The 144,179-nt window shown below is 45.0% G+C and overlaps 3 protein-coding genes across 4 annotated transcripts; 2 read left to right on the plus strand and 1 right to left on the minus strand.

Annotated features, from left to right (window-relative positions):
- Positions 1–630: 630 nt before the first annotated feature.
- C1QTNF2 (C1q and TNF related 2) lies at positions 631–3,436 on the plus strand. 2 transcript variants are annotated; one of them, XM_065410081.1, is made up of 3 exons: positions 631–874; positions 2,859–2,876; positions 3,045–3,436. In XM_065410081.1, exons 1-3 carry the CDS (start codon positions 631–633, stop codon positions 3,434–3,436), a joined length of 654 nt encoding a protein of 217 aa, XP_065266153.1. The 2 variants fall into 2 exon arrangements, with proteins under 2 accessions (XP_065266153.1, XP_065266152.1); XM_065410080.1 differs by having other exon boundaries at positions 2,823–3,436.
- A 22,639-nt stretch (positions 3,437–26,075) lies between these two features.
- On the plus strand, positions 26,076–77,645 carry CCNJL (cyclin J like). The gene is made up of 5 exons (XM_065410016.1): positions 26,076–26,153; positions 51,200–51,410; positions 74,765–75,064; positions 76,107–76,266; positions 77,207–77,645. The coding sequence occupies exons 1-5, from the start codon at positions 26,076–26,078 to the stop codon at positions 77,643–77,645; spliced, it is 1,188 nt and encodes a 395-aa protein (XP_065266088.1).
- Positions 77,646–92,175: 14,530 nt separating this feature from the next.
- Positions 92,176–97,301, minus strand: FABP6 (fatty acid binding protein 6). Its single transcript, XM_065410100.1, has 4 exons — positions 97,235–97,301; positions 96,137–96,312; positions 93,886–93,975; positions 92,176–92,229 (listed from the first exon to the last, which is right to left on the minus strand). Exons 1-4 carry the CDS (start codon positions 97,299–97,301, stop codon positions 92,176–92,178), a joined length of 387 nt encoding a protein of 128 aa, XP_065266172.1.
- Between the last annotated feature and the right edge of the window lie 46,878 nt (positions 97,302–144,179).

Consider the following 144,179-nt stretch of genomic DNA (forward strand, 5'->3'; position numbering starts at 1 on the left):
CTGTTAATAGGCAGCAAATCACTCCCTTCACCCCACGCCATTACTGCTACTCTGCATTTCACAGCTTTCAGGGATCAAGCATAAAAAGGAGAAATAGCAAAGAAAGAAGGAGATATAATGATAAGGGTTGGGGAAAGAGGTGACAGCAGGAGATGAAAGAAAGAGGGGTCTGAGGAAACAAAGGCCCTTTTTGTTATCCTCAAACCTGCTTTCCCATCCCTTTGCTTGTCCCCCCCTCATTTCAGGTAACCAGATTGGCAAACCCCAATTTGGGGGTGATCTTGGAGTAGATAAGGTTCAGCTGTCCAGTCCATTTCAATGCAGAGGTCATAAGAGAACAAAGGAGAGGGGTTAAGCCAGGGGCATTCTCATTAGGGGAAGAGGAAAATTGATGTGTAGGTAAGAGTAACAATGTGACTGTCCAATAGAGAGGATCCCAGATTCAAATGGGGTTGTTCACTTCACTCCTCCAGCCACCAAAACAATACAACTAGCCCCAATTGAGAGGAGAAACACTCCTTCTCCTACCCCCACCCCCTGGCAAGGTGGGTAGGGATACTTTTGTGTGTATACTGGCCTGCCATGGTACATGTCAGTAAACCCCTCTGTTTCATTATGACAGGTTTCACCATGATCACTGTGGTTCTGCTCATCTGGACCGTGCCCTGCGTAGCTAATCAGCTTCTCAGTGGTTTTGTTAAAGGAGAATTTCAGAAAGGTTCCCACCAGCTTATATGCAGCATGCCAGGGCCACAGGGCCCTCCTGGCCCTCCAGGAGCACCAGGGTCTCCAGGAATAATTGGGCGAATGGGGTTTCCAGGGAAGGATGGAAAAGATGGCGAGGACGGGGAGAAAGGAGAGCATGGAGAGGAAGGTAAGAGGGAACTGCCTCTTAGAGCTTTGTTAACACTTCAGGCTATCCTGGTGAAGAGTAGAGGTTCAGAAAACACAGGGAGATTTGAAAAAAACAGCTGCTCCCAGACATATGTGCTGAGCATATAGTGGGGGTGCTGAGAGCCATTGAACCAAACTGTAAACCTTCTATATGATGGAAACCACTTCAAGCGAGCAGCCCTAGTTCCAGCACCTATGCTCCCAAACCCATACTTAGGCCATTGTCCCAGTTCTGGGTTTCACCTGACGTTTCTCACCTGTCATGCAACTGTCTTGTCTAGCAGTTCCAGCCCTGCTCCTAGCTCAGTCTCACATCTAGCAGCTCCCAGAAAGGGGCCCAGGTCTGACTCGAATTCGGTACTATCTTTCTGTACTCAGAGACAGGGTAATTCAAGCATTCCTGCCTAAAGCATTCAAAGCTGATCAAAATGAAGGTGGAAGTAATTCTATTTTACATACAGATGATCTGATTCCGCAGGTTCTGAGCAAATAAAATGGAGGCTCAGATAAAACAGTGACTGAATTAAGTAAGGCACCCTGTTCCAAACAGGTCATGTTAAACCACTGGGGGAATTTTATTTCACACTAATTAATTCTCAGTAATTGAGATCCATGATTCTTTTCTTTCATGCCTGCCTAGAAAGTCCTAGGTGACATCTCTTATTGCTGACCCTTCCCAAAGTGAGATTTTGCTATGTTATCTCATAGCTCATTATTACTCCAACATAGGCCAAGTGGCTGTAGGAGCATTTCATTTTGTAAAGTCTTCTCTTCGTGAGACAGCATGTTTAGTGGCTGGAGAGGAAGGATGGACCAATGTTTAAGAGGCTCGTGTGGGACTCAGGACTATATTCATTTCCCTGCTCTGCCAGACTTTCTCTGTGACCTTGGGCAAGTCACCTAGCCTCGCTCTGCCTCAGTTCCCCATCTGTAAAATGGGGATAATAGCAGTGCCCTACCTCACAGATGTGCTGTGAGGATCAATACATTAGATTTCAAGGTATTCAGATAGTATGGTAATGAAGGCCAGATTCTTCTCTCTCACTGTCACCTTCCCGACTTCCTTTTGCTTCTTACACCCACAAGGTGAATCCTGTCTTAAATTAGGCTCTGTTCTTTCACATTGATGCGCAGTGGGACCCTTCTCATAGAATCATAGAAATGTAGGCTGGAAGGGACCTCAAAAAGTCATCAAGTCCAGCCCCCCTGTGTTGTGGCAGGACCATCCCTGACAATATCCAACCTGTTCTTAAAAACCTCTAGTGATGGGGATTCTGCAGCCTATTCCAGAGCTTAAGTACCCTGAGAGTTAGAAAGGGACCCTGAGAGGTCATCTAGTCCTGCACTGAGGCAGGACCAAGTATACCTAGACCGTCCCTGCCAGGTGTTGGGAGGTTTACATCCTGTTTCTTTGAACAAATGTCTATGGCACAGAAACTCCCATCACAGTCAGTATTAACTGGCGGTTTCAGCAGAGATGCCAAGGGCAAACGGACATGTGAACTGAACTCTCTTTCTACTCTGCAACTGAGGATCGCGGCACCAAGAGAGGATGGTGTGGGGGGGAAGCCTGCACTATTTCTATCTGTGTTGTCCATGGATAAATGGAGGACGTCACTTTCTAACATTGTCAGGCTCACTCTGCACCCTTCCAGCAGTACTCATTTAAATTTGTTGCAAAATGTGAGCAAAACTGAGGTTCCTTTGTTATAATGTACATTCTGAATGTTTGTGTTAGAAAAGGCAACATGATTGACAGATCTCAGTACCCATCCAGCCCCAGGTATTATTTCATTAAAATCGCCCATAGATGGGGATCCTGGCTGGTTTCTTCCCATATGATAATTTAGTGTTGTAATGATAACACCGCCCTCACACCTGATCACATTTTTCACTAAAAACCTCACTGAAGGCAATTTGTCTTCTAGGTCCCCAAGGCAGAACTGGAAACCCAGGCAAACCAGGACCAAAGGGGAAAGCAGGCGCCATCGGCAAAGCAGGTCCACGAGGTCCGAAGGGTATTAAGGGAAATCATGGGAAACATGGAGTGCAAGGAAAGAAAGGACCCAAAGGGAAAAAGGGCGATACTGGTATGCCAGGACCATGCAGCTGTGACACCAAAAAAGCCAAATCTGCCTTTTCAGTCGCAGTCACCAAAAGCTACCCGAGAGAGAGGCTGCCCATCAAATTTGACAAGATCCTTATGAATGAAGGAGGGCACTATAATGCTTCCAGTGGGAAATTTATATGCAGCATTCCTGGTATTTACTACTTCACTTACGACATAACTTTGGCCAATAAACACTTGGCCATTGGGTTGGTCCACAACGGGCAATACCGAATAAAGACATTTGATGCCAACACTGGTAACCACGATGTGGCCTCTGGATCAACCATTATTTCCCTGAAACAGGATGATGAGGTGTGGTTGCAGATCTTCTACTCGGAACAAAACGGGCTCTTTTATGATCCCTACTGGACAGACAGTTTATTTACCGGCTTTCTTATATATGCTGACCAGGATTATCTCAATGAAATATAGGAGGAGACTGTCAAAATATAGGAAGCGAGTTTGGAAGCTTATACAAGCAAAGTACAGCTTTAAGTGTGTATGTGTGAGATAATCATAGGACTCTGCATTCTTAGAGCTGTAAGGCTGCATTGGCTAGTTGGAAGTCTCCCATACCATTAAAGCTTTGTATTTGAATGTCATTTAAGTTTTAGCACAAGCTTTCCTATAACCTTTACCTAGAGATAAAGGGAAGATACTCAGCATATAGTTTACTTGGAGGTGGGGAGCAATTATCACTTGGTTGGTATCAGGTGTTTCCCACCAGGATTGTCCTTTTATTGGGTTTGTACAGCCCCTAGCATAATGAGCTCCGAGGTGCTACAGTAATACATATAGTCTTAGGATCAGTGTGACCACTTTAAAGTACCCTTAATGATTGTTTTTTATAGTCCTTGGAGTTGTCTGTTATATTTTCCTCTACGAAGCATATATGCTGTGGTCAGATTACTATAACTTTAACACCAATGCAGAATCTATATTGTTATTTTTTTTAATTACAAAAAATGAGCCAAAATCTATATCCTGCAACCTCGTATCGGAAGCACTGTTACTGTTAGAGACAATATCTATTCCCCTGCAGAAAGGATCTTCATTAATTCAAAGTCAAAGTTCAGTAACCACTAAAGAGTCGGGCAGTTCTCTGTTAAGATCCTAACAGCAGCTTCATAAGTGCATTATTAATGGGCAAAGCAGTCTGGCCAAAATAGAACTGGTACAAAGACCTCATCTTAGCCCCTTCATAGTCAATGGCAAAGCTTCCTGTAAGATGCTGGCTGCTCTCAACTCCCATTCAATGGGTATTAATGGCACTCCGTACCTTTCAGAATGCATCCAGTATGCACAAAATCAGATTTTAAGAGAGACCTGAACTGGAATCCTGGATCTGATTCCACCCAAGTTTTGGTAAAGTTGGTATCTGGATTTGGACCCAAGTGTCACATCTCAGGGCTGCATGGGCCAAATGGCCCAGTGAGATTCTGATCCAAATTTGGCGTTTGGGCTCATGCCTCAGACTGAGGACAAACTTTTATTCCATGAACTGTTGTGTGAACTTCTCTCCCTAGCTTTTGCTATGCAGGATCTGTTAGCTGCTGCTAAGGCTCTTTTCTAGTGCTTTAATGCATACACACGTACTGTATCCGATTCCTAAGTGTGGTGACCCACTGTTACAAGATATTGTTTTCAGCGTACCCTGGAAAAATATTACTGATGCTCTGGAATCAACCACATTCAGCTTTGTATTGGTGATAAAAAGGTCAAGAGTTATAACAGATTTTTTTTTAAAGCATTCTTCCTTTTCCTATAAGCATATCAGCTGGTGATAACAGAGGTGTGGTTCTCTAATGTTAGAAGTACTGTAGCAGAATCCAAAGCAATCCTGATATAAAGCTGCTGCAATCTGGCTCTGAGCCCCAGAAATGTCTATTACAAACTCCCCTTTGTAAAACACTCATAATATAGATATCTATCTTGACAGCCAAACAAGTGAAACCCTTCACCTTTTCCCCATTAAACGTGGGCCAAATTCTTTTCTCAGATATGCACTCATGTCTCCCCAGTCATTTCTTTAGTCTCCTTTATTCTATCTCTCTAGATGAAAAATTATATGAAGTTCCAGCTCTTTTAATTCTCATGCATTGAAAGGAAATCCCACAAGGTTGGAAACGTGTTTATGTTACTTTTACAAGTCACAATATTTGCATGACTATTAACTACAGTAACTGTGCTGTATCTTGCAAGATCATTAAATTGCTTTTTAAAAACATGAAGCTGAATTCAAACATTGCTGGAATGATCTTGGTTTTATAATAGTTTTCCAGTTAGAAAGTATCTCTACACTGGTGTGCAACTTGAATCACTGACCCAGACTCACTGACCATAGGATCCACTGAATGGAGAAGAACAACAAGAGGAGACGTGGAAGGAAGGGGAATACCGACTCTACAGCTCACTCCCCCTTTTCCTTGGGCTCATAGACACTCTTCCACCTAGCAGGAGCCTTGCAAAAAAAAATGGAGCAGAGGAGAGTTAAGCATTTTCTCCTCCACACCCAGTGGAATTCCAATAGGAAAAGCACTTGGGTATTACATTTGCCTGTAGACTGCCTTCCACACCTGCTGCTGTACACTAATTGAGGGGACTGTGCCAATGGCAGCACTTCTGTTTCAGGGCACATAGAGGCCTGGGTATCTTGGGAGATCTATAAGTTGGGGTGGTTGAACCTCTTGCCCATTCTACAGTGGGAGGCAGAGGGAGGGTTCCCTTGGCAGAAGAGAGAGCAGGAAACTCTGCAAGTGGAAACTCAGTTTTCTATTCTCTATGCAGGAATTCTTGTGGGGCAGGAGAATACAGCTCTATATTTCCCCTGAGACTTATCACTTAAAGCAGGGGTGGCCAACCTGGGCATGAGAAGGAGACAGAATTTACCAATGTACATTGCCAAAGAGCCACAGTAATATGTCAGCAGCCTCACATCAGCTCTCCCCCCACCGCCCGCTCCCAGCACTTCCCACCCACTGGCAGCCCTGCCAGTCAGCGCCTCTCCCTCCCTCCCCACACCTCCTGATCAGCTGTTTTGTGGCACGCAGGAGGGTCTGGGTGGGGAGGAGGCAGCGTGAGGGCATAGCAGGCTCAAGGGAGGGGGCGGGAAGGGGTGGAGTGGGGACAGGGCCTGTGGCAGAGCCAGGGGTTGAGCAGTGAGCACCCCCCGGCACATTGGAAATTTGGCACCTGTAGCTCCAGCCCCGGAGTCGGTGCCTATACAAGGAGCCGCACGTGGCTCCGGAGCCACAGGTTGGCCACCCCTAACTTAAAGGGCCAGTGTACTCATATTTTCAGTGGATGCCCAGATAATTTTCACTTCTCAAGCACCTTTCATCTGCAATCTTGCAGTGCTTTACAGACACTCATTATTTAAGCCTCAACATTGCTGTGAGGTAGGAGGTATTATGTCTAATTTGGGGTAAACTCAGGCATGGAGAGAGAAAGTGATTAGATCAAGGTCACACACAATCTAAGAATTAACTCCCAGTCCCCAGCTCTCATCTCAAAACAACAGTGACTCTGCCTGGGACATCTCATACATACCTATCTCTATATCTTTTGGTCTGGAAGAGATGGGAGATTACCTGTAAGGTAATTCATTATTTTTTCTCTAATAAAATGAGAAAAATGAATGCAAATATTTAGGTCAGACTTGCCAAGTGCAATTGATCTATAATGCAAGACAGATCACTGGCATTAGTACAGTACTCTAGGTTTTGCTTTCAACTTTAAGAACAAATTTGAGCTCTCATGTTCTCATCCAAGGAATGGGAGCAGGAGTTCTTTCTTTCAAATAGCACAGAATCATGTTTCAATAACAATTCCATGCTCACCAGTTCAGGTCTGCAGGCCTTCCTATATACCAAAGGTTCTCAAACTGTGGTCTGTGGACCACCAGTGGTCCACGAGCTCCATTCAGGTGGTCTGTGGATAGTTCCCTCTAAGGTGCGTGCCTGAGCAGCTGCACATGAAAGAATGAAGGGCCATCCACCTAATTAGTGGAGCCACGCAGGCATGGCTCCACTAATTAGGTGCCTGGACCCTGGAGAAGACGCACATGTACGGTGAGGTGGTGGCCTTGGGGGGAATAGGAGGGAGAGGGGAGGGGGGCAGTGGGGTGAGAAGAGGGGGTGGGGGAATTTGGGATGTGCAGGGCTGCGGCGGCCAGAGAAAGAGGTGACTGTGACATTGCACTCCACATGCTTTATGAAAATATGCTTATGAATGTGAATACGATGTAACTGGAATATGCTTTATGCAAAAGGTCCCTTGTAAGGTATCATTACAGAGCTTATAATCTACTGAGTGTGTTCATCCTATTTGTTTGCATGAATAATTTCTATGTCTGAAATTAGGAGAATAAGTTATAAACTTGTATTGCTGATGTAAACATATTAAGTGGAAGCCATTAAGGATGCTTCAGAATCAATGAACTGTAAATGGCTATGTTTACTTGCAAACCTTCCTGTGTAGCTGTAAGCCAGCCCAGGAAGAATGGAGGCTGGGGTCCCACAGGACATGTGATCATGTCACCTGATACTGGAATCCATCTTAATCCTTGTACTTTTCCATTCAGAAGGAAGGGTGGGGGCCAAGCATAGACAAAGAACTCCCGCCTTGTGCAAAAGCTATAAAAAGGGGGTGGAGCAGGACAAAGAGCAGTTAGTCATGAGAAAACTCCTAGTTACCACCTGAGATGGCTGCTGGAACTAACAAGGACTGTACCAGAGGAAAGGATTGGGCCCAGACTAGGAAGGAGTCTAGTCTGTGAAAGAAGCTTATTGGAACATCTCTGGGGGTGAGGTATTATCTGTAATCAGTTTCTTAATGTATTTGGCTTAGACTTGCGTGTTTTTGCTTTATTTTGCTTGGTAACTTACTTTGTTCTGTCTGTTATTACTTGGAACCACTTAAATCCTACTTTTTATACTTAATAAAATTACTTTTGTTTATTAGTAAACCCAGAGTAAGTGACTAATACCTGGGAGAGCAAACAGCTGTGCATATCTCTCTATCGGTGTTATAGAGGGTGGACAATTTATGACTTTACCCTGTATAAGCTTTATACAGAGTAAAATGGATTTATTTGGGGTTTGGATCCCACTGGGAGCTGAGTGTCTGGGTGCTGGAGTCAGGTAACCTGCAGAGCTGTTTTCACTTAAAGCCTGCAGCTTTGGGGGCATCGCCCAGACCCTGGGTCTGTGTTGCAACAGGCTAGCATGTCTGGCTCAACAAGGCAGGGTTCTGGAGTCCCAAGCTGGCAGGGAAAATGGGCTCAGAGGTAATTTCAGCACATCAGATGACAGTCCCAAGGGGATTTCTGTGACTGAACCCATCACAGTGACTTTCCCCAGCTCCAGGGCTGCGGCTGCAGGGGAGAGATCCCCCTCCTTCCCAGCCTCATTTCTGTGGCAGAGGAGAGACTCCCCTCCTTCCCAGCCCCAGCTTGGGGGCTGCCATGGTGGGGATGAGAGGGCACATCCATCGCTTTAGAAAGGTAAGACTACTGATATTAAAATATGAGTTGTGTGCTTTTATTTGTAGAACAAAAAAGTTTATTATTAAGTTTTTTTTATATAGCGCTTTTATCCAAAGCACTTTACAATAGTTAGCTAATGGTATAAACAATATTTGGAAAGATCATTAAGTGGTCCGCCGAGACCCTCAGCAATTTTCAAGTGGTCCGTGAAAAAAAAAGTATGAAAACCACTGCTATATACCACAGAGAAGTTATTTCCAGGGCTTGTCTGCATGACACAAACCGCAGCTCAATGAACCTAAGGCAAGTACAGAACTTGGAGAGTTACAGAAGGGAAGTGGAAAACCCAGAAACTAGCAAACTGAAGAGGGCAAAGTGGGAGAAATTATCTATTCACACAGAAGGAAATTCACCCCTCGGCTGAGGGTCCACCCAAAGCCTTTGAACCACTTAAGTGTTTCCATGAAATGTCCCTGAGAGAGTTCAGCGTTGTATTGGTCTTGTGTGGTTTCCTCTGAACAGGGAGAATTTTACCTACAATGGCTTAAACACGATCATACTATCTTACCTGTTGAAAAAAACGTATTTACAAAGTTCGTCACAGGGGATTCAAACACATATAGAAAAAACGTTAGGAAGCAGCATTTAATAAGGAGCAGCTGCTGAGCAGGGGTGTTCTTCCCCCCTCACTTTCCACCTGTCACTGGGAGTGGAGAGGCAGTTGGTTTAGTGGCAAAGGTATCTGCAGCAATGCCAACCCCCATTATTTCAAAGGCATGAGCCAGGCCAAATAATAAATGAAGCCTGAAATTTGCATTGCCATCTCTTGATTTCGGCCACTGGGCCTTTAAGAAAAAACACCAAATATTGTGAGATTCACATAAAAATCACAAGAGTTGGCAGTGCTGCATCTGTTAGCGATGTCCCTCTCTCCAATCTTCTGAATTGAGTTCTGGGGTGGATGAGGGTCCTGCTTTTATGTTGTCACTGGGAGAAAGGAGTTGAAGAGGGAGTTGTAACCCTTGCCTCCATGTCAGTTACTCTGATCAGCTTTTGCCTCCATAAGGATCTGTTCTCTCCTGATGAAAATCTCATCTGGTTCACTGTTATCCACTAGAAAGCGCCATAGTCTCCCTGGCCCTGGCTGCTAATACTTATGCACGGCTTCCTGATCTGTCTCAGAAAAGACATTTCTCTTTGGAATTTTACATCTGTACTCAAGGGGGTGCTCTGCTCATGCACAGAGATTCGCCCTTTCCACATTCAAGGAGAATCAGCTGATTTCCTATTTCTCTAGTGTTAGCTTTTCTTTTAACTCAGGCTGAAAAAGTATAAGGCTTATAAGATGTCTGGCACATACGGCATGTGTATTATGAAACATGATCTAAGAAAATGCACCCTCCTTCTTGGCTCTTTGAGCTAAGATCATGTGTTTAACTAAATGCTCAGTCATGCAATAAAAAAAATTAGAAAACCTTTTTCTGTAGGGGCTGAAAACTTTTGTGGTCTAGCATATAGGTTACTTAGTAAATGCTATCACATCACCTGCATTCAGACCTAGTAGAGGAAGGTACTTTTAATCTAGATTGAAGGACTATACTGAATTCACTCAATACAAAGTGATATGCTTACCGTTTTTTCTCTTCCCCCTTTAAGACTCAGTATGAAATTATGACTCTTGCAGTAAAAACTTAGCACCTGGGTTATTTTACTGCCAGAGCTGTAGGGATAGCTCAGGCTATAAGACTAACATCTTGTGCATGTCGAAAGACCAGATCATTCCTGTGACGTTGTGCAGTCTACATGGTTTTATAAAAACATGATAATAAGTGAATATAATGTAACTGGGATAGTTTTATAAAAAATTTGATAATAAGTGACTATAATGCAAATGGGATATGCTTTGTGCAAAAGGTCTCTTGTAAGGTATCATTACAAAGCTCATAATCTACTGAGTGTGATCATCCTATTTGTATAAATGTACCACTCTTGTATCTAAAACTAGAAATATAAAATGTAACTCTGAGGGCCTATTGTAATTATGTAAAGTGTGGGCCATTAATGATGGTTTGGAATCTTGATGACTCCCATTGTCTGCAGATGGCTGTTTACCTGTGAGTCTCCCTGTATATGTGTGTGCTGGCAAGTGAGTAATGAAGTCTTGCAGTGACATGTGATCATGTCACCTGAACTGGAATCCATCTTTAACCTGGTGCTTTTCCAGTGGGGGGAGGGGGTGGAAACCCAGAGGAACAAAGGGTTCCCGCCTTATGCAAAAGATATATAAAGGGGTGGAAGAGAACAGAGAGAGAGAGGAGCCATCATGGAGAATCCCCTAGATAACACCTAAGCTGGAACAAAAGCTGTACCAGGGGAAAGAATTGTGCCCAGGCCTGGAAGGTGTCCAGTCTGAGAAAAACTTACTGAAGCATCTCTGAGGGTGAGATTATCTGTATTTAGTTTGATTAGGCATAGATTTGCGCATTTTATTTTATTTTGCTTGTGACTTACTTTGTTCTGTCTGTTACTACTTTGAACCACTTAAATCCTACTGTCTGTATTTAATAAAATCACTTTTTATTTAGTAATTTACTCAGAGTATGTATTAATACCTGAGGGAGCAAACAACTGTGCATATCTCTCTATCAGTGTTATAGAGGGCGAACAATTTATGAGTTTGCCCTGCATAAGCTTTATGCAGGGTAAAACGGATTTATCTGGGTTTAGACCCCATTGGGAGTTGGGCATCTGAGTGCTAAAGACAAGCACACTCCTGTGAGCTGGTTTCAGGTAAACTTGCAGCTTTGGGACAAGTGATTCAGACCCTGGGTCTGTGTTGAAGCGGACTGGAGTGTCTAATTCAGCAAGACAGGGTGCTGGAGTCCTAAGCTGGCAGGGAAAACAGGAGCAGGGGTAGTCTTGGTACATTGGGTGGCAGCTCCCAAGGGGGTTTCTGTGATCCAACCCGTCACAATTCCATTTTGAAAAGACACTATAGGAAAAGTGTTGTTTCTTTTCTTGTTTTTATAAGAAGCACAGAGAAGAGGAGGGTGGCAGACACACACATGCAGTGACCATTTCCCAAAACATACACTCTGGTGAACTAGACCAGAGCTTCAAAAAACATTAGCTGCATTTTCCAGGTTCCTCCATCCACGTTCTCCCCACTCTGCTTCCTTCAGCTATGGGAGTCCCTGAGTCACACCACAGCTCCCTTCTGGCAAACCACAGTAGGGCCACCAGAGAAGCTCCACTTCTCAGTCAGCTTTGGCTTCAACTTTCTCTTCCCACCATATCCTAGCTCCTATCAGCAACACACAGAGGGAAAAGGTAGGGAATACCTGGACCCAGAGTTGCCTGAAGAGCGCACCTCTGCTAGAGGTAGTATCTCCATCTGGTGACCTGTTGGAGCCTCAGTCTGACAAGACTTAGCAGGTATATGAGACTTAGACTCTTGCTTTTGAAGCTTAACATCTCCAAGGAGCAGGGCCTGGCTGTTTAGAAAGTAGAGAGATTGATAGGGGTGCAGGGCTGGAAAGCAGATCTGTCTGATGCCTCCCCTGGAGTCTGAGCCTGTGAGGTATTGACACCCACAAGCAGTACTGACATGAATGGGAATTAAGGGTGATCAACACCAATGGGATGCAGAATTGTCCTCATCCCCATTGCCTAGCCCAGATCAGTGACCCCAATATTCAGCCCATCTCCCAAGTTCTATGCTCCCTTCCCCCCAAAAACCATTCTACACCAAAAGGGTTTTGATATTTCAATGTCTATTTGTTATGCTCTTATTCACTTAAATATGAAATAAACATGAAAATCTACAGTGATTGCTAGTATTACTTTTGCATGTAAGCTAAGTATCTAATGTATGTTGGCAGTTTTGAACATAATGTTGAAATGTAACAACTGGAAACAAGAAGAAACCAGAGCAACCCAGCCAGTCAGCTCTCCACAGTCCACTACATTCTGAGAACCTCTGCTCTAAAACTTCACACCAGACAATTTTGTTGCTAATTAATAGGTTGATAGGTGGACTTACTATCTCAATCTCCTACAATCGTCCTTCAGGAGAAAAAAGGACATGGATCACTAAGGGTATGTTTACACTGGCAGAGTTACACCGCTGGCAGTTACAGTGCCGCTCAGAGAGCACTGAAGGGAAACCGCTGTTGTGGCATTCATGGAGGGGCTGACCACAGTGGAACGCCACTTTTGGGCTTGGGAAACAAGCACTGAGTGTTGGGATCACATCATCATGCATGTCTGGGACTGGGACTGTGTGAAGAGCTTGCCCCAGCCCTGCGGCACAAGGACACGAGAATGAGAGCTGCCCTGTCATTGGAGAGGGAGTCAATCAACACCCTGTTCTGCCGCTCAGACTAGGCATGTGGTGGTACACACATCATACAGACACAAGCCTGCTTTGTGCAACTCTCCTGCCCCCAACATCTCCCTTCAGTGATTCCCAAAATTAAATCCACTTAGTAGGGGCCTCCTCTCCTGTTTGTGCTTCGCCAACATCTGACAGCTGTGACTGGCTAGCCTCCTCCAAGGTAGAGAAGAGCTCCTGGCTGCATGCATCTCTGGCCTCCAAGTCATCCTCTGCCTCTGGTTCCCCCTTCCCCTCCCCATCCTCATCCAAGATTTCCTCCTCCTGGCTCGGTCAACTCGCAACTGGTACATGAGCCACCAAAGTATCCACAGTGCTCTTTGCAGTGGAGGTGGAGTCACCACCGAGTATTACGTCCAGCTCTTTGTAGAACCGGCAGCTCGTGGGCGCACCACCGGAGCAGCGGTTTGCCTCCAGCGCCTTATGGTAGGTGTCCCGCAGCTCCTTCACTTTGACCCTGCACTGTAGTGTGTCCTGGACATGGCCCCTTTCTGTCATGCATCATGAAATCTGTCCGTAGGTATCATAATTCCTATGGCTGGAGCGCAGCTGGGACTGGACAGCCTCCTCTCCCCATATGCTGATGAGGTCCAGCAGCTTGGCATTGCTCCAAGCGGGGGATCGCCTGGTGCATGGAGCAGGCATAGTCACCTGGAAAGATGTGCTGAGACCACTGAATGTGTCACCGAGCAAACAGGAAGGGGACTTTGAAAATTCCCAAGGAATTTATGGGGTGGGGCTCACAATTGGTCACCTGTGGGCAGGGCAGTAGAGTTCAAACCAATGACCAGAAAGGTGAGAACAGGCATTGTGGAACACCTCCCGGAGACCAATCGCAGTGCTGTAATTGACCAGGGTGTCTACACTGGCACCGTGGCACATAGCCCCGGTGCAGAAAGCTGTACGCCTCTCATTGGGGTGGTTTTTTTACAGCGCTGCAACTGCGCAGTTTCTGCGCACTAAGTGGCTTGGCAGTGTGCACACCTTGGGAGTTACACCACAGAAAGCTGCTTTACTGCACAGAAACTTGCCAATGTAGACAAGGCCTAAGAGTGATGCGTTATAGATTATTTAACACTCACCAGGTTTCAGTAGTACTCTGTGTTAGTGCACCTTCAGTGTAAATTATTTAACACTTGACAGCTTAGCACAGGCAGTAGAGCAACCTAAGAATCCTGACTAAAGAACCTTTTGTATCAGTTATCTGCCTGTATGCAATCCCTCAGTCCAGTCATTGCTAAAAGCTGGGCTTGGCCCCCCACTCAAGTCTGCTGCAAGAGGCTCCCCCAGTGCTCCACTGCCCCAGGACTCCTCATCCATAAGTCCTACCTGGGATCCACCCTCCAGCATCAAGCCTCTCATTTCCAGGCTCTTCTTTCCTTTTGCCCAGGAGCCTCTGCACAAGCTCTCCTGCAGGCATGTCCATGCTACAAACTTTTACTACGGTGGTTCATGTCCGCACTACCCTCTTTCTGACAGTGGTGCGTGTCCTCACCAGGAGCACTTCCACTGACTTAAGAGAGGCAGTGTGGGGGGCTGAAAACCCGGGCTTAGCTCCATGTGCAGCTCCCCGCTGGCAGTAGCGACTCGGGGGAGGGGCACAAAGGGTCAAGTGCCCCCAACAGCCAGCCTTGGTACAGTGGCGCTGGAACATTTTTAATAGTGGGGGTGCTGAAAACCAGCCCCCCATTACCCCTGTCCACAGGGCCGGCTCTGGCTTTTTTGCCACCCTAGACAAAAAAGCCACCAGCCCTCCCCCCCACCCCCATTGTGGCAGGGGAGGGCGCAGAGCCCGGCCGGGGGCCCGCAATCCCCGACCGGCCAGAGTGCCGGGGGGAGGGCGGCGAGCCCGCCGCGGCTCCGCTCTCCCCGACCGGCCGGAGCGCCGGGGGGAGGGCAGCGAGCCCGGCCGCGGCTCCGCTCTCCCCAACCGGCCGGAGCGCCGGGGGAGGGCGGCGAGCCCGCTGCGGCTCCGCTCTCCCCGGCGGCCGGAGGGCGGCGAGCCCAGTCGTGCCCCGCTCTCGGGCCGGAGCGCCCCGCCGCGCCACCCCCCTCCAGGCGCCGCCCCAAGCACATGCTTGGTGGGCTGGTGCCTGGAGCCGGCCCTGCCTGTCCGGTTCTCCCTCCCCTCCCCCAAGAGCTGAGGCCGGTAGCCAGGAGCCTGAGTGTGCGGGGCCAGCAGCAGGGGTTGCTGCAGCACCCCCCGCACCCGTAGTTCCCACGCCTATGGCCAGTCAGGGAGAGGAAGGGCCAGGGCAAGAGCCTCTCCTCTTCCAGACATTCTGCTGGGCCACTGCCTGGTGCAGAGCAGCGGCTGACTGGGAGAGCGAGCACCTGGCTACAGCAGCAGCAGGCTGCCCCCTGCCCAGGCTCAGCTTCTGAGGACAGGAGCCGATTCTGAGCATGCCAGGGAGCGCAGGGGGGCTCTGACTTGCTCAGCCGCTGTCCTGGAAGCCAAGCCTGAGCGGAAGGCAGCCTGCTGCCGCCGCAGCCAGGCACTTTCCCAGGCAGCTGCTGTGCTGCACCGGGCATGGGGGAGTGGCTCCAGGGCCGGGCTGCCAGGAAGAGCAGCCGAACATGCCAGGGGGAGCTGGCGCAGCGGGAGGACAGAGCCCCCCCCAGGTAACGTGGAATGGGGAGGGGATGGGGAGAACGCAGGGGCCCCAGGCTGGGTGTGGGGCAGGGACGAGTCACATGGGGAGGTCACATGTCCTCCCCTTTAGCTGGTGCCCCCCTCCCACAAGTTGCCGACCCTTAGCGGGGAGCCGGGAGCCCGGGGATGGGGGTAGGGGGCAGCCCAATTCCGAGTGGGGAGGCCAGTGGCCCAGCTCAGAGCAGGGAGCTCAGGGGCAACCAAGTTTTGTCAGTGCACAGCTGCCAAAATGTGACTCTCTCTGGGGTGCATGCATAGTTGGCTGCTTGCATCAGTGCTCAGCATACTCACCAGGAGAGCTTGCATCAGTGCAAAGTGTGGTGCAGGTATCCCAGTGTGCTACACACTGCCACCTGGTGCAGTGCCTTTCGGGAGATTCTAGCAATAGAAATGACAAGTCATGCAGTGTCTATGCATGAACTGTGTTAACCTCAGTAGGTTGACCATGGCTCCATGCCATTCGGGGAGGTAGTTTTATTGCCCTGCTGTAATGTCTGACACAAATGCCCCAGAGACAGATTTGGGTGGTAGGCACATGAACAAATAGAGCAATGCAAGTCTCCTTGCATCAACCTAAGTTTGCAAGTTAGACCAGGTCAGTCTATGCAGTGTAGCCGCTCTCCTGCTGACAAAATAAAACCACCCCCAGCAAGGGGCAGTAGCTTTGTCGACGGGAGAGCATCTCCCACTGACATAGCGCTGTCCACACCGGTGCTTTTCATCAGTAAAACTTTTGTCAATGAGGGATGTGTTTCTTCGACACCCCTAACCGACAAAAGTTTTACCAACGACAGTGCAGAGTAGACATAGCCTTAGAATCAGGCTTCTGATGCAAGTGTCCAGGGAAAGCAAAATCACTTTCTATAAATATTTGTGCTAGTAAGACTCATATGTCCAAACCGATTTTTATGTTCATGTTGTTTTGCAGTATTCTGCCAGTTCTATTAATATAGATAGTTCTTTTTTGTGCCAAATATTAAGTATGCTCATTCAATGGGGAATCTGCAGCCTAACTCATGTCTTTTCTTGATGATTGCACTTAGCTATTATATAGTGCTTTGCATCCGCAGCGTTTTACCAAGGTCAGTATTGTTCTCCTTTTACACATGGTATAACTGAGGCACATGGAGGTGAAGTGATTTGCCCAAGGCCACCCAGAAGGCTAGTTGCAGAGCCAGGAATAAAGTCCCAGTCCAGTACTCTATCCTCAAGACATGAGCATTTTTTCCATCTCTGCATTCTCTGCTGCTTTCAGTGCATTTTGAGTACAAGTTTTCCTGTAATACCTTTGCAAAGCAACATGCATATCAGGAATCTAACAGACTGACTTTAAATAAAGTGTTGTTTCAATGGTAAAAATATGATTTGTCAGTCAACTTCAGTAAAAAATTGAAGGTCTGAGAAGAAGCATTTACAGGAAAGAATAAGGAAGTCGGGATCTGGGAGAGCCAGATCAGGAGACTGTAGTGTGGATGCAGCCTGTATTTCTCAGAGTGGGAACTGTAGGAAGTGTCAGAATAACTTTGGGAAAGTTTTGCTGTAAGGGGCTTTCCAGAGCACCATATAAAATGCTGGCTTTGTCTATGCTCTCAGTTGCACTGGTTAAACTAGAATTAAAAAAAAAAAAAAAAAAAAACTGATTTAGTTAAATTTGTTGAAGATACTGTGGGCACTACTCATTCAATTTACACCTGGTTTATACTAACTTAGCATACGATTCTGTTTCTAGACACCACTGCAATACACATTAATAAAATCCAGGTTTAAATCTATTTACGAGTGTCCACATAGGGTTTTGCACCAATTTAACCAAGTTGATTTAAAGTTAAACTAGTACAACTTTGAATATAAAAAAATGCCTTTGTTTTAACCCAAACTATTTATATTGTATTATATTATTTAGACCACACACACAAAAAGTTGAGGCCTCTTTCACTTAAACATTCTGATAGAAAATATAATCCCATAACTGCAGTACATGTATTGTATCAAAAACTTGAACCAAAATACTATGTGTGGATATTGTTTGACTGGCTAAACTACTATCATATGGAAATGAACTGCTGGGATTGCTCAATATTTGAAAGGATCTAAGCAAATTCTCTGTTATTTTACCCAAGGGCCCCTTGTCTTTTTCACTAACGCAGCTGTAGCGTTCAAGGCGAGGCAATGGCATGAACTAGTATCAAGCACACAATGGCTCTAATTTGTAAACACTTTGAGACACCAGACAATATTTAAAGCCAAGTTGTAAGCTCGTCTATTTCAATAGTAATTTAACTCATATTATGGAGCTGAGAATCACCTTGATGATCCTTTAACAAGTACAAAGAATCCTACATTAATAAGAACAACAGTTGTTTCCTTGTCTGTTGCCTACTTTGCTGAAATTAATTTTGCACAGACTGTCTTGCTGTGCATCACATTTAATTCCATTCCAAATGCAATGAGTGAAACACATTGATTATGGAACAGACTTTGAAAGAGATTAAGGTGCTGCTCAGCACTGACCAGAACAATGCCTAATCCATAGGTGGCCCACAGCCCATTGGAATTGTCAGCCCCAAGCTAAGTAGCTCCATGCCACCTAAACTCCCTAGGACATGGAAATAGTTGAGCACCTAAAAACAGATTTTCAGAAATTGGCCTGCTGGGTAGGGAGCTGCCTAAACTAGCTAAGAGCAATGCCAAGAAGAGGAGAGGGTAGGGACTTAGGCAACTAAGCAGCTGGCCTGGTGTGCCTGCTGACGGGCCAGAGGGAGGTGTGCCTCCCTCCACTCAGGAGCTTCAGCTGCAAAACACTCTCTAGAATTAGGTACCTGAGCCAGATCAGCTGCTTACTCATGCTCAGTACTTCTCTCATGCTTGCCCATTCCTATTACCTCTGATTGTTTTGTGTGTAGGTGATGTGCTGCCTCTCCACATACTGGAAACTTGTGTCCAGCTCTCCTGTTGTGGGGTCTGCTTGGCATCAGATCTTAGGTGTGCTCAGAACATGCTTGTGGGACTGGGCGCACTGGCAAGCTAGCTCCACCTAGTTTAAAACTCCCACTTAAGGGCCTCCAGGGCACTGACTTGAATTAGGGCTCTGAGCAGCTTGTGAGCTGGGGGGTGATAGCAGCGTGTAGGTTGTTTTGAAAATGCCAACCAACAGAAATGCCGGCATCTCAGGGGATAGAAGGCTTCTGAGCTGCAGCTTGGAAAGTGTCAGAGGTGCCTACATGGTAGGTTTGGCACCTGTCGAGTCACCTAAATCCCTTCAGTTGCCCCTACGGTGGTGGTGGGAGGAGGAGGAGAAGTATTTTGGACTGAAAATTACAAACATTTTATGAACAGTTTTTATCTAGTCATTTACCTTTACAGCTATATAAACCTGGATTTTAAAGGTAGTAGAATGGCATTGATGTAAATATTAGACACCCCATAGCTGTATTGATGAAGTAAAAAAGGTATATTGATACTTTAATATTTCTCATATTTGTACCACTAGGGCAGGACTAATAACTCAGGTGCTGATTCAGCATGGCACTAAGGCCTTGGCTACACTCGCGGATTCACAGCGCTGCCACGGCAGCGCTGTGAAGCGCGAGTGTAGTCGCGCCGCCAGCGCTGCGAGAGCTCTCTCGCAGCACTGCAAGTACTCCACCTCTCCGAGGGGAGTAGCTTGCAGCGCTGCGAGGGAGCGTGCAGCGCTGCAGGCGCTGATTACACTGGCGCTTTACAGCGCTGCACTCGCTGCGCTCAGGGGTGTGTTTTTTCACACCCCTGAGCGCAGCAAGTGCAGCGCTGTGAATTGCCAGTGTAGCCAAGGCCTTAGTGTGCTGAATTTTAAGCCAGTGACAATAGAACTACTCAGATGCTTAATTTTAGGCAAGTGTTGTAGTATTTTGGTACCCATTTAGCAGACTGCTTAGCGATACTGAAAAGAAAACAGGGGAGAGTTTCTGATGGGTAGTTAGCAGCCAACTCTCAGTTGAACTCTAACAGGCCATTAACAAAAAGAACAGGAGTACTTGTGGCACCTTAGAGACTAACAAATTTATTAGAGCATAAGCTTTCGTGGGCTACAACCCACTTCTTCGGATGCATATAGAGTGAAACATATATTGAGGAGATATATATACACACCCATACAGAGAGCATGAACAGGTGGGAGTTGTCTTACCAACTCTGAGAGGCCAATTAAGTAAGAGAAAAAAAACTTTTGAAGTGATAATCAAGATGGCTCAGTACAGACAGTTTGATAAGAAGCAAGTGTGAAAATACTTACAAGGGGAGATAGATTCAATGTTTGTAATGGCTCAGCCATTCCCAGTCTTTATTTAATCCTGTGTTGATTGTGTCTAGTTTGCATATCAATTCCAGCTCAGCAGTCTCTCGTTGGAGTCTGTTTTTGAAGTTTTTCTGTTTTAAGATAGCCACCCGCAGGTCTGTCATAGAATGGCCAGACAGGTTAAAGTGTTCTCCTACTGGTTTTTGAGTATTATGATTCCTGATGTCAGATTTGTGTCCATTAATTCTTTTGCGTAGAGACTGTCCGGTTTGGCCAATGTACATGGCAGAGGGGCATTGCTGGCACATGATGGCACATATCACATTGGTAGATGTGCAGGTGAACGAGCCCCTGATGGTATGGCTGATGTGATTAGGCCCTATGATGATGTCACTTGAATAGATATGTGGACAGAGTTGGCATCGGGCTTTGTTACAAGGATAGGTTCCTGGGTCAGTGTTTTTGTTCAGTGATGTGTGGTTGCTGGTGAGTATTACTCACCAGAGTAAGAAGTGGGTTGTAGCCCACGAAAGCTTATGCTCTAATAAATTTGTTAGTCTCTAAGGTGCCACAAGTACTCCTGTTCTTTTTGCGGATACAGACTAACACGGCTGCTACTCTGAAACAGGCCATTAACAGTCAACTTCACTGAACATTAGTAGGATTCCTTTTGTTTTGCAGAGCAAGTTAATAAATGAAGCAGCCAAAGCATGCTCAACTTTTAGCATAAGAACAGCTGGGGCCTTTGTCTTAAACAGAACTGGTCAAAACTTCTCCGCTGAAACATCTTGTAAAAAACAAAATGCTTTTCAACCAAAATGAAAATTCATGAGAGTTTTCATTCTGGTTGAATGTTTCTGCATGTCAAACTGGAAACTGAAAATTCTTCAATAAAGTGTTTTGTTTTCAAAAATTGAAAATTTATGGAAAGCTCATTTGGTTTTAACTTGAAAAAAACAACAACAACAACAAAACAACCACTTTTCCAATGGAAAAGCCAAAACATTGATAGGAAATCAAGGGCGGGGGGGTTATATTTCCTATGAAAAACTGGAGTTTTCCCTGCCAGCCTTAACTGTAAGAATGGAACCCCAGGTTCCCAAGTGTGAGAATTCACAGCCTCACCTATTAGAATTCCTACTTGGAAATAACATTTTTAATATGGTTTTGATTGGGAACTAGATTTGGGAATAAACTAATGGGTGCATTGATTTATTGGTTGCAGGAACTACTGGTTTTCCTTCAAGCCAGTACAGCAGAAAGCTAATAAAGTTGAAGGATTATAATGCAGTCAATTGCAATTTCTACTAGGGTGTAAATAAAATCACAGCTCCCTAGATGTGGGGTCTGAGGAATAGATCCCAGCTCCCTGAATATGGAACTGCAGGACCTATGGATAGAACCCCATTCTCTTGGATAGGGAACATTGCACTAGGGCTATAAACCCAGGCCTCAGCTGTGGTTGCCATCTGTATGGTATACAGTGTTGTTGTAGCTGTATTGATCACAAGATCAGAGAGACAAAAAGGGACCAACTTCTGTTGGTAAGAGAGATAAGCTCTGGCACGTCTTCAGGTCAGCTCTGTGTAAGAGCTCTGCTTACATTCAAAAGCTTGTCTATCTCACCAACAGAAGTAGGTCCAATAAGAGATATTACCTCACCCACCATGTCTCTCTGAAATGTGGAACAATCCCACCTCTCTGAGCTCAAAGAGAGCCAAAATCCTTATATTATGTTATTGCTCTATTAGCACCGAAGGTGCCCACATGTAATCAGGACCCCGGTGTGTTTGGCATGATAAAAAAAAACCTGTATAATAATACCCACCTCATATATAACAATTTTCATCGGCAGATTTCAAAGCACTTTATAATGGAGCCATGTACAACTATTCCCATTTTACAGATGGGGAAACAGACAAATCCAGCCTGGAGATAGAGATTTTCCCTTACAAGCTCTCTCTCTCTCTCTCTCTCTATCCTGCAGCCTATGGGAAACTTCCCCAAGTTGGGAACCATAAGACAATAAATTCAAAGCTCACCACTTCTGTTAATATTTTTCATATACTTCATAACCCTTATTATTGAGCAAGCCTTCTTGGTCAGTGACCCCTCTTTTGCAGAGGAGTCACTGACCAATTAGAGCACCCCTTTATGGCCAGGTGTAGTGTCTCTTCAACTCTAGCACCCTCTATCAACAGCCACTCAGAGCATGCAGTTTGTTCCTTCTCACCACTCAGCCACCTCTACTAGGTCACTTGTAGTTCCACCCCTTCCAGATGAATTAAAAAATAAATCCAACTGCTAAATATTTTATGCCAGGTCTTCAACCACATTCTTCATCAGGAGAGCTTTCCATCCCTTTCCCTGGGGGCAGGTAGGGGAACGCAGGCCCTCCCACTCTGGGTTTCAGCCCAGGGACCATGCTAAGGTCTGCTCCCTCAGATGTACTGCTACGTCCTTTGGCTACTTTAACTTCCTACCTTCACTGACCTCCAGGCCCCTCTCAAAGAGCATCTCATTCCAGTGCTTATTCTTAGAGGTTCCAAGTGCTTACACTATTTCCTCCCAAACTGCACCCAGTGCCAAATCCTTCTCGGGTTACCTAACACCAACCTACCTCTGGCTGACCTGCAGCCTTTTACCCCAACGTTGCAGCTTGTTAGTCAAATAATTAGCCACAGTTGGAAAAATAGTTGCTCTGAGTCGATCCATTAAGTAGCTGTTGCAGTACAGGGTCTATACAACCCATTATACTCCCCTCTGAAACAATTTCTAGTCTCTCCACTTTCAGATAAGGCCCAGATCCTCAAAGGTATTTAGACACATAACTCCCATTTATTTCAGTGGGAAATAGGCACCTAAATACTTTTGAGGATCCAGGTCAAGGTAACGTCCAATAGAGCTGGTATTAGAACCTAGATCCATAACCAAGTCCTAGCCACACTGCTCCAGAAAGAAGCTATAGGGTGGTTTTCTTGTCTTTGACCATCACTCTCATCCTATGCTACCTTCCTTGAACCAGGAATGGCAACTAGGAATCATGACACCCAACAGTCTACTCCTATTTAGCACAGTGGCTCCCAAACTATATTGGTTCATGTACCATCTTCTTCAAAAATTGTTGTGAAGTGAATTGATGAAATATCAAGCTCACATACCACAGCACAGTTTAGGAATGCCTGGTCTAGCAAACAGTTTTGTAACACACTGGAAAAGGATGAAACAACTATATCAGCTGACCCCTATAGAGGCTAATAACCTACTTCTGCTGTCAGTTGCTCATTTAGTTTAATTAGTAGGTGTCTATGCTGTGATTTTGAAGGTCCCGGGTTCAAACCAAACTGATGAATCATGTGAGAAAAATAATATTTAATCATATAATTAAAGACCTATTGAGAAGGAAAATGATGAATTAAGGCTGCCATACGTAACATTAATTCTAACATCTCCATTTTGTGTGCTTGACTTTGCAACCTTCATATTCTGTTAACATAGATAGATACACAGATACTGGGCTTTTTTAAAAAAAATCTATATCTATGATTCCCTCTTAAATTAACATTTATGCCTCAGGACAGTGCTAATGCACTGCAGAGCTTTTAACCTGGAGGTTACAAGTTTAAACCCAGCCCAGTTCAGCAGGGACTAAAATATGTTCTAATCTAATGGATATTTAGTGGCCCTTATATGAGCTGAATTTGAAGGGTCTCAGTTCCAGTTCTCACATCACAAACTGACCACTATGCTTTGCACTAATCAGCAGTGTGACCCATGAACCTCATGGTACCAACTGGGAGAGGGGATGAATAGAGTTTTACAGGGAGCTTCTGAGTTGTATATATTCATAATATTTCACTAAAGGGTGACGTGGGAGGTCTCTACCAAGAGCCAGTAGACCATTGGTGGACATAATCACTGGGAAATGTATGGATGGGTAGTACCTAATGCAGTGGTGGGCAACCTGTGGCCCGCAGGCTGCATGCAGTCCGTCAGGGTAATCCACTGGCGGGCCGTGAGACAGTTTGTTTACATTGACCGTCCGCAGACACGGCCCCCCGCAGCTCCCAGTGGCCATGGTTCGCCATTCCCGGCCAATGGCAGCTGTGGGAAGCAGCGGCCAGCACATCCCCACGGCCTGCACTGGTCCCCGCAGCTCCCATTGGCCAGGAACGGCAAACCACGGCCACTGGGAGCTGCGGGCCGCCGTGCCTGAGGACGGTCAATGTAAACACTGTCTTGCAGCCTGCCAGCGGATTACCCTGACGGGCCACGTGGGGTTGCCCACCACTGACCTAAGGAGTACTGTGTATCTATACTGAAAATTATGTTCTTAAGGCAGGTAACCAGGAGGTAACATGTCATAGACAGGTTCCTTTCAAGCAGGGGGTAACAGATGCTTATCTCCCTGTCTGGTCATGTGTGTATGGGGCATTGTATGTCTCACAATGGATGCCTGCTTGCATACTGAGCTTTCATTGGGGGGCCGGAGGGGGGAAGAGTTTCTAGCCTTCATGCATCCCAAAAAAGCACCAAAACATGAGCCCTAAAGTCTCAAAAACCAGAAGGCATATAAAGAGCCCAACATTTTTATTATATTATAAAAATCTCATGATTTTAAAGCCAACTTCATAATGGGGTGGGGGGCTAACCCCTGACTTCTGAATGGTTGTGGCTGGCAAAAGAGTGGTATGGCAGAAGCTTGCCCTGCTGCCGACTTTACTCCCCAGACTGTCAAGCCAATGCCTTCATAAAATGTAGCATTAGATGCACATTATTTGCAAATATGTACATTAGGTCATCGCATGATTTGCATAAGACATTCATATACCCCCCCCCAGGCAAGGGGCTTGGTGACCCTGGTGCGGAGAGCACTGCTGCAAGCACGTGGACAGCCGGCTCCTGAGCCCCAGCAGCATGCGCCGCCTTCCCGCGGGACACCCTCTGCCTGGGGCGCCCGCCGCCCGAGCCAAGCCGCGCCTCACCTGCCCCTTCCCATAGCCTCACCGCGCAGGGGGGAGGAAACTACAGTCCCCAGAGTCCTTCGGGGCGGAGGCATGGCGCCTGCGTGGTGCGCGGCCGGTGTTGTAATCCCCCGTGAGCGCTGCTGCGCTCCCATAGAGTGTCGGCAGCAGTAGCCTGCTGCGGGGAGTGGGTGCAAGAGAACAACGGGGGAGGCTGGAGGGGTTGGGTGCTATAAAGGGGGGGAGGGGCGGCACCAGTGTCTATTTTCCATGCGTTGTGCACCCTGGGGTGGGGGTGTGTGTGCATCCATCTCCCGTCTTTCCCTCCGACTTTTAGCGCCAGGGGCTACTGGGGTCTGATTTTTTCCCTCTTGGCAGCAGTATTCGCACTGCTGCCGTAGCAGCACCAGCAGGATGTTGGAGTAGGACAAAGGCTGCTGATCAGAGTGTGTGAGGCAAAGAGGAGGCAGCCAGCAAAGGTAACACAAGTTGCATTTTTCAGGGTCCTGAAGTTGTTAAGCGTTGTTAATTAAAAGGAAGAAAAAAAAAACAATCTGCAGGCTGGAATTGCACATTGGAAGGGTATTAAAAACCCCAGTGTGACTGCGTTACACAACCAGCTGGGGGAAGGGCTAGATCCAGTTGATGTAAAGTCAATTACAGGGCATTTCTTGCCCTGATTTCATCAGGTGGGAAGAAGTCCTCTGGGATTTCTCTAGCTGGGACTCATTCCTCCCGTTTTCTGTCTCTCCCCCCGTCCTCTCCCCCCCCCATTTAAAACAAACAAACAAACAAAACCCTTTACCTGGGAAAGGCAGTTAGAAGGAAGCCTTTGGTAGCCTAAAAATGGGAGAATAAGGGTGTCTGAGGGTAAAGGCACCACTGGTTTGTTTTATGGGAAGGAAGCAACAGTGTAAGGAACACTTCTGCTATTGGAGAAGCTCTCTGAATTTTTAAGTGATCCCGAGGACAAAGCTGCTCCGAGATGTTTTTGGAGCAAAACCCCTTTGGAAGGATTTGGCAAAGTCCTACAACTGGCAAAACCTACAGGTCACAATCTGATCAGAAGTTTGGTGGCCTTATGATGACCCTGAATAACTTGTCTCTTTGAAACAAGCTGAACAGTGATTTTCAAGTGGTTTATTTCTAGAGAGTGTTGTCAATCTGATGGCAAGTAATTAACAGTAAAACAGCTACGAAAAACTGATGGCACTGGATTGGTTTGTACAAGCTACTTGATTTATTTATTTGTTTTGTTTCCTTTCCAGCAGAGTTACTAAATCCCTCTCTTCCACACCTTTGGATGGGAAGAATGAGGATGGAAGAGCAGTGGTGGAAAGGAGAGCTGGCAGCAGACATTCATCAAACTCTGAGAATGAAGGTTGGACTTTAATTCCCTTTTCTTGCCTTCCCTTGTTTGTTTTCGATTCAGCAAAAATGCTTTGGCACCCCCCTCAAGCATTATAAGGAAAACAAATGTTAAAGCTCTAAATTGTCAAGTAACTGTCTTCATCAATTCAGTTAATTAAAGAAGAAGCTACACTGAACACTCTCTGTCCTATAAAATACTTTAATCATAATTTAGAGTCTACAAAAACCTATTTACAGGCTAAAAATATCTGCTGGCTTTTGTTCAGCAGTTTTAATTTAGGCAAGCTGGTGATGATACCGTGTGTTAAATAAAAAAGGGATACTGTTGCTGTGCTGCATACAATCAAAAGTTTTTTAAGGTCTGAAGAAGTAACTCTACTTGTTTTCAAACAAATACAGGTTGAGAGGCAATTTTACTACAGACTCTTGTTTCTTGGCAGACTGCAGAGGAGTTGTGAGATAACAGTACAAATGCTGGCTGTAATTGTCTGCTTTGATAAAGCTAGTACTGCATCTACATGTGTGCTCCTAAAGAAGAAAAAAATCTTTGATATTAAAATACTGCCCAAATATTGTTCATTTAGGTATTTGAAGGGATTTATTGCTGTGCTTTGTCTTGTTCTCTTAATTTAAAAAAGCTCTTGCTTTGAGCGGCTAGAAATAATAGCATTGTCTATTTACATGTTGCATTTCCTTAGGTACACTTCAAACATTAAAGAATTGCTAAATGCATTTAGCTGGGTAACATGAAAGAGAGATCACAGCAAAGATTAACTATCTGCACTTTACTCCCTTTCAAGTTACCCTTAACAAAATTAACACTTGGGATATTCTACTACTCTTGTCTCTCCAGCAGGCATTCAACAATAAATTACATCAGGTGACTTAATCATTATCAGGTCTTGGCAAGTGGGTTGTTTGTTCTCATGCTATCACATTGAGGGACAGGTCCTTCTGATTCTGAAATGGGGTGGGGGGGATAATTGATGCAAGTAAAGCTAGATCAACAGCTGTTTCTTTTCTTGCAAAAGAAAACACTGAACTTTTTTATGACGTTATTTAAAACTAATTTTCCTGTATCAGCCATCTAGTTCCTTATGAAATTGACAAAGTAAATAATAGGCTCTTATTAGGCAATTGAGTTTTACCACATTAATTTTCATGCCAAAAGACTTCAACGTCCACTGAAAATTCTATTTGGTCGGAAAGCTTTTTTTACTGAAACCCATGCTATTTGCCTCCTCAATTTCTTCTGAGGCCTGCATAATTTCTTTGCCATATTTTACCTCTTGTATATGTGGCTTAGAATTTGTCTTTAGCAAGTGCATACTTCAGCCTACTTTTGGGACATAGTTACATTGGACTAGCCTACAATGCTAGAATTTTGTTGTTAATGTGTACACATAGATGCCAATTGCTATGACAAGAATAGGCCTGGTTGTTTGAATTTTCAGGTGAAGCTGAAAAGAGGGGAAATTGGCTTGTACTTTTCTTTTGCTACTTTATTTATAAGAAAGGCCTGAACTGTGCGTATTTATGTTCTTGCATTAGAAGTTCAGGTCCTGCCTAGCTTGGAAGATTCTGGTTAAAGAATGAAATGATATTTGAGAGCTCAGAATATGAGTGTATTGAGAAAGAAAAGGACTGTCACGGTGTACAGTTTGTTGTCTTTTTGTTAATGCCTTTAACGTTTTAGAAATTTGAATCCTTGAAACAAATGAGAGACAGTAAAACAGCCTGTCCTTCAGCATAACCAGCAAGATGAGAGTTGATATATATGATATTAAAATGGAAAAAATACCCATAAACCCCTCCCTCCAAAACACTTCAGGCTTTCCTTATACATAATAAAGAAGCAAAAAAGAGGATGCAAGCCCAGGCTTTTTTCTTTTTTAAATTGCAAATTTCCCTTAAAGAGAAATCTAAATGCGGGATTTGTAAACCCAGCAGTATTGAGGTTGTGATGTCGCCTGCTCATGCTTTTGAGGTGGGAGTTTGGAAGAAATCCTTCCTTTTTAAAAATAAATAAATAAAGTAATTAGATTTAGCATGTTTCTAGTCAAATAGAAGAAGCACCTCTGATTTTGTTCTGGAAGAATACAGTGCATTTAACTAATTAGCTTTCAGTGATGGGGAAATCTGCAACAGCAGCACAGAACAAAAAAAGCATAAATATTGTTCTGCTTTTCTATCAGTACAAGATTGCTGAGAGTCCTAGTGGTATATTATGGTGCTGTGCTGTAGAAAATGGTAAAGCAGATGGTGTTGCCCACAAAACAAAGCTTTTTTTCTTTTCTTCTTGATCTCTACTGAGGGGTTTTCTAAACACTTTCAGTGCTGTGGTCTGGCCCAGCATGTTAATCTGGTCATGGATGGAGTGTAGGGGGAGGGAAGAACACACCAACAGATTAGTCTTGGTCTAAGCAGGTGAGTCTGAGACAGAAACAAACTATAGTAAAGGTTGTATTTGGCACTAGGGAAAAATACACTTTATGTAGCCCATGACTTGCAGTGCAAATTGCTTGGCAGATTGTCCCCTCTTGAGAAGAACGTACTTAAAGTTTGTATTTAATGCAGAGAAGAAATTTCCCATTTCAGCAACATAAGGATTTCCGAAGGAAAGTTTCTGAAAATTTTTAACTTGTTTTAAAACAAGACACGTGGAGATCATTTTAATATTAAACCTAACTGAGCCTTCCTTTGGAGGGTATAAAACCACAAAAACTTGTAAGGGTGGTGGCATAATATATCTTTGTCCATACTGTACATAATGTGCAAAAACCTGAAATTACTGTACTCTGAGGTTAATTAGGGCCTCTGAAAGCTGGTGTCACTGCATGAAGGACTCCAGTCCATGCTGTATGTTTGTTAGCTGTACATAATGAGGGCAGGCACCTGATATACATAGTACACCTGAAGTCTTCTAGCGTAAATTGGTTTAAAGGTGCTAGGAAGCTTTTTGCTGTAGAGATGGGGTGCTCATAAATCAGAGGAAATAAATCCCTTGAGTTGGCATTCTACGTTGGCTGGCTGGTCAAGAAGCAGTACTGTGGTTGCTACGGGAGGTAGCTTCTGATGTATCTTGCTAGGCTACGCAGGTCTTGAGTGTTCTGGCCAGATCCAGAACATTTGTAAGCACATGACTAGTCTGAAGTCAAAGTACAGTACAAGTTTAATGGCTTCTCTGTTTGGGTCAGAACTCTTAAGCCTTGCAGGATTGTGCCATGGAGGACTGCTTGAGGAGGTGGAAGGGCACTAGTGGAGTAGAAGGCAGGGCAGAGCCTGCCCTGCAGTCTTCAGTGTTCTCTTCTACCCTGTTCATCAGCAGTACTGTAACAGGTGGGTTGAGTGTATGTGCTCCTGCCCATGATGACCTTTAGGTAGCCTAGAGCCCGTGCAGTGGTAGTCAGTGGTGGAGGGACATCCTGCTAGCAGGCCGACTTGCATTTTAAGTCATTCAGCTTTCAAGAGGTTTTTGGGACCTACCAAATGGATAGAATGTCACAGAAATTGGCCTTCTTGTAAACATGTACCTCTGCTTTAGCAGGAATAAGTACTCTAGAAAGAGAGAGAGTTTAAATAGCAAGTCAGCATTTTTCCTTGCACACAAGTGCTAAAAAAGAGAAACAAATCTATTTAGAACAAGGTCTGAGCTTGTTTTGGAAACAGAGTTCTGAGTTGTCCTCCGACCCCCAGTGTTTGTGGTATGTTGGTTTTCTTCCTTCCAGGATATGCACATTTCCTACAATTTAAAAGTACTCAGTAGATCTGCTTGTATTTCCTCCTTTATTCACCTCTTACATGGCTTCTCAAAGCAATGTGAGTAAGAGCAGGGCTGAATTTCACAAAGCCCATTGAGCGTGCAAGCTTTAAGAGTTTGTATTGTAACTTAATCCTTCAAAGGCTGTCTTAATTGCTTTGCCAATGAGTGGTCTGTGGGCTTTCCAGCCAGGTGGATAGTTGAATAGAGCTGGTGCCTTCTGCTGAAAACAAACAGTTCTGTGCCTTTACATTTTTACAGTGTCTGGGGGGATAGATATTTCCTCTAGGTAAAAGTTACTCCCCCAGCTAACAGATAACCCTGATAGTAATAAAACAAGTTGTTGGAAGTACTACAAGCAACAGGTTTATGGTCCCCATTCTTCAGTAAAAACACCCTCACCTTTCTCCTATTGAATAGGGGGGAATGTTTCCCTGTGTTCTTTACACACATTCTCTGGATCCCTTAAATACTTGGCTTCCCTGTTCTATTAATTAAGCAAGACCTTACTAAAAATGAGGCCACAGTAATTTCATCATTTCAATTCTGTATCCTCTTAAATCCACTATTGTACTTTTTACTCCTTACCTAATGTTATTTGATAGGTGCTTTTTCAATAAATTACAGATGCTTGGCACAGATAATTGAATTCAGCATTGTACAAACATCCCAACTAAGTAAATCAGCCAATTGCGTTTTCTTTTTTCTTTTTTTCTTTTTTTTGTCCAAGGGGGTAGCAGGCGCTAGAACATTGCAAAAAGCTATGTAACTTTTCCAGATCTTGAAAGCAAAATCTAGAGGAGGATTTCCGGGATCCAGCATGTCTATGAGATGCAATTTATCTCTTCTGTTCATCAAGATGAACAGAAAAAATGTTAATATTTGCTTTTTAACATGCCCTTCTAGTTTAAATCAGTTGTAAAATGAAAGTAGGCATAACCAGCAGTGAGCAACTCATTGCGTTAAGGCCTCTAAAGGGATTGTCGGCCCAGCAATAAAAATGTATTCTGTCCACTTTTAAAACTCCAGCTTTTGAAAGTTGTAATAATAGCATTACTGGTTGCTAGCTTTAGTTTGCTTATAGTATAGATGGCACCATATGTATGGCGCTGAAAGGAACAGGTGTCCTAATAAAGTACATGGTTATTCATGATCTCTCTTCTTTCATCTTTCCTCAAAGTTGGAATTTCAGTTTTCACACTCCTTTCTCTGATCCTGCCTCAGATTAGCTGCTGAGCATTTGAATAATTTAAACCGAGTAAGGAGAATTTAATGAAACACTCTCTAAAATACCAAGGTGGAACACATGAAGTAGTGGATTTTTAAACACTGTAGTAATTAAACTGTCCTTTGAAATTAGAATGTTTGGTAATATTGTGATTAAAAATGCCTGCTGTGGAGTGCATTCAAGCACAAATACCTCCTCTTACATAAGAACAGTGTGCTAACTCCTGTCTGTCGTCTTTAGTAGGCTGCAAAAAAAAAAAATTTTTTTTTCTTTTTTTGAATGTCTGAGCAGTGGAGTCTGCAGTTTTAACTGCGTATATTGAAAGGCATTGTCAGAGGGCAGAAATCTGGCAGTACAGTACAAATATGAAGTGAAAAACATAATATACATAGTTAGAGGTAGCTTCCCCTCTGGATGAATGGGAAAATATTATGAAAGTATGGCTCTTCTCTGAAAGTGAGTGGTAAGAAGTTGCCAGTTCACATAAAGAGAAGGCAGTGTGATCTCTAGTAGATGGAGCACTGGATTAGGACTCATTAAACCTAGACTCTGTTCCCAACTCCGCTACTTGCCTGCTAGCTGACCTTGGGCAAGACATGTCCCTCGATGTGCCTCAGTTTCCCCATTTGTATAATGAGGATGATTGTACTGTGACCACCTTTTGTAAAGCACTCTAAGGTCTGCTGATTAAAAGAGCTATCTAAGAGCTAGGTGGTTTTCAGATCCTGTATTTGCTGACTTTGATTTACTCATGTTAGCTTTATTGGCTTGGCCATGCTATAGCATACTAGGTGAACTACTACAAGTTTTAACTAAATTTTGGAAAGAACTCATCTTGACACTCTTTCCCCACAGGCCTGGCTGAGTCTAAGGCCTGGTCTACACTACAGGGTTAGGTCGAATTTAGCCGCATTAGGTTGGTTTTAAAAATGAATGGATCCACACAACCAACCCCATTCCGTCAACCTAAAGGGCTCTTAAAATCGACTTCTGTACTCCTCCCCAGTGAGGGGAGTAGTGCTAAAATCGACTTTGCTGGGTTGAATTTGGGGTAGTGCAGACGCAAATCGACAGTATTGGCCTCTGGGAGCTATCCCAGAGTGCTCCGTTGTGACTGCTCTGGACAGCACTTTGAACTCCGATGCACTAGCCAGGTACACAGGAAAAGCCCTGGGAACTTTTGAATTTCATTTCCTGTTTGGTCAGCGTGGCGAACTCAGCAGCACAGGTGACCATGCAGTCCCCCCAGAATCGTAGAGCGTAGAATGTTTCTACGCTCCCCCTATCCTCTCCATCCCTGAGGTTATCGCAGATTAGAAGGCGAAAAAAACGCACTCACAATGACATGATTTCCGAGCTCATGCAGTCCTCCCGCACTGATAGGGCACAGCTTAATGCATGGAGGCATTCAGTGGCAGAGGCCAGGAAAGAATTAAGTGAGCGTGAAGAGCGGAGGCAGGACGCAATGCCTGGGCTAATGGGGGAGCAAACGGACATGATGAAGTGTCTTTTGGAGCTGCAGGAAAGCCAACAAGAGCACAGACCCCTGCTGCATCCAGTGTATAACCGTCTACCCTCCTCCCCATGTTCCATAGCCTCCTCACCCAGACGCCCAAGAACGTGGAGGGGGAGGCTCCGGGCACCCAGCCACTCCACTCCAGAGGATGGCCCAAGCACCAGAAGGCTGTCATTCAAACAGTTTGATTTTTAGTATGGCTAAAATAAGCAATGTGGCCTTGTCCTTCCCTCCTCTCCCATCCCACCCGGGCTACCTTGTCTGTTATCTCTCTTTCTTTATTAAAAAAAAAAAAAGCATGGTTTCAAAACAATAGTTACTTTATTTCAAAGTGGGGAGGGTGGTTGGCTTACAGGGAATTAAAATCAACAAAGGGGGTGGGTTTGCATCAAGGAGAAGCACACACAACTGTCACACCAAAGCCTGGCCAGTCATGAAACTGGTTTTCACAGCCTCTCTGATGTGCAGCGCGCCTTGCTGTACTCTTCTAATCGCCCTGGTGTTTGACACAAAACGATTGTCTGCCGTTGCTTTCATGGAGGGAGGGGTGACTGATGATGTACCCAAAACCACCCGCGACAATGTTTTTGCCCCATCAGGCATTGGGAGCTTAACCCAGAATTCCAATGGGCGGCGGAGACTGTGGGAACTGTGGGTTAGCTACCCACAGTGCACCGTTGCGTAAGTCGATGCTAGCCACGGTAGTGAGGACGCACTCTGCCGACTTAATGCACTTAGTGTGGACAAACGCAATAGAATGTATAAAATCAACCTAATTTCGTAGTGTGGACATACCCTAAAGGACTGTCAGTTAGGAAAATACCTTAATCTGCAAGTCTGATGTGGAGTTGAGAGCAGTGCTTAATTTGTAATGAAAAAGGTGCTGGGGCTCAAGCAATTTTTTTTTACATTCAGAGCTGATGCAACAACCAGAGGTGCCCGGGGCTCAACCCTGGCTAGCCCTGGCACAATTAAGCCCTGGTTTAGAGACATAAACATGGAACATCCCTCATCCAATAATGCCATTTGAAGTCAGTTGACAAGAACCACATGTTTGCATGAGTAAAGTTTTTGTTTGTTTTGTTTTTTGTTTTTTTTTGAGGTGCTTCTAAGTTTGTCTTCTAGATAGCTTTTAAATAAATGGAGCTTGTCTGACCTATTTTTAAAACCAGTAGGTGCATGCAGTAATCTTTGTCATTACTTACTGGATATGGGAAGTTCTGATGTACTCCACTTAGAACAAGTTGTGTACTCTTCAAAAGGAGGTGTCTGCCATCTCTTTCAATTGTAGGAGAGTGTTGGTGGTGCTGCATAGAATCATATTTTTATATAGTTCTATTGACATTTGAGTGGCACACTTCACAAATCAGCCAGGGTAGTTTGTTGAACAATATCTTGCACACAACCTTATCCATTATTAGACTCTGTTGAAGGAGGGAGAATGTTGGCCCGTATACTTGTCAAAAAGTGCCATGGGATCTTAAATTTCAAGAGAGCTGCATTTTGACATCCTGTTTAAAGGATAACACGAATAGCTTAGTGTCCCTCCCAGTCCTGTGCTTAAATGAGGGCAATGGGGATGAACCCAGGTCTGTTATGAGACTCTAACCCCACAGTCTTCTAGAACTTTGCTTAGTTAGAAATGAGGGGTTGGGGAAATACTGATAAAACTTGCTTAATGAAACTGGAAGACTCTTATTTAAGTTTTAAGTTATGTTAATAATGTTTCTCTGCCACTCAGGCCTCATCTATTCTATAACAAATAGGTGACCTAGTTATAATAAGGTTAAAAGTTGCTAAGAGCGTATCTAATTGCGGCCCCTTAACAAGGTTAAAACCCTGGACTGTCCCCCTAACATGGTTAGAACCCATCTACACTACAGCTTTGAAGTGATATAGCAGTAGTGTAGCTGGAGTCTGATGCAGACAAGGGTAAAACATGGTCTTTTGGAGGGATTTTCATGCACATTCCTGTCCTCTGACCAAACACATCCTGCTAGTTCAGTGGTGGGCAACCTGTGGCCCATCAGGGTAATCCACTGGCGGGCCACGAGACAGTTTGTTTACATTGACAGTCTGCAGTCTGCAGCTCCCAGTGGCCGCGGTTTGTTGTTCCCGGCCAATGGGAGCTGCGGAAAGCAGCGGCCAGCACACCCCTGCGGCCTGCGCTGCTTCCCGCAGCTCCCATTGGCCGGGAACGGTGAACCACGGCCATTGGGCGCTGCGGGGGGCTGTGCCTGCAGACTGTCAATGTAAACAAACTGTCTCGTGGCCCGCCAGTGGATTACCCTGATGGGCTGCTTTCGGCTTGCGAGCTGCAGATTGCCCACCACTGTGCTAGTTCCTTCTGAAGTGTCATTGACCTGTCAGTTATCTCTACCTCCTCCTGTTGGGTGGTGGTGGTTAGGGGGTGGTTTGCATAATCTCTGTATCGTGACAGCAAAATCCAAAAGCATCAACTGTAACCCACTAACAAGCTTTCATAAACATAGTATATGTTTATGAATCTATCTCCCCTTGTAAGTATTCTCACACTTGCTTCTTATCAAACTGCCTGTACTGGGCTATCTTGATTATCACTTCAAAAGTTTTTTTTCTCTTACTTAATTGGCCTCTCAGACTTGGTAAGACAACTCCCACCTGTTCATGCTCTCTGTATGTGTGTATATATATCTCCTCAATATATGTTTCACTCTATATGCATCCGAAGAAGTGGGTTGTAGCCCACGAAAGCTTATGCTCTAATAAATTTGTTAGTCTCTAAGGTGCCACAAGTACTCCTGTTATTTTTGCGGATACAGACTAACACGGCTGCTACTCTGAAATAAACATAGTATCTGACTCTTAACCTTAATGACCTGTTCACTAAACTACTGCCAACTGTCTAATGGTAGAAACACTTACCAGAACACTTCTGTAAATGTTTTTGTAACTTAAAGGCACAACACTGCAGTTTGTGCAGAAGCTAAAGTTAGTTTCAGTAGGGAATAGCATGCCATCAGTTGTAGAGTCCCCTCTTGAGTTTGAAGGCCCTTTGTAACTAAGCATTCAGACTTCACTTAATATTGAAATACTGGCCAAAAATGGAAAGTTAGTTTGGAAGACAGGTAGCTTAGGTTAAATTTAAGGAATATGTGCCTCTCCCCTTAAAAAGAACAGAAACAAAAGATCCCTAACTCCTTGAGGTCTTTGTGCTATTCTCCAAACACTTCCTGACAAGACGGTTGTTTATTTAAATAGTGTCAGTTACAAAGGAGTTAACTTTTCACCCCTGACTTTTTTTGCTAATGCTCTATGCAGAAATTGAATTAAAGGAGAGAAAATTAGGACCTCTCCCCCAGCTGAGTAAAATAGAAAACAGGAAGAAGTTGAATTGTTGTGAGGGTGAACTTTTAAGGTAACCTTATCTAGGATTTTTTTCCCTTACCTGTAAACTATAGGCATTTCTGCTGCTGCTTAATTGGCAACAATCTTACAGTATTTCTTATGACACAGAGATTATTATAAGAAATCTGAGAATCCAGTGCAAAGGAAAAGACAGCATACAGACTACTAAAAAAATTGAAACTTGTTGGTTGTTGCTGACTCTCTGATTTGAATAAACTATGGGAATTTTTATTATTGGTTTTCAGACCTGGCTTTGGCCCTATGTAGGTTTAGGCAACTTTCCACTGGATTAAATAGCATCCTTCAAATATAGTTGCAGTTTCTTTCACAACTACATTTAAGAAACATAGTATTGAAACAGTCTTCTTTCAAGTATCGGTTTTCTTAATCTCACTGTCATCAGCAAATGGTGAGAGAGAGATGCTAACCTTGGATTATTTCTGTCTGCCTGTCACAAAACGATAGAGGGATCCCAAGAATACTACTGTAAACTTTGTCCACACTAAAACCATTTTGTATATGTGTAAAATAGCTATTCATATGTTAATGATCAGTGCCCTGTTGCTATCTAAATTGACTGCTTTGACAGTTGTTACATTGATTTAAAGCCATAGAAAAACAAATTGTTAGGAGAGCAAGCATCCCAGGTTGTTGGTACATTTGTTGAGAAATGATAGGAGTATTTCTTGGAAATATTTTTCTTTCTTTTTTTTTTTTTAAACAAGCCAGTCTGATGAATTGCATTTTGTTTTCTTGAGCAGTGGTTTACTACCTCAACCATCACATAATCTGCTAAATCTTCTGCTTGTATTGAGTCAGTTGCTGGATATTTCATTAATACCTGTAGTATTGGGAGAAAGGGTGGAAGAGGATCATGGCGAAGGAAGGGTGGAAGAGGAGATGAAGGAATTAAGCATTGGAAATCTTTGATATTTGATATATGGGGAAAGTCTAAGAAGCAGATATCTCAACTGGAATAAATCCCTCACTGTTTATCAGGCTTTTTATTGACTACAAATCCAGATGCTCCTTTTCTTGAAGAAGAGGGGAAAGTACCTTGCTCTGCTCTTACTCTGTTAATGTTGTCACAACTGACCAAACTGTATGGTGCCAGTTCACCATACAAATGCATTTTGATGTCATTATATAGATGGGTTCTTCACAATGAAATACATTTAATAAGTATGTGGCTAACACTGGTGCAAAGTGAGTCAATATTACCCCCTTACTACTAAATTTGACATGGTGGTTCCAGAGCTCTGGAGACAAACGTCCCACTGTATTTCTCATTTTATTAACCACTCAGGCACTAGCTCCAGAACTGATTGCAGAAATAAAGAGGTGCCTGAGCCCAGACCAGTTTGAATTCCATCCTTAGAGCTGTGATAGGCAAGACTTCACCTGACTCCTACTTAACTAAGGGCTGGCCTCCACTGGGAACTTATATCGGCATAGCTATGTCTCAGGGGTGTGAAAAAGCAGCTTTGCCTGCTGCTATGAACTGTGTGGTGCTTGCTGTACACTTGTAGATATGGTTGGGTGTTTTCCTGAGACTAGGAATTCTGTGGTGCTTGATGTGCATTTACAAATACTGTTTGATTTCTTGACTGCTGGTGGGCATTCTATAGCAATTAAGCTACTTTGAGTCTCCAAACACAGAACTTTAAAGTTTCATGCACAAAATCATAGTGCAGACAAACGCATACAATGTCACGTTAAATTGTGTTAGAAATTTGTATGAGTGAAACCATTTAAAATTACTATTGAAAAGGAAGTAAACACTTTCTTTTTGTTTTCATAAGTGGCTGTTAGTCCTGTGTAGTTGTTTGTGGCTGAGAAAACCATAGATTGGTGTATGTGAAGCTGTGGTTTCCCTTGCTTTCCCCCAGTGTGGAGTGGTAGGGGTAAGGATGCGGTTCATAATGCCAAGTGATATGTTGGGGAGCAGTGACCATGCAGTGACTGCAAAGGCTGAGTCTGATGTTTAGTCCTGTCAGTCAACCAAGGTCTGCAGTGTTTGGGTTTGCTGCCTGAAAAGACCCATTATTATGCTGGTGCATTTCCCTCTCCTTGTTCTGCTGGGACTCCTAGCTAGACCTTTTGCCTGACCTTTGTTTTGTTTTGTATTTTTTCCATGTTTTCAGTCAGATGGTTCCTACAAGCTCCTTGTCCACAGTCTGATGCAGCACTGGCTTGAAAGATCTCTCAGAAAATTCCTAGCTTGTCGTCTTCTCTCTCCTTCTCATGAGGTCAGGCGTTAAGGGTGCATCCCTTAAGCTCACCATGCCAGAAGTTGCTAATAAAAACAGACATACCATTGGATTTACAGTCACAACGGGAAGGGAAAAGTTTCAAAACTCCCTTCCCTTACTCTCATTAAGAACTTTTAATTAGAGGTGCTTATTGACACTTCAGCTTTGGAGCGCCTTGGGATAGCACCAGTCTTGAGCTCCTGGTGAGTACAGCCTGGTGGAGGAGACTTTCTGTTGCATGAAGCTATAAAATTCGGCCCCCAATTCCATGGCTATGAGTATAGGGCAATGCCAGTGAATACTGGCAGCCCAAGAGTTGTGATTTTTTTTTTTTTTTTTTTTTTTTTTTTAGCTGACATCTCACTCCTAAGGGTCACAAAGGCACAGAGAGCCCAGTTCTTACTGGCGTCCCAAAGTCACCTAGGCCCACATGCCCTTAGCCTGTTTGCTGTGATGATGCCAGCCAAACTCCTCGCGAGTGGCATGGGTGTCCTATCGTGGAGGAAGAAATAAGGCTGTCATCCCTAGAAACCTGCAGGAGGGATTGCAGAGTATTTCCATGAAAGTTTTTCATCAAGCTCTCTCAGGAGGATAAAAAGGGTGTCCCTGTTCACATAAACAAACTGTTCTGCCTAAGCCAACAGGGGAATGAAAAGCGCATGCCAACTCTACCTCTGTTTGTTGTACCAGTACCTCTTCTGATATGAGCAAAACAATGAAAAATCAATACCTATGTCTCGTGAACTTGGGGCTGGGCTGGGCACCATCTTTGGGTTTGAACATTGTAAGAAAAAACGTATGCACACGCTTACACGAGATTCCTTCCTCTTCATCAGGCTTGTCTGTGTTCACCTGGCAGGATTAGCTAGACCGGGGTGGGCAAACTATAGCCCACGGGCTGGTTCTGGCCCATCAGGGCTTTGGATCCGGCCCGTGGGCTTGCCACCCCTGTGGCGCCGTGGGCCCCGTGCCGCTCCCAGAAGCGGCCGGCACCATGTCCCTGTGGCCCCTGGGGGAAGAGGGGGGCAGAGGGCTCCATGCGCTGCCCTCGCCTGCAGGCACCGCCCCTCGCCTGCAGGCACCGCCCCCCGCAGCTCCCATTGGCCCTCTAACCCCCTCACCCCCCCTTCTGGAAGCGGTGTGGGGCCAGGGCAGGCAGGAAGCTGCTGCGTGCCGCTGCCACCCTGGAGCCACTCCAGGTAAGCGGCGCCGGGCCGGAGCCCGCACCCCTCCTGCACCCCAACCCTGTGCCTTGAGCCTCCTGCCACACCCTTCCTGCACCTCAGCCCCCTGCCCTGAGCCCCTTGCTGCACCCCTCTGACACCACACCCCCTGCACCCCAACCCACTGCCCTGAGCCTCCTCCCACATTTGGCACCCCAACACCCTGCCCTGAGCCCCCTTGTACACCCCACATCCCTCCTGCACCCCAACCCCTTGCCCTGAGCCCCTTCTGGCACACCGCACCCCCTCCCGCACCCTGCATTCTCTCCCGCACCCCAACCCCCTGCCCCAGCCCTACATTCATAGCCCTGCATGCAATTTCTGCACCCAGATGTGGCCCTTGGGCCAAAAAATTTGCCCACCCTTGGGCTAGACTGTGGTGGAGTCTCGAACAGGTCCTGGCTTGTGGCATGGCTGGCACCCCCAGCCGCATCTTCCTCCTCCTCACTGTTCACAGCAGGGGTCTCTGTCTCAGGCTCCTTGGAGGTATCTATGGTCTGTGGGGTGCTGGTGAGGTCTTCACCAAGTATGGGATGCAGCCTGTTGTAAAAGCAGCAGGTCTGTGGCTCAGCACCAGTTCTATAGTGAAGAATGGGGCATTGTGGGACAGCTGCTGGAGGTCCCACTGCAGTTGCACTACATCAACCTGAATAGGTCACCCATGGTTCCACACCATTTAGGGAGGTGGTTTGACTGTCACTGTAATGGGGCATTTACGTCAGCTGGAGGTTAATTTGAGTATAGACGCATACATAGGTCACCTTGTGTTGACCTAACTTTGTAGTGTAGACTCGCCCTTACTTCTGTAGTGAAGACCTAAGGCCTTGTCTACACTGGAAAGTTTTATTAGCTGTGATTGTGTATTGTGGTAGCTCCTAAGAGTGTGTTATGGACCAGGATGCCATTATGGTAGGCGCTATACAAACACAGAACAAAGAGTCCCTGCCCCAAAGAGCTTACAGCCTAAGTATAGTCCCCTATGTCAACACTTCCATTTTAGTTTAGCTCTTAAACACCTTCTTAAGTGACCTAAACTGAAAACTGCCCCTTCTATACTAGAATAAGAGCATCCACTGAATTTTCCAGTGTAGTAGACAAAGCCTGATAGAGGCAGTTGTCGCTATTCTGGTATGTGTTTGGCTTCTAAGGATCTATGCCAGGGGTCAGCAACCTTTCAGAAGTGGTGTGCCGAGTCTTCATTTATACACTCTAATTTAAGGCTTCGCATGCCGGTAATACATTTTAACATTTTTTAGAAGGTCTCTCTATAAGTCTATAATATATAATCAAACTACTTGTTAGGGTTAGGGTCAGGCTGGAAAGCAGGCTGAGCAAGGCTGGAGATCCAGACCCCGGCTGGCAGGAGGTCAGCGGCTGGAACCCCAGATCAGCAGCTGAGGTGAGTGGAGCTGGTAGGGCTGAGCAGGGCCGGAGGCCTGGACCCTGTCTGGTGGGGGCCTGCGCTGGAACTCCAAAGGGAAGCAAGGTGAGTGGGGCTGCGGAGGTGGGGACGCTGGATGGCAAGGGGCCAGCAGCTGGAACCCCAGAGCAGCGACTGAGCAGCTCAGCCCGCCGCTGCTCTGAGGTTTCTGCCGCTGGCTCCTGCCAGCTGGGGTCTCAGCCCGCTGCCGGCCTGGGGTTCCTTCCCCCAGGCCAGCAGCAGGCACTGAGTGGGACCAGCGGCTGGACCCTGGCTGGCAAGGGGCCGGCAGCGGGAACCCCAGAGCCGCAGCGGGCTGAGCGGCTCAGCCGGCGCCGTGTGCCATCAAAAATTGGCTCGCGTGTCACCTTTGGCACGCGTGCTGTAGGTTGCCGACCCCTGATGTATGCACTTGTGTTTCAAAACCCATGTCACATTCTAATCTATTGACATTCTGCAACTAAACAGCAATTTCTGGACATGCCAATAACTTTCTGGTAAATGCTTTGGTAACCCCAACTCCTCAAATTTTGTCTCTTACATCCATTGCTTTTCTATTCTACTGAAAATCAATGTAAAGGAAGTAAAACTTCAATCTGCATAGTCAAAAAATTTGCTAGGAAACCTAGTTTTCTTTATATGAAGAAAAACACTGGAAAATCTTGATGGCTGTCTAAGGGAATAAAAGGCTAGAAAAGCAGCCAGGCTTCCTATAAATTACTTGGGTTGGAATAATGGATTATGACTGACTGTCATAACTATAAAGGGAAGGGTGACAGCTCTCCTGTGTACAGTGCTATGGAATCCCTCCTAGCCAGAGACTCCAAATCCTTTTACCTGTAAAGGGTTAAGAAGCTCGGGTAACCTGGCTGACACCTGACCCCAAGGACCAATAAGGGGACAAGATACTTTCAAATCTTGGGGGGGGAAAGGCTTTTGTGTGTGTCCTTTGTTTAAGGGGTTGTTCGCTCTTGGGACTGAGAGGGACCAGACATCAATCCAGGTTCTCCCCATCTTTCTAAACAAGTCTCTCTTATTTCAAAATTGTAAGTAAAAGCCAGGCAAGGCGTCTTAGATTTACTTTGTTTTCTCAACTTGTAAATGTACCTTTTACCAGAGTGCTTATCTTGTTTGCTATACTTTGAACCTAAGACAGAGGGGATTCCTCTGAGCTCTTTAAGTTTGATTACCCTGTAAAGTTATTTTCCATACTGATTTTGCAGAGATGATTTTTACCTTTTGCTTTAATTAAAAGCCTTCTTTTTAAAAACCTGATTGATTTCTCCTTGTTTTAAGATCCAAAGGGGGTTTGGATCTGTATTCACCAGGAGTTGGTGAAAGGAAGGAGGGGGGAAGGGTCAATTTCTCCTTGTTTAGAATCCAAGGAGTTTGGATCTGTATTCACCAGGGAATTGGTGAAAGGTTTCTCAAGGCTTCCCAGGGAGGGAATTCTTAAGATGGTGGCAGCGGACCAGAACTAAGCTGGTAGTTAAGCTTAGAAGTCTTCATGCAGGCCCCTACATTTGTACCCTAAAGTTCAAAGTGGGGATACAGCCTTGACATGGTGGCACAGCGGTGGGATCGTTTTAAACCCAAAAGCCAGTAAGAGATTTTTTTTCCCTTCTAGCTGCTTGGAGAGCAGAGCTGAAGGTAGATGCATATCTTATCTCTCGTTGCCTGAAGGCAGAGGTGTTAAGTTTTTTTAACAAGGTCCTTTGTTAAGAGAACGGTTCAATAAGTGAGTAAACTTTGATCTGGTAAAGGTAATTTACAATCTGAATTGTTTTTTTTCTTTTTACATCCTCGGAAGTAGCTAGTTAGAAAGTCTCTGTTAACTCAAAAATAACAGGAGTACTTGTGGCACCTTAGAGACTAACAAATTTATTAGAGCATAAGCTTTCGTGGGCTACAACCCACTTCTTCGGATGCATATAGAGTGGGTTGTAGCCCACGAAAGCTTATGCTCTAATAAATTTGTTAGTCTCTAAGGTGCCACAAGTACTCCTGCTATTTTTGCGGATACAGACTAACACGGCTGCTACTCTGAAATCTGTTAACTCAGCAGCACTCAGCAGGAGCCTGAGCTAAATACATCCCAGTTTCAGTCAACTGCAGAGGGTGTGACCCAGCACAAGAAAACAGGAAAATGACTACCAAAGAAGCAGCTAACAAAATAGAACTGGCCAAACTAGAAGCAGAAGAAAATGAAAGAAAACATCAAAGACTGCTTCAAATTAAAAAACTTGAAGAGGAGGCCCATGAAAGAGAGGAAAAAGCCAAAGAAAAAGCCAAAGAGGAGGCTCACAAGAGAGAGATGGAGCTGGAAAAAGCCAAACATGACAGAGAAGAGAAAGCCAAACAGGAGGCCCATGAAAGAGAAGAGAAAGCCAAACAGGAGGCCCATAAAAGAGAGATGGAGCTGAAAGAAAAAGAGATGGAACTGGAAGCAGCAAGGACTAGGCAGGGTGCATCAGACCATCCTAACAACTCCTCTCCAGGTACCACTTCCCATCCCAGGAAATTCCCCACCTACAAGGCAGGCGATGATACTGAGGCCTTCTTAGAAAATTTTGAAAGGGCCTGCCTTGGATACGACATCCCTCCAACCCAGTACATGGCAGAGCTGAGGCCGCAGCTCAGTGGACCCTTAGCAGAGGTGGCGGCTGAAATGCCTAAGGAACACATGAACAGTTATGAACTTTTTAAAAACAAGGCCAGAATCAGAATGGGGCTAACACCTGAGCATGCCCGTCGGCGGTTCAGAGCCCTAAGGTGGAAACCTGATGTGTCATTTACCCGACATGCCTACCACATTGGGAAAAATTGGGATGCCTGGATATCAGGAGCAAATGTTAAATCTACGGAAGAGTTGCCCTTCCTATTGCAAATGGAGCAGTTTTTAGAGGGTGTTCCTGAGGAAATAGAAAGGTACATCCTAGATGGGAAGCCCAAAACTGTAACCGAGGCGGGGGAGATTGGAGCCAAATGGGTGGAGGTGACAGAAAAGAAAAAAGCTAGTAGCAGTTGGAGCGAATATCAGAAGGGGCAAGCCGAAACAAAACCTTATCACGGGGACAACCCAAGGCCCCACCCACATCCCAAGGGAAACCCCAGACGCCTTCTCACCCCACCACACCAGTCTCCAGCAACCAACATCGCCCCGGTGATACCTTAGCAGGGCGATGTTTTAAATGTAATGAACTGGGGCATATAAAGGCTCACTGCCCCAAGAACCCCAACCGATTACAGTTCATTACACCCCAATCACACCAAAGAACCCCAGACCCAGATGCCTCTCTCATACCCTCGGAGCGAAGGGAAACCTTGAGAGTGGGCGGAAAGAAGGTTATCGCTTGGAGGGACACTGGGGCACAAGTGTCAACTATCCACCAATCCCTAGTGGACCCCAAACTCATCAACCCTGAGGCTACAGTGACAATTCAACCCTTCGTGTCACAGTCTGTAACCTTGCCTACAGCCCAGTTGCATGTCCAGTACAAGGGCTGGTCAGGAATGTGGACTTTTGCAGTCTATGACAATTATCCCATTCCCATGCTGCTGGGGGAAGACTTGGCCAACCACGTGAAGCTAGCCAAGAGGGTGGGAATAGTCACCCGCAGCCAGGCTAAGCAAGCTTTCACCCCCATCCCTGTTCCTGAGCCGTCCACCAGGGCCCCGTCTGTGTTACCGGAGACCCAAACACAGGTGGTGGAACCGGATCCCCTGCCAACGACTGCAACAGCCGTAGTGGATCCAATCCCAGAGGCCCAGCCAAAGCCAGTCCCAGAACCGGAACTGGCAACGCAACCAGCACCAGAACCATTGCCAGCACTGAGTCCAGCGCTTGCAACCCCGTCTACAACTCAAATGCCAGAGGGCACCAGCGAGCCTAAACTGGCGGAAGCAGCAGATAACCCTACCCAAGAGGCTCAGCCAGAGCCTGAAATACCACATAGTGCACCAGCGGACAGCGGTTCACAGTCAATGGAAAAAGCCCCAGCACCTGCATCGCTTCCAGAGGGACCAAGCCCCGGTCCACAGTCCAAGGAGGAACTGATGTCTCCAGCATCAAGGGAACAGTTCCAGGCCGAGCAGGAAGCAGATGACAGCCTTCAAAAAGCTTGGGCAGTGGCACGGAGCACCCCACCGCCTCTCAGCTCTTCTAACCGATCCCGGTTTGTTGTAGAAAAAGGACTTTTATACAAGGAGACTCTTTCTGGTGGGCACCAGGAAGACTGGCATCCTCAAAGACAGTTGGTAGTTCCCACTAAGTATCGGGTAAAGCTCTTGAGCTTAGCCCATGATCATCCCAGTGGCCATTCTGGGGTGAACAGAACCAAAGACCGGTTGGGGAAGTCCTTCCACTGGGAGGGAATGGGCAAGGACGTTGCTAATTATGTCCGGTCTTGTGAGGTGTGCCAACGAGTGGGAAAGCCCCAAGACCAGGTTAAAGCCCCTCTCCAGCCACTACCCATAATTGAGGTCCCATTTCAGCGAGTAGCTGTGGATATTCTGGGTCCTTTCCCAAAGAAGACACCCAGAGGAAAGCAGTACGTACTGACTTTCATGGATTTTGCTACCCGATGGCCGGAAGCTGTACCCTTAAGCAACACCAAGGCTAAAAGTGTGTGCCAGGCATTAGCAGACATTTTTGCCAGGGTAGGTTGGCCCTCCGACATCCTTACAGATTCGGGAACTAATTTCCTGGCAGGGAACATGAAAAACCTGTGGGAAGCTCATGGGGTGAATCACTTGGTTGCCACCCCTCATCACCATCAAACCAATGGTCTGGTGGAGAGGTTTAATGGAACTTTGGGGGCCATGATACGTAAATTCGTAAATGAACACTCCAATGATTGGGACCTAGTGTTGCAGCAGTTGCTTTTTGCCTACAGGGCTGTACCACATCCCAGTTTAGGGTTTTCACCATTTGAACTTGTGTATGGCCGCGAGGTTAAGGGGCCATTACAGTTGGTGAAGCAGCAATGGGAGGGGTTTACGCCTTCTCCAGGAACTAACATTCTAGACTTTGTAAGCAACCTACAAAACACCCTCCGACACTCTTTAGCCCTTGCTAAAGAAAACCTAAAGGATGCTCAGGAAGAGCAAAAGGCCTGGTATGATAAACATTCCAGAGAACGGTCCTTCAAAGTAGGAGACCAAGTCATGGTCTTAAAGGCGCTCCAGGCCCATAAAATGGAAGCGTCGTGGGAAGGACCATTCACGGTCCAGGAGCGCCTAGGAGCTGTTAACTATCTCATAGCCTCCCCCACCTCCAACATAAAGCCTAAGGTATACCATGTTAATTCTCTTAAGCCCTTTTATTCTAGAGAATTAAACGTTTGCCAGTTTACAGCCCAGGAAACTGATGACGCGGAGTGGCCTGCAGGTGTCTACTATGAAGGGAAAAGGAATGGTGACGTGGAAGAGGTGAACCTCTCCACGACCCTGGGACGTCTGCAGCGACAGCAGATAAAGGAGCTGTGCACAAGCTTTGCACCGATTTTTCTCAGCCACTCCAGGACGGGCCGAACGGGCATACCACTCCATTGACACAGGTAATGCTCACCCAATTAGAACCCCACCCTACCGGGAGTCACCTCATGCCCAAGCGGCTATACAAAGGGAGATCCAGGACATGCTACAGATGGGTATAATCCGCCCCTCTAGCAGTGCATGGGCATCTCCAGTGGTTCTAGTTCCCAAACCAGATGGGGAAATACGCTTTTGCGTGGACTACCGTAAGCTAAATGCTGTAACTCGTCCTGACAACTATCCAATGCCACGCACAGATGAGCTATTGGAGAAATTGGGACATGCCCAATTCATCTCTACTTTAGACTTAACCAAGGGGTACTGGCAAGTACCACTAGATGAACCCGCTAAGGAAAGGTCCGCCTTCGTCACCCAGGCAGGGGTGTATGAATTCAATGTACTCCCTTTCGGGTTGCGAAATGCACCCGCCACCTTCCAAAGACTTGTAGATGGTCTCTTAGCGGGATTGGGAGAATCTGCAGTTGCCTATCTCGATGATGTGGCCATTTTTTCTGATTCATGGACAGAACACCTGAAGCACCTGAAAAAAGTCTTTGAGCGCATCCGGCAGGCAGGACTAACTGTTAAGGCTAAAAAGTGTCAAATAGGCCAAAACAGAGTGACGTACCTGGGGCACCAGGTGGGTCAAGGAACTATAAATCCCCTACAGGCCAAAGTGGATGCTATCCAAAAGTGGCCGGTTCCAAAGTCAAAGAAACAGGTCCAATCCTTCTTAGGCTTGGCCGGATATTATAGGCGATTTGTACCACACTACAGCCAAATCGCCGCCCCGCTGACAGACCTAACCAGAAAGAAACAGCCAAATGCAGTTCAGTGGACTGATAAGTGTCAAAAGGCCTTTAACCAGCTTAAGGCAACACTCATGTCTGACCCTGTGCTAAGGGCCCCAGACTTTGACAAACCGTTCCTAGTAACCACAGATGCGTCCGAGCGAGGCGTGGGAGCAGTTTTAATGCAGGAAGGACCGGATCAAGAATTCCATCCTGTCGTGTTTCTCAGCAAGAAACTGTCTGAGAGGGAAAGCCACTGGTCAATCAGCGAAAAGGAATGCTACGCCATTGTGTACGCGCTGGAAAAGCTACGCCCATATGTTTGGGGACGGCGCTTCCAACTACAAACAGACCATGCTGCGCTACAGTGGCTTCATACCGCCAAGGGAAATAACAAAAAACTTCTTCGGTGGAGTTTAGCTCTCCAAGATTTTGATTTTGAAATACAACACATTTCGGGAGCTTCTAACAAAGTGGCTGATGCACTCTCCCGGGAAAGTTTCCCAGAGTTAACTGGTTAACAATTGTTCTTGAAATAAAACATATTGTTAGTTTTATATAATCAGTAGTATGTCTAAAGGTACATGTGTTTTATTAACTCTGTTTTCTCCTAAAGCTCCAGGAAGAAATCACAGCCAGTGTGGAACCGGACGTCCAACACTATCTGTGATTTGGGGGGCGTGTCATAACTATAAAGGGAAGGGTGACAGCTCTCCTGTGTACAGTGCTATGGAATCCCTCCTAGCCAGAGACTCCAAATCCTTTTACCTGTAAAGGGTTAAGAAGCTCGGGTAACCTGGCTGACACCTGACCCCAAGGACCAATAAGGGGACAAGATACTTTCAAATCTTGGGGGGGGAAAGGCTTTTGTGTGTGTCCTTTGTTTAAGGGGTTGTTCGCTCTTGGGACTGAGAGGGACCAGACATCAATCCAGGTTCTCCCCATCTTTCTAAACAAGTCTCTCTTATTTCAAAATTGTAAGTAAAAGCCAGGCAAGGCGTCTTAGATTTACTTTGTTTTCTCAACTTGTAAATGTACCTTTTACCAGAGTGCTTATCTTGTTTGCTATACTTTGAACCTAAGACAGAGGGGATTCCTCTGAGCTCTTTAAGTTTGATTACCCTGTAAAGTTATTTTCCATACTGATTTTGCAGAGATGATTTTTACCTTTTGCTTTAATTAAAAGCCTTCTTTTTAAAAACCTGATTGATTTCTCCTTGTTTTAAGATCCAAAGGGGGTTTGGATCTGTATTCACCAAGAGTTGGTGAAAGGAAGGAGGGGGGAAGGGTCAATTTCTCCTTGTTTAGAATCCAAGGAGTTTGGATCTGTATTCACCAGGGAATTGGTGAAAGGTTTCTCAAGGCTTCCCAGGGAGGGAATTCTTAAGATGGTGGCAGCGGACCAGAACTAAGCTGGTAGTTAAGCTTAGAAGTCTTCATGCAGGCCCCTACATTTGTACCCTAAAGTTCAAAGTGGGGATACAGCCTTGACACTGACTTAAAAAAAAAAACAGTGGGGGGGAGGACTTTTCTTTTATTGGACAACTCTGTAGATTAAAGATATTACCTCACCCACATTGTTTTGTGTGTGTCCATCTCTCCCTCTGAAAAGATGAGGTACTCTTTGGTTTTAAAATTTGGTTTCAATAGCCACAGACTCAAACATTTGGTCTGTAAGTGTATTGGATTCTGTTCTGGACCCAGGTGTAGGTTGTAGAGATTACCTTAAATCCCAGGATAAAAAAAATTGCAGACTCAAATGGGTGGGTTTTTTAATTGATATAAAACAATGGGGGAAATGTTTCATTGTCTCGCTTTTTTATAAATCGTTACTAGTGGGGGATATTTTTATAATCCTTCAGTGAATGCTGCCCCAGGTTTCAAAGGGCTGCTTCCCTGTCCACAGCATGTGGCTGTTTACTCCGGAATGTGGTTTGTCACTGCCTCTTTTTAAAAAGGCCTGAGAATCGATCATCCATAACAGTACTCTGCTCGCTGTATTTGTAAGCTGCTTTTTCGGTATGGAGTCTTCTTGCACCCCCCCCCCCAAGGCTATAAGCACCCCCCTAAGGCTAATTGTGTCGTGATATTTTCTTCTTCTAAGTTGAACCTCCTCGTGGAATGTCTCCTCTCAGTAAGGAAGAAAGAGATGTTGGGCAGTCACTACCCTGGTTTGGAGGGTGGTGTCTCAAGTAAAGATTGTAAAGCAATTTCATGGTGGTAGGATAGTTATGGCAGGTAAGTCTGCATGTTGGCAGTTAAGCAATGGGGGTTAATAAAGTACCAAAGGATTTCATTCTATGTTTTCAGCAAGCCACTGGTTCCTATAAACCAGTGTTCAGCCAAGTGTTAATTGAGGAGAGAGCTTGTACAATGACTAAGGCCTGGTCTATGCTACAAAGTTAGATCTATTTAATTACGTTACTCAGGACTGTGAAAATCTTCACACCCTGTTAAATTGACCTAAGCCCTGGGGTAGACACTGCTGAGTCCATAGAAGAATTCTTCTGTTGACCTAGGTACCATCTCTTGTAGAGATGGATTTACTACAGCAGTAAACGAACCCTTCTGTCACTGTAGTAAGTGTGTGTGCTACAAAGCTGCAGCATTTCTACTGTAGACATACCCTAATTGTTGCACCCTAGTGTGCATTTCTTACAAATGCTTCTCTAAGACCTAGTTTACACACTTTAATTTAGGGGAATAAACTATCCCATTACAAGCATCTTTTTATACCAGTATAACTGTGTCAGCACTTAAGGGGTAGTACATCTGTTTCTAAGCCGACATTAAGTGGCACAAACTGGGCAAACAAGCTGATATCACGAGATGTACACTGTTCTATGGATGGGAAACTGCCATGTCAAGAACATGTGCTCCATTCTGATTTGAGCACAGCAAATTCCTCCTCCTTACCTTGTGGCCACATCTAAACTAGGAAAAAGGTCATGTTTAAAAATGTGTTTGGCTGGTCATGGGTAACCCTGGGGTTCATCACACTTCCCCTGTCCACTCTGGGTGCAGAATCCTATTTAAAATCTTGTTAGTTCAAACTCCATCTATTTTACTAGTATAGACCGAGCATGTGACTTTACTTTGCAGTATGGCATTCCCTTCTCCAGATAAAGACAGAACTACATGTGAGGCCTTGGTCTTTGAGTAATATAAAAACTTCACACATGAGATGTGACATAGAAAACATTAGTCAAATAAAATATAGTGGGCTCTCTTAAACTTCTCTCGTACAAAAACACCCCAAATAGTTAAAAGTGTAAAGATTTAAATTCTAACCACTCATCATTATGCTGCTTGTCTCTGCATTTTTCTCTCCTTGGACAATGGAAATAAACTGCTTCCTTTCTAATCAATGTTCTTTTTTGTAGGCTACCACTACTCTCCAATATTTGGGTTTTTAACACAATAAAAGAATGCTAGGTCCTTTAAAATACAAAACTCCTTCCTTGTTCTACAAATTAAAAAGCAAAGTTTAGGTGCTCTCTATGGAGTGTGTGTGTATAAAAATGAACCCCTATGTCTTAAGAAATATAGTACAGAACCTGACTTTGGTGCAAAATTTTGACCTGACAATGTCCCTTTTCAATTATTCTTCATGATCATTTTTCTCTAAGTCTGGATAGTGTTGGAGCTCTCTTTATGGAAAGCAATAACTAGTTATTGCTGGGTTAAACCAGAATTTACAGTGCACAACCAAGTACTTTAAGTCTCTTAAGGAAAATGAATAAATGAACGACTCAAACATATTAGAAGTGAATTGACTTTCAAAACATGTTGGCACTAACCCAGCTCTGCGTTCTGAGTAAATCCTATTGCTGTAGTAGCTAAGCACTTACCATAGTAGATGGTGGATGTTGGTTTGGGCATTCTAGCCATTGAAACAAATACTCCTTTTAATACCTCTCTCCCCTCCTGTTGTGTTTTTGTAGGAACTGAAACTGCCTGTCTATAAGGCCCATTCACCACAGATTGGGATGCGCCGCTACTTTACTGACCTCTTGACTGTCCTCAGCAGCCGCTGCAATCTCTGCCCTACGGCACGGCACCTTGCTGTCTACTTACTGGACCTCTTTATGGATCACTACGATATTACTGTCAAGCAACTGCATGTCATTTCGATTGCCTGCCTTCTCCTAGCAAGTAAGTTAACTGCTGCCTATTAACATATTTGTTTTTTCTGATCAAGCAGATGGTTGCTTTGTTTATGTAACACACAAGCTGCTATTCTCCATTCAACGGGATCATTTTAATGCAAGATATAACCTCTCCTAGAATTCATCAATTTGGGCCTGAAATTGTGCAATGCTTGGCTTCCATAGAGAGCTGGGATCACTCAGTACATTGGAGACTAGGATCTCCTAATATCTGAGCTGAAGGCAGTTACAGCTGCCGCAGTGTGCTTTGGTATGTGCTTGCCAATATACCTCTTAACCAGCGTTACATGGTTTTAAAGTAGCTTTGTTTAGTAACCAAACTAAAGAACAAGTTGAATTGTTAAACTCTTGCATTTCAGGGAAGTTTTTAAGAAGCGATCTTAAAGAATGGAATTTTTAACTTGGCAAAGAAGTTCAGGGTTCCCAGCCAATAGCTCTACGTAAACCCTAAACGTTTGTACCACTGGAGAACTTTTGCTCACAGTGATGTCTTCTACATCAATGCATCTATGACTTGAGTGAGAACCTGGCTAGAAAATTTATAAACACAGAATATGTACTAAAATGTTACACAGCAACTAATGTCCATTTGAGTAAAGTGACACTGTCATACTTGTTCCGGTTTCTTGGTCTGTCTTGAAAATGAGCCTGTGACAAAGATAGCTTTATTTGTTCAGCACTACCTCTGCACTCAAGGCTATGCAAATGGTGGATGGCACTGATGCAGCCACAAGGATCCTACTTATGGTCTCTCCTGAAATGGATTGTTCTACCATACAAAGGACACTTAAGGCAGCATAACACTATGGTGGAACAGACAAAAGATTTTGGTATACGTTTCTAAATCTAGAAAAGGGTTGCCCTTTTTTCCTCGCTCTGAAAAAGGTGGAGGTTATTGTATCATCTTTGAAATATAGAGGAGCTAGGATTGGTGACATTTAGTTGCTGACTTACCTTGCAGTAAAAGCTGATTAAAATTGGAATGGAGAAGAAACCAAAATAATTGCAAATAATTGCATTGGCTGGAATTAGTTCAATCTTTTCTTTGAGCCGGGTATTTTGGTTCAGTCTAACTTTTTTTTTAAACAAAATACCAGATTTAAATATCCCTAAACACTAAGGGGTTGTTTAAACTTACATTTTATAGCACTCTAACTTGCTGGCTCAGGGGTGTGAAAAATCACCCCCCCTGAGTGCAGCAAGTCTGAGTGCTTTAAAGCACTCGTGTAGACAGGTTCCCAGCGCTGGGAGCCGCTTTCCCAGCGCTGGGAGCTAATCCTCTTGTGGAGGTGGATTACCAGAAGTGCTGGGAGAGCTCTGTCCCAGTGCTCGTGCGTGACCACACTCGCACTTCAAAGCGCTGCCATGGGAGCACTTCGAAGTTTCCAGTGTAGACATACCCTTATGCAAGCTCAGAACTGAACTTCACAACTTGCAGCTCATCTTTTAAAATCTCCAGTACTGCATAACTTCATTACGTTGCAAGAGGGGCTTGCAACTGCTGAAGTAATGCCAGTTCAAAGCACTTACTTTCCAGGTCACTTTAATCTAAGAGAATATAGTAGTTGTCCTTCTGTTTATGATGGATGAAGGAGGTCTTTTAGTCTTCTCTGATTGTGTGATATCCGATGCAAAGTTTGTCATGTTGGGTGTCTTTGGAAGGCTCATGATGCACTGAGCATGGTTGTTACAGTGATGTTATAGGTTATAATTTCATGTATATAGTTATGAGGTTGAAAATGTACCCTCATGGCTTAAAGCAAGCCCATGCAAAAACTCTCCAAGGACAGAGAGGCAGTTCACACCTCGTCAGGGCATGGATGGGACAAATCCAGCCCAGCCTCACAGGAACAATAGATGCTGGCATAGGTGCTGACTTCTACTGGTGCCGGTGGGTGCTCTGCCCCCGGCCCTGCCCCAACTCCACCTCTGCCCCACCCCCTTCCTGCCCCTATTCTGACTCCTTCCCCAAACCTCTGCCCTGGCCCCGCCTTTCCCCACCTCCTCCCCAAACCTCTGCCCTGGCCCCGCCTTTCCCCACCTCCTCCCTTGAGCGCGCCATGTTCCCGCTCCGCTCCCTTCCCCTCCCCTACAGTTGTTTGGCGGCAGCAAGCGCTGGAAGTTAGGCGGAGGAGGTGGCGGTGGCGGAGGAGGAGGTGAGGCGGGGCAGGGAGCTTGGCTGCTGCACCCACTAATTTTTCTCCGTGGGTGCTCCAGCCCTGGAACACCCACAGAGTCAGCACCTAAGGACGCTGGCTTAGGCAGCAACAAAAGAATCTGTTAGACCTTCGAGGGAGTCACCCCCTTCCTTTGGTCAGTTTGGAACTGTGATGAGGTAATGCTCACCTGACTTTGAAAGGGGGGGGGGGAGGGAGGCAGCAAAGCCAAGAGGAAAGAAAGGACATAATAAAAGGGAGAGACATTTTGCCATGTTTTCTCTCTTCCACCTACATCTACAGACAACACCAACATCAAGCGACTGAAGCACTGATCAAAGGGGAGAGCCTGGCTGAAGAGCCAGCCTGTAGTGAGAAGCATCTAAGTTTGTAAGGACATTGAAAGTGTTAAGATCAGCTTAGAATGCGTTTTGCTTTTATTTCATTTGACCAAATCTGACTTATGTTTTGACTTATTATCACTTAAAATCTATCTTTATAGTTAGTTAATTTGTTTTTGTTCTGCCTGAAGCATGCACACCTGCTTATATCTTTGTGTTTATTAGCAGGTAAAGTAACTTACTAGTTACAAAATGTTTGACAAATGGGAAGGATCTTGCAGTTCCAGAACAATCTGGGTCTATTTGTGCTAGCCAGCCAAATTGTATTGGAACTTGAAATCACTGTAACCAAGGTGTGTGTGTCCCTTGAAAAACCATTGAGTAGTTGTAACCTGCTTGCCACTACTGCTTCAAATGCATGCAGAGCTGGAGGGGTAGAGGAGGTTTCTGCAGTTTTGAGGGGATTAATATTAAAGCCCTGTGCACACTAATAACATGGATTGTTGCTGTTCCCCTTGAGTTGGCATTGAAAATGAATGAATGCTAGTGCAGATGGGACAAAACCTTCACAGTAGTTTTAGAAAATGTGATTTGAGACTCCTTCAATACTGGTTCACAGGGAGTCTGTTGCTGGAAAATGGCTTTCAGAAGCAGTTAAATATCCTAGTTTAGGATGTGTGTCAATCTCTGTAGCCTTCCTGGAGTTATCAGTTTATGGAGATGAAAGGCATTTGATTCCTGAATCAGGCTGTCTGGGTGCCCATTCAGACAGCATTGCGGTGGTCCTTATTCTCAGAAAAGAGTGCAAGACTGGGATATTTTTCTCTGTAAAATTCCCTCTGAGGCAGAGGGGAACCCTATCTCTAAATTGCTTACGTAGTCTTGACTGCAGTAAAGGAAACCACTAGTTAACACTCTGCAAAACCATACCATAACTTAAAACCTGTCATCCAGTGATATACTAAGGCCTGGCTTACAGACACTGATTTCTATACCAATATAACTATTTTGATTAGGAGTGTGATTATTTTTTAAAATTAATTATACCAGCACAACCCATCGTGTGGACACAGTTATTCTGCCATAAAGGTGTTATATTGGTATAACTACTGTGCACTAATGGGGAAGGAGGATGCACAGCTTCAACTATACCTGTAGCGTTAAAGCGGTACTGCTTTTTGTGTTTAGACTATCCCTAAAGAGAACTCTGCTTTTATCAGTATAAAATCCTGCTCTCCTTTCTTCCCTGAAGAGCTAACCCTCAACAGCTGGCTTTAGGCAACAGCTCGCCTTCCATGAGTTAACACAGGGCAACTTTGAATGCTCTCACAGTTTTTAGTTATTGCTCCTTTCTCCTCTTGAGGGTTCTGCTTTTATTGCAACGTAGTAATTTATTTAGTTTAGCCAAACTCCGTGAGCAATCTGTTAGCTGCTTCACTATATTCAGTACCGTGTTGCTTCCAGAACATTCTAATTTCTCGGAGGGTTTTTACCCAACTCCCTAAATCAATAGTAATAAAAAGAAGTATTAACAGGTTCACAGATTCTTGCCATGTAAATATCCGAAACAAAACAATCATTACAACAGTGAGCTTTTGTTTAAGGCGACATGATACAGGATTATAGTCATCAAATCTCTCTGTTTAACAAGGTGTTACCATATTACAGAGTTTACACAACTTCTTAATCCTCCTGTGTGCTTTTTAAGAGCTGAGTTTAAAAAATAGAGGGAACTGGAGCGAAAGGAGAACACATTAACACTACCTGAGCTGAGGTCAGGTACGGGCAATCTCTCCCCACCCTGTTCTCCCGCTGAGCATGTAGAGCAGCTTCCAGCTCATCCGGTGGATTCTGCTTTGACACCCTTGCTATGCACAGTTGGAGAAAGTCATTAGTGACAGCACAACAACCAACCAGCATGAATGCATAAGTGCCTTGATGGGGGCAGCTCAGCTGCTTGCTTTCAGGAAGGAGGATTGTGGGCTGCCTTCCAAAAGCTAGAGCAGTGCAAGTCTCAGCTGTCTGAAAGAAGATGCATTTGCAGACTCCTTTGTTGAGACTAGAAGGGGGGTGGGTGGGGGAGAGAGCTGCTTTCTGACTGAAAGGCTGAGAAAGAGCATTGCTCATGAGTGTGCTCTAAGGCAGCGAGGCTCGCTTTTCAGGGCACCTGACATATGTTGTTGGTGAGCTAAAGAAAAGCTTTCACGGGCCCTATTCAGGCCAGTTGGCAAAACTGCTTCATTGACACATGGGCAGGCAGCCTGTTAATTTGGCTTCTAACAAGTTTGGTGTTGTGGGTTTTCCTTTCACTTCCAGAGAATTACTGTGGGTGGGTATCATCTCTGTTTGTACAGTACCTATCACAATGAGGACCCATTTCTTGATTGGCACATGTAGGTGCTAGTGCAATATAAATAACAGAAACGCAGTAAATTGTTTCCTGGTCAATGTTAGAAATTAAGTTAGGTAGGATGGCACATAAGACTTCACTGTGAATTTAATTTCTCCCTCTTGTATAAGTGGTCGCTTATTGATTTACCTTGTCACTTGAGTGGGGTTTGTTTTATTTATTTATTTATTTTGGTTTAGCTTAAACCCTTTCCTTTTATGCTGAAAGATAAGACTGTTACACTAATATAGCCATATCTGTATAACTGGTATAACTTTCCCATATAGACAACTCCTAACTGTACCACTCTGGCTATGTCTCCACTGACCAAAAAAAGTTGTGTGTTCATTACAGGATGACTAACTTGTGTTGACTATCCTGCTGTAAAACATAGTGGAGGCAAGGCACCGGTAGACTTAGCATGAGGTCAAATAGGTGAGGTCAGCGACTGGTGGAGGGGGAAGTAATAATGCTGACTTTGCCTCACTTAGTATTGGGGCCAGCTTTCCATCGCTGCCAAGTCTTATGTCACTCTCAAAGTGTTTTTCATAAACATGCTACTGCTGTTGTTTCAGCCTTCCTTTCACCACCATCGGTTCAGTGTTTTCGCTCACTTCCCTGTTTCTCCATTTCCAATCCCTCTCCTTTCTCTACACAGTTCTTTGTCACGCTCCTGATGGTCTGTCCTCAACCCTCTGCACACTTCAGCCTTCTTTCACCACCAGGCTGCCTTTGTGCACACCTTTGCCGCCCCAGGCAAAAAAGCCGCCCCCCGGCGGGGAGCGCGGCAGGGGAGGGTGCTGAGCCCGGCCACAGCCCAGCTCTCCCCGGCCGGCCGGAGCGCCGGGGGGAGGGCGGCGAGCCCGCCGCGGCCCCGCTCTCTCCCCGGCCGGCCGGAGCGCCGCGGGGAGGGCGGCGAGCCCGCTGCGGCTCCGCTCTCGGGCCTGAGCGCCGCCCCCCTCCAGGTGCCACCCCGAGCACATGCTTGGTAGGGTGGTGCCTGGAGCCGGCCCTGTCCCCAAGTTATCAACAGACTGTGCTGCTACTGCTCTTATTCAGGGTTGGGAGACAGCAGGAGGGTGACTTGTAACTGGTGCTGGCCACTCCTGGTTCCCTGGCTGGCTGCATTACGGGGTAGTTTGGTGAGAAGGAAGAGCCCTGAAGCAGGAGCGGTTGGGCTGAATGACAAGACAGAAGCTGCAAATATTACTCTTCCTTGTCATGTACCTGTTTGCTAACAAGTTGAATACATTTTAATATTTTACAAGTTAGTCACAAACTGCCCCAAGTGAGTGTGTTTCCATTTTAAAGTTATGCTGAATCCCCCTCCTCCCATCCGATGTGGCCTAGTGGATAGAGCACTGGAGCAAGACTCCGGAGATGTGGATTGTATTTTCAGCTCTGCCATTGGCTCATTGTGTAACCTTGGGCAAACCACTTCCCCTCTGTGCCTCCATTTCCTCATCTTTAAAATGGGGATGACCTAATGTGCAAAGAACATTGAGATCAAATAAAAAGTGCTATCTATGAACTAGGTATTAGTGTTATAAGGGGACCCTAGAGAACTTTGATAAATTCCAAATATTAATCCTGCCTCCTCCCCCCAAATCAAATTTCTATGTCCATGTTTCAACTGTCCTTCCTATTTTTCCCCCAAGATGACACCTCCTCAGGAGATATGGGGGGGTGGGGGGGATGGAGTGGCTTCTGCATTGCCTCTAATTTATCACTTGAAAACTCCACACCCCAAAATGTCAAAAGGAAATGCAGGAAGTTGAATGATTTTCAGGAACAAGACACTGATAGTCTTAAAACCAGCAGTGATTTGAGCTGAGGTGGCTGGGTGGGGTCACATCTCCAGAAAACGAATTAGAAAACTGATAAACTACCTGGCCAGCATCTGTGTGTGAGAGTCTGAAGAGCTGTTCAGTGTTTACAATCAACACCAGGTGCCTGGAGCTGATTACTAAAATTAGAAGAAGGTACATGCTGGCCCACTAGGCATTTGAAGAAAGATGAAAACAATTGGTGGATTTATGGATATAGCTAAGAGGAAGGACATCTCACAGGGGGTAAGAGCTCCTGCCTGCCCTGACTTCTGTGGACCCCAATAAGTTGGAGGCTTGTATCTGATGGGGGGGCTACTGCCAGTTTCAGGCATTCAAAAATCATGAGTCAGGCCCCCAAACATCCTAAGATTGGCTTAAAAAAATTGAAATGTAACCCCTCCCCCATCCCCCCTCACATTTTGGCTTCTTTTTATATGCTTTCTGTTTTTTGAACCTCTAGGGCTCAACTTTTCAAGCTTTTTCAACAGTCATTTAAAAAAAATGAAAAACGGACTTTGTAATGTTTTCACCTGACTCCAGGAGCTTGGGGCTTTAAGAAAGATATCAAATGTGAGATTCAAGATAAAAATAATGAGAGTTGGAAATACTGCTTGTTAATGGCACTGAAGTATCTTCACTTAGAAGGGTGAGTTAGCAAGAAGCACATGATAAAACAAAGGTACAGGGAATCTCCGCATTTAATTTCTTACTGCAAAAATCAGCCAGTTGTGATTTCTTACTCACCTTTCTAAGTCAGCGCATATTTATAAATTTGAAATCTCCCTGATACCATAAAAAAGGAGCAGCGCTGTCCCTGCATAGGGCTAAAGTGTTGTCTTATTTGTATTTCACTAGCACCTAGGGGCACCTTGTGGTATATGCTATACAGAGAGGTAGGAAAGAATCCCTGTCCCAAAGAGCTCTCCATCTAGGTTATAACAAGATGCAGCAGGAGGATGAGACACAATGGGGCTGGGGGAGGAAGAGGAGGGAGCATTAAGGCTGTGTCTACACTACACCACTTTTAGCAACATGGCTGTGTCGCCACAGCCATGCTGCTAAAAGTCGTGCAGTGTAGCCGCTGTTTGTCGGCTCTCCTGCCAACAAAAAACTTCTACCCTCAATGAGCAGTGTTTGTGTTGCTGTTCATACTGGCACTTGTCATGGCAAAACTTGTCTTTTTTTGGGGGGGGTAGGGGACTGGGAGGGTTAATACTTCTGAAAGACAAAAGTTTAGTAGTTCAAGTGCCAGTGTAGACCTAGCCTTAATTGAGCCAGTTATCTTACACTAACTAGAGATCTCATTATGAGCTGCTAAATGTAGTCTTGCAGTATTCAACTGCACACCACTTCGTAGCATTGAATGAGTGTTTCCTTCAGGCCTGGCTGGATGTGCTTGATCTGTGTCTCCCCCACTTGGTTTGATTGAATTGGATATTTATGGGATGAAAAGCTGTTACATTTTAATGACTCTTTAAACTGACAATCAATATTCCTTTTTACCCCACTCCTCTGTTGGACTTTGAAACTCTAATAAAACTAATTGTATGTCCTCTTTTATTTTCATCACTGTGCAAAACCCCTGGAAGACCTTCCTTGTCCTCTCCCCCACAAACCCCCAGGTAAACACTCTGAGCTGCGCACTGTAGCTAGGATTGCATAGCAACTGTTGCTTCGGGTACCTTTTGACAGCTGTGGTGCCCCTTTTTAAACCTTTATCTTTTTTCCCTAGTTAAAAGCCAGCATGAGTAGGCCGTTTTAATCCTTTCTGGCAGACAGATGAGCTAATGAAATGTTCTTTTCTCTTTGATTTAAATCTGTTCCTCTTGGCAACACTGTTTCAGGCTTTCACTCTAGCTAGCTGAACAGATTTCTTTTTAAAGAAAGCAAGTTTTTCACACTGGGAAAACCTCTTGATTGTGACCAGAGTGGAGCGATTTAAATCTGATTTAATCAGGTTGAGGCTTTATACACCTAATTTACAACTTTTGCTATTGTAACTTTAGATTAAAATTTAGTTACACATGCTGCTTCTTAAGAAGAACACTACTGGAAGGACATCTCATTTGTATTTTACAAAACTGCTATAGGCAAAGAACAAAACATTGAAAATTAAAGCCCAGATCCTGCACACACTTAAGCAGGTATGTAACTTCGCTCACCCAAGTAGTTCCATTGAATTCAATAGTTCTGCTCATGTGCTTAAAGTTAAGCATGTGCATAAGTGTTTGCAGCATCAGAAGCTACTGTATTTTTGATTATTCTTTCCTTTAGAGGCATCACTTGAAAACAAAACTGCTTCAGTATTTAATGACCTATGTTTAGGTTTTTCAATGCATTAACAAAGGCATTGGAACTCTTTACACACAGGCCAACAGTTTCAAAAAATAGGACCCTAAAATCAGGATTCTAGGAAAATATTTAGGCACCTCAGAGTGGGATTTTCAAAAGCATCTAAGGACTTGTCTATGCTTAAAATGCTGCAGCTCTTCAGTGTAGATATTACATACACCAATGGGACGACTTCTCCTGTCAGCATAGGTAACCCACCTCTGTGAGAGGTGGTAGCTAGGTCAACGGGAGAATTCTCCCATCGACCCAGTGCTGTTTATACTGGGGGGTTAGGTCGGTTTAATTGTGTCGTTCGGGGCTCTGGATTTTCATACCGAGTGACATAGTTATACAGACCTAAGTGACTTCATACTGATGGAGTATAGCCTGGCTGAAACACTTTCCGCTTTCTTGATTTGTAGCTATAGAACGTGTTGGAAAATGGCGTTGGTTGCAAATCTGGCACAGGCTGTTTACCTATAAATGTCAGTCGAAATTTCAACGCCACAACTGAACTTAGCTGTCCTTGTTTAAATTTAAAGCATGTAATAAATCATCTTGATTAAAGCCAAACAGGACAGAACTTTGTTTTCTTGATACTTTCCAGGTTGTACAGTCCTGGATTGTTTTCCAAACTGCAAAAAGCTTTTGAAGACATCTGTGATTGAGTGGGAAGAAGGAGTGATTTAGTATTTATGGAACTGATTGTTAGTTTAGCTAGACCTTAGTTACACAAGAACACAGAGGTTCTCACAGAGATCCGCCAGTGCACTCTTCTAAAATTTCTGTGCCAAGTGCTAGGATAGCTTTAGGTGAGTCATAAAGTCCAGAGGGGGAACTTTAAAAACTGATTCAAAATGATCTCTGAAAGTGAGAGACTAATGCATGAACTCTGTGCCCTAATTCACTCTTGAATCTTAGAGTTTCTTTTTGGTTCAGTGACTGTGTCACTATTTCTCTCCTGCTTCACTGTTGGAATTTTAAGGCTGAATTTTGTTTTAATAAATAACATGCTTTTCGGCACAATGGCTGCTGCTCTATAGACATTCGTAAGGTGTTCATAAAATAGTGTAGAACACATCCTTTGGCTATAAAATATTGCTCTGTGGCAATACCTGAAGAAGCTCAAAAAATATGGAGGATGTTGTCATTTTCTGAAAGTTAGACAAGTTTTTTTGACACAACGAGTAGAATTAAAACTTGTCGTGTCACCTTTTTAATCTGCTGATGAATGACAAAGATGAACAAAGGAAAACATCACCTTGAACAGCAAGATCTTACTGTTTTTTTTTTTTTTTTTTTTTACTTTCATATTTTAGACTTAATAACAATAACAAATTTGTACAGCGTACAGCTCTGATGTTCAAAGGCTCTTTCTGTTAGTTTGAAAAATGGATTGAGGAAGGGAAGATTCTAAGGGTGTGTAGTAGCACTGATCACTGCAGAAGCAAAAAGGAATGATAACCTGCGTGTCACTCATATGTAACCATACATCAAAGTACACCGCTACCTCGATATAACACGAATTCAGATATAACGCGGTAAAGCAGTGCTCCGGGGGGGGGCGGGGTTGCGCACTCCTGTGGATCAAAGCAAATTCAATATAACACAGTTTCACCTATAACGTGGTAAGATTTTTGGCTCCCGAGGACAGCGTTATATCGAGGTAGAGGTGTAGTTGGTTTGAATTTGCAGCAAACAAATAATCTAAAGCGAGAGACTCTTTTTAGTGAATCTGTTTATTGCTGCCTTTGAACTATGTTGAAAATTTCACAGTGCAGAAGGCATTAATTACTGCATTCTTAACTTCGCACCAAACTAACCCTATCATTATTCCATTATCTCTCGATTGGTCACCTACTGGGAATCAAATGTGTGTGACACTGCTTCCTTTCAGGAAAGGTGAATGGAGACCTGAACACACTGCTTTTCTAGTGGCAATGCTCTTTATAACTACTTTTGAGAAGTAGATGACTAATTCTGGGGAAAGCCATAGTCCAGTACAGTGGGAAATGTAGCCTAAAGAAGTTGAGTGCAGCACAGCCATCCTGGCTCTGTGAAAATGTATACTCTCTCCTAATCCCATAGGAATTATTTATGTTAATTACTTGGTTACTGTATACTTTTCCTAACCTTTCAATGACCTGATCTTAATGAGGCTCTGCCAGACAGGAAGAAAAAGAAATTCTGCAAAAGCAGGGCAAAGTTGGAGCTGCCTGAGGGCTTTGTCTTCCCTTTTGTAGCATGTGCATTTTAGCTTTCAGATAACATATCTGAACGAGTTTTCTTTCTGAATATCGATCTTCTTTATCTGCTGAGTTTCCCCAAATCATGTTGTTTCTCCACACTTGACTGCAAGCCTTTCACCAAGCCCCTTTCAGACTGTCAGAATAAATGGCCGTTAAATGATTTATGGAGGGGTGGTATAAATTAGGGGCTACTGGAAGCAAAGAACTGGGATTTGGGGCTACTACACTGTAGTCCGGGCTCTGAAGCCTCACTTCACGTGAAAGTCCCTATGGTCCTATCTTGATGGGTCAATGGGTAGATACGCTGGCGGTAGGGATAGGATACAGAGTGACCTAGACAAATCAGAGGATTGGGCAAAAAGAAATCTGATGAGGTTCAATAAGGACAAGTGCAGAGTCCTGCACTTAGGATGGAAGAATCCCATTCACTGCTACAGACTAGGGACCGAGCGGCTAGGCAGCAGTGCTGCAGAAAAGGACCTAGGGGTTACAGTGGACAAGAAGCTGGATATGAGTCAACAGTGTGCCCTTGTTGCCAAGAAGGATAACGGCATTTTGGGCTGTATAAATAGGGGCATTGCCAGCAGATCGAAGGACGTGATCATTCCCCTCTATTCGACATTGGTGAGGCCTCATCTGGAGTATTGTGTCCAGTTTTGGGCCCCACACTACAAGAAGGATGTGGAAAAATTGGAAAGAGTCGAGCGGAGGGCAACAAAAATGATTAGGGGTCTGGAGCACATGACTCATGAGGAGAGGCTGAGGGAACTGGGATTGTTTAGTCTGCAGAAGAGAAGAATGAGGGGGGGATTTGATAGCTGCTTTCAGCTACCTGAAAGGGGGTTCCAAAGAGGATGGATCTAGACTGTTCTCAGTGGTAGCAGATGACAGAACAAGGAGTAATGGTCTCAAGTTGCAGTGGGGGAGGTTTAGGTTGGATATTAGGAAAAACTTTTTCACTAAGAGGGTGGTGAAGCACTGGAATGGGCTCCCTAGGGAGGTGGTGGAATCTCCTTCCTTAGAGGTTTTTAAGGTCAGGCTTGACAAAGCCCTGGCTGGGATGATTTAGTTGGGGATTGGTCCTGCTTTGAGCAGGGGGTTGGACTAGATGACCTCCTGAGGTCCCTTCCAACCCTGATATTCTATGAACAAGGGGAGATATGGCTTTCAATCAGATCAGCTTCATAAAGTTAGTTTAACATGACTGAAAAGCCCTTTAGGGATGCCTACACTAGGGAAAAGGCTTTAAAAAAAAAAAAAAAAATGGTTAGCTCACACACCTCTTCCTACAGTAGAGCAGGCCTTAATGCAGATTAAAACATAAGATGACATATTTGTAGGTGTTCAAAGAATTTTGAATCTGAGTACAGCTATTGGGCATTCCATATTTTATGGGTACTTGAGTGATTACCTATTGCATTGCAGTTTGGCACATTAAATTAGTGTATGTCATTAGATCTTTACCAGGTAACTCAGAGCTCACTTTTGAGGGTGGGGAGAGAGCTGTTGTAAAATGTGTGCATTTGTCTTTAAGACAATCCTGGACAAAGAGGGGAACTTCCGAGTGCTAGACATCTTTAAAAATAAGCAACTTATCCAGGTGCCTAAGGTGGATTTAGGAGCCTAATTTTAGTTACCTGTTGGAAATTTTGGCCTCTGAATCTGTTCTGAAGTGAAAGCAGGTCTCACTACGATAGAAAGACCCATTTCTTGATAAGCTTGCTTGTCCCCAACATTTTTTCGCCTTTCCGCGCCCTCCCCCTCTACCTTAAGTGTGTGTGTGAAATCCAAAATCAAAATTCAAATGGAAACGGTAGGGGAATGAGCTGTATTTCTTCAGTTATAGGTTCAGTATTTTCTGAGTATAAAAAAGTTATTTGTTCAGTTATTTGTGAGTATAACAACAAACACTATTTGCTCAGTGATTACCTTGAGCTTGTTGCTATCTTCCTGTAGTACTGACAATTCTGATTCAAAACTTTTGATTGATTTTCTGTCCTACCTTAACGTTCACTCTCCTTGGCCTCTGCTTTTCTTTTAACTTCGTACTCCCACGCTCTCCAGCTGTCATGAGTCTGAATCATAACATTTCATTAATCCCGTTTATTCTAAATCTGTAAATGGATTTTAAATATCTGGGTCTTTTCCCACTGTAGCTATTCATGTAGCAGAGTGAAGTGGAGAAGTATTGTCTTTTCAGACTGATGTGGAGGTGATGTTCTGGCCCCTCAGCACAAAGGATGGAAATCAAAAGCTGATATCTGTAGATGGAGGCCACCACAAACATTTCCTCAGTGGAAGGAGACTGAGGAGGGAAAAGGAACTGATGAATATATGACAGTTTTGGTTATATCTGCATTAGTGCTTTTTATCACATTTCCTAAGGGTGGTAGCAAAGGGGTGGCAGGCAACATTTGTGTAGACTCAAGAGGAAAGGTAGTCTTGTCAAGAGAGGAAAGGCCAGAGGCTACGGTACTAGCGTAGCATTTGCGAGACATTCATTAAGTTCCTGCTACCGGATTTCGTATGTGACCTTGAGTAAGTCCTTAGGGCATGTCTATGCTGCTACGGCACAGCTATGGCAATGCAGCTGTGCCACAGGAGTGGGCCAGTGGTGGGCAACCTGCGACCCGTGCCGCTTCCTGCAGCTCCCATTGGCTGGGAACGGTGAACCACGGCCACTGGGAGCTGTGGGCGGCTGTGCCTGCGGACGTTCAATGTAAACAAACTGTCTCACGGCCCGCCAGCAGATTACCCTGACGGGCTGCAGGTTGCCCTCCACTGGTATAGACCCTTCCTACATCAATGGAAGGGTTGTTCCTATCAGTGCAGTTCATCCACCTCTCTGAGGCTAGGTCTACACTACGGGGGGGGGGGGGGGGGTCGACCTAAGATACGCAACTTCAGCTACGTGAATAGCATAGCTGAAGTGGCGTATTTTAGGTAGACTTACCTGGCTGTGAGGACGGCGGTGAGTCGACCGCGGCTGCGCCGCCGTCGACTCCGCTTCCGCCTCTTGCCGCGGTGGATTTCCAGAGTCGACGGCAGAGCCATCGGGGATCGGTTTTATCACGTCTTCACTAGACGCGATAAGTCGATCCCCAATAGATCGATCACTACCCGCCGGATCGGCGGGTAGCAAAGACGTGCCCTGAGCGGCATTACTGCACCTGCAGCAGGGATTAGGTCACCCTAACAGTGGCACTCAGGGCACAATTTCTTTTCACAACCCTGAGCGACGTAGCTATGTCAATCTAATTGTTAAGTGTAGGCCAGGTCTTAGTTTCTCTGTGCCTCTATTCCTCATCTGTAAAATGGGGATAGTAGCACTTCCCTGTCACAACTGGGGTGTCTGAAAGGAAGAAGACTGCGAGTGTTGAAATACTATGGCAGTGGAGGCTATTGGTTAAAACAACAGCACTTGGGTAGCAGTGATAGAAACCTAAAGAAAAATACTAAACATGAGTGGCTATAGGGACTTGATATGCAGCTAGATTCCACGGAGCTGGGTTGGACAGATCTATAAGCAATGCTTGGAATGGCAGAACAAAGGTCAGAAACTCTCCAGTATTTCTTAATCTGCCTCATTTCTCCCTTTGCCCAGAGCACTTCTCCAATTTTATTGTAGGCCTCATACTGCTACAGGCCATATAGTTATTGAAGTGTGTTTCCATTCAACCAAGAAGGTAATATTTACCCACCAGATTGATAGAATGTTTAGAGGAACAATTTGGCTCTGCATTGGGAGTCTCTTCTGACTTCTTAGCAAGTGTTGCATATTGAATGTAGTATGTATAGAGCTATTTGCAGAGAACCCTTTCTCTGTGTCTATCTGTTTTACACCATATGAGTTTGAAAACATACTACTGTATTTACAGGTTTTTTTCCCCATGGATAGGTATGTAAACAAATACAAGAATACTAGGAGCACAGGAACTCTCCATTGGAAGGAAAAGCCTAAGAACATGGTATAAGCTTCAACTTGCCAGCTTGTTTCTGGGATCCAGACCTTCCATGTCTAGCTTCAGATAAAGACCTTTTCTTTTTCCCACTGGGGAGTTGTGAAGGATGGAAAGTAGGCCTTTCCGATGGCAACCTGAATGCAGTATAAAATTGCAATGAATGTGTATAACTGAAAAATGTTTAGACTTTGATTAAACCAGTTTGAGTGTTGAAAAATAATACTTCTAGTGCAGGATGTTGAAGGGAAGTCACGTTAATCACAGCTGACTAGTTCCATATTGAAAGAGAATGCATCCATGTGAGTGATTTAGGGCTTTTATATATATATGTTGGGAAAACTTTCACCAGTGTAACAAAAAAATTTAAAATTGATCTAATTATATTGGCGCAAACCAGGGCTGCCCAGAGGATTCAGGGGGCCTGGGGCAAAGCAATTTCGGGGGGCCCTTCCATAAAAAAAATTGCAATGCTATACAATACTATATTCTCTTGGGGGCGCCTGCGGGCCCTAGGGCAAATTGCCCCCACTTGCTTCCCCCCTCCCCCCCACGGGCGGCCCTGGGAGAAATAAACCTTCCGCATCTCGGCACAAACCCAGTTTTGAGAAAGCTTCTTTACAAGGTATCACTGGTTCTCAGCATCAGCTAGTGCTAAAAGGCACTAAAGCTCATTAAAAGGGTTGGACAAATATTTTCTGTCAAAACCTTTTTTGGATCGAAAACTAGGGGTTTTTAAAAAGCAGAAAAAATCACGGACAATGTCTGCTTTCCTTCAAAATTTGTTGTGGTTTTTCTAATTGAAAAGCTGAAATTAGTCTGCTAAAACCTGAATATGGTTTGGGGTTTCAGAAGTGTGTGGCCAAATATTTGCTGCTTGTTGTGTTTGATTGTTAAAAGAAACAATAAAAAAATTCTGCTTAAAAAAAATCCAAAACTTTTGAACCACCTCAGCTTGTGACCAAACGCCTGAGCCCATCCAGTCAGAGATTTTTCCAGGTTTCTGATAGTCTGCTGGCTTCCTTGACTCATATCTGTCTCCATAACTTTGGGTTCATTTAGGTTAGAACATAAGAATGGCCATACTGGGTCAGACCTAAGGTCCATCCAGCCCAGTATCCTGTCTACCGACAATGGCCAGTGCCAAGTACCCCAGAGGGAGTGAACCTAACAGGTAATGATCAAGTGATCTCTCTCCTGCCATCCATCTCCATCCACCCTCTGACAAACAGAGGCTAGGGACACCATTCCTTACCCATCCTGGCTAATAGCCATTAATGGACTTAACCTCCATGCATTTATCTGTTTCCTAGAGACTGGCTCCATGGGGTCCCTCACAAACTGGAGACGGTTATTGTGGGTTTGTCTTTAGTATAGCTTATGTACATACTCCACGAACTGAGCATTTGAGCTTGTTCCAGAATCTGGGATGAGCCTATGTTGTGAAAACTAAAATGCTCAAAATAGCACATGCATGTGAATAGACACAGGGTGCTAAAATTAAATTAACCCAGGGGGTCTCAAACTGGGAGTCAGGACCCCTCAGGGGGTCACAAGGTTATTACTGGGGGTCGCGAGCTGCCAGCCTCCACCTCAAACCCCGCTTTGCCTCCAGCATTTATAATAGTGTTAAATATATAAAAAAGTATTTTTAATTTATAAGGGGGGTCGTACTCAGAGGTTTGCTATGTGAAAGGGGTCACCAGTACAAACGTTTGAGAACCACTGAATTAACCCCTCTGAAGCCTCAGGGAATGCAGGGTGGGGGGGCGGGTCCTCCCTTGGTAGGGTTGGGAAGGAGGTAGGTGGTGTAGGATATTGCTCTTCTCATGTGATCCCTCCCACAGTGGCTAATTTTAAATGAAGCTACCCTCCCCTGACATGAATCTCCCTATGGCACTGAAATAAAATATAGACTATAATTTGGCATTTGAGAAGTGAAAGGGACGGCAGCCGTAATAGAAAAGCTAACAGCTTGGCTCTTCTGCAAGCCTCAAACTGCTGAATGAGCTTTAGGGTAGAGAAGGCTGTGCCTCCCAAACAGCCTGTCCCTGCCCCCTATCCGACCCCCACCCACTTCCTGCCCCCCGACTGCCCGCCCCCCTCAGAATCCCCGACCCATCCTGTTCCTTGTCCCCTCACCGTCCCCCAGAAACCCCCCCAACCACCATGCTGGGACCCCACCCCTGCTCCCTGTCCCCTGACTGCCCCGACCCCTATCCACCCCCCCCGCTGAGTCCTGACAGACCCCCAGAACGCCCACGATCCAACCCCCCCGTTCCCTGACCACCCCCCCCAACCTCTGCCCCCTCCCTGTCCCTTATCCAACCCCCCGGCCCCTTACCCCCGGCTCCCCCCTCACCCGGAGCCTCAGCGCGCCGCATCCAGGAGCATCCCTGGACAGCGCTGCAGCGTGGCTCCGGCGGGGCCTGAGCTCCTCCCCGCTCAGAGCCGCGTGGTAAGGGGGCAGGGCTGCGAGCTCCAGTGGGGCCTGAGCTCCCGCCGCTCGGCCCGCAACTCGTAGCCCTGCCCCCTTACCACACGGCTCTGAGCGGGGAGGAGCTGAGGCCCCACCGGAGCCAGGGACGCTCCTGGATGCGCTGAGGCTCCAGGAGAGGAGCCTCATCCATTCTCGTGGGGGCCCCTGCGGAGCCCGGAGCCTGGGGCAAATTGCCCCACTTGCCCCCCCCGCCCGCCCCCCAGGCGGCCCTGGCGCAAACCTCTGATTTAAAGCTTTTCGATTGATTCAGGTTTCCAAGCGTGAACCAGACCTAAATCTGGCAGTGACTAACTTTTGTGGTAAATTATTTTAGGACATTTCTCCACTGCAGAGTTAATTGGGCTCATTGGTATCTGGTTTAGTATAGCCTGGGTGCGAGCAGCCACGCTGCAAAGCAATTACCTGAGTTTTGTGTCCTTGCTGTTGCCCAAGCTTTAGACCAGTGTTTTTCAACCACTGTTCCGCGGCACACTAGTGTGCCGCGAGATGTTGCCTGGTGTGCCGTGGGAAAAAAATATTAAACCATGCTTGAATGTCGGAACTGGTTACTAAAATTTTTGAATCCCACCACTGATGTTAAGGACTATAAATAGCTCAGAATATCAGCTTTGTGTTCAGCCAAACAGGCCCAGGTTGCGCACTGAATAAAGTATTTTATAATTTTTCATATTTCTGTTTACTTACTATTTCATAATAAAGTAATTATAAAATACTTTCTTTGTGTTTATTTGATTCCTATTCAAGAGAATTACTTTATATATAGTCAATATAGGCACAGAGTTAAATTTTTTAACATTTTCTAATGGTGGTGTGCCTCGTGATTTTTTTCATGAAACAAGTGTGCCTTTGCCCAAAAAAAGGTTGAAAAACACTGCTTTAGACTATACCTCCAGATGAGCCATCAGCCCTGGCTGAAATGCGAGAGAGAGGGGGGATTTGTGTTTGAAGGGTAGGGGAATTAAGGATAAAACATGAGTGAGAGCCAGAGGTAACTCTGAAGTGAAAACATACCTTAAAAGTTGGTGTGTAGAAGGGAAATGACAAGATTTTTTTTTTTTTTTTTAAACTTCTTTAGCCCCTCTGAAAGCCTGAAAGGGAGTGATTTTTCTTTTTAAAAGAAGTAAATTAAATTGGCATTAGTAATACAGGTCTTGTCGGCAGTGAGACTTTGGTGATGCAAGTATTTGCTCTAATCACTAAGCAACACAACTTCAAAAGTACCACTGAAGCAATTTATACTTTTTAAGGTGTATTTCTTGCCCACTCCCCCCCCCCCCCCCCGCCACACGCAACCCAACATATTGTGTGTGCATATTTAAAAAAAAAAACACACATGGGCATATGCATAGTGGTATTGATAGTCTTGGTAGCATGGTAGGATTTTTCTGTTTCGGGCACTTGTATAAACCTTTCTGAATATTTGTAATTTTAAGTCTCCACTTGCCCATTCCAGTGAAATTGGTGGTGGTAATCTCTTCATTGCTCCCTTTTTAGTTCTACTAGGATCTATTGAATCATTACCATGACGGGGGTGCCTTGCAAGGCATATGACAGACGTTGAGGCAGGGTATTATGGTCTTGTCTTTAAGCTTGTAATTTGACCTAACATAGCAGTTGGAGTATTGCGCGTCTCTCATTTAGGTGGTCAGCATTGCAGAAGAGACTAAGAATACTTTGGTACCTACTTGGTTAGAGACCCATGGAGTGTCAACGCTGCTGGAAAAGAAAACAGGAGGGACATATTTGCACTAGAAAGAGCTGAAATTCTAGCTAAAATGATATACAGGCACTCATCTTCAACACATAATTAATTAAAAGAATGGGTTAAGTGCATGTGTTAGTTGATTTCTTAAAGCCAGTTTTTACTTGACAGTAACGTGATTTTCCTGATAGGTCTCTCTCTATACTATAGCATGCTCAGAAATTGAGGTGTTTTCCTGTCCCTTTCCATGAGAAATCTGGGAGAATCTGAGTTTTTAAACAAAGATATTGAATACATTGATGTCAATGTTGGCTAAAACCCCAACATTACCAGAAAGTCATTTGTCAATAGACAAGTGACATGTGTATTTTGAACAGGTTTAGTTTTTATATGGACTCCATTATATACCCAATCATTAAGAGTATACATTTTAAATTAGACTATTATTTAAAGCAGTTACATTTTGAGTTAGCACTATAGCTACTGCCCTGTTCTCTCTATTTAAATAGCAGATGCTTAGGTTCAGAACAGTTTTTTTCCCCAAAAAGATAACTTGCTATAGAAATGGCTTGTTTTTTCCAGTATATATTTCTATTATCTGAAAAGTTAAATGTCACAGTTCATAATTTAGCAGATTGCTTTGCTTAGATACATGCTTATCTTGGATTTTTTGTTCACTTCTGAAACCCTGTGCAGTATAAAACTCTTGAAATAGGAGCAGATTCTCTTTTCATATTGAAATACAGTTTTCCTACAGAATGCAATTGCATCTCCCAGGATGTGCTGCCAAGCTTTCTGCTATATAAAAATGCTAATGAATTCCAACATCTGCTTCTATAAGATCCTGAACAAATGTTCAATAGATAAATTATTGTTAAGCAGATGCAGTCAATCTAATTCAAGATGGCTGCGAAGATGGGGTTACTTAGTTTTAAGGCAGAAAGCAAATTCTAAATCAGAGAAAAGTAGATGGATGGTTAAACTCAAGGAGCAAGTTGTTTAGACCACTTGTTTATTTATTTATTTTTTTTTAAAAAGGCCTCTGGTGTCTTGAGACTTCTCTGGAAGTATATTAGTGCGTTCTTAATTTATCTGCACTTGTGCTTCAGGGAGCTGCCTTTGTGTATCCAAAGGAAGAACCGAGTTGTGGGTCTTGCTGATATTTGATCTCTGAACCAAATTTTAAATCTCTTGTCTAACCATATCCTAAGGCTTTCCTGATCGTGGGGTTGATGTGCACTCCTTTAGCTACTGAGAGCTGTTTGAATAATAGAATAAAAATGTAGGGATTTATCAGAGGGAAGATAGGAGAACAAATAGAGAGGTCTTGTTCTTTCCCATTTCTCATTGCACTTCGTATCCTCTTATTTTGCATTATATTTTATAGGCTCTTCTTTTTACAAACCTCTTTATGTTTATGGTGACTGATTTTAGGACGGGTTTTTGTATTTAAACTTACAACCATCTGAGCCTGAGCTGCACTGCAAAAACTACCCATTGCTGATGACAAGACTCAGCACTGGGTAAGCTGAATATTGGATAACAGCAGCGAGGGTATACAAGGGCCAGTGGTGTTCAGCACTGTTCTAAAAAACATGCTTAAAATCTGCTTGGGTTTATTTGGATGGATTTTGGGGAAGAGGAATTTACTCAGGCTTTTTCTCCCTCCCTTTCAAATTTCTTACTGCTTTTTTTTAAAGCACTTTTATTATTTATCTGCCACAATCATCTCTACTGAAGTAGCACCCAAGGACCCACCCAGGGATTTGGGTCCCATTGTGCTAGGCATTTTATGGAGATGTGCTAATTAAAAATAAATTGCACAGATTTTTATTTTGTAAATTTATCTTAATACCACATAGAAGAATCTTATAAATGTTCTGTGCTATGGAAACAAGCTCCTTTTGAGATCCTTGCAGGGAAAATATTACTCAATTGCAAATCAACTTCACTTTTTTTTTTTAATTTATTTTTTGGTCTGACTCTGTTCCTAAACCTTGGAATGTGATAGAAGTCCTCATGGGGAGGTGGGCTTATCCTTTGGTAGGGTTACCATTCATCCGGATTCTGCCGGACATGTCCGGCTTTTTTGAGTTAAAAATAGCGTCCGGGGGGAATTTTTAAATGTCCGGATTTCCCCCCCATGCAGAGCGCACGCGGCTGACAGGGCAGCCGGCCAGATCGTGCCACTTGCACGGGGCTCTGACAGCCAGAGCCCCTCCTCCGCTTCCCCCTCCTCTCCCCTGCAACTTGAGACCACTCCCCTCCTCTCTCTCCCTCCCTCCCTCCCCCTCCCTGCATTCGCAGATCGCCGGCCGGCCGTTCGCCTCGGACCTCCGGCAGTCTGGAGCTCCTCCCCCTGCTCCCCCCTCCCCTGCTGCCCAGCGCGCCGCTCCGCAGCACTCTGTTCTGAGCGGCACGGTAAGGGGGCCAGGGGGGTCAGAGAAGGGGCAGGGAGGTTCTGGAGGGGGCAGTCAAGAGACAGGGAGCAGGGTTGGATGGGTCGGGAGTTCGGGGGGAGCTGTCTGGGGTTTGGGGGTGTAAGGTTTTGGGCAGTCAGGGTACAGGTAGGGGGTAGGATCTTAGGGGGGCAGTTAGGGTGGGGGGGTGTCTCAGGAGGGGGCAGTTAGGGGACAAGGAACAGGGAGGCTTAGGTAGGGGGTGGGGTTCTGGAGGGCAGTTAGGAGCAGGGGTCCCAGGAGGGGGCAGTCAGGGGACAGGGAGCAGAGGGGTTTAGATGGGTCGGGAGTTCTGGGGGGGGGCTGTCAGGGGGTGGGGAGTGGTTGGATGGGGTGTGGGAGTCCCTGGTGTCTGTCTGGGGGTGGGGGTGTGGATAAGGGTTGAAGCAGTCAGGGGACAGGTAGGGGGTAGAGTCCTAGGGGGCCAGTTAGGATGGGGGGAGGGTCTCAGGAGGGGGCAGTCAGGGGACAGGTAGGGGATAGGGTCCTAGGGGGCCAGTTACGATGGGGGGAAGGTCTCAGGAGGGGGCAGTCAGGGGACAAGGAGCAGGGAGGCTTAGGTAGGGGGTGGAGTCCTGGGGGGCAGTTAGGGGCAGGGGTCCCAGGAGGGGGCAGTCAGGGGACAAGGAGTGGGGGGGAGGGTTGGGGGTTCTGAGGGGGGTGGGAAGTGGGAGGGAGTGGAAGGGGCGGGGCCGGGGCTAGGGCAGGACGGGGGCGGGGCTCCTCCCGTCCTCTTTTTTGATTGTTGAAATATGGTAACCCTACCTTTCGGGAGATTCGTTTAGGATTCCAATACCTTTGGCTGGGTCAGCTTCACTAAGTCTTTAAGGAAAGACAACATTGGTGACACAACTTCAGAATAGTGCAAGCGTGTACCCATCTCTGTAAAGTCTGCTATAGTCCTAAATTGTGTGGGCCTGCTTGACTTGCATGTATCTAGTGTTGGTATTTGGCATATTAGAGTTGCTCTTAAAGACAAGGAAGCTTAGGTTGAAAGATACCTTATATTCACATGGCAAGACTTGATCAGACCTCACTTCCTGCCTTTTTCCCTTGCCCCAGTAAATACTTCCGGAGCTCATAGTTCACCAGTGTACCAGAGTTGCACACCTTTGTCTTGCACAGATAGACAAAATACAGTGTTTGCACAGACCCTTGCAAGTCTGCATATACACCCCCTGATGAGTTTTGGGTTTAAGTCCACAAAACTCGGGCTAGCCCCGCTAGAAGAGCAGGTTCCCCATGCTGCATGATGGATCTGTGAATTCTACATGCTTACTAATGCCAACTAGCATCAGGATCCTTTGAATCTAGGTGACCTTGGGCTGAGTTGTTGTTGTTGTTGTTGTTGTTGTTGTTTTGTTTTTTGAGTCAATTTTGAAATCCATCTTTAAATTTTTATTTATTTATTTTATTTTTTTAAAGGCAAATTTGAAGAAAAGGAGGATCGCGTTCCAAAGCTGGAGCAGTTAAATAACTTGGCTTACATGTGCAATGTGAACGTGGTGCTAAACAAAAAAGACCTGCTCAAGATGGAACTACTACTCTTGGAAAACTTCAACTGGAATCTCTGCCTGCCGACTCCAGCACACTACATTGACTACTACCTCTTCGCCTCTGTTGGCGAGAAGGACCTTCACAATGGCTGGCCCATCACATCCCTGACCAAAGTCAAAGCTTTCATGGAAAAATATGCTTACTACTTCCTTGATTTCTCAGTACAAGGTAATATCTCAGTCCAACTGTGAGAGGTGGGGTCTGTAGAGGTTTACCCTTGGGTAGTCTTCCAGTGGACTAATGGCAAAAATCCATAGCAGACAAATGCTTTTAAAACGGGCACAACGTAGGTGCAATAAAAATACCTGCAAAGAGCAATATCTTTCCTCTGTATTGCTATGGACTGCAAATGGCGCAAATTATCAAAGGCACTTCTGGGGGAAGAACCCTTCTCCTAGAAGAGTCCTTATAGCTCTCTTTGCAAGCATCTGAAAGCAGGTTGGAATTGCCCAGCCCTAGAACTTTTCTGCGATGCCCCTAAGTAAGAGTCACTAGAAATGGGGGCTGTGGATTTTTACTTCCTTTCTGAGGATGAGAAGTTATGGAGAGCTGCTAAAAAGCCAAATGGGCTCACCGTCTTGGCTGTGGCAAGATTTGAACTAAGGTGTATTTTCGATTCTTGAAAAATTGGGTTAAGGTTTAAGTGGCCCAACCTTGTTCTAGTTGAGACCCTTCCTAGAAACTTGATTAGGAGTCCAAGAATGCATTCAACTTGCATGAAATGGAACAGATCAGAATGGCTTGTAGGGGATAGAAGCCCACAGCAGGGTCATAGTTTGAAATACAGGCGAGTCTCATCTTGCGCGCATTTAACATGCACGAATTCAGCTTTGCGCGGTCGGCAAAAACAAAAAAAGGAGAAAAATAACAATTTAAATACTGTACCTGTAGTGCGGGCGAGTCCGCCCGCCATTACACTCAATGTAATTTTGACTATACGCGATTTTCGCTTTACGCGCTGACAGCGGAACGTAACCCCAGCGTAAGATGAGTCGCCTGTATTCCATCCTGATTTGTGGAGGCTTTTGCTGGGCACAAAATGCCACTCTTAGGCCTCTGTATCATATATAAAGACTTAATTGTCCACTTCTGTGGGCATTTGGCCTATAAGTTTAACTTGATCCACCTTGCTGCATGTGCACAGAGTGAATGGAACTCCGAGTGAATGGTGATCGGTCAAAGCGTAATATTATTTTTAAAATTTCTTTAGATTATGCTTTCCTCAACTTTCGACCATCTCTGATTGCTGCTGCTTGTGTGTGCGCCTCACGCATCTGTATGCAGATTTCTCCCTCCTGGACCACACAGCTCCAGCTGCTAACGTGTTATTCCTGGGAGCATCTTACCCAATGTATCGAAATGATGCTAATGTAAGACTGCTGGACCAAAGTAACCTATTCCTCAAACTCTTAATAGACTTTCTATTACTCTCCAAAAATGTAGAGACGAAAAGACTCCAAATGGCATTTAGTTTAGCAGTAATCAAGATCACATGAGATTAGTACATCTCAGCCCATATCAGCAAAGTTGGGGATTGGCAATCTTTCTAAATATTGGTGCAGTGGTAGCATATGAATCCATTGCATCAACCAGAATGGTAATTTATTCATGCAATTGGGTGGTTAGGCCGCACAAAATTTGACTTCCACTATAGCTTCTGTGTAAGTAGCTATCCATTCTTTGCGATGTTATAACACTTTTAGTGTATGAAGTATTGCTGTAAAGTGATAGCAATATTCCCCTTACAGCAAAGACATTCCAGAACTATTCATTCTCTCTCTCACCCCTTACCCCTACCCCCAGTAGAAGAGGTTGCTTGTCCTGTTGTGATAGATCATGACAGCGGCCCAGCCTATGTGGATGCAGGCAAGTCCTGCTAGCAGAGACTGGAAAGGATTCCCTTATTGTTCTATGCATTTATGGGGTCTTGACACACAATACGGCTGCACGTTTTAAAAGATCTCTTCACGCTGTAGACCGACTGTACCCCAAAATGCCCACTGAATGTTTTAATTGTTCAGAATGGCCGTTAGTAGATAGAAATGGTAAATCTATTCAAAGTGCCGACAGGTGAAATATGAACATTATTGAGCACAATAAGTTCTTTTTATCTCTGACCTGTGAAGGCTAACGAGCACCCAAATCCTACGCCCATTAGGGTCAATGGGAAAACGTGTACTGACCATATAGGAACAGGCTGGCAAGGGGACAACTGAAAATCAATTTGTAGAAACTCCTCAGATATTTACACCCGTTCTGATAGCTTGCATTTGCTTGACAACGCTGTGCTTTAATTTTTGTTTTCTCTAGATATTATGAGAATGATGTCAAAGAAGCCAGCAAGGTGAAAAAACAAATAACATTGCAGCAGCAAGTAGTGGGAAGTGTGAACCACCAAACCACAACTCAGGTCCTGTTTCAGCAATCCAGTTATCACCCACTAGCCCAGCACTCAACTGCCCTTTCCCAGTTCCAGTCTCCAGTGCAGGATTTGTGCTCTGCTTACCGTGACTCCTTGCAGGCCCACAGGCCCAGCAGCCTACTCTCTGGGAGTGCTAGCACCTCACTGCATTCTTACTCTGCTCTGCAGGCCAGCCTTCAACCTTCTGTGCAGACTCTGCCCATCCAAGGACCTATCACGATGCAGGTAGCTATAGCAACAGAACCTAGACACTGCATCTCCATGGCCTATGGCAGCAGCTATTTCAGTGGACATCACACCTACACAGCCAGGTGTTTTGACAGATGACGGTCTAGAAAAATGGTGATGTGAGTAAAGTCTGAACAAAAGGCCCCATGGGATGTGAGCCAATTGCATATTTGCAGCGAAAAACACACAAAGGAACAGAATCTTTACAACTAGTTGATTCCGAAGACGTTTGCTCTTGATACCCTTTTTAATGTGGGTGCCATTCCTGCAAGGATTGAGGTGTTGTCTTTTAATGAGACTGAGAAAAACAGAGATGCAATAACATGCATCACTTTAGGTTGTCACTTTGAAAAGCATCTTGTGTAAGAAGTTACACCCTATGGGGCTTACTAGCTTTGTCTTCCATACAGCAGGCTCCAATGAATCACAAATGCTAAGGCTTGTGATTTAAAGGGTTATTTCGAGCAGGAATGCCTGGAGGGACTTCTGGTCAATAATATCCTCCAATAAGAATGTTATTTGAAAGTGGCATTTATCCAAAGGTCTCTCTGATGGCAGCTTATTCCACTGGAAACTACCACTAAAAATGATGATACAGAAGCTTCTTGATGCTATCTGGATGAACAATCCCAGTCTGGGCAAAATCTCTCTGTAAAATGTTGCTTTCCCTTTCCTTGACCTGGAGTGAAAGCAACCCAGATGACCATCAAATCCTCTTTGCCTTAAAAGTCCTCTTGGATTTGGGTGCTGTGCCACTGAACAAAACCTCTTTCTGCCTTCATGTAAAAAAAACCTCAATCTTAAATCACCTTTAGGATTTTTAAGATGCTGCTGCCTTATGTGACTGGATATAATTTGTTTAGTAAAAATGTTTACAAGCTACATCAGGGATCTAATATTACTTGAAGAAAACCCCTTGGAAGAAAATTCTTATATATACACTGAAGGGGTTCACTGCCTTCAGTTATTTTTGAGGATTAATGTCTTGTGGTCAAAGTGAAGTTTAGGACTGAAGAACTTGTACTAATGAGGAGGAGGTGGAGATTATGCCTTTATTCTAAGACTGCAATGTTAGGCTGCATAGAACTTTGGTCTTTAAATTCCATCTTGGAGCATTATAGCAAAACTGGGTTAAGGGTACTGAAATGAGAATACCTGCTACCATGTATCCAAAGGGTTATGTTTTTAAAATCATTTTGAGCTGGAACATCCTGTGTTTGGTCAAAAATTCTACGTAGGATTTGTGTAGTAATGTAGATAGTTACAAGTAACATGGAGACTTTTACCTGGGTGTAGAACACTCACTTGCTATGCAACCACCATTCCGTAGTTGCTGGAAGCCAGTATTGTTGGTTTTTTAAAGGTTCTCAGGACAGCAGTCTAGACAATGTGCAATATGCTTTTACTCTGATTTGTGGCAAATGCTGTGTTGTTGTTTTTTTAAAAATCACGTTAGGCAGTGCTCTTTAAGTTATATCTTTAGAGAATTTAGTTTTTTAAGGGATGTGTTGGGGTGGCGGGAAAATCTCTCTCAAAAATAACCTGTCTGCTAACATTTGTTTTAACAATGAGGGTCTCCTTAAAAATATTGCATATTGTAATTTTGTGTCACACATTAAGATGACCGTGTCCTTAGCAGAACAGGCTAGGAAAGTTTAAACTCTATTTCATTTTTTAATTAAAAAAAAAACAAAACTACAAATCCTAACAAAACTGAAGAGGCAATGCCTTACAGAAATTAGTTTAGCAACTTAGAGAATTTAGTTCCCTTTTTTTATTCTGTTGTTTGTGTATTTATATGGAACTTATTTCCACAAGGTTTTAGTGTATCTTTTAATGACTGTTATAGTCATTCGGCCATTCAGCAGATTGTAAAGACCCTCTTAAACATGTGGGGAATATTGTGGTACTAGGGCATTTCTGACTGTGGAATCCATGTGTTTTTTCGTAACCTCTATAGAACAGGTCATGTGAAGTCTTGTGTTTGACAGTCTGCAGTCACTCTTTAGTGACCATTTCCACTGCTAGCTTGATGAAGATTATCCAATAAACAAAAGACCTGCATCTGACATACTTATTTGTTAATACTGTCTGTGTTCTTACAGTATATTTCTCTGAAAAAGGGCCAGTGAACTTCTGCCTTGCACAAAGTAATCCCTTGGTCCAGTATCGGTGTATAGAAGCTATAGCTGTCAACAGTGTTTCCTGGGACACAACACAAAAGTACTCTTGACAAGTGTGATACACAGGATGAATTAGCAAATGGTATTTCCATGGTTTAGGAAACCTACACAGGAAGGCTTTGCAAAAAAGGAATTGTAAAAGATCAGGGAGGTGCTACTCACTGCCTGGGAAGTGAGGAACTATTCCATGCGTAAGATGTGGCATCATACAAGGAAGCAAGAAGTGAATCAGGGAAGCAATCTAAGGAGCAATTAGAAATGATGCAGCAGGACTGAGGGCATGTGGTGAAATGACAGCTTATGATATGATGTGATCAATATATTTCTTGGGCATCCTATCACACTGCTTATGTGATTTTAATTCTAAATTGGAGAGAATGCCTCTGCAATTTCTTAATTTCCTTCATGGTCACTTTTCTTTATACATGTCCTTTCCCTGGGTTCTCTCAATTCTGCTGTTTGTGTCCTGTGCATAGGATGAGCACCAAAACAAATCTCTGAAAGAAGCATATAGAGGTTTCTCGGAATAGATTAGCTAAAAAGCCCAACGTTGCCTCTTGTTTTGGGAGAACATACCTTCTGCAATGCCTCTGAATGCTGGCAGGAGTTCCACTTTAATTTCCTGGCTAGTGTACATTTAAGCCACACCTAATTTTAATGTGTGAATTTCCTTTAGTCTTTAATGAAAATATGCCACCTCTGGGAGTAGCTAAAGTAGGAAAGCTTAGACAACTGTAATGTAACTGTAAACCTGATTCTATCATCATGGCACTTAAAGGGACTTACATGGGTGCACAAAAAGCTGGGTGAGTTTTTAAAGCTTAATGGATGTAATAACTCTTTCAAAGCCCACACTTGTGCCATTTAGTGCAGTCAGTCACAGCCTATCCAAGCACTAGAATACTCACACAAGCTGATAAAGTCATAACTTCCAAGCATATATCACATAAAAGGTAGCAACTAAGCTTGCTGTAAATGCAAACTCAAAAGGCCTTTGGATATGAATAGAAAGTGATAACTTGGGTCACAAAACAGGAAATTTTTAAAATTTCACTGGTAATTTTTTAAAAGATAGAAGTGGGTTGCAAAATTAGCTGAGAAAATGCAAAAGCTATTTTTTCTTAACACTTTAGTCTTGATATGGTTTATATGGGGGAAAGCGTTCCAGTGATTAGCAAGCCTGGAAGACTACAATGAGTTCGCTAATCAAGGTCTTTATGCTTTGGAGCGAACATAGAAAACTAAATAAGGAATGTCTATAATATATAATGTTTTGAGATATAATGGCTTTGACTACTCCCCAGAGCTTGATCTCTCTGTTCTAGCCACTGTCCAAAATACTTCAAATAAAGTTATTTACAGTTAAAAGTTGGTTAGTACTCCTGGATCAAAGATAAATTAATGCTGAGGGTTTGATGAACATTACCAGCAGATATTAAGGGCTATTGCTTTATTGTGAGCTTGAACATGATGGCATTTTTGCTTAATAAGTAGTCTTTGATCTGTTTTTTTTTTTATAAATGTCAGAATCTGTTCCTCACTGTACTTTTGGTGCTTATTGACCGCACTGTGAAGGCAAAAGGAAATAAAGATATTTCATTCATTGTCAATCACCCTTTTAAACATATAGTAAAGTCTTTAAACAACTTGCTGAAGTTGGAATATTTAAAATTTGGTCATTTAAAACATCCTTGCAAAATTCTCACTGCTCCTTACTTAGGGTAAGTAATTTTTTATTTATTTATTTATTTTATTTTATTTATTTTGGACAGGTGAAAATCACTCTTGATCACCTCCACCAAAGGGGCAGTAAAATATAATGTGCACAGTCTTGCATGGCATTTTAAGACACAGCAGGAGACATAATAAGCAAGAAACTACTTTTCCCTGAATTAACTTCTGTCTCCCTCTAAGGAACATCTCCCTCTACTGCCTCCTTACCTGCCCATATATTCTTTTGAGGTTAGGTAGTAGCACTGAATTACTGAGAGTACTACCGCAGGTGTCAAATGTCTCCTTAGTGTAAAAGACAAGGTAAGGTGAGTGTCCTGCTTTAAAAAGCACTTCAATAAATCCTCAAAAATCTGCCTAATTTTCCTGGCAAATCAGACTGCCTTGCAAATTGGTCTGAGTGTCTGATCTTTTGTCCACAGGCATAAGTTTTTTGCTCCCTGACCTTTGGCAGGGCATGCACTTTCTTCAAAACCACAACTTTTGAAAATGTGGCTTTAATTCTTTGGGGGTTGAAATGCTCTGTGAGAGTTCCCAAGCAGCTCTGTCTTCATGAGACACATTTTAAAGCTAGCAAGGATCATTGTTTGGAACCATCTTGCTGGTGTTTAAACTTCCAAACCCCAGTCTCCCAACTCCTTTATTAAAGCATCAGTTCTTTGCATGTTTTTAAGGTCCTTTATATCCAGCTGTTGGGACTTGTTTCGAAGCAGGTCTCTTCCCCCCCCTCCTCCCCCACCCTCATGGCAGGGTTCCATCAACAGAATTGTGATTACAACACCACCATTTGGTTCCATCTCCACTCTGAGACAGAGCTTTGTTTTTGAACCAGAGTGGGAGGGGGGTAACCATGTTGTAATCAGGTCCCCAAGAAATCAAATTCAAACCTGATCACATTCCTATATGGATCCCAAGAATCAATTCCTAAGACTAAACTTTAACTTGCTCTTGCTTTTACTATTCCTCAGCATAAGCAAATGTTCTGCTTTAAATGAAAATCAACTCTCCAAACACCTTCTAAATAGTGTTGAGTGGCCTGGGCAGGACAGGATTAATATAGACATACCTGATCTTAAAAACTTTTGCCATATAGCAATGTCAGTTAGAGGAGTGGAGGCTTTTTGTGATATTTTTATGCCAGCAGAAGCCCTACTGTGGATACAATTACACTAGAAAACAAGTGATTTGTTGTTGCATAGCTTAGTTTGTTCAGGGAACTGATATAAGCTATACTGGCAAAAGCACATCAAGCTGTGTCAGTACTAGGAGGATTTGCCAGAATAGCTATATTGGCAAACCTTCTTTAGTAGAGACCACTGCCTAAACCCCTCCCCAAGCACCTTCCTATGTATCTGTGACCCTACTTCCTCACCTCTGGATTATGGGACAACCCTATTTCTGGGGCTTTGTAGCCTCTGGTGACCCTTCTACATGGCCAGGAAAACTAAGAGCTGGAGTTGAAGGCTAATTTGTCAAGCGTGGAAGTAGTTAAGGAATACAACCTCTGCCACAGCCTGCTAGCATAAAAGCAGAAGGGACTGCAGGGAAGGGAGACCAGGAGTGGTGAGTTGGGCCTTTGGAACCGCTTTAAGCCTCTGAGGACATGACTGGACAGTGAGCACTAGGCTCCTGCAGTATTAGCCATTTCCACTTCCCACTTTTGTGCAGTAACCAAGTGGGGAAATGGGAAGAGAAGAAGCTTATGTGAATACAGGACAAAACAAACATCTGTGCTTAGTCATGTGGCTAGATGTGATGGGGCTAACCATCTGGCTCCAGATGAAAATGTGAAAGCGTCCGCACAAGAACCGAAAAAGTTCATTATCCATAATGCGCACAGTCATTTCTTAGCAACAGAACCCCCTGCCCCCAAGCATGAGTTCCAAGTGACTAGCATAGCTGAGTGTACCCGCACCACCAGCATATTGCTTCCTACAACAGGCTGGGGCAGCTTTGGAAAAATGTTTTCTTGTCCTTAGAGCTTTGCTGGACAATAGAACATATTAATGGCCCCACCCTTCCAATAATGAGTTGCTGTTGTCTTCACTAAGCTTTGTCTGTTAGTGTCCCCTGCTAATTTCTGTTCTTGTGAGCTGTGGAATTTGTCTTGCAGTGGAGTATAAAATGCTCAGTTGATTCCAGACTTAAATTTTCCCTTGTCGTAGTGACCCTGTGAGGTGCATGAGTGTTGTTAACCCCCATCTTGCACATACAGAAACTAAGGTAAAACGGTTACATAACTTGCCCAAGGCCAAAGAGAGCTGGAACTGGAATGGAGTTTTGCTGGTGTATGCCTGTCCTGTGCTCAGATCACTAATGACAACCAGGTAGGTGCATTCTTCCTTTCTCTCTGCTGGAGCAGCTTATAGGTTCAAGCAATACAACATCACCTGTGTTCACAGCTACTATTGCCATCACTTTACAGTGGTAAGTGTGGGAGTGGGGAGCCAGCTATATTGTTAATACTGTCCTCTTACAAATGTGACCATAATCTGTCGGCTTTCTAGGAAGCGTATAGATCTAATGGCACTTTGGGGAATGAGTAGGGGATAGAGAACTCCACTGTCCTAGCCAGCATGCTCTTCTTTCAAGAGTAACAAGTTGCAATGTCCAAGGCCCGAGGCCTTATTCTGCACAAAATACACTGTTTACCTGCAGTTGCCACACTGAGTCTTGGGCAATGACTTATGTCTTGGGTATGACAGGCACAGTATAATTCAAATCCTATTTTAGATTCACAAACAAAAACTTAATAGTTTAGGTTTTTGATGAGCGTGTACATCTTAGCATTTCCTAGCTGGAGAATTCTTGACTTTGCAACCTTTTAATCCTTAACTTTGTATTTCCTGTTTTGTTTTTGTTTTTTTACAGTTCATTCATGTGAGCAACCTTAATTAATGTTCACTGAAGCTTTTGTTAGTGAATGTCCTTAGTTTTTAAATAGAAAATCTTATTTGAGTGCTATTTAAATAAAGCACTTATACAATGAAGACAACAAATGTGTATTATTGCCATTATCTTTGTGATGGTGCCATGCTGACCAGTATATTGAAAGTAATTAAACTGTACTCAAACAAAACATGATTTTTTTATGCAATATCCGTTTTACTTCCACTTCTAAATGACATTTAAAAAAACCCTCAAAGTTGAATAGGGTTTCATATCTATAATTTCCTGCGCTTTTTAAAGATAACTAAGCAATTTCGATTGGTAAGAAGCCATAAACAACATACATGAACAATATCATCCTCAAACAGTCATAGTCTACTGATGACCACAGTTGATGGTGTTGCACCAGGCAGCAATATTCAATATTATAGCTGCTGTTCATGTAACTTTTCATGCAACACTTTTGGGGGGAAATACCAAACAATTACTCTTTGAAAAGAAACAATGTAACATATGACAGTACAACCCCAAAAGAGCGGAGCAGAAGCTTATCCAACCCATCTGCTGTCATTATAAGGTAGGTGCATAGCTGGTTGAAAGACCATACTCGCAGTAGTTATCAAGGGTTTCCTGTCAAACTGGGAGGCACTACCTAGTGGAGTCCTGGAGGGGTCAGTCTTGGGTCTGGTGCTATTCAATATTTTCGTTAATGATTTGGATAATGGAGTGGAGAGTGTGCTTATAAAACTTGCAGATGACACCAACCTGAAAGGGGTTGCAAGCACTTTGAAGGACAGGATTAGAATTCAAAAGGACCTTGACAAATTAAGGAATTGGTATGAATTCAACAAGATGAATTTCAATCAAGATAAGTGCAAAATACTTTACTTACGATGGAAAAATCAAATGCACAACTACAAAATGAGGGTGTACTGCTGAAAAGGATCTGGAGGTTACAGTGGATCACAATTGAATATATGTCAACAATGAGCTTCAGCTATGAAAAAAGGCTACTATCATTCTGCAGTGTAATAACATGAGTGTCATATCTAAGACACACGAGGTAATTGTCCTGTCTAACTGGCAATGGTGAGGCCTACTTGGAGTGCTGTGTCCAGTTCTTTAGGAAAGATGTGGACAAATTGGAGAGTCCAGAGAGCAACAAAAATGATTTAAAAACCTGACCTATGAGGAAAGTTTAATTTAAAAAAAAAAAAAAAAAAAAAAAGGCACATTTAGTCCTGAGAGAAGACTGAGGGAAGACCTGATAGTCTTCCAAGTATGTTAAGGGCTATTATGAAGAGCATGGTGATAAATTGTTCTCCATGTCCACTGAAGGTAGGACAAGAAGTAATAGCCTTAAGCTATGGCTACACTGGCGCTTTACAGCCCTGCAACTTTCTCGCTCAGGGGTGTGAAAAAACACCCCCCTGAGCGCAGCAAGTTACAGCTCTGAAAAGCGCCAGTGTTAAACAGTGCCCCAGTGCTGGGAGCCGTGCTCCCAGCACTGTAAGCTAATCCCCTCGGGGAGGTGGAGTACCTGCAGCGCTGGGAGAGCTCTCTCCCAGCACTGGTGCCGCGACCACACTCACACTTCAAAGCGCTGCCGTGGGAGTGCTTTGGAGTTTCGAGTGTAGCCATACCCACAATCTACAGCAAGGCAGATTTAGCTTAAATATTGGGAAAAGCTTTCTAACTATGAGTAGTTAAGCTCTGGAATAGGCTTCCAGTGAGGTTGTGGCATCCCCATGATTGGAAGTTTTTTAAAGACCAGTTGGACAAACACTTGTCAGTGATGGTCTGATATGCAGTGTAGTTGTAACTGTGTCGGTCCCAGGATGTTAGACAAAGTGAGTGAGGAAATATCTTCTATTGGACCAGCTTCTGTTAGTGAGAGAGACAAGCATTTGAGCTACATGGAGCTCTCTTTCAGCTTTGGGAAAGGTACTCCCAGAATCACAGCAAAATGCATGATGGAACAAATCGTTTAGCATAAGTAGTTAGCACCTATGGTTAACTGGTCCTGCCACAGCACAGGGGGCTGGACTTGATGACTTGTTGAGGTCCCTTCCAGCCCTACATTTTTATGATTACAGCTCCTCCTGTGACCCTTCTTAATAATGTTATGGTAGTCTGAGGGGAAATTGGTTATCATAGGCAGCTGTTGCCAAGATAACCAGGGCAAGAGTGACTTTCTCTAAGTCTTCAAATGACTTGGAGGGAGGGAGTGGCTGATTATCTCTAGTGTCGTAATGTTTCAGCTCAGGCAGCAGTAGCACGGAGTCACAAATTTGCACTGTTTGGGGGGAGGGAGGAGGAGAAATTAGGCTTTTCCGATTTTTTTGTTTCCCCAAACTTCCTAATAACCCAGCAATGTACAAATTGGAGGTTCTTCTACACTGACAGGGTATACCAGACCTTCTGAGGCCCCCTGCTGTGGAGGCCTCGTGGCCCTGCCACGCCCCACCCCAAAAAAGGGCAGTGGAGAGGGTCTTCCAAGCTACCTAGAGTGGCTGTGTCCCATACAGCCAATTGGGGCCCAGCAGCATAGTACACCTCTACCCCGATATAATGCTGTCCTCGGGAGCCAAAAAATTGTACCGTGTTATAGGTGAAACCGCGTTCTATCGAACTTGCTTTGATCCACTGGAGTGCGCAGCCCCGGAGCACTGCTTTACTGCGTTATATCCGAATTCGTGTTATATCGGGTTGTGTTATATAGGGGTAGAGATGTATAAGAAGACCAGCAGGGCCAGAGGGAATCTCAGACAGGGCAGCGCTGCCAGAAGCCAGGGAGAGCGAGAAGGAGCCTTGAGCTGGTTGCTGGAACCTGGAGTATAGGAGTGGGCAGGCCTGGGGACCACCCACCCCCTTTTAGCCACTGGGGGGAAGTGGCCTGGACACTGAGGCACCCCAGAGGGGAAACTGAACTACAGTGGCCCAGCTGGAGGGCTGTAGCCAGGAAGCCCAAGAGGGCGAAGACATTGTCTCCAGGGAGGGAGCCCTGGGGCATTGCTCTCCCAGACCAGGGACAATCTGAGCGAGAGAGTGCAAGGACATGCACTCAGACAAGGGGATGCTCATGAGAGGTGAGTGTACCCTGTTACACACACACACAATTAATGGCTGGAATTTGTTTGAAAATCGGCATGTTTACAAAAAAAGCATTCCAAAAAAGGTGGGACACTGAGGTACAGATCATGTAAAAACAGAAAAAAATGATGCAATCTTAACTCTTTCACTACTGAGAGACCATAATTTGCCAAATACCTGTTATCTCAGATTTGAGAATGTTGGTTAGTTGACTTGGGTCATACTTAAGGACAGAGACTGAGACACCTGGCATATCATGCTATGTGCCCTCTTGCAAATTGCTACTGTGCCTCAGTTTCCACATCTGTAAACTGGAGATAATTATCCAAGTTCAAGAGGCATGTTGTGAAACGTAATGTTTGTGAAATGCATTGTGTTCCTGCTGATAAATGCACTTTAGTATATTTCTATTGGTCAGAATAAATTTTTATATAATTGTAACTTGTTCCAAGTTTTAATTTAGATGCTCAAAATTTGGGCTTAGTTTACCTATCAGTGCTTCTAATTCCATTATTCAGAATGCTGGTAAGATCTGAATCCCCTGGCCACTGGCATGGAACAAGTATTCCTCTCCCGCACCTCCCCGCCAAGTTAGTGTTCAGAATGAAAGTGGATTTCCCATGGTGTAACATTTCTCAGAGGTAGTTTTCTCCCATACACACTTTGATCAATTGCCTGCAGGGATTTTCCCAGTCCCTTCCTTAATTGCATCACAGCATGTTAACATTCCTTCAATAGTAGGAGCCTTCACAAGGCTAATAAAACATCAAAATTAAAAATATAAAAGCATGTTTGAATGTAGAGGGTAGGAACAGTGATTATCTTTGCATTCAGTTGGCTGCAGCCTGTTAATGTGTAAAATAGAATTTCTAATTACTTTTCTTCAGTAAATATATTTCCTTCCCTGTTTCATGATTCTAAATTAATGTGTTTTTAATAGTGACATTTCCAGAATTGATGGTTAGGGTGAGTGGAATTATAATTAGCTTGACATACAACTTGCTTGTTGCCAGTACTGGAATTTTGGCCAAATATTCCTGACCAGAGTTCAAATTCATCCAACTTAAGTTGGATCAAAAAATTAATTTCACTTGGGCATCTTTTCATCTGTTCTTTGGTATCAGGTGTATAACCTTTGGAAAATACAAACACTACCTAGTCAAACTATCTCCAAATTAAATAAGAGAAAAGCGTGAGCTAGGTACCCACCTTTACCCTCTCACATAAATTCTACCCTGATAAAACAGCATTGACATAAATGGACCTGATTTACGCCAGCGTGAGGGTAACGTGGCCCTTTGATTCTAACTTTCCATGAAGGTCTGAATGCATAATGTGGCTCTGAGCTCTCTCTATTTAACTCCCACCTCTCTACAACTGTATTTCTATGTGTATCCATATCCAAGCCTCTAAGGTACGTTGTGTGACTAAATTTCATGTTTACATAATGTATTTCCTATGCTCATGCATCATTCTTTTCCAGTAATAATGTGAGCTATTCTCACTCTTAAATAGCTTTACAACTTGTTTTAGTGTGTGGATCATATGACCTTTAACTTTTGTTTCCCTGTGCTAGTTAATAGCTAGTTGACGTTGAAATGCCTAAAAACTGAAATCATTATTCATGGGCTGGAGAAGGACTTTCCACAGAGGTTTACAGCAGTGTTACAAGTTTTCATACAGCAATCTATTAAGTTAAGTAACACTCTGTATAGCTGGCAGAGTGTCTGAGTGAATGTTCCAGGGGACCTGCACTAGAGGGCTGACCCCCTCAGCCTTGGGAAATTGTGATGGTGATTTATGTCGCCATTGTTGACAGTCATGCTCAGAAACTGATGAGCTGCTTTCAAAAAATCAGGTCTGGAGGTGGAGGATAGTGAGGATATGGAGGAGCATTCTTGGTGAGAGGGGTAGGAAAAATCCAATGCACTGCCATCATTTAACAATATGATTGAGGAGGCTGAATTTCAACAGAAGCTTGTGGATCAGAAAGTCTATTTGTTGTTAGCAGCAGAAGACAGTTCCAACCATGCACAGCTTTCAGATCTGACTCCAGTTTCACCAATTAAAGTTCAGCATCTTTTCTAACAAGCGACAAAGAGTCCTGTGGCACCTTATAGACTAACAGATGTATTGGAGCATAAGCTTTCGTGGGTTTTATGCTCCAATACGTCTGTTAGTCTATAAGGTGCCACAGGACTCAGTCTGGATCTGTAAAAAGCGACAAACACAGCTACCCCTCTGAGACTTTTCTAACAAGGTGTACTTTAGTCTTGGAAACAGAAGAGGTAATGCACATGAGCAAACCTGGATATAGGCCACATGTGGCCCGTGTAGGGTGACCAGATGTCCCGATTTTATAGGGACAGTCCCGATATTTGGGGCTTTTTCTTATATAGGCTTCTATTACCCCCGTCCCAATTTTTCACACTTGCTGTCTGGTCACCGTAGGCCCGTGCCATGTAAATTTGTGGCTCTCCTGAAGACAGTGTTATGATGGAGGTGGGTGAAACCTTGTTGAAGCTGGTGGATGTATTAGACACCCTTCATTCAGGACAAATGTAAGTACACCTCTACCCCGATATAACGCGACCCAATATAACATGAATTCAGATAGAACGCGGTAAAGCAGCGCTCCGGGGGGGGGGGAGGCACACTCCGGTGGATCAGAGCAAGTTCAATATAACACGGTTTCACCGGTAAGATTTTTTTGGCTCCCGAGGACAGCTTTATATCGGGGTAGAGGTGTAGTAGTAGCTTTTTAGCTTTTTGCAGTAAGAAAGCTGAAACAGAGCCACAGGTGAGTATGGCCAGAAGCTGAGCTCTGTGGGTGTAGGGGTTTCACTGAGGGCTGAATGCAGACTCAGGGGACTGGATATTATTGGGAGGTGTGTGTATCTGTGAGCAGGGCTGGCTCCAGGCACCAGCCGAGCAAGCTGGTGCTTGGGGCGGCAGCTTTAGGAGACGGCATTCCGCCCAATCCTAGGGCGGCACGGCCGCTTTTTTTTTTTTTTTTTTGGTGGTGGTACGCTCCGGCCGCCCTGTAGGGGGCGGCGGCGTGGAGGACGGGAGCGCCCTGCAGGAAGCCCGGCAGGGCAGCCCGCGTCCTTCCCTCCCAGCCGACTGGAGCGGTGCAGAGCCCTCCCGGCAGGTGGCGGGGCAGGAGGGGCCGCGTGGCAGCGCCCCACTGAAGCCCTGGCCGCCCCCCTTCTCTCTCTCCCGCCCGCTCCCTCCCCCTGCACCCTGGCTCCGGCCGCGCCGCAGGTTTTTTTTTTTTTTTTTTTTGCTTTGCCGTTCTGGCTGCCCCGGTTTTTTTTTTTTGCTTGGGGCAGCCAAAAAGCCAGAGCCGGCCCTGTCTGTGAGCAGAAATGGGGGAGAGAAGCAGCCAGAAAGCCATGGAGATGGCAGCAGAAGCACTTGCAGTGCAACCCCGAGAGAAAGCCAAGAGAGGGCTTTTTGGGCAGAGCAGTAGCTGAAACTGTGACTAAAGAACCTGCCTTGTCTTTAATTCCTACTGAGTTCTTGAAAAATACCTGACTCCAGCTGAAGCCTGGCCTGAGTGGAGTAATTAACACATGGAGGGAGGCCTCATTTCTTGAAGGCTAGAATAGGGAGATAAACAGATCATTAGGGTGAAGTAAATAGGCCAGTAAGCTAAAAAGACAGAATGTCTGAGCTAGCTAAGAAAAAAGGGAGAACACCCAGGGAACCATTTACTAAAGTGGACAAGATCAGTTAGGAATGTAAAGAAGGGGTCAGGCATGGACAGAATGCAGCACAGGGATTGGTTCCTGAAAAGTGACCAAGCCAAAAATTTGATATAATGTATAGTAAATGCAATGAGATGAGTAAATGTTTATGAAGTTGTGTGTAACTTTGGATGTGTGGTACGCCTTATGCCCACTCCCTATGTTTGAGTCTGATCAACTCAGCATAGTTTTGCTATATGCCAAATCAAGGAAGCTGAGTGACAAAATCTGGAGTCAAACTAAGTTTTTTGTTTGTTTGTTTGTTTTTACACCAGAGAACTGGTTGAAGTGTTTTCCCAGAACTGGACAAGGTGTTCTGGATAAGCCAAGTGGAAAAGGTCTGGGAGGGAATCTAAACATCCTCCAAAAAAAACCGCAAGCCCACAAGTAATGGCTAACCACTTGGATAAAGAGGGGTAACAATAATAATGTAACCACGGTAGCAATGCTAGCAGATTTATCGCTCCCACGTATATAACCAAAATACCCTTCTTTTGATACTGAAAGGTTTGATAATGAGGATGCACAAATGTAGCTTTTCAATTATGTAAAATTTCTGCTCTTTAGCCAGAGACAAAGGTAAACCTCTTTCCCCTGCTCTTACTAGAATAGCTGCTTTGGACAGAGTACTGCCTATCATGCATAGTCAGAGGCCAAATAAGAAAACTACCAAATGGTTATAGACACCACTCACCTATGCCATGCACAAAATGAATCCTGAAAGAATTAGACTGCAGCACAGTCACTATATGCGAGTGAGCGCTTTGATTTAAATGTCATGTTTTTGACTAGGAGTGTGTGCCAGAACCCTTAATTACACAAAGGGTAAAAACATTAACATGGAAAAATTGAAGTTGTCTCCCTTTGAAACAACTGTTCCCTCGTTTGTTTGCAATAGAGACACAGAAAGAGATGGAGTTTCTAAAACTGATTTATTGATTGTCTTTATATTCATTTCTCAGTGCACTGGAAGATGAGTTCTTCTTAAGCCAGCTTTTTGCTGACTCTTTTGTAGGTTATACCACCAGCTGTAGAGATCTGGAATGAAGAACAAACCAAAAACTCTGAACATGGTAACTAGAACTGCAGAGTTACTTATGGAAAAGATTTGTTAGAGCTTGGATTATGCCCCTTTCTGGTAAAAGATTTGGTCCCCGAAACTAAATTATTAATGCACTTCTTCCTGGGATACTCTATAGCAGGGGTCAGCAACCTTTCAGAAGTGGTGTGCCGAGTCTTCATTTATTCACTCTAATTTAAGGTTTCGCGTGCCAGTAATACATTTTAACGTTTTTAGAAGGACTCTTTCTATAAGACAACAATAGTTTAGTTATATATTATAGAATGTAAAGTAAATAAGGTTTTTAAAATGTTTAAGAAGCTTCATTTAAAATTAAATTAAAATGCAGAGTCTCCCGGACCGGTGGCCAGGACCTGGGCAGTGTGAGTGTCACTGAAAATCAGCTCGTGTGCCAAAGGTTGCCTACCCCTGCCCTATAGAAATACATTTTACATAGCAACTATCTCACATAAAAACATGTTTCGGGATGTTTTAAGGGATTCCACCCTAGAATACCTGATCCTGAGATGATACCTGAGACAATATGCTGTGATGGGTGTTCTACAATAGCAATAAATGGATGGAAATATCAGTTTCGATGCAGGTAGCTGTATTGCCAGGAAGTGACGATAGGCCCAATTCAGCAAGGTGGTTAAGCATGTATATAACTCTAACTCTAGGCAAATAAGTAGTCCTCATCTGAAGTCAAGTCCTGACTTCTTACGCCACTCATGCATTGAAGCCCTTATGCTTAAAGTTTGGCATGTGCTCCCATACTTTGTTGAAGAGGGGCCTATCTGAGAAACCTGGACCCCGCTCTAGGTTTTAGTAAGTATCAGTCTAGATTATCCAAAATCCATCTTTCCCATCACTATCTGGACTTCTTGTTGGTTCGGCAGTGTCCCTGTTTTTCCAAACTGGGTGAAACTCTTTCTTCTCTTTATAACACACTTCCATGGAATTTGAGAACGATGCAAAACAAATAGTTTTATAGAAATTACTCTACAACCCTACAGAATTTAACAGTAAATTGTAAACTTTCTGTAGAACTTTTAAACCATCCTATGGAACACTATGCCAGAAATATAGAAAATTATAGCCCAGATATAGTGGATCAGAGGTAGCCTTAAAAAAATATACAGAAAGTTTCACTATTATAGAAGACTTCAGTAAGTGTTGTTTCCATTTCAACTCTTGAAGCCCATGTACTTTATGTAGTCAGCTAAGTCAGTCAAGGACAGACTGGTCAACTTGCGAGAAGTCAGGTTAAAAAATCCAAAATATAAATACTAAATTGTGTTTAACAATTATCTGGGTTTCATGAACCTATGACACTTAAAAAATCTAATTCACCATGAAAGCCATTTTAAAACATGTTTTGCATTCGGATGGAACAATGAAACACTTGCCTATTTCACATCTGATAATTATGCTACAAAAACTGCAGGGGGAAGGCTTGCTTTAAAATCCTGCCTTTTACCCCCCCCCCCCCCCAAATCTAAAATGTAATGAAAACATTTCTAGTGGTCCCTTAGGTTTTATAAAGATAAAGCCCAATGTTCCGTGCTGTAATTAACCTGGCAATATTCCTTTAAGTTTCATGGAGTGCCTCTGAAGGATGGTTAGAGACTTACCTCTACTAGTTTTCCACCAGCAATCTCTGCAGTATGATGGTAGTTAGGGAAATCAACAACCACTTTCCCACCTTCCATTTTAACAGTTGCCTGTAATGGAAATTTGTTTATCATTGTCTTGATTTCTTGGGCTTTATTGTCCATGACTGCTTTTCAACAGCCTCTAAAGAAAATAAGATGTGAGCGAACCCATGTGCTACAGACACTATTATATATTCTCAGACACTAACAAGACCAGAATCCTAGTTCTTAAATATAAATTCTCACAGCTTAAGCTAAAGTAGATGTAGCTAGCAGTAGTAGCAAGTAACATATCTTCTCTTTGGGCCAGTCACTGAAACAGTATATCCAGAGACAGAAGGGCTTTAGAGTACTCTTTTCATAGCCAGTCCTCATAGTGTTGGTCTCTCTCAGATAACTAGGCTTGTCCAAGCTTGTAAGGCAAAAATGACTTAAGGCCAGTCAGCCATAATTAGAAAAATAGTGGTTTTCAAGGTAAAAAATGAGCTGACTTCTTTCACAGACGAGAGGGAAAACCCCGTCAGCTTTGCATTTTGTGTTATATTGAAGGAAGCATTTCTCACATGAGAACCATTTTTTGTCTTAACTACCCCACTCGCATCTTTGGCAGCCCAAAAGGATCCACATGTTAAAGTGTCTCTGGGATAGAGAAAGGGGAAGGGTAGCGTTTGTAACATTTCAACTTTGGATGAAAAGTTTGCAGTATATGAAAGTAACTCTCCTTGTAATTGTACGTATGTTAAGTCTCAAGGGTTTTGTAAAGCCAGAAATGTTTGGCTTTTTGCACAACTCCAGTCAAAATGTAGAGGAAACAATGTTATGATTGACAAACCAATCTAGAAATCAGGAAATAGGGGTTCGGGTCCCAGTTTGGTGTCAAATTTCCCCATGTGATGGTTGGCTTTCCTATTGTTAAAAATGAATAATGCTTCTACTTGGTACTTGCATCATTATTTTTGAGATGCTCAGATATTACGAGTTTTTTCTTTCAACACCTCCCTGAGATAGGGAAATATTACCCCCATTTTATAGATGAAGAATAGAGCAAGTGATTTGTTCCAGGTCATTTAGGAAGATTGTGGCAAAGCCAGATATTAAATCTGTCTTCTGAGTCTCTAGGCAGTGCCTGGAAGACCAGGCCATCCTTCCTCATATCTAAGAAATGTGAGGCTTGCTTCATGCCTCTTGTAAATTTTGATGGGAAATAGAAAGAATCATTATTGTAGTAGTGGTCTATATAGTGAAATACATTGGAATATATAGGGCCAGGTTGCATGGATTTACAAAGGAGGAAATGAGAGCACCCTTGCATGGGTCAAGGCTGAAGCACAATGGGAGTCCTGGTGCTGAGTGTGTGCCTGGTCTCCACAGAGCTAGGGTTTTGTCAGCACTAGATTGTAGAAAGGAGGCAGGGATATAACTTTTCCCCACTCTCTACACCAGTTACTGAAGGAAATCTGGCATGGAAGGCAGAAGGTAATGAACTGTTATGGGTGGGGTGGCAGTTGTTGTTACTATGAGTTCTGAGAGCCAGTGTACCTGCTTGAGGCACGGGCCCTTCTGGGGCTGTCATTCTACCCTTTTTCTTTTCCCCCCTGTTTTTTTTTAATGTGACAATGTTCAAGTCCTAACTAAACTCTTTGAACTGGCTGCACAAGAGATTTAGAAGTCTCTACAGCAGAGGTGGGCAAACTACGGCCTGAAGGACCGTCCTGCCCAGCCCTTGAGCTCCTGGCTGGGGAGGCTAGCCCCCGGCCCCTCCCCCGCAGCCTCAGCTTGCCATGCTGCCAGTGCTCTGGGCGGCGAGGCTGCAAGAGCCGCCGGGTGTAGTGTATTAAATTGCTCCCCTTAGGAATGTGCTACTTACGGAGCACCAGGACTGGCAGCTGTAAGTAGCACACCGTAAGTAATACATTCCTACGGGGAGCAATTTAATACACTACACCAGCCCTCCATACACTTTCGGAACCCCGATGTGGCCCTCAGCCCAAAAAGTTTGCCCACCCCAGCTCTATGGGCATATTTAGAAATAGATTTATGTTCAAAAATATAGTGGGTAGATTAAAAACAATACAGGGCATCTCTTCATATGTGTCAGGATTACGCATTGACAAAATCCCTCAGATGGAGTACCAGATGCTATGGACCATTGTCCCCTAAATTATGGAATAGACTAGGCAACTAAGTTACTATTGAAACAACATTAAACCATAGGACTAAATTAATTTACCTTGAACTTTTTACCTCCCATTGTCTCCATGTCGGCTTCCTTGCCAATGGTGAATTTGTTGGTCATGGACTGGCCTGTGGGGTAGATCTGGGTCCAGACAAAGTCATTTCCATTCTGTGCCACTTCTGTGACAATCTTGAAATTCCTTCCCTTTTCAATGATATCACTGGGGATACCTACCCAACGGAAACACAGGTTTTTAAAGCTAATATCCCATTAATCATATTTTCTTCTGTATTTAAGGAAAACAATGGTCTGTGGTTTCCTCTATTGAGAAATTCATGACTGATTACATGGATCCCCACTCTTTTACATTGGTGTCATAGTTCAAAATGCTGGAAGCACACTTTGGAAGCAGTGAGACCTCAACCCTGTAGCTAGATGCAGCTCGAGTCTGTGAAAGATTGTTTGGAAAGTGTCCATGGTCGGGGGAGGGTGGTGGTAAATTTTTCAGCTGTATCTATCCAGTCTATACACATGTACGCACATGAAGTTACATGTGCACAAAGTTTTTTTTCTGTACTTTGTAGGGAAAAAAAACCTATTACATTCTAATATTTACATATGCCATTTAAATAGTTGAACACTTGCCTGAATACTAACATTTACACTTACAGAACCCAGTTACCTCCATGGATTTTACAGGTGCCTGCACCGGCCTTGGCTTTTTAAAAGTTCATATGGAGTTAGGGTACACTCAGGCACCTACTCCTGTAGAGGGCAGTCACAAGTTTGTACTAGCACAAGTGGAGCTTGAGGTTTGACTATTGGGCCCCCTAATTCATTGTATTACAAGTACCTTTGGGCCTGATTCTGCTCCCACTAAACTCAGACTTTAGTAGGAGCAGGCCTGAGCTTTGCTGTAGATGATGATATTCTGAAGATGTGATTGAAAGCTGCATGGAAGAAAATGAATCAATGAAGGTATAACCCACTTGCCAGCCAGGGGCTGGCAGATAAGGTGCTCAGCACTTTCTGATAGGTATCAAACACCCTCAACACCTGGGAGGAGCAAGCCTCAAACCTTTGCATTGTTTATCTAGTAGTTTATTAAAACTCGTTAAGATTCATTGAGAAAAATCTCCAGTATATACTCACCAATACACTTCACAAAGGCATCATAGTTGTCTTCACTTTCCACTTCATATCTGCCCGTGAAAGCCATGTTACCTTAGAGATGTGGCTGGTGCACTGGAGCAGCTGTTGCGATGAAGAAGCTTGGCTGGGTGCAAACAGGCTCAAAGCTCTCACTTTATAAACCTTCCCAAGCTGCTCAACCCCACCCCCTGATCATTCCACCTGTCCACCACGCCCCTCCGACTGAAATAGAGTCTCTAGCCTGGGTGTTATTGACCCTCATGAAAGTGCCCATTTATAATTCTATGATGACTCCTTGTCCTTGGTTTATACGGCTGGAGGGATCAGTCGTTTTTGTTGTTTGTTTTCAAATGCAAGTGCTGTCCCTTACTGCTGGAATTTATTTTAAAAAAGAGAACCGCAGATTAATTTGTTTGAAATAAATCAGTTATTTTGTGGATGATGTATTTGCAAAATATCCGATTTTGACTGCTTCTGATTCAGTGTATGTCCATAAGCAAGTCACTTGATTTCTTTGAGTTCCCTCTTCGTAAAAAGGGATGATAATACAGTACCTGCCTGTATGAAGGGCTTCAAGATCCTAAGAAGAAAAATGCTTATTATTGACTCTTAGTACCATGGATTCTGCCAAGGAGAAGGAATTATAAATGTTTGTTCCTCAAAGATCTTGTCCCATTAGAGTGCATGCTGCAGTGAGAGATGCCTGCTATCTCAGGGGGCTACATCTCCCTCATCCCCTAAGCCTTCCTCCTAGAATCCAGCCCTGACCGGCAGCATCCCAGGAGCAGAAGATATAGCAGGCAATGCTGCTTCTCCCCTTTGAGGCTCTGTCCAGCCAGGGCAAGATTTGATCCTGGCTGGACAACTGTAATGCCTCCTCAAGCATTCAGAAATCATGAGACAGGTCTCCTCAAAGTCATGAGACTGTAAAAAGTAAGTCTTGGGTTCTTATTATTTACCTTCTGGTTTCAGAGCTTTTAGGTTTCACTCGAATCATGTTTTCCCACTTTGCTCACCAAGCATGTAGTCTAATTTTTTTTATATTTTTTTAAAGAATAAAACAGATTATAATGTAATTTCATAACTCTGGGAGCTGAAGCTTTAAGAAAAACATCAAATATGAGATTAGTTTTAAAATTGCAAGAGTTGGCAATACTACTACAATACAATAATTTGACAGCCCATAACCTCCTTCTATTACCCCAAGTAATTCACAAAGCCTAATTTGCCAGTGGCAGAATGTGACGTTGCACCCCATAATGCTTTATAGAAATATGCTTGCGTGTAAATATGACAAAACTGGAATATGTTTTATGCTAGATATGCCATGTAACGTATCTCTGCAAAGGTTATGATCTACTGGATATATTCATCCTATTTGCAGGCATGTGTCATTTTTGTATTCGAAGTTATGAATATTGGCTATGTACTTGTTTGATTTTAAGTAGCCTCAGTGAAGCAGTTGGTCAGCTTCTTGAGAAAAGACTATTCTCAGTAAGTGCCCAGTCAAGAAATACTTAAGCTAACAATGAACTATGAGAGACGCCAATCCACATCTGAGCTTTCCTGGGAATGTGGCAGCCTGTAAAGTTCTGAGTCATGCATGGACATGTGACTTGCCCATGTGACTCCAAAACTCCATCTTTCAGCTGGATTCTGCATAGGAGAAGAGAAGGGGTTTCCACCCACAAGAGAGAATCTATTTAAGCCCCTGGAAACCCCTCCATTTTGTCTTCAGCTGGCTCAAGAGAGAGTCTCTCCACCCCAAAGGATGCCTGAAAGAAACTGGAACAAGGGACAGTAACTACAGGGGTGTGAGTGATTGCTGGACCCAGACTAGAAAGAGGCTAGTCTGTAAAAGAGGCTTATTGGAACATCTCTGAGGGTGAGATTTACCTGCATTTAGTTTTTTTACTGTATTAGGCTTAGACTTGCAAGTTTTATTTTATTTTGCTTGGTAATTCACTTTGTTCTGTCTGTTATTACTTGGAATCACTTAAATCCTACCTTTTGTATTTAATAAAATCACTTTTTAACTTATTAATTAACCCAGAGTATGTATTAATACCTGGGGGGTGGGGGTGGGGGCAAACAGCTGTGCATATCTCTCTATCAGTGTTATAGGGGGCAAACAATTTATGAGTTTACCCTGCATAAACTTTATATAGGGTAAAATGGATTTATAAAGCCACATTCATGGGACTGTGTGATGAGCTCGCCCCAGCCCTGTCGTTGGAGAAGCACGTGGCGATTGCACTGTGGAAGCTGGCTACTCCAGACTGCTACCGATCAGTCGCTAACCAGTTTGGAGTGGCAAAGTCGACCGTTGGACTCGTGTTGATGGAAGTGTGCAGGGCCATTAATCGCATCCTGCTCCGAAAGACTGTGACTCTGGGCAATGTGTGTGACATTGTAGATGGCTTTGAACAAATGGGCTTCCCTAACTATAGAGGGGCACGCATATTCCAATTCTGGCACCAGACCACTTAGCCACTGAGTACATTAATCTCAAGGGTTATTTCTCTATGGTTCTCCAGGCACTTGTGGATCACTGTGGGTGTTTCACAGACATTAACGCAGGCTGGTCCAAAAAGGTGCATGATGCACGCATCTTTCAGAACACTGTCCTGTTCAGGAAGCTGCAAGCAGGGACTTTCTTCCCGGACCAGAAGATCACTGTAGGGGAAGTCGAAATGCCCATTGTGATCCTGAGAGACCCTGCCTACCCATTAATGCCATGGCCTATGAAGCCATACATGGGGCAATTTGACAGCAGCAAGGAGTGGTTCAACAACAGACTGAGGAAGTGCAGAATGACTGTTGAGTGTGCTTTTGACCATTTAAAAGCCCGCTGGCGCTGCCTCTATGGGAAGCTGAACCTGGCCCATGACAATATTCCTATGCGTATAGCCATGTGCTATACGCTCCATAATATATGTGAAGGGAAGGGTGAAAGCTTCACTCAGGACTGGACTGCAGAGGCTTAGTGCCTGGAGGCTGAGTTTGAACAGCCAGAGACCAGGGCTGTTAGAGGGGCACAGCATGGGGCCATAAGGATCAGGGATGCCTTGTGGCAGCAATTTGAAGCTGAAAGACACTAATATTTGTTGCTATGTTTGGGATTGCAGTGCTTGTAATGCTAGAAGGTGATTGGTGCACATGATGCAATAAGGGGGTTTAACATAATTGTATGCTGCTTTGCAGTGCTCTTTTTGCTTTCAATTAATAGAATAAAGATTGCTTTCAAACCAACACAATTCTTTTATTAAAAGACAATGGGAGGAGAGAGAGTCAAACAAACAAACAAAAAAACATCAGCAGGGAGGGGGATGGGGGAAGGGAAGGTCCCAGGAGGAGGAGGGGTCCCAGGATGGCTAAAGATTTGTGTATGTTCAGGGATCATATCTAACCTTTTCCTTTGGAGTACAATGCAGCGGGTACTGTACTTCAGCAGGGCCAAACTGCAGAGGGATGGATGTTGAGTGCAGTAGGTAGTGGGAGTCCATAGTGCTGGACTGTGAGGTGGGGAGGAGTGGAATGCCACAGGTATAGACTGGAGCCAGGAGGTTGATAAGTGTGTTGGCGGTGTCTTGGGGGGCACATGGGAAAGAGTTTTATGACAGCGGCTGCAGGGTGGGGCGGGCACGAAGCTGCTCGGTTTGAAGAGCTAGTATTGCCTGGAGTGTGTCTGCTTGGCTCTCCATAACCTTTCTGGCGTACCGCATTGTCCTTTCGGTCCCTCTTCTCACTGTCCTGCCAATCCTTCAATTCCTGTTTCTCGGTGGCGGAGTGCATCATAACCTCATGCAGAAAGACCGTCTTCGCTTTCTAATTCTGCACAGCCGTTCAGTCGCCGATAACAAAAAGGGAGGCTGGGCTCCCAAGGTCATCTCGGCCAAGTTTTAAACGCAACATTTTACAGAAGCAGTATTGTTTGCAACACAGACAACACTGATTCAGTGCTTTAAAACACAGCCAGTACTCACACACCTGTCACTAACTGCCTGACCCCAGGCAAGCACACATGAGCCACAAGACCCCCAAAATGGTGAGTAGCCGCAGGGGTAGGGGAAATCACTCTTCCAGGACCCTGCTGTAAACTGGGCATGTGGCTCTTGGGGAGAGCCAGCACTGTAGGGTGGGCCCCGATAATCATTCCTGTCCCCACATTCCACAGGATGTGATCATTATGGAAGATATCTCACTGTTAAGGGTGAGCAGGGAATCAAGGGAAGGTCTTCTCCAAGCTTGCGGCTTCTGCCCTGGTCCCTATGCGGCCCACCTGTGTGCAGCAATGGTTTCCCCCAACGTGACGGCACAGTGGTGCGGGACAGTTACCGTTAATGGGGCAAGAAACTTCTACAACCCTCCTGCCCCCAACAACTTGCTTCAGCGACTCCCAAAATCAAAGCCACTTACCAGGGGCCTCCTCTCCTGTTTGGGCTTCACCAAGCTGTGACTGGCTAGCCTCCTCTGGGGTAGAAAAGAGCTCTTGGCTGCATGCATCTCTGGCCTCCGAGTCATCCTCTGCCTCTCGGTCCCCCTTCTCCTCCACATCCTCATCCAAGATTTCCTCCTACTGACTTGGTCCACTCTTGACTGGCAGGTGAGGCAACGAAGTATCCACAGTGGTCTTCGCAGTGGAGGTGGGGTCGCCGCTGAGTATCGCATCCAGCTCTTTATAGAACCGGCAGCTCATGGGCGTAGCACCAGAGCCGTGGTTTGCCTCCCGCGCCTTATGATAGGCGTCCTGGAGCTCCTTCACTTTGACCCTGCGCTGCAGTGTGTCCCGGTCATGGCCCTTTTCTGTCATGCATCGTGAAATCTGTCCGTAAGTATCATAATTCCTACAGCTGGAGCGCTCCTGGGATTGGACAGCCTCCTCTCCCCAAATGCTGATGAGGTCCAGCAGCTCAGCATTGCTCCAAGCGGGGGATCGCCTGGTGCATGGAGCAGGCATGGCCACCTGAAAAGTTTCACTGTATGCATCACCGAGCAAACAGGAAGGGGACTTTCAGAATTCCAAAGGAATTTACAGGGTGGGGATGACGGTTGGTCACCTGAGGGCAGGGCAGTAGAGTTCAAACCGATGACCAGAGAAGTGAGAACAGGCATTGTGGGACACCTCCCGGAGGCCAGTCGCAGCACTGTAATCACCAAGGTGTCTACACTGGCACCACAGCGCTGTAGCCGCGGTGCAGAAAGCTGTACGCCTCTCATTGGGGTGGTGTTGTTTTTTTTTAAAGCGCTACAGCTGCACAGTTTCTGCGCACTAAGTGGCTTGGGAGTGTGTACACCTCGGGAGTTACAGTGCAGAAAGCTGCTTTACTGCACAGAAACTTGCCAGTGTAGACCAGGCCTCAGTGACTGGATGCTTCCGTGTCATTTGTAAGGCCTGCTCACACAGGGTTCAGGGAAGTAATGGGGAAGCTCTGCTTTAAAGCCAGGGCTCCCTTTGCCCTTCTAGTACAAAAAAATAGGAACAATGCTCTGTGAGATGGCTGTAACTGTTCACCGCCCCAGTTCAGGGAATTCTGACACTTCAGGTCTGATTCTGAGCTGGCTGAAGTCCTTGGCAAAGTTCCCCTTGTTGTCCATTGCATAGGATCAGACCACTGGAGAGGATCTTTTATTTACCAGCTGGGCCACGGCTCTTAGGCCCAGTCCATGTTAAGGAAATTAGCTTTGGTACAACAGAGGCAGAGAGAGAAGTGAAGTGATTTGGGCCAAAGTTTCATATAGCAGCCCAGTGGCAGAGCCAAGAATCAAACACAGATCTCCCAAGTCCAGTGCCCAGGGGGTTGCACTAGCATAACAGCACCAGTGCAAATTTCTTTGATGTAAACAAGGCCTTAATGTGATGGAAAATGACAATGAGACCATTGGAGAAACTGCTGCTTTCAAATGGATATGTAGGGAATTTGCACTAGCCTCAGTGACGCTCTGCATTATTGTCAAGAGGATCTTAGTTGCAAAATCCTCAATAAAGGCTCTTGTCTTCTGCTTATGTCGTGTATTCTCTGTAAATGAAAAAATATTTTGAAAATAGTTATGGATCAGGAGCCGTATCTTTCCCCATCAGGTTTGTCAACTCCCCAAAAATCCAATTAGTGAGACTGTCCCAGAGCTGGTTTCTACAATGTAATTCAGTGACACAGCTGAGCATTCAGACTTCCATCTTGCGAGTTCTAGATGGAAGTCTCCCCTGAATGAGCCAAGGGTGAGGTAAATGAACTCAAGTCATGAACTTTTTCTGTTTACACAAAACTTATGAGAGCAATCTCACTAGTGTAGTAATACTATAAAGGACCTTGGAAGTCAGATCAATTGATAGATAAAGAAAAGCACTGCAGCTCTAGGAAACTGCTGGGAAAGATAACCAGACTTTATAGTACATGACTTCCTTGAGTAACTATCTCTACTTAAATTATATCATTAGCTTTCTTCAACTCTTGGCATGCTGTATAAAATGCTGACATCCACATAACTGCACAGGATTGACTGTATTGTATGTCCTTGCATTTCTTCTTTTTATTAAATCTTTATTCATTTTTACAGAGCAACAAAACAAATGCAGTTGCATTTGAGAATGAAGCATTTAAGAAAATAATCTTTTCCCAAATACTAAGTCATGCCCCTGTTTAGTGCTAGATTAAAAGGGCATAGGACTCTTGATTCAATGATGCTATTGTCAAGTTGTTTAGAGCAGCTCACAAATGAGACTGCTAGCCTTAGGGTAGACTGTTGCAAATCAGGGCACAAACCCCAAACTGGTTGTATGTTCTGTAATTAGATTCACCAACCAAGTATCAAGTGTGAACTCCTCAAGCATTAACATGGAGTCACAGACAGTCCCCTTGGGCTCTCCAGTCTATCTGGCTGCCCAGGCAAGCCTGCCATTGTGATAGATGGTCCCTTTCACTAAAAATCACATCAATAGTCCGGTTGCTCCCAGTCCCAAAGGACCAGGTGAATTGTACCCTAGATCTCACGTGAAAAACAACGCTTGTAGCCAATCCTATAATAAACTAACTAAAGATGTATTAACTAGGAAAAAGAAATGAGTTATTTACAAGGTTAAAGCAGGTAAACATACACACACTAATGAACTACAGTCTTAGATTTCAAAAAGTAATAGAAGTGGATGTAATGTGCTGTATATGCCCTTTAGAGCAATAACCCAAGCTAAAGAGCGCGAGGGATCCTTTGCTTATGCTTAGAAATCTTGCCCTCTCCCTGAAGTCCATGCAGCATAGAGATAACAATGTCTTCTTGAAAGGGACTTTTATTCTCTTACCCCAGAGCTCAAGCTGATGGGATGAGTGTTTGTGCAGGTCTGTGCTTGATGGATACAGGAGAAGCAATCAGCAAAGTCTTTTGTCCAGTGATGTTCCACAGTGGTGGTGGAATTGTCTGGTGTCTATGGGCCTTCTTTTGTTGGAGAGGAGATGACATCTCTTGTGGTATACTAGTATTTCATACTTGGTAATGCTTCTCTCCTGAGTGTGCAGGTTTACAGTTTTAGAGCAAACACTTAAATGTTACCTAATAACATGCAGTACAGATGTAATAAGTGAGAGTAATATATGCAACATCCTACAAGCATTTCATAAAGTCTAAACCCTAAGCGCATTCTTATAACTAGGGCCCTACCAAATTCACGGCCATGAAAAATGCGTCGTGGACCGTGAAATCCCGTCTCCCCCCATGAAATCTGGTCTTCTGTGTGCTTTTACCCTATACTAGACAGATTTCTCAGGGGAGACCAGTGTTTCTCAAATTAGGGGTCCTGACCCAAAAGCAAGCACGTGCTTGGGGCAGCCCATTTGCAGGGGCGGCAGGGATCCAGCATGGGAGCTGAGAACCAACAGGGGGCCCTGGGAGCTGTAGTTCCTTGGTTAGCTCCCTGCCTATAGAGCCAGCCCTGGAGCAGGGAAAGAACTACATTTCCCAGCATTCCCTTGGCCACTACCAACAGGAAAGAGGGGGAGGGAGTGAGGAAGCTGAGACCTCATTCTGCAGCTTGCTGTGAATGGAGAGCTGCACTGTGAGTAGGGATTCCATATTTTAACATTCAAAAAATAGGACACTCCACGGGGAGGGAGGGTAGCCCCACCCTGCCCCCATCCATTCCCTCCGACTGCCCCCCCCCCAGAAACCCCAACCTATCCAACCCCCCTGCTCCCTGTCCCCGATCACCCCTTCCTGGGACCCCACCCCCTATCTAAGCCCCACTGGTCCTTGTCCCCAACTGCCCTCTCCTGAGACCCCCCCCAACTTCCCCCCCTAGGACCTCACCCCCTACCTGTCCCCTGACAAACCCCTGGGACTCCCATGCCTATCCAACTGCTGCCTGTCCCCTGACTGCCCCCTCCAAACCCCTGACCCATCTAACCCCCCCTTCTCCCTGCCCCTGACTGCCCCCCCGAACCTCTGCCCCATCCAACCCCCGCTGCTCCCTGTCCCTTGACTGCCCCCCCAGAATCCCCTACCCCTTCTCCGACCCCCCAGCCCCTTTACCGTGCCACTCAGACCAGCGTGTCTGGCTTCGCACAGCGCCAGACACGCTGCTGCATACATGCTGCCGTGCTCCCCAGCACCTGCCTTCCAGATTTGAACACCTCAAAATTCAGGAGTGCTCAAGCTCAGTTTGGGCAGCTGTTACTTCATTTCTCCCAAATCAAATATACTGATCCACTGTAACTTGCTGTAGAAAAAGTAGGATAAAATTGAGCAAGAAATGCTTCCCAGTGGTTATTAGGACTGGAATTGCTATTTTCAACAGCCATTGCCTTTTTTTTTGTTTTTGTTTAAAAGGAAGACAGTGATATTGCATTGGCAAATTCCCCATAGAAAGAAAGAGTGGAACAAAAGAATAATAAAGGCACCTCAACTTTTCCTCATTTATGTAGGACAGTTTTATAATATGCATCCAGATATCCTCCAATCACACAAGCTGAAAATTGTTCCACTTTACTGCAGTTCTGTAACCATATGGGAACCAATCCTGTCTGTGTTCTGTGCACATCTAAAATTCCTGCTGAATGACCTGCCCTGGGAGCGAGTTACCAGTGACCCAGGGCTGTGGCGGAAGGAGGGTGCAGGTTGGGGGAGGGGTGAGCCCAGGGCTGGGGTGGCAGGGTGTGTGTGTGTGTGTGTGAGAGAGAGAGAGAGGGGGAGAGCCCAGGACTGGGGCAGCAGGGGGGTGCGGGTCAGGGGGTGAGAGCCCAGGGCTGGGGCGGCAGGGGGGTGCAGGTGGTGGGGGAGAGCCCAGGGCTGGGGCGGCAGGGGCAGCCAAAATTTTTTTTGCTTGGGGCGGCAAAAAACCTAGAGCCGGCCCTGCCCAAAAGGAAGTTGCAGGGGGGGTCACGGTATTGCCACCCTTACTTCTGTGCTGCCTTCAGAGCTGGGTGGCCAGATAGCGGTGGATGTTGGTGGGGCACCCAGCTCTGAAGGCAGTGCCCCGTCAGCAGCATCGCCAAAGTAAGAGTGACACCACCATACCATGCCACCTTTACTTCTGCACTGCTGCTGATGGGGCGCTGCCTCCAGAACTGGGTGACGGCCAACAGCCACCGCTCTCCAGCTGCCCAGCTCTGAAGGCAGCACAGAAGTAAGGGTAACATTACCGCAAAACCCCCTACAATAATCTTGTGACCCCCCCCCCAACTCCTTTTTGGGTCAGGATCCCTACAGTTACAACACTGTGAAATTTCAGATTTAAATAGCCGAAATCATGAAATTTATGATTTTTAAAATCCTGTGAACGTGAAATTGACCAAATGGACCATGAATTTGGTAGGGCCCTAGTTATAACTCTAATCTCTATTTTAACAATGCTAACACACAGGTGAGCCAGACTGGTTTGCACCTATACATTTGTCAGTGTTCAGGGAGGCCTAGGCCCTATGAGCTAGCACCTGCTCTGTCAGCATCACAGCTATGCTCACGCCATTGCTACATTTAGTCATCCACGTTTCCAACCCTTTAGTTTCAGGTAACAATTTTAGATTTTGACAGCGTACAATGCTCTTGATTTCCCCCACCTTCAAGACCATTAGTGGGACTTAAAAGGGCTTGGCTACACTTGCGAGTTACAGTGCATTAAAGGAGCCCTGGGCACCCTAGCTCACTCCCCGTCCACACTGGCAAGGCACGTAGAGCGCTCTGACTCCATGGCTAGAGCGCTCCTGGTACTCCACCTCGGCGAGTAGAATAACGTTTGATGCGCCCCTGCTGGAGCACCCCAGCGTCAGTGTGAACGAGCTGTTGCATTACTGCGTTCTGATCAGCTTCCGGAAACGTCCCATAATCCCCTTAATGACAAGAGGGCCACTTGACTTGTTTTGGATATGCCCTTTGAAAGCTCCGTTTGACAGCTGGCATGCTTATCTGCTCCGAGACAAAGCAACCATGACTGTGGAATGCTGTGTGTGAGAGAGAGAGGGGGAGGTCTGCTGCTGTCTGAACTTACAAGACAGCATACTGACATGCTCTCAGCCCCCCAAAAACCCACTCTCCATCCCCCCACATACACACAACACACTCCCTGTCACACTCCACCCCACCCCCCACATTTGCATCCACTTGCATGCTGGGATTGCAACCACAATGCACTGCTCTCTGTGGGGGGAGCTGCCGCGGGGGGGAGCGCCTCAGGGCGGGGGCTCGGGGATGGGGGGGGCGCAAGGTGGACGTTTTGCCTAGGGCGCGAAATATCCTTCCACCGGCCCTGCCCTGCATGTATTGAGCGGTTTATTCAGGAATATAGGCAGTTTGCACTCCCAGTCATCAGAATCTAGGCCTCTGTACAGTCTGATAAAAATGTTCTTGTTTCTCACTGTAAGAACTCCATTCAAATCCAATTGAATTAAATGCCTATAATTTGCTATTAGACCAACTGAAAGATAAGAGTGATTTCCGTGGAGGGAGAGTAGGGTGACCAGATGTCCCGATTTTATAGGGACAGTCCCGATTTTGAGGGCTTTTTCTTATATAGGCACCTATTATCCCTCACCCCCATCCCGATTTTTTACACTTGCTATCTGGTCACCCTAAGGAAGAGTGACGTGCTGTATCACCTGTGAGACTGGAGCTAGGCAGAATGTTCTATCAACTTGTTGGCTTGTTGTAAGACCTGAACATTGGTCTCCAGCATTTGGTTGTTATCTTCCATTTGCCCTTGGCTTTAGCTACCTTTCTAACAGGCCCAGAAGGTGTAGTTCTTTAGGTAGGTCAGAGGAGAATATAGTTCTCATGTAAGAGATTGTGTCTGCCATCTGGTGGCCAACTACCAGAGAAGACTGAACCAATTAGCATAATCCTGCATCCTGTGAATTCACACTCCCTGAGTCAAATTCATCCCAGGTATAATACTATTAACTTCAAGGGACTGATGTCAGGAATTAATTTGGCCTAGAGTATTTGCATTGGGCAAGGTACAATAGCTGAGTCTCAAAGTGGGATCATCATTGTCCAGTGGTAGCAACCCTCCCAGCTGAGTCAAATAGAGTCTTCCACTGGCCGAGATGTTAGGAGCCATGTTAAACTCGTGAGTCTCTCAGAAGGATGTTGCTTTTTGCCTGTCTCGCGTATAAGCTAGGTAGAGAATATTTCCAGGATGACAGTTGTTCCCCTGGTAATCGTGATGTCACAACATTGGATGATCACATCACTAAGCATCAAGTAGAACGATCCCTTGTTTAAAAGGGCAATATTTCAATTGATGCACTAATCAAATACCTTGGGGGTCAGCAATGACAGGAAAGGAAATAGAAAAGTATGTGGCAATTTCATGGGGATTTAATCAAATGTCATGGGTTAGGGGTAAAATCCTGAAGTCAATAGCAATTTTACCACTAGCTTCAGTTGAGCGAGGATTTCACCCCAGATTTTTAATGTGAAGCATGAACAATTAGATGAACCTAAATTATATGTGCAGGTACCTAATCTGTATATGTGAGTCAGGGGCTTGTGACACTCATGTCCAGTTAGCAGTCTGGTTGGTCATGTGGGAACACAAATACTGATATGCATGGATATGTCAGTCTGAAATCCACTCTGTGCAGACAGCACCAGGCTTAAGTGGGATTAAGCCCAATGGGGTTTAAAAGGGATTTAAGTGGTGGATAGGCCTGGCCCTGTCTCTCTGCACAGGGTGGATTTGATTACTCAATTAGGTGATCTGTGTGTGGATGTGTAATTTATTTCACCTGGAAATCTTGGCCTATGCTTTTTAAAATTTTCATAAGTGTGACATGGGTAGGACTCTGCAGAAAGACTAGGCATTATGCTTGAGTTTGTCATCGAAAGGAAGCATCTGACTCAAAATTATGTGTGGACAATGCAGGGAATGGGAATTCAGAAGTAACATTGCTGTGGAAGTCTGTGCCTAAAGAAACGAAGCAAGCAGTTGGTTTCCACTGTTTCCAACACAGTGATATTCCCTATGATATTCAAAACAGCTGAGAATCTAAATTCCATTGGGAACTCAGAAAACTTCCAGCGAGTGAATCAAAGACCTGGCATATCTTCACTTTCAGAATTTACTTGCCACAGAGTCATAAAAATAACGTCTACATTCTTATTTTCATGTCGGAGTCACCCCGCCCTTGAATGTCTCCCCCTGTGTTTTAAGAGTTTATTAACCTTTCAGATGTGTTTTATAGCCAGCTTAGAGACACTCAGAGACAGAACAAAGATAAGAAAAGCTGTTCCATTAGTAAGTGAAGGAGGACGTGTGATTGTTTTTTGAAGTGCTTTTAGAACTGAAAGGCAATTGCACAAAGGAGGACACATTCAGAATAAAATTGGGAAATCTCCAGTGAAAACAAAAAGTTACTCTTAAATGATTCTTTCAGCATGAAGTCTGATCAGGAAGACTTGTAAATTCTTAATACAACTGTATCTTGCAGTTCAACAACCCTGTCTAGTCAATGGCTAATGATTATTAATTCCTTTGGTATTCAGAGTACTAATTCGTAATGAATTCAGAATGAACTCATTTGGTGTTAATGTAATGTGTAATTCCATGGGAGTCCCATTATAATTTTGCCTTATTAAGTATCAATTTAGTGCTAGCTCTTATTCTAAATTCATAAGCGGTAGAAAAGTAATTATCGGGGCGATGTGGTTAAATTACTAAGAGCTATGGTTTGTGCAAAGTTTGTGCATTTTAACAAAATACGTCAGCCAGTTCTGCAGGATTTTTGTGGGTAAGTTAATAATGACAAGGTCAGCGTCTACTTACCTACCATCCTCTTCCATGATGTGGCTCTCTGAAGGGTGGGGTGTGTCCAAAGGAAGCAGTTGGAAAAGGAAGTTAGGAGGAAATGGGAGCCAATTAAGAGACTCAGGGCACAGATCTCCCAAGAAACCGAGCCCCTGCTTGCTCCCTGAGGGTTAGAGGAAAATGTGCCTCATTCTTTACCACACTCTGGCTACGTCTACACTATGGACCATACAGTGGCACAGCTCTACTGCTGCAGCTGTGCCGCTGTAAGGTCTCCTGTGTAGCCGCTCTATGCCGGCGGGAGAATAGTTAAACCACCTCCATTGAGTGGCGGTAGTGCTATCCACACCGGCACTTTTGTCAGTGAAACCTATGTTAGTCAGGGGTGGTTTTTTCACACCCCTGACTGAAAAAAGTGCTAGTGTAGACAAAGCCTCTGATACTAAGGGAACCTCCTGTTATTTCTAGCCCTCTCCGAGGTAGATTCCATCGAGGGGGACGGTCTGGATCAGAGTGTTTAGATGTGTCTCAAAGTTGCTAAAGATCTTTAAAGTCTTCTCTGGGCTGCAAAATCACTTTAGCAGTGCAGGGTTAATGGAGGCATGTTTAATACATCTAACTATACCAAAAGAGTAGAAAAAGTCTAATGTTCCCTTGGTAACTGCCAGATATAAACAGGTCTCTGGAATTGATAGGCAGGAGTATTGCTAAACTGAACTAATAATGTGCCTATTTTTTAGGTCTACTGATCCAATTTTGTACAAATTTAGGGCCCAGTCCAAGTCCCCTGAAATCAAAGAAATAAATCCTCTCAACTTCTTTGGGAATTGGATTGGCTCTGGGGGCTCAAGTCTGCAATCCTTGAACACTCAAAACATCCATTCAAACCAATGGAAGTATTGGGTGTGCATGGAAAGCAGGAATGGGCCCTTAATGGGCTTAATTGTTAAGTTTCAGTGAGAATTGCAGCACAAGCAGACTTGCAGTTTCTAGCCCGCACCATTTTTGAGTAATGTAACCAGAAAATACCAAATAGGAGTATAAATGTGTGTTATGGGCAGTGCCAGGTTTACAGTGGCTCCATGGGGCTGGGCCCATGCTCAGAAGGGGCCCTGGCCTGCTTCACTTGTACTGCGCCCCAAGACCCCGCTGGCTCCCCCTACCCACCACTTGCTCCTCTTGGCCTGCCCGCCGGCTGGCCGAGGGTTCCTCTCCGCTCCCTGGCCCCACCCCCCTGTTCCTCTCAGCCCCCTGGCCGGACCCCAGTGCACCTCCGACTCTGGGCAGTCTCTGCTTCTCACCACCTGTGGGGCCCCGCCTGTCTCCCTGGAGCTGAGCCACCTGGGACTGGTGCAGAAGCCTGGCCAGTCTCAGCCAGGTGGGGGTGAGTGGGGGAGACTGTGGCGGGCTTGGCTGGGCCCCTCCAGGCAAGTGCGTCTTGAGGGAACCCAGCCGGGGCAGGTCCTCGCCTGGCTGATCGCGCCACTCCCGAGGGGCCGGAGTGATTCCTGGCCCTGGGACCAGCCTTGGCTGCACTGCCAGATCAACTCGGCAGACACAGTCGCCTCCCAGTAGGGCTGGTGAGTGTGGCCAGGAGGCAGGGCTTGGGGGAGTGGGTCTGTGGGGAAGTATGGGGGGTGCTGGGCTGTGAAGGGGCAGGGAGGATCTGTGTGTGTTGGGGCATTAGGGAGTGGGGGTTCTATGGGGGGGTGCGGGGCTGTTGTGGTGGGGCTGTGAGCAGGGGTGGTGTTGAGCAGGGTGCTGTGCATTTGTGGGTGGGTCTGGGGGGGCACTGGGCATAGTGGGTCCAGGGGGCCTCTGGCCATAGGGAGTTGGGAGGCGTTGGACAGGGGGGGGAGGCTTTGTGGTGTGACATGGGCCTGCCCCCGAGGGGAAGGGGCATGCTGGCAGCACAGGGCCAGGCAGGCCACTGTGCGTCTGGCAACTGCTGGTTTGTAAATAGTGCCCTCGCATTGGGCGGAGCGGGGCTTCCCCTGCCATGCCATGCCCCATTGCCTTTGGCTGGCCCCTCGCTCCGGAGACTGACCTCCCCACGCCATGCTCCATTGCCTGCATGGCGACCCACAAATATGTTTGGTGCCGGGCCCACAAAAGGTTAATCCAGCCCTGGTTACGAGAGCAGCCAGAAATCAAGTTATGTAGATTGTTCTGACAAATCTGTCTTTGAGCTGATAACTAATAATTCGTTTCAACTCAAAAGGAATTAGTTTGATAAAATTATATTAACTGAAAAAAGTTGTCTAGATTACAGAAGATAAAATGTAATCGTAACTATAGTGGTTTCTATTAGCACTAGCAAATAAGGTAAGAGATGCAACTTCTGGATATTTTTATTTTGTTCCACAAACTGTTATACCAGAATACCTGAGGTTCCTATGGGAAATTCTCAAGTCAGATGAAGTTAACATATGAGATTCTTTAAGATAACACATTATGACCCATTCCCCCTGCCATAAATAAGGCATGATAGCAATCTCCTTCCCTCTTTATCTTTGTAGTGCACGTGATGTGTTGTAAAGATTTTATTACTTGATCATATCTTTATAATGTTACTTGCTGATACATCAGAATAAGTCAACTACAAATGGGGGTTAATCTTCAATGTAATCTCATTTTGCTCAGACACTTCTGAAATGAGGCCTTGGGCTTTTGGCAAGATTCAGTTATCACCAAAAGAACAAAGACAGTATGACCACAGGAACTGAACAGTCACTTGGGTTAGCGTGCATTGCACTTCAGCTACTGTTAGGTGCCTCTGAGGCTAGGGATTATGGAGTGCAGAGGATTAGTCTGCTACCTCTAGACATCTAGCAGATTCAAATTCAGTCTTGGTTGCAATGTGCTTGGTGCTATCTCTCTAATTCCCACCTTTCTTCAGCAACATGCATCTAGAAATTTATCACAATCGGATCAGTAGCCTGGGTCTGAAAGAGGCCTACGACTGGGGTAGTGCGATAAATTACAGGTCAGGATTATGATGCATTGGGCCCAAAGCCTGCCTGCATTACAGTGCATGTACTTAAGTGGCAGCAGAATTAGGGCCTTCCTGATTATATGACGCCTCCCTGAAGCCAGCCTTATGAGTTCTGCATTTTGATGGGCATGAAATTCACTCACACATTTAATTGCATTACACCGATGGTTCACTTTGCATGATGTTGTGTTGTGGTAGCTTGAGGCTTTTTTGGAGAAATGCTGTAGCCTACAGAGGCACATATACACACAGGGGCAGCTCCAGGCACCAGCGCACCAAGCGCGTGCCTGGGGCGGCAACCCGCGGGGGGCGGCCTGCTGGTCGCCGTGAGGGCGGCAGTCAGGCTGCTTCGGTGGCATGCCTGCGGGAGGTCCGCCGGTCCCGCGGCTTCAGCAGCAATTCGGCGGCGGGTACGCCAAAGGCGCGGGACTGGCGGACCTCCCGCAGGCATGCCACCGAAAGCTGCCTGACTGCCGTGCTTGGGGCGACAAAATACATAGAGCCGCCCCTGTATACACAGAGCCACTCTTGAACTAACTTTATTAACAGGAAGAACAGTACATAACAGTGTCCTTTAACTTGCTCTAGCTCTAGGAATGCCATTAAGGGGAGCTATATTACTCACATTAGAGTCATGCTAATCAGATTTTTAAAATATAACAAAAAATGCTACCAGCTGTATAAAAGTCAACAACTGTTTCCAAAGCCCCCAACACTACAGTGTACACTGCAGATTAAGAGGTCTTAAAAATGATCAGGAACAAGTTATGGGTCTTCTACCTTTCTTTATTAGTGTTCAAGTTTATTATTTGCATTACTACCTACTGGCTACTAGTATGCAGAGGGTAATCAAGGATTTACAATGCTGACTGTTAAATCACTTACTTTGATTGAAGATTACCAGCCTGGCACCTGATCTTGCCCATAGAAGAGAGTGGGAGCCCAAATGCCAACTTCCATAAGGCAGTGTGTCAGGAATCAGGGCCTACAGCACAGCCAGTCTTGGACATCCTAATGAGCATGGATGTCCAGTAGTAGGCTGTCTGATTGGCTACACTGCCTGTTGGGTTTGAAGAGGGAGCAGACCGGCTCTTAAAGCCAACAGCAGCAGCAGTTGTTCAGTGGCTGCTCAAAGCATTTGCCCAGGGCTGTGATAGCACCTGTACCTGCTTGTTCCCAGCTTTGCTCCTGCCCTGAACCTAGCCTTGCCTCACCTCACTCTAGATAACCTAGTCCTGAATCTTGCCTCCAATTTCTGACTTCACCTCTGACCCTTGGCTCAGCCATCTGGCTTCTGTCTCTGAGCTCCGATTCTTGATTACTGACTCCTGCTCTATCCATGAGGCATGACCACCCACATCTCCGTCACTGACACAGTGTGCTATGGAGGAATGCAGTTTAATGTTGAAGTAACTCCAGAGGAAGCATTCTCGATCACTTCAACCAACCAAAACATTTCATTTTCAGGAATATTGCAGTGTTTTCATTAAATACAAAATGAAACACTTTTACATTTCCAAAATGAAATTTCAGACTGTCCATTTTGTAGAAAATTTTGAACTTTCAATTTTGTCCTATTTGTGGGATGAAAACAAATGTTGAAATTGCAGAATTTTCTGCAGCAGGGAAATTCTGAATTTCATTCAGTTCTAGTTCTATATTTGGATGCGCTCACATCGTTTGGGATGCATTTTCAATATCTCTACAAATAGGTCACCCAGAGTTACTGGAGCAAGTGCACAAAGCTAAGGAAACGCCCTATTCTCCACTCAGCATGTAAGGGGAACTCACACTAATGTAAAGGTTACTCAGAGTTCATTATGAATGACATAACCTATTTATATACACAATGCTTTCCAGAGTGCTCTGCCCCAGCACTTCATTATTAAAGGGATCGCTCTGTATTTTAAATACAGGTTATGTGATTTACTCAGACCAGAATAACACCCAGAAACCCAGATGCACAGCTGTCTGCTCTAATTGCTTGATAACACTCCTTCCCATAGATATAACAGTGTCTCCAACATATTGCCCTGCATCTGCACTGGCTTTTCTACAGTGAGGCATAGTAACCTACACCTATTGCATTTGGAAAGCCTGGTGTTTTATGTGTGCATATAAACTCCGTACAGTATTAACTTCCCTAGTGTGGCAGTTTTTCCTTATATTATTGCACTTTACTGCATGCCATTAAGGAGGAACATTAAAGTTTTACATCATGTTTGTTAGTCTTCTTTTGAAGGAATATCTCTTTTGCAATCAGCATTATCGTATCTAAAAATCTTTGTCTATTTATCTCTTTTACTTCGTTTGATTGCACCATATCCTACTTCTGAACCATATTCTTTACTCTCCCCTGAGCCATTCACTACCCTCACCGCCCACAGTTCATTCAAAGTGGGGGGGTCAAGCAGACAGCTACCTGCTGGTGGCAATAAGCCATTTGCTAGCTTGAGAAGCCAGGCAAAAAGGGGTTGCCTTGGAATGACAACAAACCTCAACAGCAGACAAGAGAGAGCATATTTACAGATACATAACTTAGTTATGGACATAATGATAAATATCAACACAAATTACTCAGGAGGGAAAAGAGTTTGAAAATATGTGATGCAAAAAGTGATCTATTCCTATTTCGTTCTGTAGTAGAGCCAAAGGAACTATCCTTTCCTTCTAAACATTGTCTTAAACACTGTGTTTATGCATATGTCCACATGGACATATGTATGCATATCATTGCACATGTTATCTCCAGTTCCTTTATATTTGCCCCCCAGTGTACAAGCTTTAATGGGAGTTATGCATGTGCTTCTGTAGTGAGGAGAATACATACACCACATGTAATTCTTCTTTTCCCTACCTACTCCAAGCCAGAAGGCAATTCTGTCTGCTCATGTTGTTAATCATTGTCAGTATGTCTTGTCCATGGCAGAGAGACTTATCCTGCTCTCATTACTCTGGTGTACATCAGGAATAACTCCACTGATGTGAATGGAACGATGCTGGAGCTGAACGGGTCTAAGTGAGAGGTGTTGCCAAGTATTGCAATTTCATTGCAAGTTTTCTGGTAAGTGATGTTTTTCTTAAAGCTGCTGCTGGAATCGGGAAACTGCATGAGAATCTCAGCCTATGTTATTTAAAAAAAAAAAAAGATTTTAAGCCATCATGGTTTCAAAGAAAAGCTTGGAAATGTGACCCAAGCACACCCTAATCCTCAGAAAGCAGATAAAAAGCACCCTACGTTTGTTCCTTTTTAAAAATCTCCTGACTTTATGCCAATCTCATGAGATGTGGGTGCTCAGGTTTGGCAATACTGGAGTAGCACAGACATCCTGAGCTCTGTTAAAAATCTAGCCACTTATTTTGATGCCTAGATGGGTGCTGTGCTTTTTTGAAAATCTGTCCCTTAATCTTCACGGGCTACATTGACACTGAATTCAAGCTGGCTTTAAAATGGGTTGGAGCCCCATATAGATGGGGCTCACATGGCCAGAACTGTCATTCTAAGTGATTTAGTTAAAGCTTGTGAAGCAGATTTAAAACCAGTTTGGATTTTGGGGGGGTGGATTTCTTCAGGGTGGCCAAGGCCTTAGGAATAGCTGCTCTGAAAATCAGACAGGGAATGTGTGTTATAGGCAATACTGCCATGTAGTGGTAAAACCATAACTCTACATGTTAACAAACAACATTCAAATACCCTACAGCAGGGGTCAGCAACTTTTCAGAAGTGGTGTGCTGAGTCTTGATTTATTCACTCTGATTTAAGGTTTCGCGTGCCAGTAATACATTTTAGTGTTTTTAGAAGGTCTCTTTCTATAAGTCTATAATATATAACTAAACTATTGTTGTATGTAAAGTAAATAAGGTTTTTAAAATGTTTAAGAAGCTTCATTTAAAATTAAATTAAAATGCAGAGCCCCCCGGACTGGTGGCCAGGACCTGGGCAGTGTGAGTGCCACTGAAAATCAGCTCGCTTGCCGCCTTCGGCACGCATGCCATAGGTTGCCTACCCCTGCCCTACAGCTTTACTGTTGTGCCTGAGTTTGCAACTGGGAAGGTGGATGCAGGTTACTTACTTTGCCATGCGTACCACAGTGCTGTGGCTCTTGGGGTTTAAAGTGGGCCAAAAGAATGTGAGGTCTGTCCTTGCACAATGCTGCAGTTTGTTAGCTCACAACAGAAGTTCTGGTTTAAATACATTTATTTGTAATGTTATAGGGCTCCCTTACCAAAGAGCAATCTGCCTCACATCCATCTCAGAGGTTTCTTCTGGGTGGGACACAGGGCCTCCTCCACATAGATACCCTGCCCTCCCACAGATGCCTGAGGATCTGCCAGATTTGGAGGGGACAAACTGGTACCCCTCCCCAATTGCATTGGCCTGCTAAACCCAGGGTTGTGAGTTCAATCCTTGAGGGGGCCACTTAGGGATCTGGGGCAAAAATCAGTACTTGGTCCTGCTAGTGAAGGCAGGGGGCTGGACTCGATGACCTTTCGGGGGTCCCTTCCAGTTCTATGAGATAGGTATATCTCTATATATTATAATTGGATAACATAGGAGAGATGTTTGAAAGGGCATCCTTGCAGAGATTTGCTCTTTGTATTCCTCTTTCTGGGGTCACATCTCAGGAAGGGGTTCTCAACCTATAAATCTAATAGTTGTTCAAAAGCACCTTTTATCTGAGGGTCTCAAAGCCCTTTACAAAATATGAATTCATGAAGCCTCACAATGTCACACTGCAGATTTGTAAACTGAGGCACAGGGAAGTTAAGCTAGTTATATGCACCAAGGACAAACAGTAAAGTCATTTGGAGCTGCTGGTGCTCGCACCTCTGGAAGTTAGGCCCTTGCGTTCCCATAGGGTTACCATTCGTCCGGATTCCCCCGGACATGTCCTGCTTTTAGAGTTAAAAATAGCGTCTGGGGGGAATTTGTAAATGTCCGGACTCCCACACCCCCCCATGCAGAGCGCGCGCGGCTGACAGGGCAGCCGGCCGGATGGTGCCACTTACATGGGGCTCCGACAGCCAGAGAGAGCCCCTCCTCCTCTTCCCCCTCCTCTCCCCTGCAGCTGAGAGCACTCCCTCCCTCCCTCACAGATCACCAGCTGCCGTTCGCACCGGCAGTCTGGAGCTCCACCCCCTGCTCCTCCTCCCCGGCACGCTGGTCTGAGCGGCAGGGTAAGGGGGCCAGGGAGTCGGAGAAGGGGCAGGGAGGTTCTGGAGGGGGCAGTCAAGAGACAGGGAGCGGGGGGGGGTCGGGAGTTCGGGGGGGGCTTTCTGGGGGTGGGGGGGTGGATAAGGTTTTGGGCAGTCAGGGTAGAGGGTAGGGTCTCAGGAGGGGACAGTTAGGGGACAAAGAACAGGGAGGCTTAGGTAGGGGGTGGGGTTCTGGAGGGCAGTTAAGAGCAGGGGTCCCAGGAGGGGTAGTCAGGGGACAAGGAGCGGGGGGAGGGTTGGGGATTCTGAGGGGGGCAGGAAGTGGGAGGGAGTGGACGGGGCAGGGGCGGGGCTAGGGCAGGGCAGGGGCGAGGCTAGGGCGGGGCTCCTCCCGTCCTCTTTTTTGCTTGCTGAAATATGGTAACCCTAGTTCCCAGCCCTCATGGTTGTGAAGATAACCTTCCAAAAGTATACACCAGGGGTAGGCAACCTATGGCACGTGTGCCGAAGGCGGCACACGAGCTGATTTTCAGTGGCACTCACACTGCCCGGGTCCTGGCCACCGGTCGGGGGGGCTCTGCATTTTAATTTAATTTTAAATGAAGCTTCTTAAACATTTTAAAAACCTTATTTACTTTACATACAACAATAGTTTAGTTATATATTATAGACTTATAGAAAGAGACCTTCTAAAAACATTAAAATGTATTACCGGCACGCAAAACCTTACATTAGAGTGAATAAATGATGACTCAGCACACCACTTCTGAAAGGTTGCTGACCCCTGGTATACACCCATGCCATGTTGTGTGCCTTAGGCTTGGTCTACACAGCAGACTTACGTTGGTATAATTGCTCGGGGGTGAGGGAGCGCAGTTATACCGACCAAACTCCTGGTGTCGACAGCACTATGTCAACAGGAGGGCTTCTCCCATCAATGTAGCTACCACTGGCATAGGTGGCATCTTCACTGAGCTGCTGCAGCTGTGTATATGTAGACAAGCCCTTTAGTCTGGAAACATACAGGCTGTAGGCAGCGTGAAAACCCACCCTGACTCCCCCACCATTAATCTCTCTGGGCTGTTATGATCAGGGCCGGCTTTAGCATGTGCGGGGCCCCACGCCGGGACGTGAATTGTCTCGCGCCCCCCTCCGCCCCGACTCCGCCCCCTCCCTGCCCCATTGGATCCCTCCCCAAATCCCCGCCCTGGCCATGCCTCTTCCCCAGCACGTCGCATTCCTCCTCCTCACCCCTCCCTCCCAGGCTTGCGCTGCTCAGCTGTATGGCGGCGCAAGCGCTGGAGGGAGAGGGGAGAAGCAGGACACGGCTTTTTTTTCTTTTCTTTTTTTTCCCGCTCCGCCGGCAGCCCAGGACATTGCGGGACCCTCTTAAGCGCGGGGCCCCATTCCAGGGAATCAGCCAAATCGGCTTAAAGCCGGCCCTGGTTATGATCATGCTTTCTCAAGCCTAATGATGACACTTTAATTATCACCATTAAGTATTTCGTTGCTGATCATTTTAGCAGATGGAACAGGGAAAGGGAATGAAGCCTATGGGAAGGGGATTGGGAGATGCTCCAAGGAGAAGTGGGACAGAGAAAGGAGGATGGGAAAGGAAGGGACACACAGGGCAGAAATAGAGGTGTTCCTAAACGGGAACATATTTCCCACTGAGTGTTACTGACAAAACACAGAAGCATTAGACAATGACAATAACTCAGACTTTAGTTACTCCATTATAGCCCTTTTCTGCCCTTGATTTTTATGCAGGAGCCCCACTGTCATACGTGGGAATGGTACTCACTCTGCACTGGGGCGTACACGGAGTCCTACCTTTATACCTAGGGTTGCCAACCCTCCAGGATTGTCTGGAGTTGCCAGGAATTAAAGATTAATATTTAATTAAAGATTATGTCATGTGACGGAACCTCCAGGAATTCGTCCAACCAGAACTGGCAACCCTATTTATACCCGAGCCCATGAACCATCATAAAAATGGCCTCATCCACAGAATGAGTTTGACACCTGCATGGGTGGAAGATACAAGGAGACAATTGTGAGAAATATTATAACCCTGTGTGGTATCTCTGGGGATCATTACATTGAATTTATGACTGGTTTATGTATGATTGTGTCCTACTCCATGGGGGAGGGTTACCACCTCTCCTACAGGAACTAAAACCAGTTCCAGAGAAGCACCACCACCCCTGGTGGGGGAGGAGAGGTTGCATATACTGGTTCAAAATGGGTTTGCCAGAGATTCGGGCAAAGAAAGGCTTGCAGGGAATATGCAGTGTAATTTTAGCCGGGTCGGTCCCAGGATACTAGAGAGACAAGGTGGGTGAGGTAATATCTTTTGTTGGTGAGAGAGACAAGCTTTTGCTCTTACACAGAACTCTTCTTCGGATCATGGCAGAGGGCTAGGCAGCCTCAAAACCTGTGGTCAGAAGGTAGTGGGGCAAGGATCCCTACCCAGACAGGTGACGTCTGGAGACCTGACCTGACACGGCACTCCTAGAGTAGATCATAGAGAGGGAGTATGGGTGCAGTTATCCTGAAACTGTGACACCAATAGATTCTTCTTTTCTGCCCTGTCCCTCTATCTACAGAAGGAACAGTAATACACTCCAAAAACTGGAAAACCAATGTGCAAAAATGTTGGCATTTCAAATCTGTTACCATTTTGCAGGGTTAAAAAACTGTAATGTTTTATCTCAATTGTTTCTGAAAATTTTCATTTACCTTCAGGTTTTTGGAAAGAGAAAATTTTAAATAATGGTTTTGAAAATGACTTGACTAAAAATGTTGACTAAAAATTGTGCTAAAATATTGTGGAAAAATTCACAAAAATACTGAAAATTTCAGTGCTGTCAGTTTTTTTAAAATTTCATTTTATTTTTGCAAAAAGTTTCCTTTTTTAGAGAAAAAGGCTATTTTTCAACTACAAAACCTTTTGAAAACCCTCTCTTATATACAGGATAGCTGTATGCTTTGAGAACATTGTATTATTATAACCTGAAATTTTAAATCCATACTTTATTATATCTCATTATACAAAACAATCATAAACAGAAGTAAATCTAGCAAAAAAAAAAAAAGAAAAAAGAAAGGAATCTGAAAAATGTTTCAGCACACACATATACTCTACCTCTATTGTTATGCTAACCTTTAAAGTCACTGCTATCTCCAAGCATTGGCCTAGAAACAATTGACATTCTGTTTGTCAAATAGCTTTGCATTGAGAGTGATGTGTAACCCTAAGCACACAATAAGGATTTTCAAGCAAAAGCTAAAGGGGAATCCAGGGGCTTCTGTTGTTGAATTCAGGGGAAGCAATCTGCATTTTTCCTGTGTAGGACAATGTGGCTTTTCTACAAGTGATTTACAGTCTCAGGCCTTGTCCACATTTGTGGGGTGGGTTTTTTTTTTTTAATTAAAAAAAATTATTTCCATTGCTATAGCTGGTGCAGCACCACTGATTGTAGCCCTAGCGTAGACAAGGCTCCCATGGCCAGAAGCATTTATTAGACCTCTGTCGCTGCCTGTGTGTAGCTGCATCTTTGTCTCCAGCTTCCCCTCAAAGGAGAGTTTATTGGATTATTTGTGCATGCTTCCATCCTGCCACCTGCATCAAAGCAGACAAAGGTTCAGAGAAGATTTGCTTTCCATCCTCTTCAGCCTCCTCAAAAAGAGGAATGGTGGACACATCACTGCACTTTCTCCTAAAAGGTGTGCAGGTGGCTGCACTGTTCTATAGGCAGCAGCTATTGCAGGGAAGCTTGGGTTTGCTAAACTGAGTGGGCAGTAAGCAGAGTTCATAAAGAACTGGAATCCCGCTGGAGAATATTGCTGGTCTTGCAGCTTGGGAGTGAGAGATGCCAGACTTATAGGCAAGCACGGGGAGTTGGAAAAAGAAGCACCTAAAGCTGGCTCACAGCTCTTTCCTTTCTTTCCACAAGCAGAGGAGTCTATGGGCGAGCCTATGTTAGCCCGAGACAGATTTAAACTAGAAAGGCTGGTCAGAAGATGGGCTATCTGCAAGCTCTACCCCCTATCTGCATCTATCACTGGTATTTAGTAGTGATTAAAACATAAGCAGGATAAGATGCAATCAAAACAGGTTTATTATACAGCAGGTATAACAAGCAAGGACCCCAAACTAAAATACTAACATACACAACTGTAAGTAATGGTTTGGATGTTAACAGATTGTCGGGGGCGTAAAGCCCAAAGCCCTTACAAACATTAGGGGAATAACAAGGGTAGTCACGGTACCATATCTTGATGGCACAGGTATGGACGATGACAGGGAGCAGGGACACAGGACAGGAAACCAGAAACAGGAGCACAGGATACAGTTCAGGTAAGTGGCTGTGTTTCTCTTTATCCTGCATGTGGTATGTGGACAATTGCTTTAAGGTACTGATACAGGTGCGTGCAGGTAAGTCCTGGGGAACTAGATGGATCCTGAATGGTTCTCACGAGTCCTGGTTTGGCTGGGCCTAAGCAGCTGGCTGGTTTTGTGGGAGACTGACTGCCTCTCAGAAAGACAGCCCTGAGTGACAGCTGTGCCACCCTTAAGTAGCCTGCTGTTGTCAGGCAGATTAAGGCTGTCACGTGTCCCTACTTTTCCCACTCTTTGAGGGAAAAGGCCTCAACGTTCCATGAAGGAGGGGCTCTCGATATAGAGGACTAGTTGTCCTTTCACAAATTCAAGATGGCTAATGGGGAAACGATAGCAAAACAGAATTCACCCCAACACCTACACGTGAAATGGCACAGCTGCAGCTACACCTCTGTAGCACTTCAGTGTAGATACTACAGTACCTGTAGTGCTTCAGTGTAGACTCCCCAAGAGGCAATAGCTAGGTCTCATTGACTTAGCGCTGTCTACACAGGGGGTTAGGTCGGCTTAACTATGTCACTCAGGAGAGTGAATTTTTCACACCCTGAGTGACGTTGCTGGATCGACCTAACTTTTTAGTGTTGACCAGGCCTAAGTTGGACCTGGCTGATATGGAGGCAGCCAAAGCCCAGGCAGCCAGGCAGAGAGGAATTGCTTAAAGCCAGCATTGTGCTCTTTTCTTGCCTTGCACTTGGGGGAATGGGGTGGGGTGTGTGTGTGTGTGTGTGTGTGTGTGTGTGTGTGAGGCTCCATCTGATCTTACCCCATGGCTCTACGCACGCCACCCTGGCTGCAGTATGATCCTCCATCAACTGGACAGCCTCTGTGCATTGGATGCTGGAAAACTCCTTCCCTGCCTCCTACAGAGGATTCAGATGATCAGCTCTGGTAGTAGCATAGGTCCAGTGGAGCTGCTCTGCTGTTGGAAAATGGGTAGTAAGTTTTCATATGCAGACATTGGTAGGACAGCCCACAAATGTGCAAAGCTTCACTGCTGCTGCCTGCACTGCTCAGGCTCTTGTCACATCAGGGAAGCACCAAGCTAGTGAAGCCGCACTATACAATGAGTCCTCTGAGTAGTGTATTTTGAGCTCCCTGCCTGTGATGGAACTCCTGACTTATGTATGTGGCGCGTTTGAAGAGGTTTATTTTTGCCTAGTCAGTGCCTTGCCTGCTTTAAGTCACTGTAACCTACATATAGATGTGATCCAAGCAACACTCTTTTTCTCCTTAATTTTTCATGTAACATTGCTTGTCAGGGCCAGCTTTTTAGAGCTTTTCTGGCCTCTCTCATGTCCCCTCATAGGGTCAGACATGCGTTTAGCGAAGGGTTGGGTTGTTCGTTTTTATTTTTCCCCTTCACTAACAAAATGAATGCTTTAAGTGTTTCTCTTCAAAAAGACCAATGGAAGCTGAGGGAGGGCATGGATCAGCGGTCATGTCGCACTCCCCGTCTGTACCCAGCCCAAGCCTGGGAAGCTAATGATCCCGCCAGCGGACCAAATTCGGTGATGAATCCTGGTTGTTTGCCACCTGAAGCACGTTGCGCATAAGCTAAGAAGAATGGAAGCTCACACTTCGGAGGTGGCATTGATTGACAGCAACTTTATTAGCATCATTATCAGGCAAGCATAGAACTCTGGGCTTCAGTTTCCTGCCTCTGTGTGGATACAGCATAGATCCTTTGAGGCGGGTTGAATGGCCCAGAGAGTTGCTAAAGGGATATAGAACCTTTCACCCAGCTATAAGTTACCTTTGAATCCAGGGTGATAGAGACTTTACTAGCAGATGGCTCTTCAGTAGCCAGGATGAGAAAAGTTTGGTAATATCAGTCCAGTACTGAGGGGCATAGATTCACTGGGACAGTGGTTCCCAAACTTTAACAACCCGCGAACCCCTTTCACTAAAATGTCAAGTCTCATGAACCCCCTCCAAAAATGAATATTTCCAGGGATTTTCTCCCTTACCTCAACATAAATTATAAAAGCAGTGATCTTGGAAATATAAAATTTGTTTTTATGACATGCTTATTACACACTATTATTATTTTATTAATATTTATTTACCATTTATTTATTAATTATTAATTATTTATCATTACAGTATTTTTATTTCATTATGAAAACGGCAACTCTTCCAAAATCTCACTTTTGTAGCTTATAGGACTTTTGATTAAGCCTATTATAAGACAAGGCTCCTATCAGAGGCGCCAGTAGAAAAAAAGGGTGCGGGGGCAAAGCCCCTGTGCACCCTAGGGCCTGGGGGGGCACTGCTGGAAAAGTGGGCCCGCGGGGGCTGTGGACAAAAAGGGGAGGGACCCATTCAGGGGGCGGCACATGACCCTTGTCGCCCACCCGTACTGGCACCTCTGACTCCTATGTTTCATCAAGGAGTATCAGATGTAAAACAGCATGAAGGTATTTAAGAAGCCAACTCAAAGAGTTCCTCCTACACAAGCATTCAGGTCTTGAGCAGTCCAGGCAAACAATGCACATTACAACAAAGCTTAAACTTGTTCTTCATAATAATTTAAAAACAACTCTAGAAGCCTATTTAATTTTAAAAACAGCAAAAAATATCCACCTCCCTTTCCATTTCTTATAAGGAGTCTTGAAATTTAAATCTCCTCAGTGAGATAGATACGCTTGCTTTGATCTGCTTAGCTCTTGGAAGTCCCCATGGCTCCGGGCTGCTATCCCCATGCTGCCTGGGGTCCCTATGGAGAGCTCTGTCTGCCATTAGGGAATTTTTTCCCGAGAACCCCCTGTAACATTTGGTGAACCCCCAGGGGTTCACGAACCCCAGTTTGGGAACCACTGCACTGGGAGAAGATTGCATTGTACATACATAGGTTTTTCTATTCTGAGTAAAAACTAGGCTATGTGATTGACCTTGCTTTGACTGTCAGCTGGAAGCCCAGATACATATTGCTTTTCCACATTTCAAAACTCACCACCATGGCTGGCACTAATTGACACCCAGCAGAGCAGCCAAGAACTGAATAATAGCCTTGGAGGTTCCGACCCCTGGGGTTTGTCCCTGCAGGTCAGGGTTGAAGCACATTGCTGACAAGGAGCTTGTGCTGTACCTGTACTGTGAGTATAAACAGACATGTGCATTTCCCAGTGCTGTCAGTCTGGCACCTTTCACACTACATTACTCAGCAGTTAGCAGAGAGAAACAACTGGCATTTCAGCATTGCAGGGGAGAAGCAGCTGTTTGGAAGATGAAGGGATGGCAGGGAATGGTTATACAATTGTGGGAATCGAAGAAGCCCACATCATTCTTACTTGTGCTAGGGGGTGCCTGTCCCCAAAGTTCGTACCCACTGTGCTGCTGATAGTACCGAGTGTTCCGAAGACCCACTCTTGATTATTTCTCTGACAGAAATTGCTCCCTGAACAGTCATGCTCTGAGATTATTTGTCTCTGTTCCTCCTCCTCTGATTACAGCCAGACTGGGATGTCCCTGATCTGCATAGAAATTAATATTTAAAAAGTCAATGCCATCCTCAAAGGGATTTATGCACTGTTAAGTCGTCAGATTTATTGCGTTAGTGAAGAATAGCAGTAAGTAATGATGTGGCAACAATGGGATGGATATAAGTGAGGCGAAGAGTGCTACAAGCAATAGATTTTGTTTTGGAACAAACCAGATTGAAAATTAAAGTTATAATTGAGGATCTGTCTTTGCATTATAGATTTTTACCAAATGTTATAATCAGACTGTAACACAGCTGACTTCACATACAACATTCAGTGCTGTGAGTGAGTACGCTCTGTTTTGAACTGGCTGGTAAATAGGGCTGGTTGTCAAGCACTAGGCAGGTTCTAACAAGGTTCTGCTGTGTCACTGCGCTAGCAAGTCCTCCTAGGTCTCTTTGTGGGCAGATCTCCCACAGCCCATTATACTAGTTATGAGCTGGGTGAAACCTTGTTATGGGTCAAGTTAAGACCTTGCTGAGATTGATGGATGTGAATTTGTGCAGGCAGAACACAAAAAACTGAGAACAGACAAGCACACAGAGAGAGGCAGAGGCAGAAAGCGAGAAAGCCAAGCAGTCGCTTATAAGGACAGTTTTGGGGGCTGTAGGCAGGGCCGGCTCCAGGCACCAGCTTGCCAAGCAGGTGCTTGGGGCGGCCACTCCGGAGAGGGGTGGCACGTCCAGCTATTCGGCGGCAATTCGGCGGACGGTTCCTCACTCCCGCTTGGAGCAAAGGACCTCCTGCCGAGTTGCCGCGGGAGATCGCGATCGCGGCTTTTTTTTTTTTTTTTTTTTTTGAGCCGCTTGGGGCGGCAAAAACCCTGGAGCCGGCCCTGGCTGTAAGCTAAGAAATTGCTCTTTTTTTCTTCTTGGTTCCCCTGTTTCTGGAGAACCAGGACTTTGAACATTCCTTGTAAAGAAATAAGATTGCATCAAAGAAAATACCAGGCTCTTATCAATTTCTACTTCCAACTGGAACATGCTCCAGGCCCCAAAATTTGACTAGCTGCTCAGATTGAAAAGGGGCACCGATTGTGTTAGCAATGGGACCCAGTTTCCCGGAAAAGAGATTGTGAGCCTGGCACTCCTGTTGAACCAAGATGGAACCAACAATGGGGGTACTTGCAAAAATCAGAAATAGCCAGCAGGAATTAAAACAGGATCTAAAACAGGAGCTGTAGAGTTTGCAAAAGGAATCAGAGGCGTAGCGAGCGCCCTCCGTACCCTCCGACCGGAGGGGGCCCCGCAAGGAAGGGGGCCCCTAAAAGTGGCAAAATAAATACCGCATTCCAGTTTCTGCATTGTAAGGGGCCCCGCCCGGACATATGTTCGGAGGGGGCCACCGCTTGGAGGGGGCCACGTTCTTTGTTGCTACGGCCCTGAAAGGAATTAAGTCAAGATATAAAACACGAGCTGGAGGTTTCCCAGAAAGGGCTCAGCGATGACTTGCAGGCTGAGATGAGATCCCTTTGGGTATGCCTAAACTGCAATTAAAAACCCACCGCTGGCCTGGGCCAGCTGACTTTGGCTTGTTGGGGCTTGGGCTAAAGGGCTGTTTAATTGCAGTGTAGCTGTTCTGGCTCAGGCTGCAGCCTGAGCTCTGGGACCCTCCTACCTCACAGGGTCATACAGCCTGGGCTCCAGCCCGAGGCTGAAAGTCTACACTGCAGTTAAATGACCCCTTAGCCCGAGTCCCAAGAGTCCAATTCAGTTGGCATAGTTCAGCCATGACCGTGAGTGTCTAACTGCAGTGAAGACTTATCATTTTAGAGCGGCAACAATGAAGTGCCCAGAGGTACTGGGGAAACCCAGCTGCAAAACACCCAGGCTGGTATGGTTAAACAGATTGATGAAGTAACCAGCAAACTGACTGCCGCAGACCAGAAGATCGCCTATGAAATAGCAGAGACTAAACAGGCTTTGGCCAGTTTAGAACTTGCTAACTGAGATGAGCTGCAGCAAGGACTTATGGAGCTAAAAATTCAGCTGCAGAAGGAAATCAAAGGGTCACAGGCCACAGTGGAAAGCAGCTGGAATTGGACCAGTCAGTGGACTTGGGTAAGACTAGACACTTGCAACAGTTTTCTATCCTGTTGTTAACCCATAGAGGCCAAGAGGGAAAAGGTTGGCCTACCCCAGGTCAAATGATGCAAAAGCCCAGTGTCTTGAGGCAAAAACTCCTTAGGAGGCTTATTTCAACATCAGTTCAACATCATAGCTCAAATGAATGTCTGGGATGATGGACAGAAAGGGGAGTTATTAGCAGGTCTGATGGTGTTGCAGAATTTAATCCCAGAGAAAAGACTGAGTTATCCAGACCTGGTACAAGCCCTTGACATGCAGTTTGGAGCTAGCCATCAATCTGAGCTGGCCACGACACAGCTAAGAGCTGGAAGGAGGGGGAAGGAAGAAACCCTACTTGAACTGGTAGAGGACCTGCAGAGAGTTATGTTCCTGGTATAGTCAGATGCCAACAAGGCCTTCCAGGGTAAACTGCCAATGGACCAATTTATAGATGTTCAGCTAGACTTGGACTTGCAGATGAATAATCAGCAAATGGATGGCAAAGACACTCCAAGAGGCTGTGCAATTTGCCACAGAACTTGAATCTTTTCTTCCAGCAGTGCACCAGAAAAGGAAGCAGCTGCTAGGGAGGAAGATGAAAGCTGATCACCATGAGCCCCATAAGTACAGCTCTGTGTCTAATACTGTATGTATGATGAAATAGAGCATGCTAATCTGGTTCCTGGGGGTATTGAATGATTAGAAAAGCAGATAAATTTGGTTTGTAAAACAAGGGAAATTGGCAATAATGCAAATATTAAAGGAAACAGTTCAATTAAATGCCAGTACTGTGACAAAACTGGCCACAAAAAGGATTTTTATGTATTTAAGATAGGCCAAGACAGACTGTCATGAGGGTCTAGTGAAAGCCAGTTTGGGAAATGGGGAAACACCAAGCTGAAGGAGCAAATCTTGGAGGTACAAGAATCAGCCCCACAGGTTTCATTTTGATCTGGACAGTAATGGGAGTTTGGCTATTGAGTGTGTAATAGGGTCTTTGAAATGCACAGCAGTGATTGACACTGGCTCAAATATAACATTTATTAAACCAGACGTGCTAAAAGGGCTAGGGAATTGAGGATTCAGAACTGAACCACCTAACTGATCTCAGATTGAGATAGTGACTGACAAGGGCACCTGTCCGAAAATTGGATTTGAAAATTGGATCTCTGGAACTTGAGGAAGAAATTGGGTTGGCTGAAATAGTGGATGAGTTCATAATTAGCTTGTATTTCATTATGGCTAATAATAACGGTGTAATCAATGCCAGGAAAGGTGTCTTACAAACAGGGCCGGCTCTGGCTTTTTGGCCGCCCCAAGCGGAAAAAAAAACGGGGCGGCCAGAACGGCAAAGCAAAAAAACAAACAAACAAAAACCCTGCGGCGCGGCCGGAGCGCGGGTCCAGGGAGACTCCCTGCACTGCAGATGTGCCCCGGCTAGCGGGGGGGAGGAAGCGGAAGGGAGACAGAGAGAAGGGGGCAGCCAGGGCTTCAGTGGGGCGCTGCCACGCAGCCTCTCCCGCCGCGCCGCCTGCCAGGAGGGCTCTGCGCTGCTCTGGTCGGCGGGGAGGGAAGGACGTGGGCTGCCCTGCTGGGCTTGCTGCAGGGCGCTCCCGTCCTCCGCGCCGCCGCCCCCTACAGGGCGGCTGGAGCGGAACACCACCAAAAAAAAAAAAGCGGCCGTGCCGCCCTAGGATTGGGCGGAATGCCGCCTCCTACAAGCTGCCGCCCCAAGCACGAGGTTGCTCGGCTGGTGCCTGGAGCCGGCCCTGTTTACAAATTCAGTCTGTAGAAATTCCCTTCAAAGATATGGCCCAGGTGAGACACGTGGTTTATAGGCAATTGGTTTGCAGTGAATGAGTTGTCCTGCCTCCAGGGGCAGGAACCATTTAACCGCTACATGCTGTGGTAGCTTTCCAGCAAGGAAAAGCTATGGAGTGGTGGAATCCTGTTTTAAGATCTAGGTCTTGGGGGAATCTCAGCTGCTAAAGCTCTTGTGGATCTGAAAAACTGATCCCTGTTTCTTTGCTGAATGTTTCCGACACCCCTCCGCCCCACCCAATCTGAGAATGTAGCCGTGTAAATTGAGGCTGGAAAAGTTGTTATGGAGCTGAATCATCCCCCATTCAAACAGAATGTGCAGGGTCTGCCTCAGTCACTGAATTCCACAGAAACAATAGGCATTGCTCAGGAGCTGATTGAAAAGGGCCCTTCCCTGCTGGTTGAAAGAAAGAAAGTCCATCAGGGAGTGAAAAATCCTACAGAGGTTTGGGTGGAAGTAAAAAAATCAATTTGGGTTTGTGCTGTGAAAATATCTTGACAGAAGGACACTGTACCTATGTAGTAGATAGTTAACCTCGTATCATATTTAATGTTACTTTTAACTGGGTCGTACCAGTTGTTACCATTTTAGGCTTCATTGGGATGATGGGCAAAGCTGAGGTGGGGGTTGTTGTTATGCTGAGTGGAAAGCTGGGTGAAACCTTGTTATGGGTCAAGTTAAAACCTTGCTGAGATTGGTGGCTGTGAAGTCATTCTTCAATTTACCTAACTGTAAGGATAAATTAATCACAAGGCCTGACCTAAAAAAAAAAAGGATTATGTGAACCCGCCTAGGAGGAGTTGCTGAGTGGGGGATGGGTTTTGCTGAGGGGACTTTGACCTGATCCCTCTAAAAGGGACCAAACTCATTGTAACACTAGGGTTTCCCTCCAAGACCTCTTCCAGCCATCTCCACAGAGAGCCACTCCAATGCCTGGTAACAGAGTAAGTCACAGAAGAGCCTTGTCATCCTGTTACACTTGACCTTGACTCAGGGGATAGGCCTTCTCTCTCAAGCAACCATGGAGCTTTATATGGTTCCATTGAACCTATGACAGCTATCTCTACTTGCTTAAGATTCTGTAAACTGACTCATCTTTTCCATCCTTTGGGAACGATTCCAGATCTTAATTTGGCTTGACCAGATCTGACTCATGTTGGACGACTTCGGAAATTAGAATCAAATTGAGTTTATTGTAGAAACAGCAAGGCCATGGTGAAATTATCATTAAAAATCTCCCTATTGACTTGACAAGAGATTTTTGGGCTTTAATCTAAATCAATTAGCAATACTTATGTGGGCTCCCAGTGCCAAACCAAAAATGGATCAGTCGCTTAACCTGATTTTACTCTGAGTGGAAAAGACCTATGCACCATGAAACTGTCTTACAGTGAATTCATGCCATGGGGAAATAGAATTTCACTATATCAGAGGAGAGTAATTGAAGCAGCTCACACAAACCTGGACTGGGCTCTGATCCATGAGAAAAACAGAACATATTTCATTCCCTTTACAAAAAGTACTATAGTATTCTACAGCCTACAACAGTGTATTAAATCATTGTAGAATGCAATTGTATTTTTAGGCATTTCAGTCATTTATAGCTATTTTTGAGGCAGTTGCGAAGTAAGTTCTTTTTATAGTTCTTTTCTAGTTTGCAACTAGAGAGCAGGTCAGTTGATAAAAGTTGTGTTTAAAGAGACACTGCCTGGTTTAAAAAAAAAAAATTACTGGGCCAAATCCTCTCTTTATATTCTGTTCTTACTCAGCCAAAACTCCTATTGAAATCAGTGGGAGTTTTGCCTGAGAAAAGACCTCAGGATTTGGCCCATATATTAAAAAATATTCCTTAAATGTGTCAGAATGTTAGGTTTTCAATTTTGTTTTGTACTTTTAATAATATATTTTGCTTTTCCTGGTTACTCTGTATGTTTATGTTTTATACAATTTCTGAGCTTGGACAATACAGATAGATGAGTTCCACTTTGATTTCTAATCAGTTCCACAGTCTGACATAAGCTAACCCCATTCAGTGGTGTTTCGGTCACAAAAATTACAGAACATTTGTTTACAAAAATCAAAACAATATGATTTCTATTGCAATTAAAATGTAAATGTTCTCAGACATATTTCCATTGGATTTAAGTTTTGGTAAAGCTTAATTTTACAAAACCTAAATGATGGGTCAAATTTGCCCTGACACCATTAATGTGAGGTGTGCATTACACCAGCCTGTGGTGTCAACGCCAAGTGATGGTGGTAACAGGGCATTCAATCGTGATCTGGACTCTAAAAAAGTGTTCACCCTATTGGGAGGTGAGATCCCCATGAAAAAAGTCACTCACAGGAACTTGCTAGAGAATGCAGTTTTTCTCTGCTTCCACTGTCTATGATCAGCACTTCTGTCAGCCCTAAAATAAACCTAACCTTCTGAGATATCAAATTCCCATCTGTCTCCAGCAGAGAGATGCCAGATAGTCCCAATGGCAGTAATTTCATAGCATAATGCAACTTGGGAATGGCCATCCCAAGCACCTCTTATATGTTATACAAAAGACATAACTAACCAATAATTGCTTGTGTGTTTGTGTCTGGAGCAGAGGATTTTGCAATGATTGATTACATTCAGTTTACAGAGTGTTTTTTCCTTCTGTGACAGGTCCTCTGCCCCGCCCCTCTTCCTGGGCCCGCTGGCTGTCCCAATAAAGTGCAGAGAGGCTCCCAGTAATGCAGCACCCGTGGCTTTATTTACACACAGAGTTCTCCCACCACCAGTGTTGAGCTATATACAAGGCTTGCAGGGTTAGTTCCCTCTTTCTAAGCCGTCAGCCTACAGCTAGGAAACTGATCTTTCCCTGGCTGGCTTTTCTTCTGGCTCCCAGCCCTTATAACTGCTGCCTTGTCAGGCCCGCAGGTGGAGCCAATCCCCAGGCCAGGCATCAGGTCTGTTTCACCGGCCCCAATCTATTTCTCTTGATTGGAGCTGGCTGAGCAGGGGTAATTAGGTGCTTTTGCACCAGCACCTGTTGCACCTTCCGTGTTGATCCTTAAATAATTCATTCTCCATCTCAGGGTAGGTCTACACTGGCAGAGAGCGCTGAAGGGAAACCGCTGTTGTGTGTTCACACTATCAGCTGCCTGCACAATAGCGTGTTCACACTTGCGGCGGTATTCAGAATGGTGCACTCTGGGCAGCTATCCCACAGAGCATCTCTTCCTCTTCTGCCGCTAAGAGTTGTAGAAAGGGAGAGGGGGTCACTGGGCATCCTGGGTCCTGTCCCAATGCCCCGTGATGCATTGCTTCGCATCCCAGCAATCCCTGTGCTTCTGTCCGCATTTGGCGTCATCTTTCAACGGTTTGTGTACTGCGCGCTCTGCCTCTTTGGTCTGCAGGAATGGATCCCAAACTGTTGATCAGTATGCTGCTCGATCTGACTAACACGTCACGAGTGGCAATGGAGTTATTCCTTAAACTACAAAGGCAAGAGGAGTGCGACATTGATCTTGCCACGCGTAGTAGCTACGACACGAGATTGCTTATGGCATTCACGGAGGTGCTGACCACAGTGGAACGCTGCTTTTGGGCTCAGGAAACAAGCACTGAGTGGTGGGATCACATCGTCATGCACGTCTGGGATGACGAGCAGTGGCTGCAGAACTTTCGGATGAGGAAAGCCACATTCATGGGACTATGTGATGAGCTCGCCCCAGCAATGCAGCGCAAGGACCCAAGAATGAGAGCTGCCATTGGAGAAGCGCGTGGCGATTGCACTGTGGAAGCTGGCTACTCCAGACTGCTAACTAGTTCGGATCGGTCACTAACCAGTTCGGAGTGGGAAAGTCTACTGTTGGACTCGTGTTGATGAAAGTGTGCAGGGCCATTAATTGCACCCTGCTCTGAAAGACCATTACTCTGGGCAACGTGCGTGACATTGTGGATGGCTTTGCACAAATGAGCTTCCCTAACTGCGGAGGGGCGATAGATGGCACGCATATTCCAATTCTGGCACCAGACCACCTAGCCACTGAGTACATTAATTGCAAGGGGTATTTCTCAATGGTTTTCCAGGCACTTGTGGAAGGGGCAGGGGAAATCAGTATACCCTACTGTACACTGGGCATGTGGCTCTTGGGGAGAGCCAGCATTGTAGGGATGGGGGGGAGCTGATAATCATTCCGGTCCCCATGTTTTCCATAGGATGTGATCATTATAGAAGATACCTCGCTGCTGAGAGTAAGCAGGGAATCAAGGGAGGGACTTCTCCAAGACTGCGGCTTCCACCCTGGCCCTTATGCGGCTTCCCTGTGTGCAGCAGTGGTCCCCCACCCCCAATGACGGCAGAGTGGCGCGGGAAAGTTACAGTTAATGGGGCAAGAAACAAAGCAGCTCTGCCAAAGAACCTGCAGCAGCAGATTAACCAGTATCTCAATGAGTTTCCTGGAGATCTGAGGCAGATTCCCGTGAAGTGAGGGAGTCAATCAACACCTGTTCCACCAATTAGACTAGGCATGTGGTGGTACGTGCATCATACAGACACAAGCCTGCTTTCTTCAACCCTCCTGCCCCCAACAACTCTCTTCAGCGATTCCCATAATAAAATCCACTTACCAGGGGGCTCCTCTCCTGTTTGCGCTTCGCCAACATCTGACAGCTGTGACTGGTTAGCCTCCTCTGGCATTGAAAAGAGCTCTTGGCTGCATGCATCTCTGACGTCCCAGTCCATTCTCGACTGGCACGCGAGCCACCGAAGCATCCACAGTGGCCTTTGCAGTGGAGGTGGGGTCACCACCGAGTATCGTGTCCAGCTCTTTATAGAACCAGCAGCTTGTGGGCGCAGCACCGGAGTGGCAGTTTGCCTCCCGCACCTTGTGGTAAGCGTTCCTCCTTCACTTTGACCTTGCACTTCAGTCATGGCCCCTTTCTGTCATGCATCATGAAATCTGTCCGTGGATATCATAATTCCTACGGCTGCAGCACAGCTGGGACTGGACAGCCTCCTCTCCCGAAATGCTGATGAGATCCAGCAGCTTGGCACTGCTCCAAGCGGGGGATCGCCTGCTGCGTGGAGCAGGCATGGCCACCTGGAAAGATGCGCTGAGACCACTGCACGCATCACCGAGCAAACAGGAAGGGGACTTTCAAAATTCCAAAGGAATTTACAAGGTGGGGATGACGGTTGGTCACCTGAAGGCAGGGCAGTAGTGTTCAAACCGATGACAGAGAGGCAAGAACAGGCATTGTGGGACACCTCCCAGAGGCCAGTCGCAGCGCTGTAATCAACCAGGGTCTCTACACTGACACTGTGGCACTGTAGCCCTGGCGCAGAAAGCTGTACCCCTCTCATCGGGGTGGTTTTTTTACAGCGCTGCAACTGCGCAGTTTCTGCGCACTAAGTGGCTTGGCAGTGTGCACACCTCGGGAGTTACACTGCAGAAAGCTGTTTTACTGCGCAAAAAGTTGCCAGTGTAGACAGGGCCTTAGACTCATTACTGATCTTGAATTAGAGGAGATCTTTGCGCCTTTGCCTATGCTACTTCAGTTTCTCTCTTCCCTCTGTTATTGCTCAGATGTTTGGATGCTTTAATTTATTATCATACAGGAACATCTTCCCATAATTTATTCTAGCCCAATGATCACTCAGTGCTTGTGTGATTTAGCTCTGCAAATTGTGTTGGGTACAGGCATGTTATTGTATTGAAATGGTCACTATATTTTTTTCCTTATAGTCCTGTTTCACACCACCATGTAATTCATATAATATGTAAAGTACTGTCTGCCATCCAGATAACTCCCACACAACTAACTGAAAGCACAGACATATATAGTAATCATTTCACCCACCACTGAATTACAGTATCCAGAACTGTGTAAAATGCATATTTACCCTATGCAATATTAGAGTCCAGTGAGTGAAGACAAGGCCACATCCAGCTGAAATTATAGTGGGAATCCAAACTCCAGCCATCCAAGGTGGAGACTTCAAACACACAACAGTATGGGAACCTTGTATGCAAAGCAGATTGCTTGTAAGCAGATACCATGTTTGTGTAGTTTAAAACAGACCTCATTATTTTCACATAGTAAATCGAATGAATTGGTGAACTTTGTATTTTTAATGCAGTCCATTGCTTTATATTCCACCAGTTAAGTTGTTTCAGTAGATGAAACCTAGCATTTTCCAAACAGTAGGCATTAATATGATGCCTACAGTGGTGTTTGTAACTAATGGTGCAGCTCATTAGCAAATGCCCTCTATCATCTCCCTCATATACAGATATACAGACGCCCCCTGGGTTATGCAAACCCGACTTACGCAAAACTGCACTTACGGAAAAAGTTCCGTAAGCTAGAAATAAGAGTGTGTTTTTTTATTTTATTTTATTTTATTTTATTTTGAGTAATGGTCGGGTATATGTTTCCGACTTACGCAAAATTCGAGTTACGCAAGGCCTTCTGGAACGGAACGCTTGCGTAAGTCGGGGAGCATCTGTAAACACAATATTATATCTGTCTCTACACCGGGAAACTTACTGATATAGTTATACTAGTATAAATCCGTGTGGACACTCCTATTCCAGAACAAACTAACCAGAAAATTAGTCCAATAAAAGATTTGACCTCACTCACACTGTCTCAGAAAAAGGGATCCATTCTGGAATCAGAGTGTCCACATGGGGAATTATACCAGTGTAACTATAGCAGTATAATTGTATCAGTATAGTTATGCTGGTAAATTTCCCCATGAAGACAAGCCCTAGATATTGTGTGTGTGTGTGTGTGTGTGTGTGTGTTTCTTTTTGTGGTTAGTCAAGCTTTTTTTTAATTGAACATCTTTGGAAATATTAGCAAATATCAGAAAACATGATGTTGCTGAAGTGTAAATTGTCCCTTATACAGATTAAACAATATTGCTATTAACCCCGTGAAATATTTTACTTCATTTTAGTGTGTTGCAATGGATTTTAAAAATACAGTGAACCTACTAAACACCAGTATTCATACAAGGCTTCATGCATAAGAACGGCCATACTGGGTCAGACCAAAGGTCCATCTAGCCCAGTATCCTGTCTTCTGACAGTGGCCAATGCCAGGTGCTCCGGAGGGAATGAACAGAACAAGTCATCATCAAGTGACCCATCCCCTGTCACGCATTCCCAGCTTCTCTCAGAGTCTAGGGACACCATCCCTGCCCATCCTGTCTAGTAGCCATTGATAGACCTATCCTCCATGAATTTATCTAGTTCTTTTTTGAACCCTGTTATAGTCTTGGCCTTCACAACATCCTCTGGCAAAGAATTCCACAGGTTGACTATGTTGTTGTGTGAAGAAATACTTCATTTTGTTTGTTTTAAACCTGCTGCCTATTAATTTCATTTGGTGACCCTAGTTCTTGTGTTATGAGAAGGAGTAAATAATACTTCCTTATTTACTTTCTCCACACCCGTCATGATTTTATAGATCTCTATCATATCCCCCCTCTGTTGTCTCTTTTCCAAGCTGAAAAGTCCCAGTCTTATTAATCTCTCCTCATACGGAAGCTGTTCCATACCCCTAATAATTTTTGTTGCCCTTGTCTGAACCTTTTCCAATTCTAATATATCTTTTTTGAGATGGGGCAACCACATCTGCACACAGTATTCAAAATGTGGGCGTACCATGGATTTATAGAGAGGCAATATGATATTTTCTGTCTTATCTATCCCTTAATGATTCCTAACATTCTTCCCTAAAGCTTACATATTACATTACTGTCATGTATGGTACTATAACATATACACATTCTCTAGTATCTGAATTAGCTAGTAGTATACCTGGAAACAAAAAGTCATCAGGGAATATTTTCCTAGAAAATGTAATGTTATGTGCTTTATGTACATTACTGTAACTCCTGGACTATACAGAAGTATATACTCAATAGACTTCACATTCAGAACTGATACCGACAACCAGAAGGAGATGGAACTCTGGTACATGATAAAAATATAAGTATTACAGCCATTTAAAATGAAACTTCTGCATCTTTGGAAGTCAGCTGCCCAAAGGAGGAACTGCAGAAGTCTGAATCTGATTCTTGCTTTCTGACAGGTATTTTTTCAGTTGTACATACATCAAGTTCAGAATTCACCCTTACAGTCAGACCCCACAGGCACAGTGTGCTAGCAGTTACTGTGGGTGAATGGGATAAAGTGAGGTAAAGCTGTCTCTCTGCTTGAACCTAGGAAATGCCCATCTCTGCAGTAACACATGGCCTCAAATATGATTTAAAGTCTTTGAAACCATATTTAATATCCTGGAATAGCCTCCTGTTAAAAGCATTCAGGAACTCTTATTTGTGAAAACAATCCTCTTTGAACACAAAATAATAAAGGGCCTGATTCTTCTTTCCTTACCTGGCAAAACTCCCACTGAATTCATTGAATTCCCAGAGCTGGAGAAGAGCTATGTGTAGCTCAAAAGCTTGTCTCTTTCAGCAACAGAAGTTGATCTAATAAAAAATATTACCTCACCCATCTTGTCTCTCTAATATCCTGGGACCAACACGGCCACAACAACACTGCCTACATTGAATTCAGTTGTCATGTAAAATAAAGGCTTGATACCAGGCGGAAATTGACACTCACCATAAATAAAAATACGTGAGGCATAATTCAGGCTCTAATCACTTGTAACTTTGACATTGGCTAGCAGACCATTATTGTGAGCAATTCAGACCAGTTGCAGCTATGTGCATTAGAGCTGCCACTGGCAAGATTACACACAAAGCATGGGGCAGGCAGGCCAAATCTGTCTGTCACCTTCACTTTGTCATTTCCTGACTTTTGACCATTTAACTGTGCAACCTTATGGCCAGATTGTGTCTTTAAGGGCACCCAGTTCCAGGGGGAGAGCCACGAGTCCTTGTATGTCAGGTATCTTTTGTCATCAGTGTGCAAGGGGAGTGTGCATGCTGTATCACCCTTTAGGACAGCACAATATGCTCTCCCCCATGTATCCACTGCTGAGACAGTGGTTCTGTGGCTAGATTCCCAGCAAGTGCTAGTAGAGGAAAGTCCCTGTGTGTTCTGGGGTGCTCCAGCACTACAGTTGGGGCAGGGCCTTGGGTAGGTGGGAGCACAAGTAGGGGGAAGGTTCCTTACACTCAGCCTCTACTCACACTTATGCAAGGGTAAGGCACCGTCTGCCCCTCAGTGTTTTCTTATTGCAGTTTTTCTGTTGGAATTAATAAATAAGACCATTACAGTGCTAGAATATGGCTGCCCCCCTCTTTAATAAGGAGGGGTGGCCCTAGAAGCTCCAACCTCTAGCACGCTCCTTGATGTGAATGGAAATCTGCTCAAAATAAGGGAGGGTATTGCACTGTCTTTGTGAGATCCACCTTTCCGTTAAAGATGGGGGTAGTTATATTCTGTTCTATTTGATGACTATTAGATGCAGACCTTCAGAGTATTGATAAGCTGCCAATGTGTCCCTGAGCTGGCTAGAACTGGGGGAGGGGTGCCCTTAGTCTCAGCCTGTGCCATTGATCAAAGAAGGTAAGGGCAGAGCACCCTCCACAAGAAAAATACATTGGTTGGCGGACAGCAATTTCCACAACTCATCTCCCTGAAAAGTTCCTGGGTGTATCCCCATAACAAGTGCAAGTTTAGATTGATAAGCTAGGCATTTTCCTTGTGCATTAGGGACCATTCATTGTTTTCATCAAGAGCTCAAAAATACGCTAGAGAGAAGAGAGGAGCAAATGTGATGTATATTTTCAGCATCAAAAGTGCTGGAAGTACTTGTCTGCCATGATATCATCGTTTCTTGGCTTGGTATACTGTACACATCAGATGAGGCCTGAAGAAGTAAGGGAGTGGAAATAAGAGGACTCTTTGCACTCTTAAAAAAAAGTGGCAGAAATAAAAACAATCTGGGTTTTTGAACACTGCAAACTGCACGTTTTTATTCTAATTTTAGCCAGAACAATGGGGCATCTGATAAAGGGATTAAATCTGCTCATCCACCACTGTGACACTAGCATGCACAAATGGGCCATGACCTCTCCAATTGTTATTAGCAAACTTTTTGTCTGGCTGCAGAGACTATAACAGCCAAATTCATCCCTGGTGTAGCTCAAAGTCAGTGGAATTACGTAAGGGATGGACGTGCCCCTAAATGTCTTTGTGTCACTGTGACTATATGGCATGGGAAGCATCCAACCGCAGTCAGAGTGATTTTTTTCTCCTCGCTTGATAGTTGTCTCAGTCCTGACCACCAGCTACTTTTTTTTTTTTTTTTAATCCAGTGCTTGAACTGGTCAGTGCTGGGTACCGAGGATTATGTTATAGCCACACTTATTCATTGCTGCTGGTTGAAAACAGGGGAAGGGTCTGAGGAAGAGAGGTCAAGGTCCAGAGAGGAGAGGCGGGAAAAAAAAAAAAAGGTGGAATCAGGCTGGTCATTCCCCCATCCATTTGAACAATGCTATAACTTTGTATCCTAAATGGACAATGCACAGCGCTAAAGGGAAAGCGCTGTTGTGTGTTCACACTGTCAGCTGCCTGCGCAATAGCATGTTCACACTTGTGGCACTTGCGTGGTATTTGGAGCAGTGCACTCTGGGCAGCTATCCCACAGAGCATCTCTTCCTCTTCTGCTGCTAAGAGTTGTGGGAAGGCGGAGGGGGTCGTGGGGCATCCTGGGTCCTGTCCCAATGCCCCGTGATGCATTGCTTCGCATCCCAGCAATCCCTGTGCTTCTGTCCGCATTTGGCGCCATCTTTCAACGGTATGTGTACTGCGCGCTCTGCCTCTTCGGTCTGTAGGAATGGATCCCGCACTGTTGACCAGCATGCTGCTTGCTCTGACTAACACGTCACGAGTGGCAGTGATTTTATTCCTTAAACTACAAAGGCAAGAGGAGGGCGACATTGATCTTGCCACGCGTAGTAGCTACGACACGAGATTGCTTGTGGCATTCACGGAGCTGCTGACCACAGTGGAACACTGTTTTGGGGCTCAGGAAACAAGCACTGAGTGGTGGGATCACATTGTCATGCACGTCTGGGATGACAAGCAGTGGCTGGAGAACTTTTGGATGAGGAGAGCCACATTCAGGGGTTTGTGTGATGAGCTCGCCCCAGCCCTGCGGCACAAGGACACTAGAATGAGAGCTGCCTTGTCGTTGGAGAAGCGTGTGGCGATTGCACTGTGGAAGCTGGATACTCTAGACTGCTACTGATCAGTCGCTAATCAGTTCGGAATGGAAAAGTTGACCGTTGGACGCGTGTTGACAGAGTGTGCAGGGCCATTAATCACATCCTGCTCTGAAAGACCGTTACTCTGGGCAACGTGTGTGACATTGTGAATGGTTTGCACAAATGGGCTTTCCTAACTATAGTGGGGTGATAGATGGCACGCATATTCCAATTCTGGCACCAGACCATCTAACCACCGAGTACATTAATCGGAAGGGGTATTTCTCTATGGGTCTCCAGGTGCTTGTGGATCACTGTGGGCATTTCACGGACACTAACGCAAGCTGGTCCTGAAAAGTGCATGACGCACACATCTTTCGGAACACTGGCCTGTTCAGGAAGCTGCAAGCAGGGACTTTCTTCCCGGACCAGAAGATCACCGTAGGGGAAGTCAAAATGCTTATTGTGATCCTGGGAGACCCTGCCTACCCCTTAATGCCGTGGCTTAAGAAGCCATACATGGGGCATCTTGACAGCAGCAAGGAGCGGTTCAACAACAGGCTGAGCAAGTGCAGAATGACTGTTGAGTGTGCTTTTGGCTCTTTAAAGGCCCGCTGGCACTGCCTATATGGGAGGCTGGACCTGGCCCATGAGAATATTCCTATGCTTATAGCCGCAAGCTCTATGCTCCATAATATTTGTGAAAGGAAGGGTGAAAGCTTCACTGAGGGCTGGACCGCTGAGGCTCAGCGCCTGGAGTCTGAATTTGAACAACCAGTGACCAGGGCTATTAGAGGGGTGCAGCAAGGGGCCATAATGATCAGGGATGCCTTGAGGCAGCAATTTGAAGCTGCAATCCACTAATATTTGTTGCTATGCTTGGGAGTGAAGTGCTTGTAATGCTAGGAGGTGATTGTGATTGGTGCAGATGATGCACTATGAAGGTTTGAGAAAATTGCCTGTTGCTTTGCAGGGCTCTGTTTGCTTTCAATTAATGGAATAAAGATTGCTTTCAAACCAAAACAATTCTTTTATTAAAAAACATCAACCAGAGGAGAGAGACAAACAAAAGAACACATCAGCACTGTGGGGGATGGGGGAATAGAGGGTCCCAGGAGGAGGTGGGGTCCCGGGACGGTTAAAGATTTGTGTATGTCCAGGTATCACATACAACCTTGTCCTTTGGAGTACAGTGCAGCGGGTACTGTATTTCAGTAGGGCTAAACTGCAGAGGCACGGGTGTTGAGTGCAGTGGTACTGGGAGTCCGCAGGGCTGGACTGTGACAGGGCAGGAGTGGAATGCAGTGGGTACTGACAAGCCAGGAGGTTGACAAAAGTGTGTTGGTGGTGTGTGGGGGGCGCATGGGAAAGAGTTTTGTGACAGTGGCTGCAGGGGAGGACAGGCATGGAGCTGCTCAGTTTGCAGTGCTAGTAGCACATGAATCGTGTCCGCTTGGCGCTCCATAACTTTTAAGAGCCGCTCCGTGGCTTCGTTCTGGTGCCCTGCGTTCTCCTTTCAGTCCCTCTTCTCACTGTCCTGCTACTCCTTCAATTCTTGTTTTTTGGCTGCAGAGTGCATCGTGACATCATGCAGAAAGTCCTCTTTGGTTCTTTGTGGCCACTTTCTAATTCTGCGCAGCCGTTCAGCTGGCGATAACAAAGAGGGAGGCTGGGCTCCCAAGGTCATCTCTGTGAAGCCAAAATGCAACATTTTGCAGAAGCAGTATTGGTTGCAACACACAGACCACTGATTCAGTGATTTAAAACACAGCCAGTATTCACATACCTGTCACTAACTGGCTGACCCCAGGCAAGCACACATGAGCCACAAGCCCCCCAAAATGGTGAGACACTGCAGGGGCAGGGGAAATCAGTGTTCCAGGACTGTACTGTACACTGAGCACATGTGGAGAGCCAGCAATTTATAATCATTACCGTCCCCAGATTTTCCACAGGCTGTGTTTATTATGGAATATATCTCACTGCTGAGGGTGAGCAGGGAATCAAAGGAAGGTCTTCTCCAAGACTGCGGCTTCCGCCCTGGCCCTTACATAGCTCAACTGCATGCAGTAATGGTTCCCCCCCCCCCCCGAGACGGCAGAGTGGCGTGGGAAAGTTACCGTTAATGGGGCAAGAAACAAAGCAGCTCTGCCAAAGAACCAGTGGCAGCGGATTGCCCAGTATCTCCATGAGAGTTTCCTGGAGATCTCTGAGGCAGATTCCCATGAAGTGAGGGAGTCAATCAACACCCTGTTCCGCTGCTCAGACTAGGCATGTGGTGGTACGTGCATCATACAGACACAAGCCTGCTTTCTGCAACCCTCCTGCCCCCGACAACTTGCTTCAGCAATTCCCAACATGAAATCCACTTACCAGGGGCCTCTTCTCCTGTTTGCGCTTCGCCAACATCTGACAGCTGTGACTGGCTAGCCTCCTCTGACTGCATGCATCTCTGACGTCTGAGTCATCCTCTGCCTCTGGGTCCCCCTCCCCCTCCACATCCTCATCCAAGATTTCCTCCTCCTGGCTTGGTCCACTCTTGACTGGCATGCGAGCCACCAAAGTATCCACAGTGCTATAGGTTTCATAATTCCTACGTCTGGAGCACAG

Source organism: Emys orbicularis, chromosome 8, assembly GCF_028017835.1.
Source record: "Emys orbicularis isolate rEmyOrb1 chromosome 8, rEmyOrb1.hap1, whole genome shotgun sequence".
Classification (NCBI taxonomy): domain Eukaryota; kingdom Metazoa; phylum Chordata; order Testudines; family Emydidae; genus Emys; species Emys orbicularis.

Coding starts and splice junctions, on each gene's coding strand:
- CCNJL (XM_065410016.1), top strand. CDS start 26,076: ATGGGAAGAATGAGGATGGAAGAGCAGTGGTGGAAAGGAGAGCTGGCA. Junction 26,154..51,199: donor ATCAAACTCTGAGAATGAAG/GTTGGACTTTAA, acceptor GTGTTTTTGTAG/GAACTGAAACTGCCTGTCTA. Junction 75,065..76,106: donor CCTTGATTTCTCAGTACAAG/GTAATATCTCAG, acceptor AAATTTCTTTAG/ATTATGCTTTCCTCAACTTT.
- FABP6 (XM_065410100.1), bottom strand. CDS start 97,301: ATGGCTTTCACGGGCAGATATGAAGTGGAAAGTGAAGACAACTATGAT. Junction 96,313..97,234: donor TGCCTTTGTGAAGTGTATTG/GTGAGTATATAC, acceptor TCCGTTGGGTAG/GTATCCCCAGTGATATCATT. Junction 92,230..93,885: donor CTGGTGGAAAACTAGTAGAG/GTAAGTCTCTAA, acceptor TCTTCATTCCAG/ATCTCTACAGCTGGTGGTAT.
- C1QTNF2 (XM_065410080.1), top strand. CDS start 631: ATGATCACTGTGGTTCTGCTCATCTGGACCGTGCCCTGCGTAGCTAAT. Junction 875..2,822: donor AGGAGAGCATGGAGAGGAAG/GTAAGAGGGAAC, acceptor TTTGTCTTCTAG/GTCCCCAAGGCAGAACTGGA.